Here is a 144,179-nt window from a genome sequence, read left to right as displayed (position 1 = left end):
AAAAAAAAAAATTTCCTCTGTACTATTCAGCTGCTAATAAGTACTGGAAGGATTAAGATTTTTTAATAGAAGTAATTTACAAATTTGCTTTACTTTCTGGCACCAGTTGATTTAAAAAAAATAAAGTTTTCCACCGGAGTACCCCTTTAACCCCTTAAGGACTGAGCCCATTTTGGCCTTAAGGACTCAGACAATTTAATTTTTATGTTTTCATTTTTTCCCCCTCGCCTTCTAAAAATCATAACTCTTTTATATTTTCATCCACAGACTAGTATGAGGGCTTGTTTTTTGCGCGACCAGTTGTCCTTTGTAATGACATCATTCATTATATCATAAAATGTATGGCGCAACCAAAAAACACTATTTTTGTGGGGAAATTAAAACGAAAAACGCAATTTTGCTAATTTTGGAAGGTTTCGTTTTCACGCCGTACAATTTATGGTAAAAATGACGTGTGTTCTTTATTATGAGGGTCAATACGATTAAAATGATACCCATTTTTACATACTTTTCTATTATTGTTGTGCTTAAAAAAATCACAAACTTTTTAACCAAATTAGTACGTTTATAATCCCTTTATTTTGATGACCTCTAACTTTTTTATTTTTCCGTATAAGCGGCGGTATGGGAGCTCATTTTTTGCGCCATGATCTGTACTTTTTTTTGATACCACATTTGCATATAAAAAACTTTTAATACATTTTTTAGAATTTTTTTTTAATAAAATGTATTAAAAAAAGTAGCAATTTTGGACTTTTTTTTTTTTTCGTTCACGCCGTTCACCGTACGGGATCATTAACATTTTATTTTAATAGTTCGGACACTTACGCACGCGGCTATACCAAATATGTCTATAAAATTGATTTTTTACGCTTTTTGTGGGTAAAATAGGAAAAAACGGACGTTTTACTTTTTATTGGGGGAGGGGATTTTTCCCTTTTTTTAACTTTTACTTTTACATTTTTTTACTTTTTTTTTTTTACACTTGAATAGTCCCCATAGGGGACTATTCATAGCAATACCATGATTGCTAATACTGATCTGTTCTATGTATAGGACATAGAACAGATCAGTGTTTTCGGTGATCTTCTGCTCTGGTCTGCTCGATCTCAGACCAGAGCAGAAGACGCCGGGAGCCGGAAGGAGGAAGGTGAGGGGACCTCCGTGCGGCGTTCTGAATGATCGGATCCCCGCAGCAGCGCTGCGGGCGATCCGATCATTCATTCAAATCGCGCATTGCAGCAGATGCTGGGATCTGTATTGATCCCAGCACCTGAGGGGTTAATGGTGGACGCCCGCGAGATCGCGGGCGTCGGCCATTGCTGGCGGGTCACTGGCTGCGATCAGCAGCCGGGATCAGCCGCGCATGACACGGGCATCGCTCCGATGCTCGCGGTTATGCACAGGACGTAAATGTACGTCCTGGTGCGTTAAGTACCACCGCACCAGGACGTACATTTACGTCCTGCGTCCTTAAGGGGTTAAATGAGTACTCTGCCGGAAAACATCTTATGCCCTATTAAAAGGATACGGGATACGATATCCAATCGTGGGGGTCCCGCCACTGGGGACTCCCGCGATCTCCGCAACGGCAACCCAGACATCCGATGCATGGAGTGAACTCCGCTCCATGCCGAATGACTGATGACTACAGCCGCCACACCCCCTCTATTCAAGTCTATGGGAGGTGGCGTGACAGTTACATACTAGCTGTCAAACACAGAAGCTCCAAGCTTTCTTTTTCCGGAGGCCACCGCTGCCGGCATCTTATCCCCTATCCTTTGGACATTTTTGGGATCAGTGGAAGGGGAATTTATTTTAATTTTTTTTGCTCAGTGGAAGTTTTTCAAACTTGCAGCATGCTCTGGCTATGTTCTTTTTCCAAGAAATTTCCTTTTATAGACCTCTATAGTTGGCCAAAAGAATAAAATAAAAAAACACCAGGAAAAACACAATGTAAGCATGCATGTTTCTGTTTTTCTTTTGGCAAATACCCATAATTCTTCAATAGAAATCCTTGAGTCACATGATGAAAGAATCATATGACTTGAGAAGTCATGATAAAAAAAAATAAAAAAAACGCAGGGGATAAATGGTAACTATAAAAAATACTATATACACTAGAAAATGCCACAAAACTGCATAATGGTGAAAAATTTAAAAGCAGTAGGGCAGCATTTTGTGCCATTTTTACAGGACAAAATCAAGCTAAATAAAAGTTGTTCTGGCTCGTAGCTTTAAGCCACAATTGTTCTTCTTATTTTCTTTGTTAAACTCCAGCACGGATCCTAAATTCCACCATGTACAGCAGCAGACATAAGAGGAGCCTCCGTGTATACAAGTGCTGCAGGGTAAGGTGGGAGAGCAATGAGCTGACAGCATCCCCCCCCCCCCCATCTGATAGCTGCGAGATGAAATTATACTTCACTAATCAGGTTACTAATGGACGGCTCGTTATAGGAATTGTGGGCAAAAAAAACTTCCGTAATTCAGATAGCGCAGATGTAATCAAGAGAAAACTGGGTTTTGGCTTTATGCGAAGGTTTATTAGCTAATGCAGCTTTTATCTGATTTTAGGAATCAGCTCAGGTGTAATTAGATATATTAACTGTGTTCTGAGCGCGCACGACTAAAAGGGGAACACCGCCTCCACAACCGGTTTATTTTCATCCTCCAAACTAAAAACATAATGGGGGGAATTAATCAAGTGGTGTCGAGTTTATTTTAGCCTCAATCTGGGGCTGATTTTTTTTTTCATGTGCGCCGCTGAGCCTCTACGCTAGTCAGCCACATTCCATCACACTACTTTAGGGTACGTACCCACATACAAAATCCCATTTATTGATGTATTCCCTGAGTTATGGCCATGTATATTACAGTAGCTATTGAGCAGCAATGGAGGCGGGGAGCCGGCTCGCCCAGCTTTCCTGCCTCATCAATATTCCCAGTCCGCCACCTTCCTAAATATGCAAAACATCTTCACTCTCACGTATGTGACGTGAGAGCCTGCAGGGAGGGGTGGGGGTGGGGAATAACTATTGGAAACTTATGTCATGCAGTTACTATTGAGATACAACCTGATCATGTGTTTTTAGCCTTAGATGAAAAAAAAGTAACTTGAAGACAATCGTTTAGAAGAAATCAGACATTGCTACCAGGTGACATGGCTGGATATTTTTTTTTCTTTTGAGCATTGCATAGTCTATAGAGTTTAGAGTTTAGATGTCTTTTGGTGCTCTTCCCAAGGAGATATGTTACAAAGGTGGAGCTGCCCTATGTATTAGTGTTAATAAGGCTAGGAAGTTAAGTGGATTTGAGTTAGAATTTGCTTTTTTTCACAAACTTTCCCATAATCCCCCTTGCTTACATATGCAGTAGAGACTAATGAGAAAAATGCAGCTGAACCTGAGCATGCTCGACCGTCTCAGCGGATGTTTTTAGATGGTCGTAACCAAGGAAAAAGAAAAAGTACATGGTACATATGTGAACAAATTTAATCTCAAACAGTACATTTTCAGAAATGCTTGTACATGGGAAATATGTTTAATTTCGCATAAGAACAGATCTATATATCTTCATGGTAAAACCCCTTTTAGTGTTTTTTTTAACCCCTTAACCACTTAGGGACCCAGGGCGTACAGGTACGCCCTGACGCCCTGGTACTTAAGGACCCAGGGCGTACCTGTACACCCTTGGGAATTTAGGTTCCCTCCGCGTGCTAGGTGGGGACCGGATTGGGGGGACTGCTGATATCTATCAGCAGGCACCCCGTACAGACCCCTGGGTGGGTCCTGAGACGATTCTGGGTCAATCAAGTCTCTGGTGACCCGGTGACCTGGAAAAAAGGGGTGAATGGGGTTGTCCGAGACAGCTCCATTCACCCTTATCCAGCAGCAGTGAGGTGGCACGGGTTCCACCTCACGATCACGTGATTGATCGGTCGGAACGACCGACCAATCACTGTCCTGCTGGGCGGTGATTGGGCGGTGATCGGGGCAGAGATCAGGGCCGGCGGGGGTCTCTTACCTCTCCCTGGTTTGGCGGGGGTACCCTCAGGAGCGGCGGCAGTGGTCTCGGTGGCAGGAGTGGTGGCAGCAGCGACAGCAGTCCCGGTGGCAGGATACAGCAGGAGGTGATGCAACAGCTGGAGTCCCAACTACAACTCCCAGCATGCCCTTTGCTAGTCTGTGCATGCTGGGGGTTGTAGTTATGCAACAATGGAGGCCCATTTTTTCTATGAAAAAGTGTGCATCCAGCTGTTGCATAACTACAACTCCCAGCATGCACAGACTACCAAAGGGCATGCTGGGAGTTGTAGCAGTGTGCCTCCAGCTGTTGCAAAACTACAACTCTCAGCATGCCCTTTGACTGTCAATGCATGCTGAGTGTTGCAGTTTTGCAACAGCTGGAGACACATTGTTTGTGAAACAGTGTTCTAACTTAGTGTTTCGCAACCAGTGTGTCTCCAGCTGTGTCAAAAATACAGCTCCCAGCATGCACTTAGAGACTGCACATGCTGGGAGTTCTAATTGTGCAACAGATGGAGGCACACTGGTTACAAAGCACTGAGCAAAGTAACAAACTCTCAGTGTTGCGCAATCAATGTGCCTCCAGCTGTTGCATAACTACAACTCCCAGTATGTATGGTCTGTCATTGCATGCTGGGAGTTGTAGTTTTGCAACAGCTGGAGGTTTGCCCCCCCCCCCCCCCCATGTGAATGTACAGAGTACATTCACACGGCCGGGTTAACAGCGAGTTTTCTGCTGCATGTTTGAGATGTGGCAAATTTTCCGCCACAGCTCAAACTCCCAGCGAGAAACTAACTGTAAACCCATGCCTGTGTGAATGTACCCTAAAAACACTACACTACGCTACACAAAATAAAAATTAAAACACTACACATACACATACCCCTTAGGCAGTTCCCCCCCCCCCAATGAAAAAACTAAACAAAAAATGTCTTGTAACTGTTTCCAAAACGGAGCCTCCAACTGTTGAAAAACAACAACTCCCAGTATTGCCGGACAGCCACTGACTATCAAGGCATGCTAGGAGTTTTGCAACTGCTGGAGACACCCTGTTTGCGAAACACTGCCGTAGGGTATTTTGGTGGTGGATGCAAATCCCCAATTTAGGCCTCAAATGCGCATGGCGCTCTCTCGCTTTGGAGCCCTGTCGTATTTCAAGGAAATAGTTTAGGGCCACATATGGGGTATTTCCGTACTCGGGAGAAATTGCGTTACAAATTTTGGCGGGCTTTTTCTCCATTTACCTCTTATGAAAAGGTAAAATTGGGGTCCACACCAGCATGTTAGTGTAAACATTTTTTTTTTTTTACACAAATATGCTGGTGTTGCCCCATACTTTTAATTTTCACAAGCGGTAAAAGGAAAAAAGACCCCCAAAATTTGTAATGCAATATCTGAGTACGGAAATACCTCATATGTGGGCGTAAAATGTTCTGCGGGCACACAACAAGGCTCAGGAGTGAGAGCGCACTATGTACATTTGAGGCCTAAAGTGGTGATTTGCACAGGGGTGGCTGATTTTACAGTGGTTCTGACATAAACGCAAAAAAATAAATACCCAGAATGTAACAAGGGGTATAGTGAGCCTTAACACCCCACAAGTGTTTGACAAATTTTCATTAAATTTGGATGTGAAAATGAGCAAAAACATTTTTTTTTACTAAAATGCTGGTGCTACCCTATATTTTTCATTTTCACAAGGGGAAATAGTAAAAAAAAGCCCTACAAAATTTATAACCCCATTTCTTCTGAGTAAGAACATACCTCATATTTGGATGTAAAGTGCTCTGCGGGCTCACTACAATGCTCAGAAGAGAAGGAGCGCCAATGGCATTTTGGAGAGAGAATGTGTCTGAAATTGAAGGCCATATGTGTTTACAAAGCCCCCATAGTGCCAGAACAGTGGACCCCACCCCAACATGTGACACGATTTTGGAAACTACACCCCTCACAGAATTTAATAAGGGGTACAGTGAGCATTTACGCCTCACAGGTGTCTGACAAATTTTTGGAACAGTGGTCCGTGAAAATGAAAAATTAAATTTTTCATTTGCACAGCCCACTGTTCCAAAGATCTGTTAAATGGCAGTGGGGTGTAAATGCTCACTGCACCCCCTTATTAAATTCTGTGGGGGGATATAGTTTCCAAAATGTGGTCACATGTGGGGGGGCTTTGTAAACGCACATGGCCCCCGACTTCTATTCCAATCAAATTTTCTCTCCAAAAGCTCAATGGCGCTCCTTCTCTTCTGCGCATTGTAGTTCGCCCGCAGAGCACTTTACATTCACATATGGGGTATTTCCAAACTCAGAAGAAATCGGGTTACAAATTTTGGGAGTCTTTTTCTCCTATTACCCCTTGTGAAAATGAAAATTTTGGGGTAACACCAGCATTTTTGTGAAAAAAATCAAATTTTTCATTTTCACGTCCAACTTTAGCGGAAATTTGTCAAACACCTATGGGGTGTTAAGGTTCACTGTACCCCTTGTTACGTTCCTTGAGGGGTGTAGTTTCCAAAATAGTATGCCATGTGTTTTTTTTTGTTTTTTTTTTTGCTGTTCTGGCTCCATAGGGGCCAGAACAGCAAAATGCGTTGTAGTGCGCCCACAGTGCACATGACGTCCACACATGGGGTATTTCCATACTCAGAAGAGATGGGGTTACAAATTTTCAGGGGCATTTTCTCTTATTACCCTTTATAAAAAATAAAAATTATAGCATTTTAGTGGAAAAAAAACAACAACATTTACACATCCAACTTTAACAAAAGGTTGTCAAACACCTGTGGGGTGTTAAGGCTCACTGTACCCCTTGTTATGTTCCTTGAGGGGTGTAGTTTTAAATATAGTATGCAGTGTTTTTTTTTTTTTTGCTGTTCTGGCACCATAGGGGCTTCTTAAATGTGACATGCCCCCCAAAAACCATTTCAGAAAAACTCACCCTCCCACTGTTGCTCTTTCCCTTCTGAGCCCTCTATGCACCCACAGAGCAGGTGAAAATGTGCTGAGTCCTTAAGGGGTTAAGGACCAAGCCCATTTTGGCTTTAAGGACATGGCCAATTTTATTTTTGCATTCTTGTTTTTAAAACCTTCGAAAAATCATAACTCTTTTATATTTTCATCCACAGACGAGTATCAGGGCTTGTTTTTTGCGCAACCAGTTGTTCTTTGTATTGACATCACTCATTTTACCCTAAAATGTATGGCACAACCAAAGAAATACTATTTGTGTAGCGAATTTGAAAAGAAAACCGGAAATTTGCAAATTTTGAAAGGTATTGTTTTCACGCTGTACAATAAACATAAACATGACATGTTTTCTTTATTCTGTGGGTCAATACAAATAAAATGATACCAATGATCACATACTTTTCTATTAATGTACCGCTTAAAAAAAATCTCAAAAGTTTTTTTCCAAATTAGTACGTTTAAAATCCCTCTATTTTGAAGACCTGGAACTTTTTCCTTTTTTGGATAAGCGGCGGTATGAGGGATCTTTTTTTGTGCCGTGATCTGTACTTTTTATTGATACCTCATTTGCATACATAAAACTTTTAATACATTTTTTATAACGTTATTTTTTTAATATGATGTGACAAAAAATGTTGGACTTTTTTTTTCTTTTATGCCATTGACCAAATGGGATAATTAACATTATATTTTGATACGGCAATACAAAAAATATGTTTGTAAAAAATGTTTTACGCTTTGTGGGTGTAAAATAGGAAAAACTGACCTTTTTATTGGGGGAGGGAGTTTTTCACATTTTTGTACTTAACTTTTTTTTTTATGTCCCCATTTATTGCAATCATCTGATTGCTAATACTGTTCAGTGCAAAGCATAGGGCAAAGCACTGATCAGTGCTATTGGTGATCTTCTGCTCTGGTCTGCTCAATCTCAGACCAGAGCAGGAGACTCCGGGAGATGGACGGAGGCAGGTGAGAGGACCTCTGTCTGCCATTATGGATGATCAGAACCCATCTTTATTGATCATGGCATCTGAGGGTTTAATGGCGGACATCGGGGCGATCGCTTAGGTCCGCCATTACCGGTCGGGTCCCTGGCTGCAGATAGCAGTTGGGACTTGCCGCGCCGGATCGATCCATGACGTAAATGTACGTGATGGTGCGTTAAGTACCACCGCACCATGATGTACATTTATGTCCAATGTCATTAAGGGGTTTAAGAAAAATAATTTTTATAGAATAATTTTGAAAACTTTTACACAATATTAACAGAGTGACAGAGGCTTAATTCACTATAACATGCTTGTTACAAGGATGAATAAGCCAATAGAAAAGACTAGAGGCATCTTACTCTAGTTAAGTGTCCAAAGTTATCTTCACTCAGAGTGAAGTACAATGCACTCAGTGTAACAGGCGTCACCCAATCACACGATGGTAATTAACACAAATGGTCTTGTGGCACAAGAAGACAGTGAATCATTAGAGTCCTCTAAGGTTTCTGCCATGTGAGATCCCTTCCAGGTTACACTTGTCTTTATTTATTTTCGCTGTCTTAATAAATTAGAGGTAACAGCCAGAACACGACTCCTAGGCTATAGTCACGTTGGACAGGTTGGCTGTCTGGTATGCTGGGAGTTGTAATTTTGCAACATGTGGAGGGCCACAGTTTGGAAACCACTGTATTAGATGGCAGAGTTTTATTTACCTCAGTTGTCAAAAAGTTGCAGCAGAACCTTGCTGAGAGTTTACATGAATCGCGATGCTGACTGCTGAGAGAATTTATTCTCCTCTTCGTAGTTTGTTTTATCTAGTTTGCCATTTTTATATGGCACATGCATAAAATATGTATCACAGGCCACCTACGCAAAATCCTCATGTCACTGCTTCAACGCTAACTGTGTAAATGTATTGTTGTCTTTGGAAAGGAATGATATTGTCAGCAGTGCTGTAGTAAAGAATGGCAGGCTATTATTACAATTTCTTCCCTTACTATTTTGTTGTTTTATTGTCGAATTGTCATGTTTTTATTTGATAAAGTATGTCAGATTTCATTCAGCAATTTTTGGGGTTTTAGTTGTCCATGTTTGATAACAGTTTTTTCACCCCTTGATCTAAACTGTACATAAGGTGTCCCACTGTTCTTATACTCATTAGCAGTGATCTTCAGCAGCACCACCACAGGCAAAATAGAGTATTACATGTGCTGGGTCCTCCTGTGACAGAAATTATTTTTTTTGTGTCTCTCTGCTGCTGTTATGAGTAGTTTTATCTCTTTGGTGCCCTGAAATGGGTACTCCCGTGGAAAACGTTTTTTTTTTTCTTTTTAAATCAACTGGTGCCAGAAAGATTTGTAAATTACTTCTATGAAAAAAATCTTAATCCTTCCAGTACATATTAGCTGCTAATTACTACAGAGGAAATTATTTTCTTTTTAGAACATTGTCACGATTCGGCTGGCTGGAGGTGGATCCTCTGTGCCAGAGAGGGATTGGCGTGGACCGTGTTGGTGGACCGGTTCTAAGTTGCTACTGGTATTCACCAGAGCCCGCCGCAAAGCGGGATGGTCTTGCAGCGGCGGTAGCAACCAGGTCGTATCCACCAGCAACGGCTCAACCTCTCTGACTGCTGAAGATAAGTGCGGTACAAGGGAGTAGACAAGAGCAAGGTCGGACGTAGCAGAAGGTCAGGGCAAGCAGCAAGGATCGTAGTCAGGGGCAACGGCAGGAGGTCTGGAACACAGGCTAGGAACACACAAGGGAACGCTTTCACTGGCACAATGGCAACAAGATCCGGCGAGGGAGTGCACGGGAAGTGAGGTATAAGTAGGGAGTGCACAGGTGATAACACTGATTAGGCCTGCTGCGCCAATCAGTGGCGCAGTGGCCCTTAAAATTGCAGAGACCCGGCGCGCGCGCGCCCTAAGGAGCGGGGCCGCGCGCGCTGGGACAAGACAGACGGGGAACGGGTCAGGTACGGGAGCCGGGATGCGCATCGCGAGCGGGCGCCTCCTGCGTCGCGAATCGCATCCCAGCTGGGAGTGATATTGCAGCGCACCCAGTCAGCAGGTCTGACCGGGGCGCTGCGAATGAGAGGATGCTGCGAGCGCTCCGGGGAGGAGCGGAGACCCGGAGCGCTCGGCGTAACAGTACCCCCCCCCTTGGGTCTCCCCCTCTTCTTGGAGCCTGAGAACCTGAGGATAAGACTTTTGTCTAGGATGTTGTCCTCAGGTTCCCAAGATCTCTCCTCTGGGCCACAGTTCTCCCAATCCACCAAAAAAAATCTTTTACCTCTGACAATCTTGGAGGCCAGAATCTCCTTCACAGAGAAGACGTCAGACGAACCGGAAACAGGAGTGGGAGAAACAACTTTGGGAGAGAAGCGGTTAGGGATGAGTGGTTTAAGGAGAGAGACATGGAAGGCATTGGGAATACGAAGAGAAGGAGGAAGAAGGAGTTTGTAAGAGACAGGGTTAATCTGGCACAAGATTTTGAAAGGACCAAGATAGCGTGGTCCCAGTTTGTAACTGGGGACACGAAAGCGGACATACTTAGCGGAGAGCCATACCTTGTCTCCGGGAGCAAAAATGGGGGGAGTTCTTCTTTTTTTATCAGCAAATTTTTTCATCCGGGATGAAGCCTGTAAATGAGAATTTTGGGTTTCTTTCCATATGGTGGAAAGATCACGAGTCACTTCATCCACAGCAGGCAAACCAGAGGGCAAGGGAATAGGGAGGGGAGGAAGAGGGTGACGGCCGTACACCACGAAAAATGGGAATTTAGCAGAAGATTCGGAGACTCTGAAGTTGTATGAGAATTCGGCCCATGGTAGAAGATCTGCCCAGTCATCCTGGCGGGCGGAAACAAAATGCCGTAAATAGTCACCCAGGACCTGATTAATTCTTTCTACTTGCCCATTGGATTGGGGATGATAAGAAGAAGAGAAGTTTAATTTGATCTTGAGCTGTTTACAGAGGGCCCTCCAGAATTTAGACACGAATTGGACGCCTCTATCCGAGACGATATGCGTGGGCAAACCGTGAAGGCGAAAAATGTGTATAAAAAATTGCTTTGCCAACTAAGGCGCTGAAGGAAGACCAGGAAGAGGAATAAAATGTGCCATCTTGGAAAACCGATCAACGACCACCCAAACAACTGTGTTGCCACGGGATGAGGGCAAGTCCGTAATAAAGTCCATACCAATCTGTGACCAAGGCTGTTCAGGAACAGGCAGAGGATGAAGGAGACCAGCAGGCTTCTGGCAAGGAGTCTTATCCCGGACAGTACACGCCCGCACGAAATCAACAACATCAGTCTCCAGAGTCGGCCACCAATAAAATCGAGAGATGAGTTGAAAGGATTTTTTGATGCCCGCATGGCCTGCGAGGTGGGAGGAGTGTCCCCATTTGAGAATCCCGAGACGCTGGCGCGGAGAAACGAAGGTCTTCCCTGGAGGAGTTTGCCTGATGGAAGCTGGAGAAGTGGAGATCAGACAGTCCGGAGGAATGATGTGTTGCGGAGAGGCCTCTACTTCAGAGGCATCAGAAGAACGAGAGAGGGCATCGGCCCTAATGTTCTTGTCAGCAGGGCGAAAATGGATTTCAAAGTTAAAACGGGCAAAGAACAACGACCACCTAGCCTGGCGAGGGTTCAGTCGTTGGGCAGACTGGAGATAGGAGAGATTCTTGTGATCAGTGTATATAATAACTGGATATTTTGATCCCTCCAGCAGGTGCCTCCATTCCTCAAGCGCCAATTTAATGGCCAGTAGTTCTCGATAACCAATGGAGTAGTTTTTCTCCGCCGGAGAGAAGGTCCTAGAAAAAAACCCACAAGTAACAGCATGCCCGGAAGAATTTTTTGTAGAAGAACTGCTCCAGCTCCCACTGAGGAGGCATCTACCTCCAATAGAAAGGGTTTAGATGGGTCAGGTCTGGAGAGCACGGGAGCAGAAGAAAAGGCAGACTTGAGATGTTTAAATGCGTCTTCCGCTTGGGGAGACCAGGATTTAGGATTGGCATTTTTCTTGGTTAAAGCCATGATAGGGGCCACAATAGTGGAGAAGTGTGGAATGAATTGTCTGTAATAATTGGCGAACCCCAAAAAACGTTGGATAGCACGGAGTCCGGAGGGGCGTGGCCAATCTAACACGGCAGAAAGTTTATCTGGGTCCATTTGTAGTCCCTGGCCAGAGACCAAGTATTCTAGGAAAGGAAGAGATTGACATTCAAAGAGACATTTTTCCATTTTGGCATAAAGTTGATTGTCCCGAAGTCTCTGAAGAACCATGTGGACATGCTGGTGGTGTTCTTCTAAGTTGGCAGAAAAAATCAGAATATCTTCCAGGTAAACCACAACACAGGTATGTAGGAGATCACGAAAAATTTCATTAACAAAGTCTTGGAAGACGGCAGGGGCGTTGCACAGGCCAAAGGGCATGACCAGATACTCAAAGTGTCCATCTCTGGTGTTAAATGCAGTCTTCCATTCGTCCCCCTCCCTGATGCGGATGAGATTATAAGCACCTCTTAAGTCCAGTTTGGTAAAGATGTGGGCGCCTTGTAGGCGATCAAAGAGTTCCGAGATAAGAGGTAAGGGGTAGCGTTTTTTTACCGTGATTTTATTAAGTCCGCGGTAATCAATGCAAGGGCGTAGGGAGCCATCTTTTTTGGACACAAAAAAAAATCCAGCTCCGGCAGGAGAGGAGGACTTGCGGATAAAACCCTTTTTTAAATTCTCCTGGATGTACTCCGACATGGCTTGGGTTTCTGGAGCAGACAGAGGATAGATTCTGCCCCAGGGTGGAGTAGTACCCGGGAGGAGGTCAATAGGACAGTCATAAGGCCTGTGAGGAGGCAAAGTCTCTGCTTGCTTTTTGCAAAAAACATCAGCATAGTCCAGATAGGCCTTAGGAAGACCAGATACCGGGGGAACCACAGGGTCACGACTGTGAGTACTGGGAACTGGTTTAAGACAGTCCTTGTGACAAGAAGTACCCCAGTTCTTGCTTTCTCCTGTGGACCAATCAAGGGTTGGGGAACGGCGTTGAAGCCACGGTAATCCAAGAAGAATTTCTGAAGTGCAGTTAGAGAGGACCAAAAATTCAATTTTTTCGTGATGGGGTCCGATGCACATTAGGAGAGGTTCCGTGCGGTAACGCACGGTACAGTCCAATCTTTCATTGTTAACAGAATTGATGTAGAGGGGTCTGGCGAGACTGGTCACCGGGATGTTGAACCTGTTGATGAGAGAGGCCAAAATAAAATTTCCTGCAGATCCGGAATCCAAGAAGGCCATAGCAGAGAAGGAGAAGGTAGAAGAAGATATCCGCACAGGCACAGTAAGGCGTGGAGAAGCAGAGTTCACATCAAGAGCTGTCTCACCTTTGTGCGGAGTCAGCATACGTCTTTCCAGGCGGGGAGGACGGGTAGGACAATCCTTCAAGAAATGTTCAGGCAAAGATTCTCCATGCGGCGTCTTGTCCTCTCTTGAGGTGTCAAGCGAGACGGGTCAACTTGCATAGCCTCCACGGCGGGAGGCACAGGAACGGATTGCAGAGGACCAGAGGAGAGAGGAGCCGGGGAGAGAAACCGCCTCGTGCGAACAAAGTCCATGTCCTGGCGGAGCTCCTGACGCCTTTCGGAAAAACGCATGTCAATGCGGGTGGCAAGATGAATAAGTTCATGCAGGTTAGCAGAAATTTCTCGTGCGGCAAGCACATCTTTAATGTTACTGGATAGGCCTTTTTTAAAGGTCCCGCAGAGGGCCTCGTTATTCCAGGATAATTCGGAGGCAAGAGTACGGAATTGGATGGCGTACTCGCCAACAGAAGAATTACCCTGGACCAGGTTCAGCAGGGAAGTCTCAGCAGAAGAGGCTCGGGCAGGTTCCTCAAAGACACTTTGAATCTCCGTGAAGAAGGAGTGTACAGAGGCAGTGACAGAATCATTGTGGTCACAGAGCGGTGTGGCCCATGACAAAGCTTTCCCAGACAGAAGGCTGACTACGAACGCCACCTTAGACCTTTCAGTAGGAAACTGGTCCGACATCATCTCCAAGTGCAGGGAACATTGCGAAAGAAAGCCACGGCAAAACTTGAGTCCCCATCAAATTTATCTGGCAAGGATAATCGAAGGCTGGAAGCGTCCACTCGCTGCGGAGGAGGTGCAGGAGCTGGCGGAGGAGAAGATTGCTGGAGCTGTGGTTATAGCTGCTGTAGCATCACGGTCAGTTGAGACAGCTGGTGGCCTTGTTGCGCTATCTGTTGCGACTGCTGGGCGACCACCGTGGTGAGGTCGGCGACAACTGGCAGCGGGACTTCAGCGGGATCCATGGCCGGATCTACTGTCACGATTCGGCTGGCTGGAGGTGGATCCTCTGTGCCAGAGAGGGATTGGTGTGGACCGTGTTGGTGGACCGGTTCTAAGTTGCTACTGGTATTCACCAGAGGCCGCCGCAAAGCGGGATGGTCTTGCAGCACCGGTAGAAACCAGGTCGTATCCACCAGCAACGGCTCAACCTCTCTGACTGCTGAAGATAAGCGCGGTACAAGGGAGTAGACAAGAGCAAGATCGGACGTAGCAGAAGGTCAGGGCAGGCAGCAAGGATCGTAGTCAGGGGCAACGGCAGGAGGTCTGGAACACAGGTTAGGAACACACAAGGGAACGCTTTCACTGGCACAATGGCAACAAGATCCGGCGAGGGAGTGCAGGGGAAGTGAGGTATAAGTAGGGAGTGCACAGGTGATAACACTGATTAGGCCTGCTGCGCCAATCAGTGGCGCAGTGGCCCTTTAAATTGCAGAGACCCGGCGCACGCGCGCCCTAAGGAGCGGGGCCGCGCGCGTTGGGACAAGACAGACGGGGAACGGGTCAGGTACGGGAGCCGGGATGCGCATCGCGAGCGGGCGCCTCCTGCGTCGCGAATCGCATCCCGGCTGGGAGTGATATTGCAGCGCACCCGGTCAGCAGGTCTGACCGGGGCGCTGCGAATGAGAGGATGCTGCGAGCGCTCCGGGGAGGAGCGGGGACCCGGAGCGCTCGGCGTAACAAACATAGAGCTCTCTGCTGACATCATGACCACAGTGCTCTCTGCTGACATCTCTGTCCATTTTAAGAACAGTCCAGAGTAGGAGAAAATCCCCATAGCAAACATATGCTGCTCTGGACAGTTCCTAAAATGGACAGAGATGTCAGTAGAGAACACTGTGCTCATGATGTCAGCAGAGAACACTGTGTTCCAAAAAGAAAACCATTTCCTCTGTAGTATACAGACCCTAAAAAGTACTGGAAAGTTTAATATTTTTTAATAGACGTAATTTACAAATCTGTTTAACTTTTCTGGCACCAGTTGATTTAAAAAAAAAAAAAAAAAGTTTTCCACGAGAGTACCCCTTTAACCCCTTAAGGATGCAGGACGTAAATGTACGTCCTGGTGAGGTGGTACTTAACGCACCAGGACGTACATTTACATCCTGTGCATAACCGCGGGCATCGGAGTGATGCCCGTGTCATGCGCGGCTGATCCCGGCTGCTGATCGCAGCCAGGGACCCGCCGGCAATGGCCGACGCCCGCGATCTCGCGGGCGTCCGCCATTAACCCCTCAGGTGCCAGGATCAATACAGATCCCGGCATCTGCGGCAGTGCGCGATTTAAATGAACGATCGGATCGCCCGCAGCGCTGCTGCGGGGATCCGATCATTCATAACGCCGCACGGAGGTCCCCTCACCTCCCTCCGTCCGGCTCCCGGCGTCTACTGCTCTGGTCTGTGATCGAGCAGACCAGAGCAGAAGATGACCGATAATACTGATCTGTTCTATGTCCTATACATAGAACAGATCAGTATTAGCAATCATGGTATTGCTATGAATAGTCCCCTATGGGGACTATTCAAGTGTAAAAAAAAATGTTAAAAAATGTAAAAGTTAAAGTTAAAAAAAAGTGAAAAATCCCCTCCCCCAATAAAAAAGTAAAACGTCAGTTTTTTCCTATTTTACCCCCAAAAAGCGTAAAAAACATTTTTTATAGACATATTTGGTATCGCCGCGTGCGTAAATGTCCGAACTATTAAAATAAAATGTTAATGATCCTGTACGGTGAACGGCGTGAACGAAAAAAAGAAAAAAAAAGTCCAAAATTCCTACTTTTTTAATACATTTTATAAAAAAAAAAAATTATAAAAAATTAATTAAAAGTTTTGTATATGCAAATGTGGTATCAAAAAAAAGTACAGATCATGGCACAAAAAATGAGCCCCCATACCGCCGCTTATACGGAAGAATAAAAAAGTTAGAGGTCATCAAAATAAAGGGATTATAAACGTACTAATTTGGTTTAAAAGTTTGTGATTTTTTTTAAGCGCAACAATAATATAAAAGTATATAATAATGGGTATCATTTTAATCGTATTGACCCTCAGAATAAAGAACACATGTCATTTTTACCATAAATTGTACGGCGTGAAAACGAAACCTTCCAAAATTAGCAAAATTGCGTTTTTCATTTTAATTTCCCCACAAAAGTAGTGTTTTTTTTTTTGGTTGCACCATACATTTTATGATATAATGAGTGATGTCATTACAAAGGACAACTGGTCGCGCAAAAAACAAGCCCTCATACTAGTCTGTGGATGAAAATATAAAAGAGTTATGATTTTTAGAAGGCGAGGAGGAAAAAATGAAAACGTAAAAATTAAATTGTCTGAGTCCTTAAGGCCAAAATTATCCTTAAGGGGTTAAAGGGGTACTCTATAAAAATATATCCCTTATGAGAAGGATAGGAGAAAGTGACTGATCTCTGCCGTTAACCTTTTCATGCAGGTTCAGTAATTTCTTCCAGTACTCTCCGGCCTCCATCCTCAGAGACAGACTTGCCCTAAACAGAAGTGGCGGCCCAGTAGCGGGCCATCACTTTTCATCAGGAAGAGCGCAGCTACGCATGGGGGGGCTGGAGTCCCCTGGCGAGAAGCAATTGACTATGCATGAAGAGGTTATAACCATGGCCTCGTACAGTAGATTATGTGGGGTCCTAGCGGTTGTACTCCCTGCAATATCTTATGGATAGGGGATACATTTTTATAAAACTTTAACCTGTTCTCAACTCAAGTATACAAGGACTGTTTCGTTTATGTTCCCTAGCACTCCACCTCTGCCCTTCTCATGTCTTAAAATTATACCTTGCTAGATGAGAGGGGGCAGATACCAAGTGGCGATCATCACATTGGAAGCATTGTATGGTATGCGAAAGGTATACTTCCAAGATGAGCAAAGGGCCGAAGGAGGTTGCTGGGGAGAAGAAACGGTATTATCTTTTCTACTTCCTAGACAACCCCTCTAACCTCTACCTATGTTGACACCGCCCTAGACCCCCAGAGATGGTGTCATAAATCAGTTTGCTGTGGACCATTAAGGCTGCTCATAATAACTTCCTTCTCTGCCTTACAAAAGGAAGTTGGGACAAATTGGGCCGGCACCACTTTTTTCAAGGGCCCCATAGCAGCTGCATTGTTTGCTTCCATGATATATATGCTCTTATGTAGAAATGATCTTTGCAAACACATTTGTTTTCCCCAAGCTTTTCCAGAAAAAGATATAGCTAGTAAATGATTGAGTACAATTTTTAGTATCCTGACAGAAGGGGACAGCTCTGTGATTTATATTTAACAGTGAATGTTCCATTTTAGATGTCACAACTATTTTCAACTGAATATCTTTTTTTGTAAATAGTATTTATAGCTCAAGCTTTTACGATCCACCATCCCCCCACCTCTTTTAAATTATTATTTTTCATTTACTTATTACAAATGTATATGTGGCTCTCTACCATGTGTCAGTATTTAATTTGAGGAGGTGTGCAAGAGGAGCTGAGCTATATTGGTGTAACCGGCCACAAGTAATGGAGGGTACCTCTGAGTTTCAAATTATTTTAAAGGAATTTTTTTTCACCAATTTGTTTTTAGTTTTAGCTAACTTTTTTTTAAATATGGCCCCCGCTACTGTGCACTCCCTTGTCTCTATCATACCAAAAGGAAGTGCTTGCTCAGCCAATCACTGGCTGAGCAGGCATCTCTTTATGTTGAGACAAAGGGCAAAATGTCTTGAGCAGTGAGATCCACGTGCTTACAAATGGCAGGGCTGTGGCCATGCTCAGGCTCACCACTTCTATGTGGCCAACCCCAAAAGTTTAGATTTGACTGTCCTTTTTACAATTTCTTTATACACTCTCTCATTCCTGAGATATGTGGATTTAAATATTCAAGGAATCAGTCAGATGGATGTGAACTTAATATTAATAATGGGAGTGATTATCAGGTGATGGGCGGGATTATACACTCAGGAGTGTGAATGTTGTACATTGAGAGGCATGTATTCCTAATGCAACCCCCTGACTATATAATCCCACCCATCATCTGATATTCACTCCCATTAATAAAATTACGTTAATGCCAATCTGATTCCTTAATTGTCAGACAAACTATAAACCTTTATATCTCAGGAACTGAGGGCATATTGAGAAACTGTAATAAAGGTGTTTGATCAGGGCACCCTAAGATAGTTATTAATAATAATAATAATAATGTAATATAATTTTTAGGAGGTTGGTCACAGGTCATCTTTAAAAGTAAAAAGAAATCACAGGGCCACCCTTTTAAATCTCAAAATTGTGTAACTTTAATGTGTGGCTGAAAGCAATTTCTGTGCATTTAATTGACTGCAAGGGATTCCCAGGAGCTAGAACCGTCAATATATGAACTATTAAGATAGTTGTTATAGGTTGTGTTTGAGCCCCAGTCTCTAGTAGACCAGTACTTACCATTGGCTCATTCGCATCCATGCCTAGTGTGTTGGCACTTAGGAACATATCTGTAATGGTCTCTCAAGGAACATATTAACTTATTGGCCAAGATGTATCAATCTGTCTGAAACCAAAACTGTTTTGTTTTACCAAAGGCAACCAATCACAGTTCAGCTTAATACCTGAAGTATGGTTCAGGTGGCTGTAGTTTTGGAAGGTTTGTTGGACAGTAAAATATGTGTCTAGGGAACTACAACCTATATAACTGTGTTTCTTACAATTCATCTATATTAGTCTGCAGAGGCTGTAAAGTTAGTATAATTCATAATATAGTGTTTGTACCTGTGTTTGATGGCTGGTCTCAAAATTCTCATGTGATCTTTTCCCCAGATGTTTATTTTTAGCAGCATACAAAATGAGTGTTGTTTTGGGCCCTTACCTAGTTGCAGTGCAACAATGCATCACTAGTTTTGATGTGTTTGTTTTAAGGGAGAGTATCAGTGCTTTAATGGGTGGAGTAACCGCTGGGTGGGAGATCATTCTCCACAGGGCTGCAGGGAATTGTTGTAAGCACAGCACCCATGGAAGGAAGGCTAGCTGTGCTGCAAAGGGTAGGGTGGTTGATTTGTGGGAGGAAGATAAGTTGCCTCTCACTTAGAAACAAAGGATCCTGAGGATTGTAGTTGGAGGGAGGGCACAGAAACAGGAAATAGCCAGTTCACACAACAAGCCAGCAGTGTGATGGGTGACAAAGGACACGGCCATTTACCACCAACACAAGCACGGATCTTTGGTAAGCATTGGTAATTAGAAAAGTCTCCTTATGTTGAATAACCCCTTTAAGGAGCATTTTCAGGGGGAGCCACTGCCCTCCTTGCAACTCCCCCCTGCATCTGCTGTCAGGTATTTTCATAGACAAATGACATGGCTTACGGTTTGGATTACTTGAACTATTAAAAATATAGGGTCACAAGCTTGGAGTTCAAAAGAAGCCAAATAATGGTCTCTAGCAAGATTGGAAACCAGTTTGATATAAGAGATTGTTTTAATCTCTCTTTAGGGACACTTACAGCTCCCAGAGCAGCCTAGAAGCATGGAAGATTAACCGATTATCTGGAACAATAACTGGAATGCTTGCAGCAATCTTTATTATTGCTTTTTAAAGTACTACACATAATACCAGAAACCCTCATATATATATATATATATATATATATATATATATTTTTTTTTTTTTTTTTTTTTTATAGAAATTGTTTCACTAATTTGTCCAATAGCTAAAGCAAGATGAGCACAGGGGGAAGAGATGACAGATCGGATATGGATAAACAAGTTATTTTTTGTGCATGCGGCAAGATATATCCATTTAAAGGGTTTATGGGTTGTTTGATTGTGGAACACTTTTTAAAAGTTTCCTCCTGAGCTTATTGATAAGGGGAGCCATAAACTTTCAATCAGTATAAGGCTAGGGTTACACAATAGGTTTGACCATGACACAAGTTGCAACGCCAAATATTGTGCTGCTCTCCCTGAATCGTGTTGCATTCCTGCTAATTTCAAGAAGCATTCCGGGATTTTTATTTATTTACTTTTGCTTATAAAGTGCAGCATAGACTGTTATTAGAGAATAGTGTAGAGGTTCTTGTGTTTTTCTTGTGCTTACCTCTTTTTGCTGATGTGGCAGGCATGGAATAGGCTCCATTTTGGTTTTCATATCCACAATAACATGGTTCTGTAATGCAGCCTACATTTCCCATTAATCCTCTGGCTGAGGGTCAGGTGTTTGATTAATGCAGCTGGACATCTCATCAGGCAGCTAGTGCTGGAGGTTACCCAAGTGTTTTGGTTCCAATTCATATTACATGAGTTTTTCTATTCAAAGTGTGTTTTTTATAGATAAATTTTGCCATGACGTGAAAGTCAGAAGAGAACATCCGCAGAAGGTGAGTGTGGCTGATAGGCCTGGTCCCCCACATGGGCTGGTGGGGGGAAGGGACTAGTACCATCTTCCTAATATGGGAGACTGTTAGCGGCAAGGAGGTAATTGATCCGTTGAGCCTGTGGGAATGATGGCTTGGGCCGTGCCAGGGAGTGCAGTCTAATGGTTTTCACCAGAGCCCGCCGCAAAGCGGGATGGACTTGCTGCGGCAGGTGGCACCCAGATCGCTACCCCTGACATGACTCGTCCACACAGGCTGCTGAGGATAAAACGTGGTACAGGAGGAATATGGCAACTCGTAGTCAGGACAGCAGAACTTCAAGGCTGGCAGCACGGTAGCGAGAACAGGGACTTAGCAAGAGGTCAGTAGGCAGGTGGCACAGGAGCAAGGTCAGGTCACAGAGCAGGTAGGTCAGGAACACTGTAAGACAAGACACAATAAACGCTTTCACTAAGGCACTGGGCACACAAAGATCCGGCAAGAGGTAGAGGGAGGTGCACATACTTATAGAGAAGGGACAGGTGCAAACACTAATCAAGGGCGCACTGGCCCTTTAACTCCTTGGGGACAGAGCCCATTATAAGCCTAGGGACAGGAGCATTTTTTGCAATTCTGACCACTGTCACTTTAAGCATTAATAACTCTGGGATGCTTTTGCTTTTCATTCTGATTCCGAGATTTTTTTTTTCGTGACATATTCTACTTCATGTTAGTGGTAAATGTTTGTCGATACTTGCATCATTTCTTGGTGAAAAATTCAAAAATTTCATGAAAAAATTGAAAATTTTGTATTTTTCTAACTTTGAAGCTCTCTGCTTGTAAGGAAAACAGACATTCCAAATAAATGATATATTGCTTCTCATATACAATATGCCTACTTTATGTTTGCATCATAAAATTGACATGTTTTAACTTTTGGAAGACATCAGAGGGCTTCAAAGTTCAGCAGCAATTTTCCAATTTTTTACCAAATTTTCAAAATCTGAATTTTTAAGGGACCAGTTCAGTTTTGAAGTGGATTTGAAGGGCCTTCATATTAAAAATACCCCATAAATGACCCCATGTTAAAAACTGCACCCCTCAAAGTATTCAAAATGACCTTAAGATAGTTTGTTAACCCTTTAGGTGTTTCACAGGAATAGCAGCAAAGTAAAGGAGAAAATTCAAAATCTTCATTTTTTACACTCGCATGTTCTTGTAGACCGTGATTTTTGAATTTTTACAAGGGGTAATAGGAGAAAAAGCCCACCAAAATTTGTAACCCAATTTCTCTCGAGTAAGGAAATACCTCATATATGTATGTAAAGTGTTCGGTGGGCGCAGTAGAGGGCACAGAAGTGAAGGAGCGACAGTCGGACTTTAGAGAGTGAATTTTTCTGAAATGGTTTTTGTGGGCATTTCACATTTAGGTAGCCCCTATGGTGCCAGAACAGACAAAAAAAGAACAACACATTGCATACTATGGCATACATGGGAGAAAATGACCCCCAAAATTTGTAGTGCACTTTCTCCCGAGTACGGAAATACCCCATATGTGGCCCTAAACTGTTGCCTTGAAATACGACATGGCTCTGAAATGAGAGAGCGCCATGCGCATTAGAGGCCTGAATAAGGAATTTGCAATAGGGGCGGACCCGGTTACCTACAGTAAAACCCTACAGCAGTGATTCCCAAACAGGGTGCCTCCAGCTGTTGCAAGACTCCCAGCCTGCCAGGACAGTCTATGGCTGTCCGGCAATACTGGGAGTTGTGGTTTTGCAACAGCTGGAGGCTCTGTTTAGGAAACACTTTTATTGGGGGGGGGGGGGGGTGCATGCTGAAACTTGTAGTTTTGCAACATCTGAAGGACCACAGTTTTCTCCAATTTTTGACCCTCCAGATGTTGCAAGACTACAACTTCCAGCATGCCCAGGCAGCCTTTGGCTGTGTGGGCATGCTGGGAGTTGTAGTTTTGCAGCTTTTAGAAGGCCACAGAGAAGATCACTTGCCGTGATCTTCACTGCAGCCTTCTGCACGCCGCACTTTCGGGCCGCTCAAACTGCCGTCGATGCCGTCGCCGCCACCGCCGCTGCTGCTGGTCCAGGATGCCTCCACCGGTCTGGGTAAGCCGGACCATGCTCCCCCCTCGGGGGGCTCTGCACCGACTTCCGATCGGTGGGCAGAGCGGGGGAAATGAACAGTAACCCCCCCCCCCCCGCCCCCCTCCTGCCATTGGTGGTCAGCCTGACCGACCAAGGGCAGGGGATAGGTGGAGGTGGTAACACTGCCACCTCGCTCCTATCCTCGCTCCTATCTGACAGCTCCGATCATGCTTATTTTCCGGGAGATCGGGTCACCAGTGACCCGATTAGCCCGGATCGCGGGCAAATCGCTGGTCTGAATTGACCAACGATTTGCCGCGATCGCTGACATGGAGGGTCTCAGGACCCCCCTAGGCATTGCCACGGGATGCCTGCTGATAGATATCGGCAGTCATCACGGTCGGATCACCGCCCGGCGAGCGGCGGTGATCGGAAATGCGTAGGGGGTATGGATACGCCCTCCGTCCTTAAGTGACGGGACGCGAAGGCGTATGCATATGCCCTCCGTCCCCAAGGAGTTAAATCTCAGAGCTCCAGTGTGAATGGACGGAGCCCTCGCCGTAACAGAAACTGCTACCACATACCTAATATGGGGGATTAATACCACCTACCTAATACGGGGGACTTTTACAACCTACCTAATATGGGTGACTACTACACCTACCTAAAATGGGTGACTACTACCACCTACAGTATGTAATATGGGTGACTACTACCACCTAAGTAATATTGGGAACTACCTAATATGGGGAACTATCTATTTTCCTACCATACATTGGGGACTACTTACACCTACCTAATACGGAACATATGTACTACCTACCTAATATGGGGAGTATCTATTACCTTCCTAATATAGGGGATTATCTACTACCTACTTAATATGGGGGACTACTACCACCTACATGGGGAACTATGGGGAACTATTATACTACCTACCTAGGGGACTTTTTACTACTTTCCTGCCTAGCAAATATGGGAGAGGTATCTACTACCTGTCTAGCTATTAGGGGCTGCCTACTACCCACATAGTGGTAATGGCGGGGTGTGTGGTGCAGGGCAGATGTTGTTGCCCTAGGGGCAGATGGTATTATCACATTGTGTTCGTGATGCCAGGGCATGGTTTAGCCTTAACCACCCAAAGGTATGCCAATGGATCCTGGGCTAGGCACGGGGGCAATGAAGATAACAACGCCAAGTTACGGACAACGGTAGCATTACTGAGGGTAGACAGTTGTTTCAGTCTATGTAGTACAGCTAGGGCCCAAGGAGGTGATCAGTGACACAGAGACCTCGCAGGTTTGTTGTGACTTGTAGTAGACAGGAGAATTTAGTGCAGGCCATGCTGGATAGACAGAAGCCTTGACTTGACTGACAAGACTGTGACTTTAGCTTACTTTGCACTTGATTTGTGGCTGCAGGACTTGACTTGAGGCTGCAGGACTTGACTTGTAGCTGCAGGGTGTTACACTCTGCGCTCTGGCCGCTCTGGCCCTGTGTCCCCGTCTCCCGGCGGGGCTGGGATTTGCATTGCTGGACACGTCTGAATTCGAATCCGAGCCCGTATCTCACCACTCTCCGGTGCCCCTAGCCTGAGATTAAGCATTCCATATTGCCTGTTTGCCTTACCCGTGTATCCGGAGCTTCCCGCTACGTTATTTCTCTTCGCACCTTTGCCTCCTGCCTTGACCTTCTGCTACGTTTGACTACACAACTACACTACTGCCTTATACTTCAGTATCTCGCCTTGCCCAGCTACCTCGCCTTGCCCAGCGGCACCTTAGACTCCTCTCCCCGATACAGTCCGAGTCATCAGCCACACAGGTTAGAGAATCCACATCCAGCTTCATAACAGCAAGAGCCGGGGTTCCTCCACCAGATAATCCAGATCTGGTTTCCATCGTGGTGCTCCAGTAACAGCAGTTGGACCAGCAGGCACAGCAGTTGAGCCAGTTATCTGCCATGATGCAGCAGTTGCTAACTGCTCAGCAGCAACCGCCACAACCACAGCCTACTCCTACTCTAGTGTTGCCTCCCGCTGCTGCAGTCTCCTCCAGAACGAAACTCCGCTTGTCTCTTCCTGAGAAATATGAGGGGGATCCCAAATCCTGTCGTGGTTTCGTGACGCAGTGATCCTTGCACAATGAACTCATGGTGGAACAGTTCCCTACGGAATGAGCAAAGGTGGCCTCCGTCATCAGTCTCTTAACTGGAAGGGCTTTGGCCTGGGCAACTCCGTTTTGGGATCGCAGTGATGCTCTCACTACTAATCTCCAGGCTTTCCTGACGGAATTTTGGGGTGTCTTTGAGGAACCAGCCCGAGCATCCTCCACTGAGACACCATTGCTGAGTCTTTCGCAGGGCAACTCCGGGTTCAGTTTCATATTCTGGCATCGGCGCCACCTTCAAGAGAGTACTATCTAGTCATATCAAGGAGGCCCTTGTTGCCCGGGAATTGCCATCTAACTTGAATGAACTTATGCACTTGGCATCCCGGATTGATATTCATTTCTCTGAGCGATGTGAGGAACTTCACCAAGGAAGGGAATCTGCATGACCTTGGCGCTTTCCTCGTCTGGCACCTGTTTTTCAGCAACCACCGCAATCTTCTACGTTGCCTCCCGCAGTAGAGGCTATGCAGGTGGATCAGTCTCGCCTTACCCTCCAGGAAAGAACTTTACTGCGCCAGTGCAGATCATTTCCTAATAGATTGTCCTCTACGTCCACAGCCACAGGGAAACGCTCGCACATAGGGTTTGTGGGAGAGGCCTCCCTAGGTGTGAATACCACCTCTCCATGCTTAAATTTGACAGTCCAGCTTTTTCTACTCTCCAAAGAGACTGTCTCTGTTCTTGCCTTCTTGGACTCTGGTTCCGCAGGAAATTTTATTGATGCCTCCCTAGTACATAGGTATCATCTTCCTGTATCTCGCCTGTTAATGCCCTTGTACATCTCTACAGTCAATGGAGAAAGACTGTACTGTACTGTGCTATACCGCACTGAACTGTTGTCTATGCAGGTCAGAGCCTTGCATAAGGAGAACTTGACTTTTTATGTACTTTCTCATTGTACTTCTCCTCTCCTGCTTGGCCTACTGTGGTTGGATTAGAAAACTGGAGAAGTTCTTAGTTGGGTACCACATTGCATCAACCACTGTATTCAAATACGTTTGGCTAAGTTGGAATCATCTTCTTGTCCTCTGCCCGGTTTGCCTTCGTTCCTTTAGGACTTTGCTGATGTCTTCAGTGAAAAACAAGCTGAAGTCCTACCACCACATCGTCCCTATGACTGTCCTATATATTTACTGCCTGGCTTCACACCTCCCCGGGGCAGAATCTACCCTTTGTTGGTCCCTGAAACTCAGGCTATGTCTAATTACATCCAGGAGAATCTTCAGAAGGGATTTATCTGGAAGTCTGAATAAAATTACAATAAAGAACCGCTACCCACTTCCTTTAATCTCTGAATTATTTGTTCATTTAAACTAGACCTTTGTGGGGCCATAATTTGATTCGTATACGAGAAGGGGACGAGTGGAAGACTGCGTTTAATACTCTTGTCAGACATTTTGAGTATCTGGTGATGCCATTTGGACTCTGCAATGCTCCAGCAGTCTTCCAGGAGTTTGTCAATGACATTTTTCGTGACCTCCTATATACCTGTGTTATTGTCTATTTGGATGACATTCTCATCTACTCGCTCAATCTCCACACTCATCGTTCTCATCTTTGCCAAGTTTTACAGCGCCTCTGGGACAATCATCTCTTTGCAAAACTTGAAAAGTGTACTTTTGAAAAGATTAGCCTTCCATTTCTTGGGTATGTGGGTATATTGTTACCAGCCAAGGTTTACAAATGGATCCTAACAAGTTGTCCGCTGTACTGGATTGGCCTCGACCTTCTGGCTTGAAAGCGATTCAGCACTTCATCGGCTTTGCCAATTATTATTGGCAATTTATTCCACACTACTCTACCTTGGTTGTCCCCATTGTCTCTCTTACCAAGAAAACTGATCTAATCCAAAGGTCTGGACTCCTGAGACCAAAGAAGTGTTCAGTTAAAATCTGCCTTTGCTTCTGCTCCTGTGTTGTCAAGACCAGAAACTGTTTGCCTTACCCGTGTATCCAGACCTTCCTGCTATGTTATATGACTTCGCACCTTTGCCACCTGCCTTGACCTTCTGCTACATTTGACTATGCTACTGCCTTGTCCTTCGTTACCTCGCCTTGCCCAGCTACCTGTGTGGTCGAGCCGTGTCGGGGGTAGCAACCTGGGTGTCGCCTGCTGCAGCAAGCCCATCCTGCCTTGCGGCAGGCTCTGGTGAAGACCAGCGGCACCTTAGACTCCGCTCCCCGATACGGTTCGAGTCATCAGCCACACAGGTAAGAAGATTCACATCCAGCTTTGTAACACAGGGCTTGACTTGTAGCTGTAGGACTTGACTTGTAGCTGTGGGACTTGACTTGTAGCTGTGGGACTTGACTTAAGGCCTCCAATGTTCTGGACACACACTCTAAGATGACTTGACTGCACTGGACCTCAGGAACAAGAGGGAGAAGCTAGCTTCACCCAGGGTTTATATGGGGGAGACTAGCAGGGAGCCCATAGGTCACCTTTGGGGTCAGCTGGTCACTAGTACCTCCTGGGTAACAATCACATAGTTCATTTATTAAAGATACAACACACAATATAATACACAACATATTTACATGGGGGAAACAACTGTAGGGTCCCTGGGGACACCGAGGGACACTGCTTGACAGGGCGGGAAAGGTACGTGGAAACACCATCCCGTACTGGGCCACCACACTTATATGAGGGTTTACGTACATGGGGCAACTATCTGGAGGTTTACATACAGGGGACAACTTTCTCTGGAGGAAAGTCGTACCTACTCAAGGCACCTATTCAATTGGGGATACTACCTGAAGGGACCTATCTACCTACTAGAGATACATAATTTTCTAATGGGGGGACCAATTGATTCTTCCCCAACCCGCTTATCTACCCACATTATTACTCTTTGGGGCACTATAGGTCTTGGAAAGGTGTGGAACCTTAAATGTTTTTTTCCAACAGGTTCTGTAGTAGATGAGTCAAAGGTGGAAGAAGTAGTCATGACGGTCTGCACGATGAGCATGGATGGAGAAGAAAAAGCTAACTATATTTGCGTGTGCAAAGTAGGGTTAAGTCTGCATCAGCCATGTGCGCTACCACGAAAATACAACATAAAACACAGTCTTACAAGACAGGGCTGCAGCTCCCATAAGGCCGGAGAGGCAAGGCAAGGGGTGTGTGATATCCCAGTACAGGACATGGTCCTGCACTACACTTAGGCCCTGTCAGATTGAGTCCCTCAGTGACCTGGGGCTCTCCTCCACTGTCTCCCCTGCTGTTACTGTACTGTCATTTATTGTCATAGAATTGCAGTCAGTGTATTAATGTAAAGTTAGTCTAAAGGACCTGTGAAAGATCACCTAAAGGACCTGTGAGATGTCACATGTTATGTTTATGTTATCACATGTTACCCAGAGGGCACCAGCTTAACACATGACCCGCAGCTTGACCAATGGGCTTTGGCTCAGCCCTCTGATATGGATTTTATCAGTTACCTAGTAACTATCTTACTCCCGACCAAATCATCAGAACGTATATACCAAAGTACCGTATTTATCGGGGTATACCACGCACCGGCCTATAACATGCACCCTCATTTTACCAAGGATATTTGGGTAAAAAAAGTTTTTTACCCAAATATCCATGAAAAAATGAGGGTGCGTGTGTGCGCGTGTATACCCCGATATACCCCCAGGAAAGTCAGGGGGAGAGAGGCCGTCGCTGCCTGCTTCTCTCCCCCTGCCTTTCCTGGGGTCTAGAGCGCTGCTGTTGGCCCTTTTCACCCCCTGGTTATCGGCGCCGCTGCCCGTTCTGTCCCCCTGACTATCGGTGCCGGCGCCGATAGCCAGGGAGAGAGAAGCGGCGCCGACAGCCAGGGGGAGAGAAGGGGCAGCGGCACCCATTGCCGGCGCCACTGCCCCGTTGCCTCCCCCCATCCCCGGTGGCAAAATTACCTGAGTCCGGTCCGCGCTGCTCCAGGCCTCCGTCGTTCGTCCCCAGCGTCGTTGCTATGCACGGCGCGGCGCTCTGACGTCATGTGCCGCGCCGTTCAGCGCATAGCAATGACGCCGGGGACGCACGACGGAGGCCTGGAGCAGCGCGGACCGGACTCAGGTAATTATGCCACCGGGGATGGGGGGAGGCAACGGGGCAGCGGCGCCGGCAATGGGTGCCGCTGCCCCTTCTCTCCCCCTGGCTGTCGGCGCCGCTTCTCTCCCCCTGGCTATCGGCGCCGGCACCGATAGTCAGGGGGACAGAACGGGCAGCGGCGCCGATAGCCAGGGGGTGAGAAGGGCCGACAGCAGCGCTCTAGACCCCAGGAAAGGCAGGGGGAGAGAAGCGGGCGGCGACGGCCTCTCTCCCCCTGCCTTTCCTGGGGGTGTATCAGCGTATAACACGCACACAGACTTTAGGCTAAAAATTTTAGCCTAAAAAGTGCGTGTTATACGCCGATAAATACGGTAAATCAAATGGAGCCATGTCAGTTTCAAGTACTTCAAAATTCAGCTTCTGAGCTTCGTTGTCAAACGTTGTCAAACTTATATCACCATTGCAATTAACATAAGTTAACACCCTCACTAGGGAGGTGTTCTTAGCCCTAGCATACCATATGCATAACATATAAGGTATGGTCCTCTTTTAGATTTCGACAGGCTCCAAGGCTTCTTCAGTGTTGTCAGGAAATTCCTCTTACACAATGGGGGGTGGGGGGGGGGAGCAGAGAGCAGCATGGGGAATGGGGCTTTGTTAAATGGCCATTTTATGCTGCACATGTATATATATATATAAATATATATATATATATATATATATATATATATATATATATATTGTGATAAAGTGTATGGAAAAGTGCTGAATGGTGTCTATTTTTCCCCTGGTTTTCTCAATCAGGCACGATCCATGCCGGGTTAAGTCCAGTCCACATTCCCTGGTCCGTTACGAGTTTTTCCCTCCTCCCTGATCTGGTCCAGCTGAAGTTACCTGGACTAATGGAAAGCCATATATAAAGACTTGCTGGGACTTTTAGTAAGGGAAAGGAGAGACTGGGAGATGCTCCTGACTGGAGCTGCTGCATGAGCAGACTTTGGCGCAACAGCAGAAGTTTCATACCGAAACTCTTCAAGCCCAGCAACAAGCTCTTCAAGCTCAGCAGCAAGTACAGCAGCAGACCATCGCACAACAACAGGACACTAACCGCGTGTTGATGGAATAGACTGCTGAACTCAGAGAGACTGTTATGGCTAAAATCTCACAACTGGAGAGAAGCCCGACTGAGACTGTTAATGTAAGGAGGGTCGTTCAGCGGGCCCTACAAAATATGACACCTAACGATGATGTCGAGGCCTACCTCACCGTATTTGAAAGAGTAGCGGAGAGAGAGAAGCTGCCGAAGAACCGCAAAAAGCCTACTTTGATCTTAGAGAGCAAGATGTTTGGGACTATGCCAAATTAAAGATGGAGGTCCTTGCCCGCCTGGGTGTTACGCCAGCTGTTCGTGCCAGGAGAGTACACAGTTGGAGCTTCACTATGGACAAACCTGCTCGGTCACAGATGTACGACCTCATACATCTTGTACGGAAGAGGCTGGAACCAGAGGGCGACAGTCCCTCTTTGCAGAACCTGCTTGTGCAGCCATACCACGGTCGGGGTCTGAGCCAGATATTTGTGACATAAAAGTTAATGACTGCTCTGTGAAGGCCCTTTTGGATTCGGGTAGTCTGGTGACTTTGGTTTGGGCCAGTCTTGTGAATAGGAACTTTGTGCCGAACAAACAAGTCAGGGTGCTTTGTATTCACGGGGATATTGTAGCTTACCCTGTGGCCCCGGTAAAATTTGTATCTCCAATTGGAACTGTGACCTACGAAGCCGGGGTGGTAAAACGCCTTATGTATGACGTAATACTAGGCCGTGATTTCCCGTTGTTTTGGGATTTGTGGAAAAGGGGTAATACTTCTGCCGCCAGTAAAGAAACTCCGGCAGAACCGGTTCCTCACCCTGTTACTAATGAGTTATGTGAGACGGCCGTTGAAAATCGTAATACCAATGAGGTGCAAAATGAAAATGTGAGTACATCTGAAATGTGCAGTGATGACCTTTTTCCATTTCAGGTGTTAGCAGGGGAAGAAGAAGAAACTTTCCTGCCTGGTCAACAGGTCTTAGATCTAGAGGTGTCTCTGGGAAATTTTGGGACCGAGCAGTTAAGAGACCCCACTCTAGCGACTGCACGGACAAATGTCACAGTAATAAATGGTGTACCACAGGGACCAGAAGCTGAACAGAAATGTCCACATTTTGCCATGAATGGGGATCTTGTGTATCGTATCACCAAAGTTAATAATGAAATAGTGGAACAGCTTCTGGTGCCTAAAGCATACCGTCGTATGGTGCTAGACATAACACATAACCATGTGTTCGGGGGGCATTTGGGGACTAATAAAACACAAGAGAGAGTCCTCCAAAGGTTCTATTGGCCTTGGTTGTATGAAGAAGTTAAAAGGTACTGTGAGTCATGCCCTACATGTCAATTAAGTGCCCCAACACCACATATCCGTAGCCCCTTAGTGCCACTGCCCATCATTGAAGTACCCTTTGAGAGAGTTGCCATGGATCTGGTTTGGCCCATTGTAAAATCTGCTAGGGGACACCAATACATATTAGTGGTGTTAGATTATGCTACCCTGTACCCGGAGGCGGTGCCCTTAAGAAATATGGCCTCAAAGAGTATTGCTAGGGAATTATTTCTTATGTTCTCTCGCACAGGGATCCCTAAGGAAATCCTAACTGACCAGGGTACGCCCTTTATGTCAAAAGTCATGAAAGAACTGTGCAAGTTGTTTAAAATCTCTCACCTCCGAACCTCAGTGTACCACCCACAGACAGACGGGTTAGTAGAAAGATTTAACAAAACCCTTAAACACATGTTGAAAAAGGTAGTGGAAAGGGATGGCCTGGATCGGGACTGTCTGTTACCCTACCTCATGTTTTCTATTAGGGAGGGGCCCCAGGCGTCTACGGGGTTCTCACCCTTTGAGTTAGTCTATGGCCGGCATCCCAGGGGTTTGTTAGATGTAGCCAAAGAAACCTGGGAGACTGAGGCCACCCCATATAAAAGTGTTATTGAACATCTGCTGGGGTGAGGGCCTTTAAACCTGGGGACAGGGTCCTGGTTTTAGTGCCCACTGTTGAAAGTAAATTTCTTGCAAAATGGCAGGGACCCTATGAGGTTGTAGAAAAGGTGAGTGAGGTGAACTACAAGGTTCATCAACCCAATAAGAGAAAACCCTTCCAGGTTTATCACATAAACCTGATCAAGCCATGGAAAGAACGAGAGGCTTTGAAAGCCATATATAAAGACTTGCTGGGACTTTTAGTAAGGGAGAGGAGAGACTGGGAGATGCAGCCTGACTGGAGCTGCTCCCAAAACCCACAGGTGTGAACTGTGTTATGCTTTGGACTTGCTTTACTTTATGTGTTAGCTTAGTGAGGTATCCTGTGTGTTAGTCAGAGCCGTGCAGGCTTAGGTGTATATTATTTTGTATTTCACTATGTTATGTGCCAAAGTCCTGTGAATAAACAGCCTTTTGAATTTTATGAAACCTGATGCCTGTGTGAACACTGTCATTGCCATCCCATCGTGTGAGCTGATCCCTACAATATATATATATATATATATATATATATATATATATATATATATATATATATATATTCATTACAATCCCCCCTTAAAATGATCATTTTAACTTTCCCTAATTTCCATCATCCTAACTCATCTGCCCCAATGTGTTTTGCCAATGTGTACTTTAGACGACCCATGGCTTGTCCATGAACTCCCTTAGCCTCAGACTTTACACATACGGAGTCAGATGCTGTCCCTATGGTTCACTGGTGTTATAGATGGCATTGAAGCACTGTAATGGGGTATAGGCCTCATCTGTAATCTCGAAGTCCACACTCGTCATCACTGGCGTAGTATTCTCGATGGTCGTCTTGTAATAGATGTTTCTATGATTTCCTTCCATGTAAAAAAATGATTCATTTAGGAGGCCCCTTCCCCATCTGCCCCTCCCCTCTCTGCTCACAACATCTGGCCCTCACCATCATCATCTGAAAAGCTTGAACAAAGAAAGCCCGCAAAAAGTCTCAGGAGTGGCATGCCTTACCTCCTAGCAGGGGGTGGGAACTTATGCTAATGAAAGAGGTTATATGAATCAGGGATCTGCTTAATAAACATCAGAAGTATTTTACCACTGACCGTGTGTGTCGGTGTTATTTACTCCGGTGCTAGCACAGAGAATCAAAGGCCTTATTTTTGTATTTGGAAGGGAACAGGATACTTACCAGGCTATCTGATTAAATCTATATCAGTCTCACACATCTTCGTTAGGCGAGGCAAAACACACAACAAAAGCAAGGATTATCAGGAGTATAAGTATGGTTATTCCTATTTGGGCCAAAGTGTCCCGCCATCACCATGGGTCAAAAGGTGCAGTGGCCACTGCCCCTGTCTTGTACAGGTCCAGAGAATCTGACATGTAGGGGGGGATAGCTAATTGGGGGAGAATTACTTACATACCTCCATACATACGAGGGGGCTTTTAGCTGATAGAGGGGATTCCCTACCTTCCTACTAGGGGGAAATTACCTGCCTATCTGCTGGGCCTTCTAACTTATAGGGGAGATTTCACACCTACCCACATGCTGAGGGCTTCTACCTAATAGGGGCGAAATCCCCTACCTACTGGGGGCTTCTACCTATTGGAGGAACTACCTACCCAGCACGTGGGGGCCGTGGATGGAGGAGCAATATTCTGTTCTTACCTTGGGAACAAAATATGCTAGCTACAGCTTTGTACAAGACAATGCTGAATAAATAAACACAATGGGGGGGGGATTTATCAAGCTTTGCTTATGTACACGACTTACATACACTGTTTTCCATGGTGTAAATGTGACACATATATCATACTATCACAGTGGGGGTTGATACACTTGGCATACATAAGCAAAAACACTTTTTTTTAGCATACATAAGCAAAAACCAAGAAATGACTTCAGAACACCACTTTGTAACACCACCTCTTCTCCTCTGTGACTTTTCTCCACTAAACCTGCATTTGTGACAAAAATGTGCGATATATATGTATTTATTTCATTTTTTTCCCTAAATGTACTAACCCATTTTTTGTATGTTTTTTTTTTTTCTCATTTCAGTTCCGTGTATGCAAAGGACTACTTCAGACTACAATGACCACACACATTTTTTGCATAAATAACAAAAAAATGAAAATAAAAAGCATAGGGTTCCCCGTATTTAAATTCTCAGCACAATACTAACCAAGCAGCAAAGCCTGACGTTACCAGGGTGGGTTAGGACCATTGTTACTGGCCTTCCCCAGCCTAAATAACGCCAGCCTGTTATCGCCTAGGCCCAGGAGCGCCATTTTTTATGCTCTGAGCCTGTTGGCGGCTCTTCCCTGTGGCGGTGGTTACCAGGGGGTTGGGGGTTAATTGGGGGTTAGCACTAGCTGTTTTTGTGGCTAACGCTAAGCCCGGCTTAGTAATTGATTCTGTCTATTAGACAGCTTCGACTACTAAGCCTGAGAAGCTAAGAATTAAGAAAACTAAAAAAAAAACACACATTTTAAAAAAAAATGATTACAAAAAACACTCCCACGCAAGCCCTCAATAACCATTTTATTAATATTAAAGGGACCGGCAGAAGCAGGTGGTAGTCACTTGTCGTTCCGTTTCACTTCCACCCCCTCCCGACATGTGAAGGCACCTCTTGTGTAATTAAAGAAAGAAGCATGACCATCGAGTGCCGTGAGTTATTTTTCTTCTTCTACTATTAAGTTTTTGCAGTACTTGTCTCTGCTCACTGAGCACCGGTAACGGTCAAGCTCAGAGTGTGTTGTTACCATTGCATCGAGGGTCGTCTCCAGCAAGGTGTGTGTGATTGTGATAGGTGCAGTAGTGCCGACTGCGCTTTCTCCTGACTCATTATTTATATTAAACAAAATAAAAAACACTGGTCATCAACGTAATCCACTGAATCTGAAGAAGTTGTCTGCATACATGGTTCTGAAATGAGAAGAAAAAGACAAAGAATATATGTTATCACATTTATGGTGCCTCCAGCAGTTGCTAAACTACAACCCCCATCCCATGACGGGAGTTGTAATTTAGCAACAGCGAGCCTCCAGTTTAGCAACAGCTGGAGGCACCCTGTTCCTAAACTACAACTCCCATCATGGGAGATGTAGTTTAGCAACAGCCAGGGAAGCCCTCATCTTCCACCCCTGCACCACATGACTACAGTTCCCAGCATGTCCTCACTGTAAAGGCATGCTGGGAGTTGTAGTTGTGAGGGCTGGTAAGAAATGTGCGAGAGGTTGACAGGGAAGCTTGTCCCCTACTCGAACATCTCCCACCCGCCTGCGCCACATGACTACAGCTCCCAGCATGCCCTTACAGCAAGGACATGCTGGGAGTTGTAGTTGTGTGGTGTACGGGCGGCAGGAGATAGATGCGGGTGGGCGGGCGGTGGTGAGCGGTGCCGTCCGGGAACCATGAATATAATACTACGATATTGTCATTTCATATTTTCCACTTGGAGCTGTGATTAGCTGAGGGGTGTCGGCCAATCACAGCTTCAGGAGGGAAATATGAAACTACAGTACCGTAGTATTATATTCATGGTAGATGGCCGCGGAGCGCTTGTCACCTGCCCGCACCTCACAACTACAACTCCCAGCATGTCCTTACTGTAAGGACATACTGGGAGTTGTAGTCATGCGGCGCAGGTGACAAGCGCTCCGCTCCTTGGCTGGCTCACAGGAATATGAAACTACGGCACTGTAGTTTCATTTTTCCCTCCTGAAGCTGTGATTGGTTGAGACCCCTCGGCCAATCACAGCTCCAGGCGGGGAATATGAAAATGGCAATACCATAGTATTATATCCAAGGTTCCCAGCAGGCTCCGCTCCGCACTGCCAGCCCGCATCTATCACCCGCTTCCCGCTCACATCTATCACCTGCTGCCCGCTCACATCTATTACCCGCTGTACCCCCGCATACACCTACCTCCCGCAGTATGCCACCATGTCGGCCCCCCCCCATATACCACCCGCCGCCCGCATATACCACCCTCTGCCCTGCCGCATTTTCCCCCTGCCAGCTAGCTACTGCAAGACTACAACTCCCAGCATGTCCTCACTGTAAGGGCATGCTGGAAGTTGTAGTCTTACAACAGCGTGTGGTATATGCGGGCAACCAGTGATAGATGCGGGCGGTGGGTGTTAGATGCTTTTTCTGAGCCAACTTTTTTCAGGTGTAGATTTGTGATTTGTAGATTTTAGGTTGCTTGCCACTTTTTGTGCAACTGTTTAACAAAAGTCGCAGTTAGTAAATTTCTTTTTTGCGTCAAATATACACCAAAAGTCCTGTGTAAATCCCTTGAAACAGCCTTCATAAATCTGGCCCCAAGTGTGCTGGGCCACTGCAAACCTAATAGTAGCCACATCCAGCTGATGGCACTAGAGAGCAAGCTTTCCTCCTTTTAGTAGAAATCCCATTTACATACATTGAATCCCTGTGACCTTGGATACCATATCTTACAATGGGCATACCAACTGGCATGGAACAAAAAAACATAGCATTTGATCCCACAGCGCACAAAGATATGACTTTCAGGAAAGAAATGTGAAAAATTGGGTTGGTATTTAGGAGTTAATGTGACCATTTTGCAAGGAAGCTGTATTGTCGGCGTTCACGCTCGGTGCTTATTATAATCTACTTTACTTTCATTACATTTTCGATGCTGAATGATGGAAATAGGGAATCCCATATAGAGGTAATTGATGTATATGGAGGGAGGCCAGTGCACTGAACACTGCCAGCTTTCCAAAGCCGCTGCCAGAGGAAACGAACAGGCGGCATCATCTCTTATCACTGGTCTCACATCTGCTTCACGATGAAGGATGCGCACGTCACCCAGAATGTATGTGTGATCATAAATAAGGGAAATCATCCATGCTTGTGTAAATAAATGGAGCTCTGAAGGCTATTCGCTTTACTAAAGGAAAACAGCGGAAATGCTATGAAATAACAAAATATCCATAAATCACTCACAGGTCTGGCACCATTGCTCTGCTGTCCCCATCTTGGCTATGTTTTCCTGTCTTTTTTTGTCTGATAAATGTCCTATATGGGCAATATTTTACAACCAGGGTGCATCCAGCTGTTGTGAAACTACACCTCCCAGCATGCCTGGACAGCCAAAGGCAGTCCAGACATGCTGGGAGTTGTAGTTTTGCAACAGCTGGAGGCACCCTGTGGTGTCCCAACACCAAAGTTTGTCCTGTTGGCTGCGGAACTCATCGGGCATGCCTGCTACCCCTGGGCCCACAATTCTATTGTTTACTGTGTTTATGCACTCTGCTGTCTTTACTGTATTATTTTATTATATATGTACTGTACCCTTAAGAAGGAGATGCAGAGTAACCAGGTAACCCTGTCCACCCAATGGGAACCCCCACGTTGCCCTGTATATAGTGTGGGTGGGGAGGAGTTGCCCCAGAGAAGAGCTAGCTAAGCTCTTGTTCAGAGTTCAGTTGCTGCTGTGTGCAGAGCTCCATGTGAGCTGCAGTGTGGAAAGGAGTTGGAAGAAGTGTTAGAAGATTCCAAGGGAAGCCTAAAAGAAAAGTGCTCAATCATATCAACTCCGCTATTCTGCAAGGGTTCCCCGTTCAGGAGTTGGTGAGTCATACCCTGGCAGTGTCAGTGAAATTGGACCTTAGCAGAACCCTAGTCAGCGTGGGACATCTCTGAATCTCCAAGTCTCAAGTCTATCTAATTCAAGTGGGTGACATAAGTCCCAACAAGGCAACAGGGCTCCCAAGGGTTAAACTGCATCCCTTCTACTCTGCTCCGTACTGTCAGTATTGTACCATCTGCTCCTGCCTCTGTAAAAGACAGTTATCCGTAACCCGGCATCGGCGTATTTATTGCCCCATGTCTGGGCCAGGAGGGACTCTTCCTTTTATTAGCCAAAGTGCTTCATGGAGACACTTCTGCCCTGGCCGACTTGGCACCACTATATGCTTAATAGTCATTTATTAATTTATCAGAATAAGAAACCTATACAACTACATACTGACCACACACAATTTGTTGATCACCACGATGCGGTTATTGCAGAATTGTCTCTAGTTTGTTCTGGTCATGGTTGATTCAAAGATCCAGATTTAGCATAGGTATGAGATGTTGTGTAATAAAATAATGGCCTCCTGAAACTACTTGATGCCATTTTTGCTGAATAGGTTTATCCCATTATGAAGACAGCATTGCCAATGCAAGATTGAAGAAAAGGCCTGGCATGCAAATGTTCACGATTTTTTCCTCATTTGCCATTTTTGGTTACAACTTCCATGGAGTACATTATGTTGCAATATCCATTCCATTGTCATTTGCAGATGCAAGCAGATCATGATCATTCTGTGCAGGTCATGTTTGCAGAGTTGTTGTTGGGCACACTGGTGTGTGTGGTGTGGGGTATTGCTACAGGAGCTGCCGTCTAGCGGAAAATACAGCCTGTTACAGTTGCTGGTTTGCAGAGATGAAGACAGCCTGCTACAAGAGCTGTGATTCAGAGGAATATACAGCCTGTTTCAAGTGCTGCTTTGCAGAGATGAAGACAGCCTGCTACAGGAGCTGTGGTCCAGAGGAAGATACAGCCTGTTACAAGTGCTGCTTTGCAGAGATGAAGACAGCCTGCTACAGGAGCTGCAGTTCAGAGGAAGACACAGCCTGTTTTAAGTGCTGCTTTGTAGAGATGAAGATAGCCTGCTACAGGAGCTGTGGTCCAGAGGAAGAGAAAGCCGGTTACAGGTGCTGCTTTGTAGAGAGAGACAGGTGGCTAGAAGTGCTTTTATGAAGAAGGGTTGACAACCTTTGCAATGTCCTGATACTGGAGGCTCCAAAGGAGAAAGCAGTGAGCATATGTACCAAGGGAAAACACAGAAAGAACCCTCAGCTAGTCTGCAGTAACTAGGCCAAAGAGAAAGGTATAGAGGGAAATACAGTGATCCCTCAACTTACAATGGTCTCATCATGCAATAGTTTCAACATACAATGATCTTTTCTGGACCATTGTAACTTGAAACCAGACTCAACATACAATGCTACAGACAGTCCAGATATGCGAAATGTGTCAATGGCTGGAGGAACTGACCAATCAGAATGGGCATTCACCAGTATTACTGAAGTGTATGCACTGAATTCCTCTCTGGATACCCCCCTCTACAGTACAGGGGAATAATACAAGTTCTGTACTACCCTGCCAGGGTTACCTGTTCCTTTGGACACCAGGTGAGGCGGATCCTTTTTACTTTTTTTAAGGACATTGTGTGTACTTTACAGGACCATGAAGAAGCTCCTGTCCTCTACATAGACAGCGATTTACAGCTCCCAGCAGATCTTTCTTACTTTTCTATGTAAGGATTTCCTTTATCTGTATTAGTTATCTACTTATTTTTGTTTAATCCTCACTTTTTCCTATTTTTGGATGACATTTTGGTGGCTTCAGAACCAATTACCAGGTTTCCATAGAGTTCTGGTCTCAACATACAATGGTTTCAACATACAATGGTCGTCCCGGAACCGATTAATATTGTAACTTGAGGAACACTGTACAGAAATTCATTATTACAGGATTTGTTAAAAACACTTTTTATATACTGTTTCATTAAGCTGGGCTACAACATGATGCTGTTATTTTTGCAAGTAACTTAAATAAGCACTGTTAGATTAAAAAATGTTTAATATATGTTATACATCTTGGTAAAACATTAACCTTTCTAATATACTTCTACTTCTATTATACTTCTTTCTAATAAATACCTTTTTTTTTTTTATTCAAAACTTTTATTGAGCTTGCAAGTAAACCAGGGAAGGGTATAGAAAAAAGGTGGGGGTGGGGCTGGGGGTTTGGGTGGGGTAAACAGGAGAATGAAGGGGGGGGATAAACTTAGATTAACTAATTCCCAAGAGAACATGTGAAAATGTAGAGGCTTCATAAAAAAAAAGAAAGGAAAGCTGCCTATGCAAATATACAGGACTCCACTACGCATGTGCCACTTCCCGTGTACACCCGGAAGCAGCCTCAGCGCAGTGTAGTCCTGTACAGAGCGGGGAAGAGAGGGAGAGGCGGAGGGAGGGCATGAATATTCATAAGCCGGGCAGTGCTGTGGACGAGCGGCGCTGAAGTCACATTGCCAGATGGAGCCTTGTAACCCCGATAGCAAAAATGTAAAAACGCCACCAACAACTTTGTTTTATAAATTGCTTTCAGTGAAATTTTTTTTTTTTTTTTTTTAAAGATTCACATTATATTAGGCAAAGTCTTTGCAACAGGTAGATATTACAAAATTCCAATTCACCCAAAGTGCACCTTCTTCGGACGTGCTCGACACTCTCCAAGCAGTAGGAAATCTTCACCCCATAGTCGGGCTTCCTTCAGTACATGGACCTTCCTCTCACGAAGGGGAACAGATTGGAGCTTGCGTCGACACCTTACGACGTTTTGGAGACCACGCCTCCTTTCTCAAGTATCCCTAACGTCCTTACTTGAGAAAGGAGGCGTGGTCTCCGAAATGTCGTAAGGTGTCGACGCAAGCTCCAATCTGTTCCCCTTCATGGGAGGAAGGTCCATGTACTGAAGGAAGCCCGACTATGGGGTGAAGATTTCCTACTGCTTGGAGAGTGTCGAGCACGTCCGAAGAAGGTGCACTTTGGGTGAATTGAAATTTTGTAATATCTACCTGTTGCAAAGACTTTGCCTAATATAATGTGAATCTTTAAAAAAAACATTTCACTAAAAGCAATTTATAAAGCAAAGTTGTTGGTGGCGTTTTTACATTTTTGCTATTTGGATTTCCAGTGAGTTGGGAGCCCTCACTTTTAAAACGCAAGACATCCGCCCAAGTGTGAACAGGTGACATATACGTATATATTTGTTTGCCTTGTAACCCGCCCTTGCCAGTTAGAAGATCATTTGCATATTAAGAATAATGAAGATAAAGGGCGAACGGCTGGACGGATCCGGGCATTTTAGGCAGCATATTGATCAGCGTCCCCCGCACTACCCGCCAGTACCTCTGGTTAGTGTGGGGTGAGTTTAGTGACAGTTTCCTTTAATAAGGTCCCATACCATCCTTTAACCCCTTAAGGACTCAGCCCATTTTGGCCTTAAGGACTCAGACAATTTAATTTTTACGTTTTAATTTTTTCCTCCTCGCCTTCTAAAAATCATAACTCTTTTATATTTTCATCCACAGACTAGTATGAGGGCTTGTTTTTTGAGTGACCAGTTGTCCTTTGTAATGACATCACTCATTATATCATAAAATGTATGGCGCAACCAAAAAACACTATTTTTGTGGGGAAATTAAAACAAAAAACGCAATTTTGCTAATTTTGGAAGGTTTTGTTTTCACGCCGTACAATTTATGGTAAAAATGACATGTGTTCTTTATTCTGAGGGTCAATACGATTAAAATGATACCCATTATTGTTGCGCTTAAAAAAAATCACAAACTTTTTAACCAAATTAGTACGTTTATAATCCCTTTATTTTGATGACCTCTAACTTTTTTATTTTTCTGTATAAGTGGCGGTATGGGGGCTCATTTTTTGCGCCATGATCTGTACTTTTTTTTGATACCACATTTGCATATAAAAAACTTTTAATACATTTTTTATAATTTTTTTTTTTTATAAAATGTATTAAAAAAGTAGGAATTTTGGACTTTTTAAATTTTTTTTCGTTCACGCCGTTCACCGTACGGGATCATTAATATTTTATTTTAATAGTTCGGACATTTACGCACGCGGCGATACCAAATATGTCTATAAAAAATGTTTTTTACGCTTTTTGGGGGTAAAATAGGAAAAAACGGACGTTTTACTTTTTTATTGGGGGAGGGGATTTTTCACTTTTTTTTTACTTTTACTTTTACATTTTTTTACTTTTTTTTTTTTACACTTGAATAGTCCCCATAGGGGACTATTCATAGCAATACCATGATTGCTAATACTGATCTGTTCTATGTATAGGACATAGAACAGATCAGTATTATCGGTCATCTCCTGCTCTGGTCTGCTCGATCACAGACCAGAGCAGGAGACGCCGGGAGCCGCACGGAGGAAGGAGAGGGGACCTCCGTGCGGCGCTGCGGGCGATCCGATCGTTCATTTAAATGGCGAACTGCCGCAGATGCCGGGATCTGTATTGATCTCGGCACCTGAGGGGTTAATGGCGGACGCCCGCGAGATCGCGGGCGTCGGCCATTGCCGGCGGGTCCCTGGCTGCAATCAGCAGCCGGGATCAGCCGCGCATGACACGGGCATCGCTCCGATGCCCGCGGTTATGCTTAGGACGTAAATGTACGTCCTGGTGCGTTAAGTACCACCTCACCAGGACGTACATTTCCGTCCTGCGTCCTTAAGGGGTTAATAAGGTCCCATACCATCTAGAACATAATCCTGTCTGGCTGCAGCATCACCTTTGTCCCAACTGAAGCACAAGCTGGGACAAAGTCCAGTAAGTGAGGGCGGGACTAACAATCAACTGAGCTCACTATTGTCCTATCACACTACAGTATGAAAACAAAGAGGAGGGGATACAAAGCAGCCTGCAGTGACTGAATAAAGAGATATAGCACAGCAGACTTCCTGAGCAGTGGATGTCAGAATAAGTGAGCAGCAGAACAGAGGGATTTGTGAGCCAAATACAGAAGCCAGACACATTAAAAAGACATGTAAAGCATCTGCATGACCTAATGAGGAACATATAGAAGCATTATGTTTTTTCTGTGATATGACAGTGTGGTGACTGGAATGTTGCAGTATGTAGCAGGGTCTGGTGGTATTAACCCTGGTGTTGTCAACCCCTTAATGTTCGTGACACCAGGATGTGGTTATTTCGGTATGGTAACCACCGTCAACCAACCCAAAAACGGTTTGTAATAAAGGCATGTCCACAGCAAGGGTTCTGAATAAACTGGAACTTTTACTTGAACTGCTTAGGGAACAGTCTTTACAATTATGCAGTTCCTTCAGAGGCAACCGGGACACAGGATACCTTGAAGGCTTGCTTGGACTTGTAGTTATTGAGATATTTAGGCAGGCCACTGTGCTACTAATATATTCCTTAGCTGAGTAGTAGTTACTGGATTTGTAGAGAGAATTGTATCTCACATTTTAGAAGTGGCTGCTGGACTTTAGGCTTTGGCCTAGATGAGATGAATTTGCAGTATACAGGACTTTGTGCTTCCCTTTAGGTCCAGGTCTCAAGAGAGTGAGATAAAGACTACAGCCCCTTATATACTAGGGGGCTGGACTAAAGCCTATTGGTTGCTAATGCCTGGGGTTCCTGTGCCCATGGAACTCTGGGTATATCACATGACCAGGGAAGGTCTGATATATTTTATACAAACTGTATAACTTTATACATATGAACAATAGTTACACATAATGAATATACACTGCATTTATATGAGACAACAAGGGGGGAGCCCTGCTGGAGAGCCCAATGGACCTAAGGGACTCTTCCTGAGGGGAAATAAGGATGGTACAGGACAGGTCCTGTACCGGGACACCACAACAGGTACGCTTTAAAGACTATCTAACTACCCACTTTAAAGTTAATCACATGGATGCCATTGCTGTTACACAGATTCAATAGCTTGCCATATTCTTCCAAATAGAAAGTTAATTGCAACTGCTGCCTAAGCAAATTTGTCACCCACCTCCTCACACCTAGTAAGCAGGAATATAAATATACCTTCTGAAGAGTGCGTGTTCCAGTCCTGATCCTTGTGTGGAGAAGAAACTCCACCTGCAGGCAATGCCCAATAGCTGCACAGCATGATCATGACTGACATTTAGCCCCTTTTGTCTTCAAATGTATGCTTCCTAGACATGCAGGGGACAGAAGGAAGCATCAGGGATCAACCCGGACAACCTATTTAATGACCGATGTAAATTGCAGAAAAAAAAGTTGTTTCTGTTCAGAAACGTGTGTAAAGTAGTTGCTGGGCACTCTGGTGTGTGTGGTATGTGGTGCAGCAGTAAAGCATCATTTAGGGAGACAGCCTGCTACAAGAGCTGCTTTACAGAGAGGAAGACAACCCACTACAGGAGCTGTTCTGCATGAAAACAACTGGCTTGCCACAAAAGCTGCATTACAGAGAGAGACATGGCCTGGTAGAGGAGACGCCAGCAGAGATCATATTTCTGTGAAGATAGTCTGCAGCAACCAGACCAAAGAGAAAGAGTGCTTAGTATATAAAGCCAATAATACGAGAGGAAATCAGCTATTACAGGATTTATCCAAAAAAGCTTTACCATACAGTTGGACTGTTCATGTAAACCGGGCTATAACCTGGTATTGATACCTGGACCTTACACTAAGATGTAAAGTGACATCTAAAATGGACTGTTTGAGTAATATATTTGCAGGCCGGGTCTTCCAAAGCAGGAAACATTTTTTGTGGCCAATAACAGGGAAATCTTTAACGTTGGACTTTACTAACAGTAATAAATTATAATAGTCTGTGATGGACGTTCACATTTCCTCCATATATGAAAGGCTTAGAACATATATGTTGTTTGTCCCAGTATATGAGGTAGGCCTCTTCTGGTGCGCTATATTTACAGATGTTCACCAATGAGCTTCTGCTGACTGCCTAGAGACACAATCGTAAACCCATCAGGAAAATGAGGAGAATAAATGGTTGCTGCGTGTGACTGTGCTCGTAGGCACTCAACATGTTGTTGTTGTCTCGGCAGAAGAAATACTGTACTCAGCTTAAAGTCCAAGTCACGTTCAGTTCAAGCCCAGATGGGATTTCTTGTGCTATGTAAATGAGCGTGTTTCGGCAACACGATATTGTTCCTACTATTTCAGCATCTTCTGCTTTAATTACAAATGAGTCTGATACTTGATATTTTCTGCTCTTGAATCACTGAGGGACCTGTCAGATTGTGTGTAACACATATAACATATCTAACACCATCACACATTTCAATTTTCTATATAGTATGAATATATATATATATATATATATATATATATATATATATATATATATTGTAAGCCATAACTTAATCAGGAAAATTGGACAGGGCCTATGGAACCCTCCTGTCTAGAGGTATAACCTAAAGCTCCTAGGCCCAGATGCATATCTATGATACGACCCATCAAGCTGTCATTAATACTACTGGTGTCTTCATTGCAGCAGAGGGACAACTGGGCCCCCTCAGGCACCAGGACCCCTATAGAAATACCCTGTAGTAACATTACTGCTCACGTGTGTCTGTTAGCAGTTGCTAATTTCTTTCCTTACAATGTGTTAATTTTGAGTATAAAAATATAGGTAAAGGATATATATATGTGAAGGCTAAATATTTAGCCTGTATTTGTTGGAGAGACAGTCCTGTACCTTTAACCCCTTAAGGACTGAGCCCTTTTTCACCTTTAGGACTCAGCCCCTTTTTTGCAATTCTGACCCTTATCACTTTATGCATTAATAACTCTGAGATGCTTTTACCGATTATTCTGATTCCGAGATTGTTTTTTCGTGACATATTCTACTTTAACACAGTGGTAAATTTTTGTCGTTACTTGCATCCTTTCTTGGTGAAAAATCCCAAAATTTCATGAAAATTTAGAAAATTTTGCATTTTTCTAACTTTGAAACTCTCTGCTTGTAAGGAAAATGGATATTCCAAATAAATTATATATTGATTCACATATACAAAATGTCTACTTTATATTTGCATTATAAAGTTGACATGTTTTTACTTTTGGAAGACATCAGATGGCTTCAAAGTTCAGCAGAAATTTTCCAATTTTAAAAAAAAAATTCAAAATCAGAATTTTTCAGGGACCAGTCATGTTCTTGTAGACCCAGTTTTTGAAATTTTACAAGGGATAAAAGGAGAAAAAGACCCCCAAAATTTGTAACCCAATTTCTCTCAAGTAAGGAAATACCACATAGGTGGATGTCAAGTGCTCTTGCACTACAAGGCTCAGAAGGGAAGGAGCGACAACGGGATTTTGGAGAGTAAGTTTTTCTGAAATGGTTTTTGGGGGGCATGTCACATTTAGGAAGCCCCTATGGTGGCAGAAAAGCAAAAAAAAAAAAAAACATGGCATACTATTTTGGAAACTACACCCTTCAAGGAACGTAACAAGGGGTCCAGTGAGCCTTAATACCCCACAGGTGTTTGACGACTTTTCGTTAAATTCTGATGTGTAAATGAAATTTATTTTTTCACTAAAATGCTTCTAAGTATGGAAATACCCCATGTGTGGATGTCAAGTGCTCTGCTGGCGCACTACACTGCTCAGAAGAGAAGGAGTCACATTTGGCTTTTGGAAAGCAAATTTTGCTGAAATGGTTTTTGGGGGGGCATGTCACATTTAGGAAGCCCCTATGGTGCCAGAACAGCAAAGAAAAACACATGGCATACTATTTTGGAAACTACACCCCTCAAGGAACGTAACAAGGGGTACAATGAGCCTTAACACCCCACAGGTGTTTGACAAATTTCCGGAAATTGGACAGGAAAATGAAGAATTAGATTTTTTTCATTAAAATGCTGATGTTACCCCAAATTTTTCATTCTCACAAGGGGTAATTGGAGGAAAAGCCTCCCAAAACGTCTAACCCCATTTCTTCTGAGTATGGAAATACCCCATATGTGGATGTAAAGTGCTCTGCGGGTGAACTACAATGCTCAGAAGAGAAGGAGCGCCATTGAGCGTTTGGTGAGAGAAATTGGTTGGAATAGAAGTCGGGGGCAATGTGGGTTTACAAAGCCCCCCATGGGGCAAGAACAGTGGACCCCCCGCCCACATGTGACCCCATTTTGGAAAATACACCCCTCACAGAATTTAATAACGGGTGCAGTGAACATTTACACCCCACTGGCATTTGACAGATCTTTGGAACAGTGGGCTGTGCAAATGAAAAATTTTATTTTTCATTTTCACGGACCATTGTTCCAAAAATCTGTCAGACACCTGTGGGGTATAAATGCTCACTGTACCCCTTATTACATTACGTGAGGGGTGTAGTTTCCAAAATGGAGTCACATGTTGGGGGGGGGTCCTCCACTGTTCTGGCACTACGCAGCCTTTGTAAACACACGTGGCCTTCAATTTCGGACACATTCTCTCTCCAAAATCCCAATGGCGCTCTTTCTCTTCTGAGCATTGTAGTGCACCCGCAGAGCACTTTACATCCACATATGGGGTATGTTATTACTCAGAAGAAATGGGGCTACAAATTCTCCCTTGTGAAAATGAAAAATCTAGAGTAACACCAGCATTTTAGTGAAATTTTTTTTTGCCATTTTCACATCCAACTTTAATGAAAGTTTGTCAAACACCTGTGGGGTGTTAAGGCTCACTATACCTCTTGTTACAGTCCATGAGGGGTGTAGTTTCCAAAATGTGGTCACATTTGGGTATTTCTTTTTTTGCGTTTATGGCAGAACCACTGTAAAATCAGCCACCCCTGTGCAAATCACCAATTTAGACCTCAAATGTACATAGTGCGCTCTCACTCTTGAGCCTTGTTGTGCATCCGCAGAGCATTTTCCGCCCACATATGGGGTATTTCTGTACTCAGGAGAAATTGCGTTACAAATTTTGGGGGTCTTTTTTTTTCTTTTTACCGCTTGTGATAATTAAAAGTATGGGACAACACCAGCATGTTAGTGTAAAAATGTTTTTTTTTTTTTACACTAACATGCTGGTGTAGACCCCAACTTTACCTTTTCATAAGGGGTTAAAGGAGAAAAAGACCCCCAAAATTTGTAGTGCAATTTCTCCCGAGTACGGAGATACCCCATATGTGGCCCTAAACTGTTTCCTTGAAATAAGACAGGGCTCCAAAGCGAGAGAGCGCCTTGCGCATTTGAGGCCTAAATTGGGGATTTGAATCCGCGACAAAAATACCCTATGGCAGTGTTTCCCAATCAGGGTGTCTCCAGCTGCTGCAAAACTCCCAGTATGCCTGGACAGTCAGTGGCTGGGAGTTGTTGTTTTTCAACAGCTGGAGACTCTGTTTTGGAAACAGTGCCGTACATGACATTTTTTTTTTTTATTGGGGGGGGGGGGGGGACTGTGTAGGGGTATGTGTATATGTAGTGTTTTACTTTTTAATTTGTGTAGGTGTAGTGTAGTGTAGTGTTTTTAGAATACATTCACATGGTTGGGTGTACAGTGAGTTTGAGCTGCTGCGGAAAATTTGCCGCATCTCAAACTTGCAGCAGAAAACTTGCTGTAAACCTGCCCATGTGAATGTACGCTGTACTTCCAGCTGTTGCAAAACTACAACTCCCAAGATGCACTGACAGACCATACATGCTGGGAGTTGTAGTTATGCAACAGCTGGAGGCACATTGGTTGCGAAACACTGAGCAATTGTTACTTAACTGTTTCACAACCAGTGTGCCTCCAGCTGTTGCAAAACTACAACTCCCAGCATGTACAGTCTCTCAATGCATACTGTGAGTTGTATTTTTGCAACAGCTGGAGGAACACTGGTTGCGAAACACTGAGTTAGGTAACAAACTCTGTTTCACAACCAATGTTTCTCCAGCTGTTGCAAAACTGCAACAATCGGCATGCATTGCCAGTCGAAGGGCATGGTGAGAGTTGTAGTTTTGCAACAGCTGGAGGCACACTGCTACAACTCCCAGCATGCCCTTTGGTAGCCTGTGCATGCTGGGAGTTGTGGTTATGCAACAGCTGAATGCACACTTTTTCATAGAAAAAATGTGCCTCCAGCTGTTGCATAACTACAACCCGCAGCATGCACAGACTACCAAAGGGCATGCTGGGAGTTGTAGTTGGAACTCCAGCTGTTGCAAAACTACAACTCCCAGCATGCCATTTGGCTTTGCATGCTGCGAGTTGTTGCTAAGCAACAGCAGGAGGTGAACAGACCTCACCTCCTGTTGTATCCTGCTGCCGGGATCGCCGCCGCTGCCACCGGTCCTGCTGCTCCTGTCGCCGCCACCGCACATGAGGGGACCCCCTGTCGGTCCAGGGAAAGGTAGGAGACCCCCGCCGTCCCGAACGCCATCCCGATCACCACCCAGCAGGGTTGCGATTGGTCGTTCGTTCCGACCGATCAACCACGTGATCGTGAGGCGGCACCCGTGCCCCCTCACTTCTGCTGGGTAAGGGTGAATGGGGCTGTCTCGGGATGAGTTTTCCTAGTCATGGTAGTAATTTCCTGGTTTGTGTTGCAGTTCTGGATATCGGGAACATTTGGTTTCAGGTACTAGTAGTCGGTTATGTGTTATCCATCACGTATTTGGGTGCTACTATTGTTATTTAGTTACCATTGATCCATCACGTCTTTGGGTCCTTTGTGTGGTAGCTTGTGTTGCATGGTCGACTCTTCCTTTATTCAAAACAGTACAGTGATTTATTTACAGCTAAGTTATATCGCTTGTTAGTTTCTGATCAGGCAGGTCCCATTGAGCAGGCTGACTCAAGTGGTGGAGAGGTGTTCATGCAGACTCTTCATACGTTTATTACGCAACTCCACTCTCTTGTCAACTCATTGTCTACCAGATTGGCAGCGTTAGAAAACAAGAGCGTTGAGGCACCTCCAGCAGACCCTACTCCAGCTCCTGTGTCAACCCCAACACCGACTCCACCTCAGGTTTCAGCTGCACCAATCGGCCTCAATGTTCTCGTACCTAACATCGCGCCGGCACACTTTATCCCGGCAAACTTAAAAAAAGACATCCTAGACAGTAAGGGCATCCATTTAGCTCCCTTACTTATTGCATCTCACGATTCTACCGAGAATAAAACAATTGCATGAAGGGAGGTATCTGTGATGCTAAAATCTAAAGATGTGAGGTTAAACCACAAACTGTCACTAGCCGAGTTTAGTATGGCCTTTGCCATTTATCAAGGTGTCATCTGTTCCGTGAAACCAGAGAGACGGGAGGAGCTTGACATGTATAAATACAAAGTTACATAAATATGGGGGACATGTGTTTTACGATTATCACAAGTCTTTTTTGGCTAAGGCAGCTTCTGCACTATCTCAGTTCAATTACACCATCAATTTGGCAGTTATTGATACCGAGATTTTTTGTAATCATTTTGGTGGCCTTAAAGCGCTGGTTTGTGCTCGTTGCCAGTCAATTGCTCATACCACTGAATGGTGCAGTACTGTAAATAATGTATCAGATTATGTGAGTCCAGGAATGTCCTCATCTACCATGCAGTCTAGGAACCAGAAGACCTCTGGTTTAGTTGACAAATTAGCCAGACCCATTAAATATCTTGGGAAGTGGCAAATCTGTAACAATTACAATTACGCCATATGTAACTACAACCAATGCAGGTTGTTGCACGTGTGTGCAGTTTGCTTTAGGACCCAGATCTGCTTGTCCTCAGAAAGCAAGCAACGCATGACTAGTAGTGGTAGCTCTGACGTACCTGGAAATTTTCCTGCAAGATCACCCAGATCGTCAGTTTGTAAATTTTCTGGTGAATGGGTTTTTGTCTGGTTTTCATACTGGATTTGTTACGTTACCATGTCCCATTTATGAATGTGAAAAATTGAGGTCAGGCTTGAGAAATCCAGAAGCTGTTATCATGCTGATTCAGACGGAGATTGATAAAGTGTTCATTATTGGTTCTTTTGATGTGCCACCTTTTGACGTATGGAGAGTTAGCTCTGTAGGCTTAGTTACTGGGAAATTCAGTAATAAACTGAGATGAATCTACAATTTTTCCGCACCTTATTCCTCGTTTACACCTAGCATGAATTCCCTCATTCCTGCAGAGGAATTTGCATTAAAATACGCTTCCATAGTTGAGGCTATAGTGGTCATTCTGAGTATGGGGGGTGGGGATTGGTAGGCTGAAATTTCGGATGCCTTCAAGCTCCTTCCCATTATGCCGGAATTGTGGAAGTGGCATGGGATTAGGTGGCATGGCAAATATTTTTTTGCAGTAAATTAACTTTTGGATCTCAAAGTAGCCCATGGTTATTCAACAAGTTTGCGCAAGCGCTACATTGGTTGCTAGAAGACAGGTTTGATTGTTCCCATGTCATTCACTACTTAGACAAATTTTTATTGATAGAGCCCAGTAGCAAGCCACCCAGAGACCTTAGTGTGTTGTTAGCTGTATTTCAGCAGTTAGCCGTTCTAGTGTCTGACATCACGTAACGCCCCCTCCCATAAGCTTGCATTGAGGGGGTGGGGCATGGCACCACAAGGGGCGGAGTCATGATGTCAAGATACTCTGGCCCAGTGGTAGTGAGTCTTCAGACACGGAGCGATCATGGCTCCGTGCAGCTGAGAAAGGTGGATGCTGCATGAGGGATTGCGGGGGTCCCCAGCTGCGGGACCCCAGAGATCAGACATCTTATCCCCTATCATTTCCAGCCACAAGAGTAAATTATTGGACTGGGAGCCAGCGGCTCTCTGTTCTGCCATAGTTTTCAATTGGATCCACATCCTGTGGGCGTGAATCCAACTAAAAGTGACATTTGCCCGCAATCTGGGGCACCAAGCCAAAAACACTGAGGGAAAGGGCACCAAATGCTAAGTGCTAGTAATGCCACTGAATTACATCTGGTACCACTAATCTCCAAATTAAGAAAGGATTAAAATCCAATATGATGAACCAGTTTTTCCTACCGACAGATTGTAAGGATAATGCAAGGAGGTAATATAATATCCCCCCCCCCATCATCTATTGCAGAACCTAAAGATACCCCTTAGGTGTGCTTAATCAGATGAATGTTGTTGGTTTACATAATGCACAGTAGGATGGTGCATGCCATATACACATATATTACCCATACTTATATGACTTTCACATGTACCATACAACACAACTATTAGGATCTATGAAGTGCCGCATTTCCATTGCTCAGGAGGGAATAGGCAGCACTTACATAAGAATCACTCAGAAATGTAGATAATTGGGATGCGTCAAACGAGAGCTCATTGCACAGACTCTTGCGCCATCTGCTGGTATTTTGCTGAAACAAGCAGCCAGCTGTATTTAAAGGGAAAGGTATTTTTTCCATTCCATGCAATATTTATATTTAATGGCTACGTCCTTCAACGTATTTAAAATAAAACTATTAAAAAAATTAAGTAATTGAACTTTTAATTGAGAGATGTTGTGTAAGTCGTTATATGTGCTTTATTTTCTTTCTATTTTAAATGAATACACAGAATAAATATGGTTACAAGAGTAACAGGACTGTATATTACAATCCAGGAACAGGTCTAATGGAACACATTTGTGTAATAAAACTATGATGATATTAGGGATGTCCTGATACCACTTTTTTTTAAAGACTGAGTATGAGTACTGATACTTTTTTCAAGTACTCACTAATACCAATTACTAATACTTTTTTGTATGTCATGTGACAACAGAAGTGGCTCTAGACTTTGTGAAGCTTCTGAGCTGAATCTGGTGGAAAAATTCTGCTCAGAAATTCAGTTGCAGTAAAATCCCATTGTTTTCAACCGGATTCTGCTGCACCGCGCCCACGGCAGAATTTCTGCACCAGAAATTTTAATTCTGGCCTCCACAGAGAGAATTTACATGTCAATTCTTTTAGCGGATTATGCTTGGAAGTACAGTGCTGTCTATGAAGACGGTGCATTTCCAGGCGGTCCTAGCTTCCCTCTGTCGTCTAAGATAAAAGCTGAGCCCTACCCTAAGATAAAAGCTGAACATGAAGCTCTCACAGACACTTATATTTAAGAACCCCCCCCCCCCAATTAGGTAAAAAAAAAAACAGTTGGAAGGTAGGTAAGGAATCCTAAATATTAAGTAGAAACTGACAATAAGTAAGTAATTTCTAGGTAGAAACCCCATAAAGATAGGTAAGTAGAGAATTCCCCTATTGGGTTGAAGCCTCCAGCAGTTAGAAAGTCAGGTAAAAAACCTGCTATAAGTTGGATACCCCCAAGTGGTTTCCACCAATAAGTCCCCTTTAATTAATTAATAAAAATGTCACCACTCTCGTGCTGAGGCCTCTGCATCCTCTGTTCTGTTAGTAGTGCAGGACCTTCTCCTTTAACCTTTGACATTATAATTTTCATGTGTGAGGGCCTCCTACTTTACACCTAGCAGTAAGGAATCAGGCCCAGGGGCACCATTCTCAGAAACCGACCCCTCCCAGAGGTCCATGCTCGTAAAGAATTTACCACTAAGCTGGGTATTATCCTTAGCCCACCTTCAAAACCATCTTCCAAACAAAATGATTAAATCCCTCTCCTGCTACTGCTGTTGTGACTGGAAATAGAACCTATACAATAGGTGGGAAGCTTCTCCTTGGCTTCCTTATGTTAACTGGCCCATTTTCTTTGGCCCTGCTGTTATAGCCCCCTCTATCCCCACCTGACTCCTAAGTTACTTGCCAATGACTTAACCCCTTAAATGGGCACTGTCATTAATTTTTTTTTTTGGTACTGCATTCCTTATGGTAAAGAAAAAAAAATCTTCCTAATGTACTTTGTTTTCTATGTTTTATTTGTGTTTGAAAAAAAAAAGCTGCCTCTAGGTGTCTCCCTACTTGTTCAGAGCACATATTCCCTCCCATCTCTTGCACAGACTTTGGACTCCTGCTGGCCTGGTGGAAGTCAAAAAATCTGAAATAAAGTAAATAAAAATAAAGGGAGGGGGTGGTTTATCAAATGGGAACTGCAGATGTGCATACCCCACAGAAGCAATATACTCATCTGCAAGGGGGTATGAGATAGGAGAGTGCGTCCCCTGCCTGCCTGATATAGCAACTACTTGCTAGAGACAGTGGCCTGCTTTTGCTCGTTGCCAAAAAACGTATTCTCTTGAAAATCCATATAAATTTTCCTTGTTGGAATAGAAGGGAAGGATGTAGTGATGTAACAGATATCATGTATGTATTCTTATATATGACAGAGCACAGTGTTGACATTCTCAATATGGCTACTTTACTGCATACAAGTTTGATGTAACCATTCTTTGTCCGCAAATTTGGAACCTCTCTGTAAGACATGAGGGAGAAGAGAGAGTCCAACATCCCACTATCCTGTACTTGCGGGGGTTCAGTATCACTGTTACCACACAGGTTGCACTACTTCATACAGGTAGTCATCAGGATAAGGACTGTATTTTGTATTAATGATCATTCTAGCTGTCAGGCTATTACCATTACACGCTCCAATACCATGCTTAATATTTCCCCTGCTCTATCGGAAGTGGCCCAGTGCTGCCCTGGGGAAGTCATGTGGGGTACAAAGTTGCCAGTCACAGCACCATGTAGCAGAAGTAGGATAGTCACAAGGCAGGGATTTGGGGCCAATCTGGTCTGGTGCAGGTGTCCCATGCTTCCCTTACTAGTGTAACCAGGTGTCTTCTGGTTACACATGCCAATGACTGGTGTTTATACCCCTCACTAGCATTTCTCCTGTTATACTACCATGATTGAACCTGACCATTAAAGGGGTACTCCGGTGAAAACCTTTTTTCTTTTAAATCAACTGGTGCCAGAAAGTTAAACAGATTTGTAAATTACTTCTATTAAAAAATCTTAATTCTTCCTGTACTTATTAGCTGCTGAATACTACAGAGGAAATTATTTTCTTTTTGGAATTCTCTCTGATGACATCACGAGCACAGTGCTCTTTTGCTGACATCATAATAATAATAATAACTCTTTATTTATTGTTGTCCTTAGTGGGATTTGAACCCAAGTCCCCAGCACTGCAAGGTAGGAGTGCTAACCACTGAGCCACCATGCTGCCCTTAGCATACATCTGCTATGCACGGTTGCTAAAATGGACAGAGATGTCAGCAGAGAGCACTGTGGTCGTGATGTCATCAGTGTTCCAAAAAGAAAGGAATTTCCTCTGTAGCATTCAGCAGCTAATAAGTACTGGAAAGATTAAGATTTTTTAATAGAAGTAATTTACAAATATGTTTAACTTTCGGGCACCAGTTGATTTAAAAGAAAAAAGGTTTTCACCGGAGTACCCCTTTAACCTGTTTCCTGACTCTCCTATCTGATCTGCCTGTTGTTTCTGAACCTGACCCTGGCTCTCCTGATTTGACCTCTGCTTTTATTATTTAGGGGGGTATTTATCAAAGGATTTATGTGTTTTTTTTTCACGTAACTTTGGCGCAATACTTTGGCGCAGTGTCTTTTTGCGCCAAAGTTTGGCGCATCTTCTCTACTGTCATTTTTACGACTTTCTCAAAATCACATGGTCCTGTGTGTGATTTCAGCTTTAGTCAGTAATTCATCATTTATGACAATCGATCTTTGGCGCAATTTTGGCGCAAATCCTGTTTTTTTGGCGCAAATCCCCGCCAACAAATTTTGTACATGGAAAACACATTTACCAATATCAGAAAATGTAAAGGCGTCAAAATACATTAAAAACATTTTTTTGTGAAAGCAGCGACGCCTCCAGGGCTGCTCAATACTATCCTGCAACATAGTTGTCTCTGAGAAACCTTCACCCTCCGTTGAGCCAGTATTGGACATGGCCACACAGGTTCAGGAAAGGTAAGCACTAAAGCAGTGGTCTCCAACCTGTGGACCACCAGATGTTGCAAAACTACAACTCCCAGCATGCCCGGACAGCCAACGGCTGTCCGGACATGCTGGGAATTGTAGTTTTGCAACATCTGGAGGTCCGCAGGTTGAAGACCACTGCACTTAAGTAACAAAAAAAAAAAAAGAACTACTCAAGTTGAACATAAAATCCATTTCACCTGGTGGCTATAAACCCCACAAAAGAAAATAACTCATGTCGCTTGCTGATATACTGCAGGAGGGACTCCGAAATGGCTGCTCTACAGGGTAAAATACGCGTCCTCTGTGGTGGTAAGTTCTGTGTAAAAGGCGCTGTGAACGGCTGATTTCAACATTTGAGCCAAAATTACTAACAACGTGCACCAACTGATAAATTTGGTGCATGTCCACGAAAACCAAAGTGAAAAAAAATAGGGTAAAAAGAAACTGTCAACAGGCAAAATTGATAAATACCCCCCTTAGTCTTTTGTTCTGAGTTGCTACTGCTTTGACCTTCTGGTTCTGACCCTCTGGATTGTTTCTGGTAAACCCTGTTTGCTGATTCTGTTCTTGTTGTGCCTGTCTGGAATTGATCTGGTTTGTCTGATCTTCACCTTTTCCCCGTACTACTTAGGGTGGATCATCCAGGTAGGTAGGGACACTGGGTTGAGTGGGTAAGTTGAGAGCTGCATTGTGCCCTACCTACTATGATAATAGCTTTTCTTTTCTAATGTACAGCTGCGGGCCTAAACAAGCAAAATAATCCCTGATTTTTTTTTTTTTTTTTTTTTTTACGAAGAGACAAGGCGGATATAAAGAGCTTAAGATAAAAGCATAACAAAAAATACAAAATACACATGAAAACATATTACAGGAACACTAATCTAAAAAGAATAGAAAAAAGTAAACAGGAGATAATCATGCTCACACTTTTTGTCTAGAAATAAATCATCCTTGTAGAAATCCAGAGAATACTGTTCTTGCTGATTTCTTCCATTTGTGGCATAGTGGAATTTAGGTAAAGGAAAACTGTAGTGGCATACAACTTATCCAAAGGATAGGGGATAAGTTATAGATTGCAGGGGGTCCAACCACTGGGACCTCCCGCAATCTCCTGCGTGGGGCCCTGGCAGTCCGCATGAAGGGAGTGTTTCGTCCCTGCATGACGCAGTGGCTGACACGTCCCCTCCATGTATTTTTATGGCATATTTGGGGGGGGGGGGGGGGAATTGTGTCGGCCTCTGCGTCATCCTGGGGACGGCCATGCCCCGTTCCTGCGCACTGCCAGGGAGATAACCAGTAGTGGATAAGTTATAGATTGCGGCGGGTCCGACCGCTGCTGCCCCCCCCCCATCTATATTTTATCCACTGCTGGTTATATACCACTACAGTATTCCTTTAAAGAGTACCTGTGAGATCACCCAAAAAAAAAAAATTGTTGCTCAGTATCTCATCCTGATCATGTACATGTCATTTTTATGTGTCTATGACCTATATTTCTCTCAGAATTAGCTTTATTTCAGAATTACCTTAATGTTGTTGACCAGAAGCAGGGGGCGGGTCCCTTTCTTCTCCTCAGGTGATAACCACTCCCCCTCCATCACTCTCCTCAGTCACTGGTCCTTTCTGGTGTTATGCTATACACAGATACTGTGTGCTTACATCTTTTGAAAAACTACAGCTCCCAGCATGCCCACACATCCTTTGAGTTGTAGTTTTAGCAACAGCTGGAGGCATATAATTGGCAAAACTCAGATTTACAGCAGTGTTGCTGCAGGCTGTGTTCCTCCTACTGTTGCAAAACTACAACTCCCAACATGCCCACACATCATTTGGCTGTGCAGGCATGCTGGGAGTAGTAGCTTTGCAACAGCTGGAGGCATATGATTGTAGTCCTCCTGTATTAAATACACACACACACACACACACATTTACTTCATTTATTCATACACTTGTGTACTCCCGCCCCTTCTCCTCACACGAGGAGACAGTGAAGTAAACACAGACAGTGAGTGAGCCGATCACAGTAGCTTTAGCTCTGCAGACCTGTCAATCATGAAGTGGGTCCATGACATAGGTGATGATGAGTGGACACACCAGGCTGGTATGTATCCCAGGAGGCAGGGTGGCAGTTTTTTGACTGGCTTTTTCAGTATGAAATACTGAAAAATTTTGATGAAAGCAATTGTAAAACCTATTGGTTTTGCGTGCTTTAAAACATATCAAACGTTTTTATATCTGACAGTGCACATTTAAGGGAGAGGTCTTAATATTTTGCCTTACTGCAGGTTGGGCAGAGGGGGAGGCTCCTTCTGCAGCTGGTTGTCTAACAACCAGTTTCAGAGGGCTGAGCTCCTGTGGCACAAAGACTTACTATTCTAATATGAGCTAAACAGGATTAACCCCTTAAGGATTCCGTTTTTGCACTTTCGTTTTTTACTCCTTACCTTTTAAAAATCATAACCCTTTCAATTTTCCACCTAAAAATCCATATTATGGCTTATTTTTTGCGTCGCCAATTCTACTTTGCAGTGACATTAGTCATTTTACCCAAAAATGCACGGCGAAACGTAAAAAAAAAATCATTGTGCGACAAAATCGAAGAAAAAAATGCCATTTTGTAACTTTTGGGGGCTTCCGTTTCTACGCAGTGCATATTTTGGTAAAAATGACACGTTATTATTCTGTAGGTCCATACAGTTAAAATGATACCCTACTTATATAGGTTTGATTTTGTCGCACTTCTGGAAAAAATCATTACATGCAGGAAAATTTATACGTTTAAAAATGTCATCTTCTGACCCCTATAACTTTTTTATTTTTCCACATACAGGGTGGTGTGAGGACTCATTTTTTGCACCGTGATCTGAAGTTTTTATCGGTATGATTTTTGTTTTGATCGGACTTTTTGATCACTTTTTATTCATTTTTTAATGGTATAAAAAATGACCAAAATACGCTTTTTTGGACTTTGGAATTTTTTTGCGCGTACGCCATTGACCGTGTGGTTTAATTAGTGATATATTTTTATAGTACGGACATTTACGCACGCGGCGATACTACATATGTTTATTTTTATTTATTTTTTACACTGTTTTATTTTTTTTATGGGAAAAGGGGGGTGATTCAAACTTTTAAATTTTTTTTGCAGTGTTATAGGTCCCATAGGGACCTATAACACTGCACACACTGATCTTCTACACAGATCACAGGCGTGTATTAACACGCCTGTGATCAGTGTTATCGGCGCTTGACTGCTCTTGCCTGGATCTCAGGCACGGAGCAGTCATTCGCCGATCGGACACCGAGGAGGCAGGTAAGGGCCCTCCCGGTGTCCTGTCAGCTGTTCGGGACGCCGCGATTTCATTGCGGCGGTCCCGAACAGCCCGACTGAGCAGCCGGGTCACTTTCACTTTCGCTTTAGAAGCGGCGGTCAGCTTTGACCACAGCTTCTAAAGGGTTAATACCGCACATCGCCGCGATCGGCGATGTGTGGTATTAGCCGCGGGTCCCGGCCGTTGATGAGCGCCAGGACCGATGTGATATGATGCGGGATCGCGGCGCGATCCTGCTTCATATCGCGGGAGCCGGCGCAGGATGTAAATATACATCCTGCGTCGTTAAGGGGTTAAAGAAAATAATAAACTTATGGGAGGAAGTGCTGTGCAGGGAGAAGGGAGCCCTAAAGCTGTCCCTATAATCCTCTATCCCTGCCTACTTGCCCATCCACCCTAAATGACAGATCGACAACTTGGAGCTGGTCCCTTCCTTGTGCTAAAGTGCATTGACGTTGAAGTCAACAAAACAAACAGAACTGTACAAAGTCGTGAAACAAGTCAGGAACATAACGGAACCTACCAACAGATATATAAATACAAACAAGTCAGGAATCAAGATTAAAGGCAGATATAATAATATGAACAAGACTAGATAGAGGGATAAGTTAACAGCAGACAAAACCAGGAGATGCAGGGGATGAACAGGTTGACTGAAGGTTAGAACACTAAATGGGTCAGGAAATCAAGAGCACTGTTCACACTGGACTCAGAACAAGGAACACACTAGACAGCCCACTCCAAGCATGGAGGGACATCGATACCAAAGCCAAATAGGCTCCTAGCTAGCGGGCACTCACCAACGAGTTATAAGGATACTGGCCTAGGAGGAAACAAAAAACCTAAATACAAGCAAACACAGGTACAGACACAAGACTCACTCACTCCTAGATAGACAGAATAGCACAAGGCTCAGAACAAGATTCTATCCTCGGAGTTGCAGGTTCAAACAAGCTCAAAAGAGGACTGACAAAACGCACAGTGTGAATACAGACTAAGGCAACACAATGCAAATGCAAAACAAAGATAAACAAATACTAAAACCCGACAAATGTACTAGAAGAAAGCAGGCATCTATATATCAAACAGGACAAATGACCATGGTTAAAACTCAGGATATGTGCACAGACAGATAAAGTGAACATCAAGCCAACATGGCCAGAATAGAGGTCTAATCACCAGCACAACAGCACCTAAAAGGCCTTATATATCCTCCCAGTGCTGAAGTCAAGAAGCTTAAAGGGGTACTCCGCCCCTAGATATCTTATCCCCTATACAAAGGATAGGGGATAAGATGTCAGATCGCCGCGGTCCCGCTGCTGGGGAGCCCAGGAATCCCCGCTGCGGCACCGCACTCTCATTACAGCACAGAGCGAGTTCGCTCTGTGCGTAATGACGGGCGATATGGGGGACGGAGCAGCGTGATGTCATGGCCCGCCCCTCGTGACATCACGGCCCGTCCCCTTAATGCAAGTCTATGGGAGGGGGCGTGATGACCGCCACGCCCCCTCCCATAGACTTGTATTAAAAAGGCGGGCTGTGACATCACGAGGGACGGAGCTGTGACGTAACGATGCTCGGCCCCTGTACTGCCCGTCATTACGTGCATAGCGAACTCGCTCTGTGCTGTAATGAGAGCACGGTGCCGCAGCGGGACCCCAGCGATCTGACATCTTATCCCCTATCCTTTGGATAGGGGATAAGATGTCTAGGGGTGGAGTACCCCTTTAATGCTTCCCATCCCAGGGAGGATTAACACAGAAACTGTTCAGTCACAAACTTAATGTCTGAACAGGACCCAAAGCAGAAAACACAAAATACAGATAAATGGACATTACAAGGAATTATAGATAAAAAATTAAAACAAATTTTGGAGGTTTAATATCCACCACACAATTATTTTATGTATTACCAAAGATACAAAAGTCCCTCTCCCACTCACCAGAAAAAGTTATTGTCTCCCATCAGAATTCCTTTCTGTGTAATGCATCTATTTTTCGGGACAGACCGCTTAACTTTTCTAATAAAACATTGATTATTTGTTGAAGATCTGTGAGGTTGACATTCAGAGGGACACATTTTTTGTTTCTTTTGACATTACGAGTCTCTATATCTTTTTTGAACATACCCAAGGTATAGAAGCAATATGTAAGACAATGCTGAAATTCCAACATTCTGCCCCTGCTCAGGATTTTATTTTTGTTTCTTTTTAAAATTGGTTGGGACCGCTATGGGCACCCTCTTGGCCCCAATGTATGCTAACCATTATGTATTGCGCCACTTCAGACATTTTCTGAGGTGGTGGCAGTATGAAATAGCACTGACGAGGAACTCCTTAAGTTCCACCTTTTTCTCAACTATATGGAAGATACAGCTTATACAAAATGACTTATAACAGGGAGAGTTTTAAATTCTTGGACAAACTTACTCCCTATGCTTTATACCAAACCCACTGATAAAAATACCTTCCAAACTTACTCCCTAGGCTTTATACCAAACCCACTGATAAAAAATACCTTCTTGCAGTAGAACAGTAGCCACCCTACTCTTTATTCAGATTCTTTGGGTTGAAAGAATAGTAGATAGTAACACAGTAATGGAAGAATCACTGGACAACATGAATTTCTTGGAAAGAGGTTATCCAGCCCGCATAATCACCACACAAAGAACAGAACACAGGAACACATGATAGAAAAAAACATTACATACTAGAGATAAACAGCCAGGAGAATTACATTAATTTCTGCTTACCATGGACACAGATTTTATTTTCTGGGATAAGTTGAACAAATCCAGTCTTTGCTTCACTGAACTTTTGACTGATGTGCCATTGTTTATCTATATATGATCGACTGTGATCAGGTGTGAGACGCTAGCACCTCACCTCTAGCCAGCTAAATAGTCCTGTATTCCTCTGCTGTAGATTTCACTGTTGTGTTATTTTCCAAATGTCATCCCTCCAATTTAGTGCTGCCTCTTCTTGTAATTCTCTCTTTTCCAGTGGCCTCTCTGCCAGTGATGTTTTATGCCAGTGTTTCCCAAACAGGGAGTCTCCAGCTGTTGTAAAACTACAACTCTCAGCATGCCAGGACAGCCTTAGACTGTCTGTGCATGCTGGGAGTTGTAGTTTTGCAACAGCTGGAGACTCCCTCTTTGGAAAACACTTCTCTATGCTGTACTTCCTGCCCTCCTTTCCCATGCTGCCTATGACAATAGCCTATGCAGGAGTATATGTGTTCTACAGGCTTTTTACTTACTATAATTGGCTCTGAGAATCTGGATAGAATGTAGTTTGTCATCTGGACCATTTTTAAGCATGATGATTCAGAAGACAAATTGCATGCTATCCAGGGCATGAAGAACCCTGTATAACTCATCCAATGACAAATAGCAGCACTGTCATGAGATTAGATAAATGTAACTAAGCATCCAGGAAGTTATGTGGCCACAATAAAGAAGTATCTGGGGCACCAATTGTATGATCAAAGGGGAATATCCTGAGCTAAACATTGCCCCATTCCCACTCCTGTGTTCTGTCTTAGTGTTTCTGTTACTAGAGAGGGACTGAACCTAACAACAGGTAGTGAAAAGCAAATTAAAATGTACCAGTCAGATCCCACAAAAAAAAAAAAAAAAAGTAACTTAATCCAGACTATCTACATCTGGTGGTGGTCGGATGTGATTGGTGTGTCTACTCGTGCAGCCTGCAGCCTTATCCATGAGTCATCTCTTGTCCATGACTAATGGATAAGCCTCATGCTGCTACAGGACTGGTTAGTGTCCCAGTACGTATGGGGACCCCTAGTGGTGGGATTTGCAGGAGCTGTTTTCTTTATTAAATATAGAAAAAAAAATTAAACAACCATATTACAAAATGTCTTTAAAAGGCAAACTTTTTTTTCTACTACTATCAACTGGTGCTAGAAAGTTAAACAGATTTGTTAATTACTTCTATTAAAAAAATCTTAATACTTCCAGTACTAATTAGCTGCTGAATACTACAGAGGAAATGGTTTTATTTTTGGAACACAGAGCTCTCTGCTGAGATCACAAGCACAGAGCTCTCTGCTGACATCTCTGTCCATTTTAGGAACTGTCCAGAGCTGAAGAAAATTCTCATAGCAAACATATGCTGCTCTGGACAGTACCTAAAATTGGCAGAGATGTCAGCAAAGAGCACTGTGGTCATGATGTCAGCAGAGAGCTCTGTTTTCCAAAAAGAAAACAATTTACTCTATACAGACCCTAAAAAGTACTGGAAAGATTAAGATTTTTTAATATAAGTAATTTACAAATCTGTTTAACTTTAAGGCACCAATTAATAAAAAATAAAAAAAAGTTTTCCACAGGAGTACCCCTTTAATTTTTATCAGTAACAACATATAAAACATTTTCCCATCGGACATTGGGAACTCCACTGGACAACATTTTTTTTTTAAATCAACTGATGCCAAAAATTTTAACAGATTTGTAAATTACTTCTATTTAAAAATCTTAATCCTTCCAGTACTTATCAGCTGCTGTATCCTCCAGAGGGAGTTTCCTTTCTGTCTTACCACAGCGCTCTCTGCTGATACCTCTGTCCATGTCAGGAACTGTCCAGAGCAGAATAGGTTTGCTATGGGGATTAGCTTCTACTCTGAACAGTTCCTAAAATGGACAGATGTGTCAGCAGAGAGCACTGTGGTCAGAGAGAAAGGGAAAAAAAAAGAACTTCTTGTAGAGCATACAGCAGCTGATAAGTACTGGAAGGATTAATATTTTAAATAGAAGTAATATACAAATCTGTTTAACTTTCTGGCACCAGTTGATTTAAAAAAAAGAATAAAAAGAAAAAGGGTTTCCAGCAGAGTACCCTTTTGAGTGGAAGTGAGACCCCTAGTGGCTGAAACTTTACAAACATTTTAGGCAGTACGAAGGCAACATTTTTAAAGAGAATAAATTAGAGATCTGCTTATGAGCACTCCTAATGATCACACATTGTGTAAAAAGTTATTGTTCAAAAACAAATTAAGTAAATAAAGAAATTAAGAAAATAATTAATTAAAAAATTATAATGATTTAATTGAGCTAAATAGGAGTTTGAAGGAATTGGAAAAAGACAAAGACTTTGTGTCAATCATTTAATTTACAGTGAATATGAGGTCACCTTAATTTGTGTTACCAACTAATAGTGATCGTATACTGCAAAGGGTTCCGGAGAGTACTGGAATAAAATACATTACCTTATAGGACAATATTGAGCATTATAATATAAAGTACCGTTTATGTTATTAAAGATTGATGCATGTTGATGGGGTCCAAGGGTCTGCTGTAATGGACTTTGCATGTAATTAAGCCAATGTGACTAGGTATATAGCAGTGTTTCCCAACCAGTGTGCCTCCAGGTGTTGCAAAACTACAACTCCCAGCTTGCCCGAACAGCCAAAGGCTGTCCGGGCATGCTGGGAGTTGTAGTTTTACAACAGCTGGGGGCATGCTAATCTGGAAACACTGGTATATAGTGAAAAGCCCACTGTACACACTAAGCACCACAACCCATATGTCCAGCTGATCTGTTGGGGTCCAAGAGGACTAGAACCTCAATATATATTCCTAAAAATTCCCCTTTAAAAGGGGAACTCCAGTGGAAACAAGTAGAAAGCAAATGTTTTCAAATCAACTGGTGCCAGAAAGTTAAACAGATTTGTAAATTACTTTTATTAAAAAATGTTAACTCTTCCAGTACTTATCAGCAACTGTATACTACAGAGAAAATTGTGCAGTTCTTTCCAGTCTGACAACAGTACTCTCTGCTGACACCTCTGTCCGTGTCAGGAACTATCCAGATTAGAAGAAAATCCACCATAGCAAACCTCTCCTGCTCTGGACAGTTCCTAAAATGGACAGAGGGGTCAGCAGAGAGCACTGTGGTCAGACAGAAAGGAAGTTCAAAAAGAAAAGAACTTCCTCTGTAGTATACAGCAGCTGATAAGTACTGGAAGGGTTAAGATTTTTAAATAGAAGTAATTAAAAAATCTGTTTAACTTTCTGGAGCCAGTTGACTTGACAGTACTTGTCCCCCCCCCCCCCCATTTATTATGTAGCACTCCTATAAACCCCTATACAAAATATAATGTAACAGTCATATAATTACCCTATTGCTGTGGATATCTACTGATCACTGAGTTAGCTGCTAACTGCAATGCATTTGGTCCTACGTTATATAAAGCTGCTATATATATATATATATATATATATATATATATATATATATATTTGTTTTTATTGCTTATATTTTCTGAACACAGAGGTAACATTACATTGAACAGGCCTTTATGCGCCAATGAGAATTACAGTACATAGTCACAATGACTCTTTGCTCTACATGAAACATTGAACCTTATGTATAACCTACAAGATTTATAATAAAATATAATATAATGATGTGCTATTCCAGCTTCCTGGAATGGTTGGTGCACTCTGGTTGTGTTAGGCTGGGTTCACACTGTGTTTTTGGATAAAAACGTATAAATTAATAGATACTAAAAAAATATAGATACTAAAAAAAAATTGACTTGCATTATAAATGCATTGCAATTTTTCCTTTTATTTTGCTGTATACAATAGCATAGTCAATTACGCTTTTGTATACAGCCAAATTAAACATAAAGCGAAAAAATTGAAACACAAACACAAAATGCAGTGTAAATCCAGTCTTATGGATATGGTATAGAGTTTTGTTCCATGTAATAGGTATATTTAATACACAGCAGAATGCAGCTCAAGCTAAGCAAACCATGATCCTGCATATGAGACTAACAAAGCATGGAGGATATCTGCCTGTATTGCCATAGGCTGTCTATGTCTACTACAGAGTATTGTAAGACTTCTTTCTACCTTGCAGAGGTACCTTCTTTCTACCCTGCGGTCGACCTTAATCAGACCCAGAGTGAACACGCTCCGGGGACTGTTTACTAACGGGGTGCCGCGTGCAAGATCGCGGGCGTCCCCAGCTGCGGGACTCACGCGATCAGGCATCTTATCCCCTATCCTTTGGATAGGGGATAAGATGTGTAAGCACCGGAGTACCCCTTTAAAAACAGTGAGACTCAGAATGCCACAGAATTTCTTAGAAATTCTGTTGTGTGAACAATGGCCCCGATTTACTATTGTAAACCCGACATGTCTTGTCGGGCTGTGCGCCAGATTCTGGAGTATTGCGCCAGAAATTCTGTCTACGTCAGGATTTGTGCCAGAATTGAAAAAAAAAAAAAAAAACCACCAACTCTCCATTTTACTTAGAAAACCCGAAAAAGGGGCGTGTCCAACTTTTTCACAAAATGTTTTCCCACAATGTCACAAAACCAAACATATTTACTAAGCTTTCCAGAGAAAATGTGGTGGATTTGAGCTAAGGAAAACCCAACAGATCAGAGCATGTGTAAAAAAAAAAAAAAAGCTAAATGTTGGGAAAAAAATTGTAGGGAATTAAAACCCACAAAGAAAGCTACACTCTACTCTTAGTAAATCAGGGCCATAGTCTTTCACAAATGTCAAAACACAAACCATCTCTGGTCCATGCTGCCATGTATAACTGCCCGTAGATTCAAAAGAACCAGTTTGTCTGTGACAGTCAAAACAGGTAGTTTAAGTGTTACTGTGATTTGTAAAACAAAACGGTCATCCAGACATCATAAGTTTAAAATGCACTGGATCTCACTCCCAAGAGCCCTTGCGATCATGACTTGTAACCCTCTCCAGCTGCCTAATCCAACTCCTTCACTACATTAGTCTATGGTGAAAGGATCAGGTTTGAGCGACAGCCGGGGAGTGAGATGCGCACTACAGAGCACTTCAGCCGGCTTATAACTCACGACTGGTAGCAGGTCTCAGGACTGAGATCTACACTTCAACCACGTCATAAGTTTTTTCGAATGACAATGACAGTCAGCAAATATTGCTTGAGGAGGGGAATGGTAACACCCACTTGTCAATGTGTTGATACATTTCCAGGAGGATCAACAAATAATATCTTCAAATTTTAGGGTGGGGCCATATATTTACTTAAACAGACTTGTCAGGGACAGTGACAGGTCTTCTTCAAGGAGTAGTGCAGTAAAAAATATCCAAATGGTAGGGGATAAGTTAAGGATTGTGGGGGGTCTGACAGCTGGGACCCTCTGCGATCTCCTGAATGGGGCCCCAGCAGTCTGCCGGAAGCGACCTTTCTGACCCCCGCAGGAAGCCGCAGCCGACACCCCCCTCCATGTTTCTCTATGGGATACATGGAGGGGGCGTGTCATCTGCCACTCCATGCAGGGGTCGGCACACCCCCTTTCAGCAGACTGCTGGGACCCCATTCAGGAAATTGCGGAGGGTCCTAGCAGTCGGACCCTCCACAATCTGCTATCCTTTGGATAGGGGATAAGTTATCTTTCACTACACTACTCCTTTAAAATATATTTTTTTAAGTTTCAAGGTGATAATTAAAGTCCCCACAAAAAGATTGTAGCCCATCGTCCTGGGAAAAAAGGCTGCCCTTTACTGTTCCAAACAACAAAGCAAATTTGCCTTTTAGGATTTTATATATTTTGTATCACAACCTTTGTAGGGGACATAAGGGTTTACCAGGAACTAAGTAGATTAGAAATGTCTAAATAGTGGAGCTGATATTTGCATGGAAGGTGAAATTTCAAGCCAAATAAGGAAAATAAGGAATCCCCATTGATTTCCAGGCCACTCTGGAAATACTGTTATAACATATAAGTCAAAAGACAGGAGCATGACATTAGGAGATGCGGAGGTAGCAATTACACCTGGACCCAGGTGTATGGGGGTGGCGCTCCATGTATGTAGACATCAGTATTATATACTGCACATGGTCAGTAGGGGACATGTAAAGACTAAACATTAAGAAGATACATTAATGAGAACAATAAATATACAGTAGGTTGCATTAAGACTCCATAGCTCAGCAGTTCCGAAGAAAGGCCACTGAAATCTAAAGATGGGATATAATGTTCAAATCTGAAGATCACCCTGGATGGAACACATTGATCAAATCTGAAGACCAGGCTGGATGGAACATAGTGTTCAAATCAGAAAATCACCCTGGATGGGACATAGTGTTCAAATCAGAAAATCACCCTGGATGGGACGCAGTGATCAAATCTGAAGACCAGGCTGGATGGGACATAGTGTTCAAATCAGAAAATCACCCTGGATGGGACATAGTGTTCAAATCAGAAAATCACCCTGGATGGGACATAGTGTTCAAATCAGAAAATCACCCTGGATGGGACATAGTGTTCAAATCAGAAAATCACCCTGGATGGGACATAGTGTTCAAATCAGAAAATCACCCTGGATGGGACATAGTGTTCAAATCAGAAAATCACCCTGGATGGGACGCAGTGATCAAATCTGAAGATCAGGCTGGATGGGACACAGTGATCAAATCTGAAGACCAGGCTGGATGGGACATAGTGTTCAAATCAGAAAATCACCCTGGATGGGACATAGTGTTCAAATCAGAAAATCACCCTGGATGGGACACGGTGATCAAATCTGAAGACCAGGTTGGATGGGATACGGTGATCAAATCTGAAGACCAGGCTGGATGGGACACAGTGATCAAATCTGAAGACCAGGCTGGATGGGACATGGTGATCAAATCTGAAGACCAGGCTGGATGGGACACGGTGATCAAATCTGAAGACCAGGCTGGATGGGACACAGTGATCAAATCTGAAGACCAGGCTGGATGGGACACGGTGATCAAATCTGAAGACCAGGCTGGATGGAGAATGGCTGACCCGCTAAGCTCATGAGAATTCACTTTACTGAATGAGGAAGACAAGAAAGAATAGGGTTAAGATGGAGAGTGAAATGAAATATGCATGCACATCTGTGTCCGATCATTGATAAAACTATTTCAAATATAAAATATATCTAAAAAGATTTTTAGAAGGGGTAAAAGTATTCAATAATTCAGGCATAGGTGAGGATGGTGCAGCAAAACAAGGGTTACTGACAAATTTCTTCTTACCTTATCTGCTGTCAGCTGACTGTATTAGTCAAGTCTGACTGGTTATAATGAATACTCGTGCTGCCTGACAAATGGGGTTGTCAAGCAGAATGTCCCTAGTAACTATTTAAAATATTACACGGTGCTGTGAGGTAAAAAGCTGACTTTAATGGCCTAAATTATGTATAAAAGTCACCTTTATACTCACAATATTATCAGTCAGTATATGCATAATAGAAAGAAATATATATATATATATATCCATGGACGTAGATTTTTCAAAACTTTCTAAAAAAAAAAAAAAACAGTTGAACTGTTGCCCATGGCAACCAATCAGATTGAAAAACGACAGCTGGAATCAAATTGGTTGCTATGGGCAACTGCTTTACTGTTTATCTTGTTTGATAAATTCCCAGCATACACATTGTTTAAATTACTGCCATTGTGTTTTATTTTTTATTTCCTATACATCTTTATTTACAAAGACATAAAAACATTTGTGATTCCCGTCCACCATCCTCTATTTGTTCACAGGATAGCTGGTTAAAGGGGTACTCCGGTGGAAAACTTTTTTTTTTTAAATCAACTGGTGCCAGAAAGTTAAACAGATTTGTAAACCACTTCTATTAAGACATCTTAATCATTCCAGTACTTATTAGCTGCTGAATACCACAGAGGAAAATATTTTCTTTTTGGAAAACAGTGCTCTCTGCTGACATCATGACCACAGTGCTCTCTGCTGACATCATGACCACAGTGCTCTCTGCTGACCAGAGCAGCATATGTTTTCTATGGGGATTTTCTCCTACTCTGGACAGTTCTTAACAAATGGACAGAGGTGTCAGCAGAGAGCACTGTGGTCATGATGTCAGCAGAGAGCTCTGTGTTCCAAAAAGAAAACCATTTCCTGGAAGTACTGGAAGGATTAAGATTTTTTTTATAGAAGTAATTTACAAATCTGTTTAACTTTTTGGCACCAGTTGATTTAAAAAAAAAAAAAAAAAACTACTTTCCCTAATATGTAAATTATAACATTGGCTTCATGTTGACATTAAATGTTTCTGATGTCTTTAATAGAGAAGAGAAATATTGATTAAAGGGATGAATGAAATCTTCTACTAATCAGATGGAAATATGAAAGTGCAGATGAAGAAAGAGGAGGTCCATCCATTATTAATGCCTCTTCTAATAATAACTCCTCTGCTCCCGATCCAGCCTCGGGTTCTCTTTATCGCTCATCCTCATGTGTCACGTCATTGCTGCTGTGATTCTTGGCAGGGGTGGCCCTTAGCAGCAAAGGGCCCCTTGCTTGAGGCCAAGCAGACTTGAGAAAACACACGTCAGACACACGCATGACATAGATCTGATGCTGCTGACGCCTGTATGAACTGTGCACATTGGGGGACATTTATCTATGTTGATGTAAGGTAGTAGAGATTTTACCCATGTTTGCTTGTGTATTTTGCACAACTGCTAAAAATTTACCAAAATGGCGCACAGGAATTTAGATACCAATGTGCTGCAGAGCTAGGTTTAACCCCTTAAGAACTCAGCCCATTTTGGCCTTAAGGACTCAGACAATTTAATTTTTACATTTTAATGCAATTTTGCTCATTTTGGAAGGTTTCGTTTTCACGCCGTACAATTTATGGTAAAAATGACGAGTGTTCTTTATTCTGAGGGTCAATACGATTAAAATGATACCCATTATTACTTACTTTTCTATTATTGTTGTGCTTAAAAAAAATCACAAACTTTTTAACCAAATTAGTACGTTTATAATCCCTTTATTTTGATGACCTCTAACTTTTTTATTTTTCCGTATAAGCGGCGGTATGGGGGCTCATTTTTTACGCCATGATCTGTACTTTTTTTTGATACCACATTTGCATATAAAAAACTTTTAATACATTTTTTATAATTTTTTTAAATAAAATGTATTAAAAAAGTAGCACGCCGTTCACCGTACGGGATCATTAACATTTTATTTTAATAGTTCGGACATTTACACACGCAGCGATACCAAATATGTCTATAAAAAAAAAAATTCCGCTTTTTGGGGGTAAAATAGGAAAAAACTGACGTTTTACTTTTTTATTGGGGGAGGGGATTTTTCACTTTTTTTTTACTTTTACATTTTTTTTTTACACTTGAATAGTCCCCATAGGGGACTATTCATAGCAATACCATGATTGCTAATACTGATCTGTTCTATGTATAGGACCTAGAACAGATCAGTGTTATCAGCGATCTTCTGCTCTGGTCTGCTCGTTCTCAGACCAGAGCAGGAGACGCCGGGAGCCAGAAGGTGAGGGGACCTCCGTGCGGCGTTTTGAATGATCGGATCCCCACAGCAGCGCTGCGGGCGATCCGATCATTCATTCAAATTGCGCACTGCCGCAGATGCCGGGATCTGTATTGATCCCGGCACCTGAAGGGTTAATGGCGGACGCCCGCGAGATCCGATGCCCGTGGTTATGCACAGGACGTAAATGTACGTCCTGGTGCGTTAAGTACCACCGCACCAGGACGTACATTTACGTCCTGCGTCCTTAAAGGGTTAAAGGGGTATTCCAGGAAAAAACTTTTTTTTTATATATCAACTGGCTTCAGAAAGTTAAATAGATTTTTTAATTACTTCTATTAAAAAATGTTAATCCTTCCAATAATTATCAGCTGCTGATGTTGAGTTGCTATTTTCTGTCTGGCAACAGTGCTCTCTGCTGACATCTCTGCTTGTCTCTGGAACTACACAGAGCAGAAGAGGTTTGTTATGGGGATTTGCTTCTAAACTGGGCGGTTCCCGAGACATGTGTCATCAGAGAGCACTTAGACAGAAAAGAACAACTCAACTTCAGCAGCTCATAAGTACTGAAAGGATTAATAGAAGCAATTTACAAATCTGTTTAACTTTCTGGAGCCAGTTAATATATATATATAAAAAAGGTTTTCCCTGGATAACCCCTTTAAGCATTGTGCTCTGGCATCTGACACATTTGTACCTGTCCTATTAGGTTTGCCCTAAAAATAGTAGGCTTTGCGTAAGATTTGTGCGCAAAAATAAATAAAAAATTGCCGCACATGATAACTTCGGGCTCACTGCATAAAGTGCTCCTTGGTGCTCCAATCGATACACTGGTTAGCAAAATTCTTGATTAAATAGAATGCACTAAAAAGCAGCAACAACAGCAGCTGCACAAAATCTGGCGCCTAATAAACACCAGAATGATGGTGTACTTTCATTGATAAATGTCCCCCATTGGGTGTGTCACACACCTACTGGTGATGTACTGAAAATACACAAGAACCACATGTAGATTTCGACTTGTTTATAAAAATGCTGGGAAAAAAAAAAACGCCAAGGCAAAACCCACATTGCATTTTTAAAGGAGTAGTTCAGTGGTGATTCAGTGGTGAGCAACTTATCCCCTATCCTAAGGATAGGGGATAAGTTGCAGATCGCGGGGGGTCCGACCCCTGGGGCCCCCCGCGATCTCCTGTACGGAGCCCCGACATCCCGCTGGAAGGGGGCGTGTCGACCTCCGCACGAGGCGGCGGCCGACACGCCCCCTCAATACAACTCTATGGCAGAGCCGAAGCGCTGCCTTCGGCAATCTCCGGCTCTGCCATAGAGATGTATTGAGGGGGCGTGTCGGCCGCCGCCTCGTGCGGGGGTCGACACCCGCTATCTCGGCGGAGAGCCGGGGCCCCGTACAGAGAGATCGCAGGGGGCCCCAGCGGTCGGACCCCCCGCGATCTCAAACTTATCCCCTATCCTTAGGATAGGGGATACGTTTTTCACCACTGGACTACCCCTTTAAAGGGTACCTCTCATCAAAAAAAACTTTTGATATATTATAGATTAATGTATGCAGAATAACTTTACAATTGCATGTTATTAAAAAATATGCTTCTTTCTATTTAATTTTCCACTTTGAAGAAATGACCACTAGGGGTCTCCCTACCAGTCCTGGCAGCAAGCATTTCAGACTCATGCTGGAGTCCTAAACACTACGAGCTGCCAGTCTGCTTTGTTCACAAAGGAGAACACTCAGAGCTGCCAGCCTGCTTTGTTCACAGCCTGTTTGGCTGTGAACAAAGCAGGCTGGCAGCTCTGAGTGTTTAGGACTCCTGCATGAGTCAGAAATGCTTGCTGACAGGACTGATGGGGAAAAATACAATAGAAAGAAACATATTTTTCATTAACATGCTATTGGAAAGTTATTCAACATTTATTAATCTAAAATATAGCAAAAGTTTATTTGATGAGAGGTACCCTTTAATTGTGTTTTTTTCTCTCTTATACACTTCTATGGGAGAAAAACACCCAAATGGTACACTAATCACAAAAACAATTTAAAAAAAGACAAAAAAAAAAAAACAAGTTGGTATGACGATTCATAAATCCCTCCTGACTTGCAGCTAACATCTGGCAGCAGCGTTTTAATAGGCGTTTCTGACAAAAAGAACACAGCTTCACACCCATTAGATACACACACACACACTTCATATATCACACACTGTACTACATTACAGTACACCAATGTTTCCCAACCAGGGTGCCTCCAGCTGTTGCAAAACCACAACTCCCAGCATGCTGGGAGTTGTAGTTTTGCAACAGCTGGAGGCACCCTGGTTGGGAAACACTGCACTACACTGTTCATACTACACTAATATCACCAACACCTGGTGAGGTGGGCAATACATATGTCATATTCCCTGGGTAATGCTCATAATGGATACACCAAATGTGTCCATGTGCACCTATGGGCCTAAGGCAGAGGCGGCTCTCTAATTAGGCAATATAGGCGGCCGCCTGAGGCCTCGCGCTAAAGGGGGCCTCGCGGCCGCCTAAATCGTGTAGTTAGAGCAGTGATTATGGCGACATTTTTTTTTTTTTTTTTTCAAGTGTCCCGCCCCGGCCTGCGCAGAGGGGGGAAGGGAAGCCTGCGTGCGCACTGCGCACACAGCGTCCTCCTTCGTCCCCTGCGTGACCCTCCCGGCGCAGTGAGCCGAAAATGGTGCCCGACGGCGGAGCGAGCTGCATTTGCGCCGGACAGGCACGCTGGGAGTTGTAGTTTTGCAACAGCTGGAGGCACCCTGGTTGGGAAACACCGATCCAGTCCATACTCATCCCACACCATGGCCAGTTAGGATGTCAGGTGTGTACACTGTCCATAATAAAGTTATAATAACATGTTCACCCTCCTGTCACCCCTGTTCACCCTCCTGTCACCCCTGTTCACCCTCCTGTCATCCATGTCCACCCCCTCCCCTGTCACCCATGTCCACCCCCCTCCCCCTGTCACCCATGTCCACCCCCCCCTGTCACCCATGTCCTACCCCCCCTCCTGCTGTCACCCATGTTCACCCCCCTGTCACCCATGTCCACCCCCCCCTGTCACCCATGTCCACCCCCCCCTGTCACCCATGTCCACCCCCCCCTGTCACCCATGTCCACCCCCCCCCTGTCACCCATGTCCACCCCCCCTGTCACCCATGTCCACCCCCCCTGTCACCCCTGTCCACCCCCTGTCACTCCTGTTCACCCTCCTGTCACTCCTGTTCACCCTCCTGTCACCCCTGTTCACCCCCCTGTCACCCATGTCCACCCCCTGTCCCCCATGTCCACCTCCTGTCACTCATGTCCACCCTCCTGTCATCCATGTCTGCCTTGTCCACTCCCCTGTCACCCATGTTTTACCCCCGTCTACCCCCGTAGTCTACCCTGTCACCCATGTCCACCCTCCTGTTCACCCATCTGTCCCTTTGTTACCCCAGTCCACCCTTCTGTCACTCTTGTCCCTCTTTTACCCCCTTGTCACCCTTGTCCACCCCTCTGACCCCCTGTCTCCCATGTCCACCCTCCTGTCATCCATGTCCACCCCTCCATCCAACCCTCTGTCACCCATGTTCACCCTCCACTGTCCACCACCCTGACCACATCCTTGTTACCCATGTCCACCCCCTATTCACCCATCTGTCACCCCTGTCCACCCCTCTGTTACCACCTTGTCACACCTCCCTACACCCCTCTGTACACTCCTCTACACCCCTCTGTCACCCATGTACACTCCTCTACACCCCTCTGTCACCCATGTACACTCCTCTACACCCCTCTGTCACCCATGTACACTCCTCTACACCCCTCTGTCACACATGTACACTCCTCTACACCCCTCTGTCACCCATGTACACTCCTCTACACCCCTCTGTCACCCATGTACACTCCTCTACACCCCACTGTCACCCATGTACACTCCTCTACACCCCTCTGTCACCCACGTACACTCCTCTACACCCCTCTGTCACCCACGTACACTCCTCTACACCTCTCTGTACACTCCTCTACACCCCTCTCTACACCCCTCTGTCACCTATGTATACTCCTCTACACCCCTCTGTCACCCATGTACACTCCTCTACACCCCTCTGTCACCCATGTACACTCCTCTACACCCCTCTGTCACCCACGTACACTCCTCTACACCCCTCTGTCACCCACGTACACTCCTCTACACCTCTCTGTACACTCCTCTACACCCCTCTCTACACCCCTCTGTCACCTATGTATACTCCTCTACACCCCTCTGTCACCCATGTGCACTCCTCTACACCCCTCTGTCACCCATGTACACTCCTCTACACCCCTCTGTCACCCATGTACACCCCTCTACACCCCTCTGTCACCCATGTACACTCCTCTACACCCCTCTGTCACCCATTGTACACTCCTCTACACCCCTCTGTCACCCATGTACACTCCTCTACACCCCTCTGTCACCCATGTACACTCCTCTACACCCCTCTGTCACCCATGTACACTCCTCTACACCCCTCTGTCACCCATGTACACTCCTCTACACCCCTCTGTCACCCATGTACACTCCTCTACACCCCTCTGTCACCCATGTACACTCCTCTACACCCCTCTGTCACCCATGTACACTTCTCTACACCCCTCTGTCACCCATGTACACTCCTCTACACCCCTCTGTCACCCATGTACACTCCTCTACACCCCTCTGTCACCCATGTACACTCTTCTACACCCCTCTGTCACCCATGTACACTCCTCTACACCCCTCTGTCACCCATGTACACTCCTCTACACCCCTCTGTCACCCATGTACACTTTTCTACACCTATTTCTCACCTATGTATACTCCTCTACACCCCTCTGTCATCCATGTACACTCCTCTATACTCCTCTGTCACCCATGTACACTCCTCTACACCCCTCTGTACACCCCTCTACACCCCTCTGTCACCCATGTACACCCCTCTGTACACCCCTCTGTCACCCATGTACACTCCTCTACACCCCTCTGTCACCCATGTACACTCCTCTACACCTCTCTGTACACTCCTCTACACCCCTCTGTCACCCACATACACTCCTCTACACCTCTCTGTACACTCCTCTACACCCCTCTCTACACCCCTCTGTCACCTATGTATACTCCTCTACACCCCTCTGTCATCCATGTGCACTCCTCTATACTCCTCTGTCACCCATGTACACTCCACTAAACCCCTCTTTCATCCATGTACACTCCTCTACACCCCTCTGTACACCCCTCTGTCACCCATGTACACTCCTCTACACCCCTTTGTCACCCCTGTACACCCCTCTGTCACCCATGAACACTTCTCTATACCCCTCTGTCACCCATGTACACTCCTCTACACCCATCTTTCATCCATGTACACTCCTCTACACCCCTCTGTACACCCCTATGTCACCCATGTACACTCCTCTACACCCCTCTGTCACCCATGTACACTCCTCTACACCCCTCTGTCACCCATGTACACTCCTCTACACCCCTCTGTACACTCCTCTACACCCCTCTGTCACCCATGTACACTCCTCTACACCTCTCTGTACACTCCTCTACACCCCTCTGTCACCTATGTATACTCCTCTACACCCCTCTCTCACCCATGTACACTCCACTAAACCCCTCTTTCATCCATGTACACTCCTCTACACCCCTCTCTACACCCCTCTGTCACCCATGTACACTCCTCTACACCCCTCTGTCACCCATGTACACTCCTCTACACCCCTGTCACCCATGTACACTCCTCTACACCCCTCTGTCACCCACGTACACTCCTCTACACCTCTCTGTACACTCCTCTACACCCCTCTCTACACCCCTCTGTCACCTATGTATACTCCTCTGCACCCCTCTGTCATCCATGTGCACTCCTCTATACTCCTATTTCACCCATGTACACTCCACTAAACCCCTATTTCATCCATGTACACTCCTCTACACCCCTCTGTACACCCCTCTGTCACCCATGTACACTCCTCTACACCCCTCTGTCACCCCTGTACACTCCTCTACACCCCTCTGTCACCCATGTACACTTCTCTATACCCCTCTGTCACCCATGTACACTCCTCTACACCCCTGTCACCCATGTACACTCCTCTACACCCCTCTGTCACCCATGTACACTCCTCTACACCCCTCTGTCATCCATGTACGCTCCTCTACACCCCTCTGTCACCCATGTACACTCCTCTATACCCCTCTGTACACCCCTCTGTCACCCATGAACACTCCTCTACACCCCTCTGTCACCCATGTACACTCCTCTACACCCCTCTGTCACCCATGGAAAAAAAAAGTTTGGCGCCTAATAGGTTTGTTTTGCAGGTTTAACGGTGAAGAATTGTGTGTGGAAGAAATCGTGATGATGGCCCGGACCAAATGGAGAAGAGAAGGCAACGAAGCAAATTAGAGAAGACGTCATTGGTGAGTTGCTGTATAAAGCAGCACTTTAAACTACATACCCACTGATAAATAGATATAGTGCATTGCATTTTTTTTTTTTTTTATCGCACTTGGGGGCTTCAGATATATTTTTGCCTAAGGCCTCAAAAAGTCTAGAGCCGCCTCTGGCCTAAGGCAGGGTTCACAGTTGTATTGGAGGCTCCTCTAGGTGCCTCCCTCTCAGGTTCTTGACAAAGAAGCACAGTGTCAGACACCATGCAGGGAGTCACGGGGGTCCAACCGCTGGGACCCCCTGTGATCTCCGAAACGGGATCCCGGCTCTCTCTGTGAGGAGCGCGTGTTGTCTACCGATAGACAGCACACACTCCATTAATTTCTATGGGAGCGCCAATGATGCTCGGGAGCTGTACTCCGGTCTTCTCATAGAAATAAACGGAGCGCGTGCCGTCTGCAGCACGAGCTCCTCACTGAGAGCGGGTCACATTTCGGAGATCGCAGGAGGTCTCAGCGGTTGGACTCCTCAAACCCCCCCCCACGATCAGCTACCTATGCCCTATTCTGTGGATAGGGAATAAGTTCATTTTAGAAGGGGTCCTCTTTTAAAAATTCACTTTGCAAAAAACCATTCTTTTAATATCCATCAGCCTTTGGCTGTCCGGTCATGCTGGGAGTTTGTAGTTTTGCAACACACTGGTTGAGAAACACTGGTATAGTGGGATACATTACAGCCTTATAGAACAACAATTGTGCCCAAAAGGCATATTTCCCTCCACCATAAAACTTAACCTTTATTATAATCTATTAAATACCAGAGATTAAAATGACATCTACTATCCACTATGTATTATATTATATCCACTATCCAGCCCCTGTATGTCAAGATACAAGTACCAGAATTGATGTCCTTTCAATTGAAAGATCTAGTACTATTGTATTCTTAACAATATTCAGGTTATTAGAAGGGGGGGGGGGGGGGATGATATTCAATGATGTATTACTCAGCACTGACTAATGGTGATTAATCTCCCAGGGGGCAGATGCACCTCCACTCTATATGTAATTTATTGGTGGACAGTAGTGCTGATTAAAATCTGTATTTCTGCTACATCCTACATGTTTCGCAACTAGATGTGGTGAAACATGTAGGATGACTAGTACATGTAGGATGACTGGTACTTGTATCTTGACATACAGGGGCTGGATAGTATATTTCATACATAGTGGATAGTAAATGTGATTTTATTCTCTCACTTCTTGTAATTCGTATTTAATAGGTTAAAATAAAGGTTAAGTTTTATGGTGGAGGGAATTATGAGGGTGTGAGTGCCTTTTGGGCACAATTGTTGTTCTATATCCCCCCCATCTGTGGCAAATTGTTGTTATTACATTACAGTTATCTGACAGATGGATGTATAATGTCAGTGTGATGGTCCTGTACTATCCTTAGGCCCTGTCAGGTTGAGACCCCCTGTTTCCAGAATGTTGTGTATACTGCTTAATGTATAGACAGGATCCTAGGTATGGAGACATTCAAATATGCCATCTGCAACTGCCATCTTAAGTGCTTCTTAAGTGTGACATCAAGAATTATACCAGAATTCAACCAGAAGGGAACAAAAGGGAACTAACTCAACATTATAACTACAAAAGTCAGTCACTTTTTTTCAGAAAAAAACAAAAAACAAACATGCACTCACTTATTACTTACATCATTGCGATACATTTTCTCTTATATCCCCCACCGATTTCTCCGGTGGACTCTATATACATCTGTTCATGTCTCCTTCCCTCACCTATGTATTGCTCGAATGCACTGCTCACCATCATAAACCACCCAAAGTCACCTCATTCCATGGTACAGCACAGAAGTCGCTCCATCACTTCCCCCAGCCATCTGCTCTCCCTCTTCTTTCTTCTGCTTTTAGCTGCTGGGGACATCGCTCCTAACCCTGGCCCACCTTTCCCTAATATTTGCTCTACACTACCTGCCTCTTGTGGAACCACTACAAACTTTAACTGCGCTCTTCTAAACTCTCGATCTGTGTGCAATAAGCTCACCCAGATTCATGACTTATTTCTCACTAATTCTCTTAATCTGCTGGCTCTCACAGAAACATGGATACAGCATTCTGACACTGCTTCTCTCGCTGCTTTATCTTATGGTGACCTTCACTTTTCCCATACCCCTAGATCTGACACCAGGCATGGTGGAGGAGTTGGGGTGCTTCTAGCCCCAAATGCACTTTTCAAGTCATCCCCCCATTACCCTCACTCACATTTCCCTCTTTTGAGGTCCACACCGTCAGGCTCTTCCGCCCATTGTCTCTCAGAGTGACGGTCATCTATCGTCCTCCTGGTTCTCCCCAAATGTTCCTGGATCATTTTGCCACCTGGCTCCCTCACTTTCTTTCCTCAGAAACACCTACACTCATCATGGGTGATTTTAATATCCCCATTGACACCCCAATCTCCTCTTCTGCCTCTCGGCTTCTCTCTCTAATCTCCTCCTTTGCCCTTTCACAGCTTACTGACTCTCCCACACACAAGGATGGGAATACACTGGACTTGATCTTCTCTAGACTTTGCTCTGTCTCTAAATTCACTAATTCTCCTTTTGTGCTCTCTGACCACAACCTTCTCTCTTTCTCTATCAGTAACTCCTATCCTCTTCCAGACACTCCAACCTTGTACACTTACAGAAACCTGCGTGCCATAAACACCAGTCAATTTATAGACATTCTACAATCTTCACTATCACCAATCTCTTCTCTCTCTCCTTCTCTAATCTAGCAGCCAAACATTACCATGACACCCTAAAGTCTACCCTGGATCAAATGGCACCCTCTAAAACACGAACCTCCCGACACAGACGGCAGCAACCCTGGCACACGCTAACAACCCGCTTTCTCAGGCGATGCTCTAGGTGTGCTGAACGTCTGTGGAGGAAAACTAAGACTTCTTCAGACTATCTGCACTATAAATTCATGCTTAAATCCTATTACTCCACTCTTCACCTCGCCAAACAAATATATTTTACCTCCCTCATCTCCTCTCTGTCTAACAACCCAAAACGCCTTTTTGACACGTTCAACTCTCTCCTTCGGCCTAAAGTACAGACCCCAATCACTGATCTCTGTGCTGAAGACCTGGACAAATACTTCAAAACTAAAATAGATGACATTCGTGATGAAATCCTCTCCCAGTCCCCTAAAAGTTCTGATCCAATCCCCAGCCACGTCTCCTCTTAATCATTCTCAGTTTTTGAGCCTGTAACGGAGGATGAGGTTTCCAGGCTCCTCTCCTCCACCCGCCCCACTACCTGCTCTAGTGACCCCATGCCTTCACACCTCATCCAGTCTCTCTCTCCTGCTATCAGCTGTCACCTAACTAAAATCTTTAACCTCTCCCTCTGTTCTGGGGTCTTTCCCTCCTCCTTCAAACACTCTATCATAACCCCACTATTGAAAAAAAAACTATCTCTGGACCCGTCCTGTGCAGCCAACTATCGACCCGTCTCAAATCTCCCCTTTATCTCCAAACTCCTGGAACGCTTGGTCTACCCCCGCCTTATCCGCTATCTCTCCGAGAACTCTCTCCTTGACCCCTTACAGTCTGGTTTCCGCTCCCTTCACTCCACAGAAACGGCCCTAACCAAAGTCACTAACGATCTTCTGATGGCCAAATCAAATGGTAATTTCTCTTTACTGATTCTCTTGGACCTGTCTGCGGCTTTTGACACTGTGGATCACCAACTCCTCCTCAGTAGTCTCCGCTCCATCGGTCTCAAGGACTCTGCTCTCACCTGGTTTTCCTCCTATCTCTCTGGCCGCTCCTTTAGCGTCTCGTTTTCAGGCTCTACTTCTTCTCCTCTTCCCCTTGCTGTCGGGGTTCCCCAGGGATCGGTCCTGGGTCCTCTACTCTTTTCACTCTACACATCCCCCATTGGAAAAACAATCAGTAGATTTGGTTTCCAGTACCACCTCTATGCTGATGACACCCAACTCTATACCTCTTCCTCCAGCATCACCCCTGCACTCCTACAGAATATCAGTGACTGTCTCAGACATCATGTCCTCTTTATATCTGAAACTAAATCTTTCTAAAACAGAACTTCTTGTCTTTTCTCCATCAACTGATACTGTACCTAACCCTGACATTTCCATCTCGGTATGTGGTACTACCATAACTCCCAGGCAGCAGGCTCGCTGTCTTGGAGTTATACTTGACTCTGATCTGTCTTTCACTCCCCATATTCAGTCTCTTTCACGTTTTTGTCACCTGCATCTCAAAAAGATTTCAAGAATCCACCCGTTTCTCACTACTGAAACTGCTAAAACTCTCATTATTGCTTTGATTCACTCCCGCCTCGACTACTGTAACTCTTTACTAATAGGCCTTCCTTTCTCCAAACTCTCTCCTCTCCAGTCCATCCTTAATTCTGCAGCCAGACTCATTTTCCTCTCCAGCCACTACACCGACGCCTCCTCCCTGTGCCAGTTATTACACTGGTTACCAATTCAGTCCAGAATACAGTACAAAATCCTCAGTCTCACACACAAAGCTCTCCACAACGCTGCACCTCCCTACATCTCCTCTCTCATCTCTGTCTACCATCCTACACGTTCTCTCCGTCCTGCTAATGCTCTCACACTAACATCTTCTATAATCCGAACTTCTCACTCCCGACTCCAAGACTTCACTCGTGCTGCCCCGGTTCTCTGAAATGCTATCCCTCAATCCCTCAGACTCAACAACAACATCCATAATTTCAAACGTGGCCTAAAAACACATCTCTTCAGTCTTCAGACAGGCCTATAACATTCTTTAATTGGCCTCAACATATCCTCAACATATCCCCACACCTCTTGTTTGAATAGTTATTGTGTAATTTAATGTCTGATACTTGTCTTTGTGTGTACCCCATAATTGAAAGCGCTGCAAAATATGTAGTCGCTATATAAATAAATAAATAAATAATGTATAGATAGAGCAGAGGACCTGTGGGAGGTTGTCTAAAGGACCTGTAAGTCTGTCACATGTTATGTTATGCAGTCACATGATTTGTTGTCACATGTTCTCCCAGAGAGCTCCAGCTTAACCTATGACATGCAGCTTGACCAATGGGCCTTAGTCCAGCCCCCCAGTATATAAAGGGGTGGCCATTACAATTCTCTCTCTTATGATCTTTGCTGAGGAACAGTTAACACCAGAGATCTCAGTGCAAGTGACAAGCTACCTGGAAGGCCACAAAGCTACAGTCATTCCAGTAAGTCAAAAGTCTATGTCTGCTGTCACTACATGTAGTCAAGTCCGGCATATAGTCATAGTCTATTACAAGTCTAATTGGTCCCAGCAAGCTGTGAGGTTCTTTTGGGTTCCTGGCCACCTCTCTGGGAATCTGGCCTATCTGTGAAGATAATACCATCTGTCTTAAACTCAGTAAAGCCTCCATTAAACCATAACTTGTTGTGGACTCTTTCCTTAACTAGCCATTGGAATACCGGAGATACCGTTCGTGTGGTTCCGGTACCAAAAAGCACTCTGGCGTCACGAACACTAGGGGTTAATAACATCTTGCCCCATGGGTGAATACCATCAGGCCCCACCATCTACACCACTACACCCATGGTCTTGCCATACACCGGTGGTCCACCACATCAGGAGCCCTCCCGATACATACATCTGATGGAAGACTAAAGTGCAATGTGAACCCAGCCTTATGGATATGTATTCCAGCAAATTGATCTGATGAAACCACTACAATTCGCAGATGTAGAAATGCTTGCCTGCACTGCTCATTAATCATCTCCCCTGTACATGATATCACCTTTAGCATTACACCTTCCTTTGCCTTGTAGTGCTGGCTTCGGCAATACTGCTGTCCTCCGATTTCCTAAAGCAGAAAGCAGAGTGAAAAAAATGCAAACCATATAAGAAGAGGCATGAGGTTAGGAAAATACTGAAAATGTATGAAATACATTCTTACATTTGCGACATTGGTTCATAGTCTTGTTTAACATCTGTAGAAGATAGATAAGAAAAATCAGCGAATATCAATATTTATGTGAAATAAAATGATAAATGCATGATTGTGTACATAGTGAACGGCCTGAGAATCGTATCATATAATGCTAATATAGTGAACTTCATGTTAGTTTATAATGCTTAACTGTTTGAAAAATACAGTATATTATCCTTAAAGGGGTACTCCTTTGCAGAGCATCTTATCCCTATCCACAGGATATGGGACAAGTGTATGATCACGGGGGGTCTGACCACTGGGACCCCCTGCAATCTCCTGCACGGCACCCCAGCTCTCTCCGTGTATGGATAACTGTAGACCAATGCACGGTAAGGGTACGTTCCCACACGGCGTATTTGCTGCGTATTTGCTGCTGCGTATTTTATTTTCCCTGTTGAAGTCAATGGGTAGGAAAATACGCAGCACCAAATACGCAGCAAATACGCAGCAAAATACGCCGTGTGGGAACGTACCCTAAAGGACACAAAGCTGTAAACGATACATCCCCTCCAGCTACAAGGAGGGACGTGTTGGTCACCGCTTCATGGTCCGTGCATAGAGTGGAGATCCCGCCGTGCACGGAGAGAGACAGTGCCCCAGGCAGGAGATCGCGGGTGGGTGGGTGTTTTAGCATTCGGATCTCCCAGCGATCAGACACTTATCCCTTTAAATTCTAACACCAAGTCAGTTTTCTGTCCAGTTTCTTAACTCCTTAAGGACAAAGTGCCTAAATGTACACCCTTGTCCTGCTCTGCTAAGGAGCTGATCGCCATTCATACTTGGTGGGTCCTGGTTCAGCAGTCAGGACCCAAAGCAAATGCTGGCCATCATGGATTGGGACGATATCCGGCAATAACTCTTTAGATCACATGACAATGATAGAAACAGCGATCGGCACTACCAACCACGGCTCACAGCCTTGCATGTATCACAGGCTAGGGAAAACGAGAGGGAGATCCCGGGCTTGCGGTGCACCGTTCCTAGACTAATAGGTGCTAACACCCCTAGTGAAAGACTTCACAGATAAGCATACAGTCCAGCATGAAGATACAAACAGGGGTGCACTCACGAGGTCCACTCACGGTTTCGCTGCCAGGAAATCTTTATTCGGGTGCGGGTTAAAAGTTACAGCTGGACGCCAAGTCCCTGTAGCTTGGGTAAGCCACTTTCACACCAACACAGAGGGCGCTTCTTCAGACCACCAGAAGCGACCAAGAAGCGCCCTCTGTGTTGGCGTGAAAGCAGCTTGCCCGAGCTACGGGGACTTGGCGTCCAGCTGTAACTTTTAACACGCACCCAAATAAAGATTTCCTGGCACTGAAACTGTGAGTGGACCTTGTGAGTGCTCCCCTGTTTGTATCTTCATGCTGGACTCTTTAGATCACGCATACAAAGTTATTAGCAGCATCTAAAACTGGAAAACGTGGCTGGCTACCTAACGGAGCTGATCAAGACCACCGTGACAAAACTGGGGTCCCGACTTGCTGTGAAGACAGGTGTTACGCCTAGCGCTCCGGGTCCCCGCTCCTCCCCGGAGCGCTCACGGCGTTTCTCTCCCTGCAGCGCCCCGGTCAGTCCCGCTGACCGGGAGCGCTGCACTGACATGGCCGTCGGGGATGCGATTCGCACAGCGGGACGCGCCCGCTCGCGAGTCGCATCCCAGGTCACTTACCCGTCCCGGTCCCCTGCTGTCATGTGCTGGCACGCGCGGCTCCGCTCTCTAGGGCGCGCGCGCGCCAGCTCTCTGAGACTTAAAGGGCCAGTGCACCAATGATTGGTGCCTGGCCCAATTAGCTTAATTGGCTTCCACCTGCTCCCTGGCTATATCTGATCACCTCCCCTGCACTCCCTTGCCGGATCTTGTTGCCTTGTGCTAGTGAAAGCGTTTAGTGTTGTCCAAAGCCTGTGTTACCTGAACTTCTGCTATCCATCTTGACTACGAACCTTGCCGCCTGCCCCGACCTTCTGCTACGTCTGACCTTGCCTCTGCCTAGTCCTTCTGTCCCACGCCTTCTCAGCAGTCAGCGAGGTTGAGCCGTTGCTAGTGGATACGACCTGGTTGCTACTGCCGCAGCAAGACCATCCCGCTTTGCGGCGGGCTCTGGTGAACACCAGTAGCCTTTTAGAACCGGTCCACCAGCACGGTCCACGCCAATCCCTCGCTGACACAGAGGATCCACTACCTGTGAGCCGAATCGTGACAACAGGCAGAGGTTTCTTATCTATGTCTGTTCCGTTCGATTGGCGCTTCTTTTGCCTAAGCAGTCTGCGCTAATGAAGTGATGATTACAATGATCAAAGCATTAATCAGTGTCTGCAATTGAAAGATTGATGTAATATAAACAATAGTGAAAATAAAATGATAAATATAAAAAAGCCCCCGCCCTAATAAAATTAAATCACTCCCTTTTTCCCATTTTTCAAATAAAATAATACACATGTGTGGTTCAAACTACTAAAATATAATGTTAATGAAACCATGCGGTCAATGTCGTCAACGTAAAAAAATACCAAATTCCGGAATTGATGATTTTTGGTCACTTCATATACCAGGAAAAAAAAAATATAAAAAATGATCAAAAGGTCCCATAAAAACAAAAATGGTAAATATAAATACTACAAATCACAGTGCAAAAAAATACAGTCATATATACAGAAAAAAAAGTTATAGGGGTCAGAAGAGGACAATTTTAAACATACTTATTTTTGTACAAAAAGTTAATATTTTTAAAAAGTTGTAAAAGAAATGACTAAAATAGGGTATAATTTTAATCATATAGACATACAGAATAAAGATAATGGCCCTCATTTACTATTGCAAATCAAACCTGTTTTGTTGGACTGTGCGGCAAAATATGGCGCAAGGCACCAGAGTGTGGCACATTGCGGCACAAATTGTGCCTGCGCCAGAATTGGTGCAAAAAATTATAAAAATCCAACATACTCTCCATTTTACTCATAAAACCTAAAAAGGTTGGGAAAAGGGGGTGTGGTGGCCAAAAAGGGGGCGTGCCCCTGACATTTTCAAAAAATTTCAACATATTTACTAAAGTTTCCACAGAAAATTTTTCGAATTTTGCAGCACAAATAATATATATATTTTTTAGTTTCACCATAGATTTTATGGTAAAATGAGTGATGTCATAATAAAGTATAATTGGTGGAACAAAAAACAAGCCCTCATAGGGGTCTGTAGGTGAAAAATGTAAAGCATTATGGCTATTAGAAGGTGGGGAGGGAAATATAAAAGTGCGAAAATGCAGTCGGAATTTTACTTTGCTTGCATTTTGTTGAGGATATTTTGATACAAAATCAATGCATACTTGTACTATCCAGTAAAAAAACGAACACATTAAACATTTACTTTTTTTTTTAAATAAACATGGCAGTCAAAAGGCAATTGTGGGCAGAAAGATGGCATCCATCTTAGGCATCTTATTTTTTCCCATGAGAACCGATGTCATCATGCAACATTTACCTCGGTATATGTCAAGCCAAAATAAAAGTTATGATAAAAAAATATCTATGTTAGTTTCAGGCCTTGTTTTTAAGCTTATTCAAAATATTTAAGCGTTATTTTTGGGCACATGTGTTCCTACCTTCTTGACCCTGTTTCCTCTTGCTTATGAATTCATAGACCCCTATTATAATTACTAAGATTGCAACTTCAGCAGCTATGGCCAGGAAGATCCTCAGAGGAACCATGTAACTGATAACTTTTATCTCAACTTGGCCTTTGCTTTCTCCAATCTCTCCAAAATCGGCCTTACAGGCGTAGCCACCACTGTCACTTTCAGTCAGATCTGAAATGCGCAACTTTGTTTCATTGAGTTTAGTGCTAAGTTCACTGTATCTTTTGGTATCCATTGTAAAATTTACTGGCACCTACAAAAGAAGAAATACAGTAGGTCATGAGGAACAGGGAAAAAGTCACACATGAAAAGCCTTTGTAACCCATTTAATGAGGACATCATTACTCAACGTAATGCTGGCCCAACAGAGTATAACAGGATCCTCTAGTGAGCTTCGGCCATGACATAATCATAGATCTTAAAGAGTACTTTTCATCAAACTATTTTTTGATATGTTATAGCTGATTGTATATAGAACAACTTTCTAATATGATTTTATGTTAAAAAATGCTTCCTTTTAGGTGTATTTTCATTTTGAAAATGTGACCACTAGGGGTCTCCCTAGGAGTCCCTGGCCGCAAGCTTTTACATAGATTTCGTACTCCCCCTGGCCTGGCAGTGAGTCCGAAATCGCAGAGCGCTGGCTGAGCACGTGACGAGCTCAGTGCAGCTCCCCGCCTGTCAATCAGACAGACTGGAGCGCTGTGCTCACTTGCATGACAAGCGGGGCTCTGCGCACTGAGGACAAGCGGGGCTCTGCGCACTGAGGACAAGCGGGGCTCTGCGCACTGAGGACAAGCGGGGCTCTGCGCACTGAGGACAAGCGGGGCTCTGCGCACTGAGGACAAGCGGGGCTCTGCGCACTGAGGACAAGCGGGGCTCTGCGCACTGAGGACAAGCGGGGCTCTGCGCACTGAGGACAAGCGGGGCTCTGCGCACTGAGGACAAGCGGGGCTCTGCGCACTGAGGACAAGCGGGGCTCTGCGCACTGAGGACAAGCGGGGCTCTGCGCACTGAGGACAAGCGGGGCTCTGCGCACTGAGGACAAGCGGGGCTCTGCGCACTGAGGACAAGCGGGGCTCTGCGCACTGAGGACAAGCGGGGCTCTGCGCACTGAGGACAAGCGGGGCTCTGCGCACTGAGGACAAGCGGGGCTCTGCGCACTGAGGACAAGCGGGGCTCTGCGCACTGAGGACAAGCAGGGCTCTGCGCACTGAGGACAAGCGGGGCTCTGCGCACTGAGGACAAGCGGGGCTCTGCAAAGCGGGCTCACTCGCACTCCCCTACTGCTCCCAGGCTTCAGTGACAAAGCGCCTGCTGTGGCACACCCACATCCCCCTGCCGGCAGCTCACAGTATGTGAGCAAGAAGAGAGGTAAGATACAGAGCTTTTTAAAGCTCTTAAAAATGTTCTAAGGGAAGGGGGGAGTTAGTAGTAGTTAGGGAACATAGCTTGAGTTAGTTTACAAATGTTCATTTAGTGACAGGTACTCTTTAAATGATAGGAGATAAGATGTCTGATTGCGGAGGTCCTGCCACTGGGGACCCCCGCAATCTCAGCTGCGGCACCCCAGACATCCGTTGCACTGAGCGACTGGAGGTGCAGGGCGGAGGCTCGTGACCTCACAGTCACGCCCGCTTGTGATGTCACATCCACGCCCCTTCGATGTACGTCTATAGGAGGGGACGTGACGGCCGTTTCGCCCCCTCCCATAGATGTGCACTGATGGGGCGTGGTCGTGACATCACAAGTGGGGCGTGGCCATGATGTCACGAGCCTTCAGCTCTGCACCTGATGCTCTAAACGAACACTGGGTGCAGCAGGGAGATCTCAGGGGTCCCCAGCGGCAGGACCCCTGCGATCAGACATCTTATCCCCTATCCTTTGGATAGGGGATAATATGTCTAGGGGCGGAGTGCCCCTTTAACTTTCCGACAATATTATATGGAGGTGACTTTGAAGACTTGAAGACAATTACTTATCACTTGGGTCTGTTTCTTACAAGATGATTCACTAATAAACTATTTGATCTTGGTAATATCCTATAATCCGTCCTTTGTGTGTCCTGATGACACAATTAAAAGTAAAAATGTGCACATGTTCTGTATCCATAGAGGGTGGGCCAAAGCAATCTTTCATTTGATGGACCCAAAAATATAATACAGATGACTCAAAGCTGACTTTTATTAAGCTGGGATACTACAGCCCATGTGGCTTCTATTTGGCCTCTGGAATAAGAGTGCTTAGTTTTGGTCACATAGAGTATTCTTCACCCTGAAGAAACTGTACTGGAGTATTTTGTGTTGAAATAAAACAATGATCATAGGGCAGAAAAAAAATTACCACAGGCTCCTCTGTTTTGGGGAAAAAAAAATTGCTTCCCAATAGGGACCCAGTGTGATCTTAGCTATGCAGTGTTATCTCTTCTGTGAAAGCCATTGGGAGCTGGAGCTACAAAGCATTCATTGAAGTAAACAAGCAATAAAAACCTTTCATGGCCAAACAAGGTTCTCAAAATAAGGTCTTAAAAGGGGTACTCCACTGCCCCAGCATTCGGAACATTTTGTTCGGAACAATGTGCGCAGGAATGTTAGCATAGCGTGTGGTATGATGTACAGTGTAGAGACACCTGTGCTGTTTGTTGTACTGTCATGTATATAACGTGTGGTGGAATGTTAGTGAAGCATGTAGTATGATGTATAGCGTAGAGACACCTGGGCTGTATGTTGTACTTTCATGTATATAACATCTGCAGGAATGTAGTTTAGCATGTGGTATGATATATAGAGTAGGGACACCTATGCTGTATGTTGCACTATCATGCATATAATGTCTGCAGGAATGTTAGCATAGCATGTGGTATGATGTATAGTGTAGGGACACCTGTGCTGTATGTTGTACTGTCCTGTACATAACGTCTGCAGGAATGTCAGTGTAGCGTTTGGTAGGATGTATAGTGTAGGGACCCCTGTGCTGTATGTTGTACTACTGCGCAATGTACAGTAATTGTATTAATTTATTGTGTGAGGCTTCCTAGCCTGCACTGCGTCACAGTACATCATGTATATACTTATGCTGATTGATTGCTAACAAAGTTATTTATCAATCAAAAAGAAAAGTAATTTAGAACTGCACAACCAGGAAAAATACAACAACAAAAATGCAATGGACGATAACTTACCAGCTCATCCTCAGTCACTTTGAACCATAACCATTTTACTGGTTTGTATTCTGAGGTATCGCACTTAAGAACTAGAAAATCTCCATTGTAGCTAACTACAGCCTTGCTCCCACTATGAACCGGAGGCACTAGAAAAAGAAATACAAAAAAATACTGAAATGATACAACAAAATAATGTTATCCTCATAAAGTTCTAGATATTAGTCAACTATGAATGAACTGGAATTACCCTGTGGATTTAAAGGGCTACTCCGGTGCTAAGACATCTTATCCCCTATCCTTTGGTCCTTGATCGCGGGGGGTCCCACCGCTAGGGACCCCCATGATCTTTCATGCAGCACCCCGTTACCATAAGCCCCAGAGCATGTTCGCTTCGGGTCTGATGACTGCCGGTCACGGGGCCGGGGCCTTGCATTGAGGGGGTGGAGCGTGACTTCACACGGGGGAGGAGCCGTGATGTCACAATACTCCGGCCCCGTGATCGGCAGTCATCAGATCCAGGGCGAACATGCTCCAGGGGCTGATGGTAACGGGGTGCTGCGTGAAAGATCACGGGGGTCCCCATTCGCGGGACCCCCACGATCAGGCATCTTATCCCCTATCTTTTGGATAGGGGATAAGATGTCTTAATGCCAGAGTACCCTTTTAATGTGGATGGTGAAAGATGCAATTACAGCAAATTACAGCAGTTTTTCCCATTCAGGGTGCCTGCAGCTGTTGCAAACTTGCAAACTGCAACTTCCAAAGGCTGTCCGGGCATGCTTAGAGTTGTAGTTTTGCAACAGTTGGAGGCACTCTGGTTGGGAAACACTGAGTCAGAGGGATTATAATATGCCTAATCAGATACTTCATTCCACACACTTCAGATAGCTGTCGGCTTTAGGGCACATTTTCACCCTGCACAAAATCGTTTGCGCAGCAGGAAATTCTCCGATGATCATATACATAGGTGTGGTAACCACGGGGTGTTAGGAATTACCTCATCACTTCATGAAGCCAAGGCACCGTTATCCTATACCCGGTCCGAGGTTGGAGACAGCTTCTCCTGGGCCAGACACAACCACATCAGGTTATGGATAACTGTCTTTACTGAGCAGGGTGCAGACACAGTGGTAGACACAGACAGTCTGGTGCTGGGTGAGAGGATGCAGCATAACCCCTTGGGAGCCCTGTTGCCTTGCTAGGACTTGTGGTGCTTTCACCAAATGAACTGATACTGACTTGTAAGACGGGTAGATTAATCATGGTAGGTAGGGTTCTGTCAAGGTCTTGTAGCCTTCTCCGCCAAGGCATGAACTTCCACTGTGCGGGTGATTCTTGCAGAATGACTGGATTGAATACGTTTGATCTGGGCCTTCCCTTGAGGCTTCCGCACACAGCACACCTTAACCACACTGTCGCTCAGCTTACACTGGGGCAACTCCTCCCCCACTACATTATATGGAGAAGAATTTAGGGGTTCCCATTGGCAGGCAGGGTCACATGGGGTTTACACAGCTCCTCTCTTAAGGGTACAGTAACACATTTAACATAAATCTGAACAATAATAAGATAATTATGAAAAAAATATACAAATTTCTAAATAAAATGCACACATAATTAATACCTCATTCAGTCTCTGAGTGGGCCCAACACTTGTGCTGCAAGGCTGCCCAAAGCAGTCCGAAGCCACAGGACAGCCATTGGTGTTGGGAAACCACACAGCTAGCCGGCGGTAGCCTAGTGTGTTTAGTGATGCTTGGAGGTGAAGCCAAGCATCAGAGTCACGCTGGCGCACGGCTCTGCATCCAATCTTCACTGAAAACACAGGGCTAGCCTTGTGTATATGATCATCAGATAATATGCAGCAATTTCCTGCTGGGCAGACGATTTTGCACAGCGTGAAATACATTGTTAGGCTAGGTTCACACTACGGAATCTCTGGGCAGAATTTCTGCTGGAGATTTAGTCAGCAGCACCAGGACCGCATAGACGGCAATGCATTTCTGGGTGGATCTTTTGGGAGATCTGCTCAGAATACATTGACATCTATGGAGACGACAATGTAGTCCGCGTGGTCCTAGTGCCGCCGGCTTGATCTCTGGAATAATCTGCCCAGAAATCCTCTAGTGTGAACCCAGCCTTAGCGGTAGGTGGGAACTAGAGATGAGTAAATTTTAGAAAAATTCAATTTGGCCGATTCACTGAATTTTCCAAAAATAATCAATATGAATAAATTCTCAGCAAATTTTTATTAGTAATTTATTTTAATAATGGTTTTAATAAAGTGTGTGTGTGTTTCGCTTTTTTCTCAACTTTTGATTTTTTTTTAGGTAGTACTACTACTCCCAGCATGGAACAGACTGTTTCATGATGGGAGTAGTAGTACCTATGCTAGATTGCCCGAGTGTCACTCCTGACACCCCCTGCGATCATCCTGTATAATGTATAGATGCGGGTGGCTTTCTTGCATCTAGATGATTACCATAACACTGTGGCTAGCTGTTTGTGAACTGGTATTTCCTGTTTGACTTTTCTTTTTTTGACTACAAATTCCACAATTCCATCTTCCTCCCTCCCACACATCAGCCACCCCACCCAGGGAAACATAAATGAGCTGCATCCATTCAAATAAGTTTTCAATCAGGGTGCCTACAGCTGTTACAGATTGACCTTTCTCCCACCAAGCGATCTCTCCACCCATTGAAGCAGGCAGGCTCCCTGTCATCATCACAGAAGAATTGTGAGAAAATCTTCACACAGGTACAGACACTATATTATGAACTACACTAACTTCAGCCCCTGTAGCATAGTCATAACAAAAATTCCTGGAATACCCCTTTAATGTGAATGATCAACACAAAGAGAGAAACATAGCTGCCTATCCACCATTTGTATTTTGATCTACTTGCTTCTCAGCATAATTAAAAAAACTAACAGGTTGTTAGTATACATTTTGATTAAAAAGTACAAGTCCACTCGCCACGCCAAGGCCACCTAGTCAGAGTGGGTCCCTAACGTAACACTGGCATAGCGTCGGGTGGCGACCACCACCTCCAAGACACCATGCCCACAGGGGGAAAGACCCAGTGGCAAGGCCGTCCCACTGCTGCCCGACCAAGCCCCTGGCTTTGGGCCGCACCACCCCACAGACAAAGCATCACGGAAACAATGGCCACCACAGGGAACCATACCAGTGGGAACACCCACGAAGTGCTCCCTGCCAGAGGGCTGGGAGAATGTTAGGCGGAAACCCTTATGCAGTCTCCTGCTAATTAAAAATGCCTGAGCCAATGGGTGGAGTGGAGTGCTGGCCATGGAAGAGGGGAGGGACTACAAATGTACAACACAAACAGAGAAACATACTTGCTTCTCAGCATAATATATTCTTTCATGGCCAGCACTCCACTCCATCCATTCGGCCCAGGCATTTTTAATCAGCAGGAGACTGCATAAGGGTTTCCTCCTAACATTCTCCCAGCCCTCTGGTAAGTGTTCACATTGGTGTGGTTCTCTGTGGCGGCCATTGTTTCTGTGATGCGGCCCAGAGCCAGGGGCTTGGTCAGGCAGCAGTGGGGCTGCCTGACAACTGGGTCGTTCCCCTGTGGGCATGGTGTCTCGAAGACAGTGGTGACCGCCAGTGTTAGGTTAGGGACCCATTCTGACTAGGTGGCCTTGACGTGGCGAGTGGGCTTGTAATTTTTAATCAAAATGTATACTAACAACCTGTTAGTATTTTTAATTATGCTGGGAAGCAAGTAGATCAAAATACGAATGGTGGATGTGCGGCTATGTTTCCTTGTGTTGTATATTAACATAAATGATGGTTGTGGATGTGGGTAAATAAGTTTAACTTGGATATTAATAAATTATGGTAGCTAAAAATGTATGAGCGTTCTGTTTATATGGGTAAATTGAGTGGATATATATATTGTGGTGGCTGAATGTGTGCATGTTCTATAATAAGGGGTAAATGGTTAGTGTATGAAAGGAACGTGTATCTAAAGGGTTAATGGTTAATGTATAAAAATAGTAGGTAAGCAAATGTCCAAGGTACAATAGTGATTTATTAGTTATTACACAAAATAATAGCAGGGGGGATGCAGGATCTTTGCAATCCCCTCCGCTTACGGTATGAATGAATGCTTTACATATAAAATAATTTACATATAAAAGGTGGTGCAATAAACAATGCAATGTATTAAAATGAAGTCCTGTCACTGAGTATCTGTCGGCGCAGCATTCCACGGCTGGTTAGCTGATGTCTGCTGCGTGCTGGAAAGCACTGCAGTCCCGCACAATTCAGCCCACTAGAGAGCACTAAAGCGGAGATGTAATAGTAAATCGACATGCAGAAGCAAGTGGATGGCAGGTTAGTATTACATACAAAACCTTGCTTCTGCATGTCGAGTTACCAGTTACTAACACTATTACAACTCTGCTTTAGTGCCCTCTAGTGGGCTGAATTGTGCGGGACTGCAGCACTTGCGAGCGCGCAGCAGACATCAGCTAACCAGCCATGGAAAGCTGTGCCAACTGATACTAAGTGACAGAACTTCATTTTAATACATTGCATTGTTTATTGCACCACCTTTAGTAGAGTAGAGTACCTCCACCCTTATACTTTTTCTAGGGATCAATTTATGTGGGCAGGCTGGGCAATAAAAATTTTGCCGACAATAATAAAAATGTAGTGTGTGTTTTTTTTACAATTTTAGGTAGTACTACTACTACTTCCACCATGGAACACACTGTTACATGATGGGAGTAGTAGTACCACTTGTACTAATTGACAGATCGCCCGTGTCACTTCTGACACACATTGCGATCCTCCTGTATAAAGTATAGATGCGGCCGAACACTATGGTCCCCTGCACTGCCGTATAAACACCTATTCATATTTCCTGCAGAGAGCTGTGATTGGCCAGATAGTTCCAGCCACTCACAGCTTTCTGCAGGAAATATGAATAGGTATATACGGCATATACTCATACTATAGTGGGACCAGATAAGAGCGGCCAGCTGCTCACATCTATACATTATACAGGACAATTACAGCGGTTGTCAGAAGTGAAACTCGCTGTGATCTGTCTATTAATGCCAGTACTACACCACCCAGCATGGAGCAGAGTGTGCTCCATGTTGGGAGCAGTAGTACCTGCAGTTGAGGACAGATCAAAGCAAGTGTCACTCTTGACACCCGCTGCGATCATCCTATCTATTGCAGAGATGCAAGCGCAGGAGAAAGCCCCTTGAATCTATATATTACACAGGACGACCGCAAGGCGTCGCTAAGGAAGAAATTTGTTATTTAGAATCGAGTTTAAAGTTCAGATTCGGTCTGAATCAAATCTTTCATGAAATTCGGAATGAATTTGACTTCGTCAGATTCGATTTGCTCATCTCTAGTGGGAACGTACCCTAACACTTGCTCAGCACCTGCGAACTAGATGACGCATGTGTTCTGAACAGTAGTGTTGCTCGCGAATATTCGCAATTCGAATATTATTCGCGAATATCGCATATTCGCGAATTCGCGAATTTCGCGAATATAGCGCTATATATTCGTAATTACGAATATTCGTTTTTTTTGTTTTTTTTCTTCACAGTACACATCACAGTGATCACCCCTCTCTGCTTCCAGGTTGTGTGGTGTAAAGAAGGCTGTAATACTACTGTGTGAGACTGGCGTGCGAAAAATCGCATATGCGAAAATTAGCATATGTTAATTTTCGCATATGCGAATTTTCACATATGTTAATTTTCGTATACGCGAATTTTTGCATACACGAAAATAAAACGAGAATATAACGAATATGCGAATATTCGCGAATATTTGACGAATATTCGTCCATATATTCGCGAATATTCGCGAATTCGAATATGGCCTATGCCGCTCAACACTACTGAACAGGAAAAGGGAAGTACCCTGCCAGACACCTTTGGCGGCAGCTTATCTCCCCCAAGGACAAACGTTTGGGCACGTGGAAATCCATCTGTCCAATCCCTCTTTCCCCCAAATACCTACATTCGTGGGAGGGTGGGGACATCTTTGGCTGGCCCTGTTGAAATCATGTTTTGCCTACAAAAATGTGTATTGCCCAGTCTATAACTAGGGTTATACATGGACTTCCATTGCTGAGGCCAACAAGCTTGATACAATAACATTGCTTTGTGGCACTTCAGGTTTGCGGGACTATAGAGGATTTTGCAGGACCCGCTGTAAGTTCTGTGACCACCTACTCCTCCCCATGACAACCTTATTACTGCCCGCAAGTTTTTTTTTTATTGGGACCAGCGGGATCCCAATCTCGATGCAGGACTCTAGTGTGTAACCCCATTAGGAGCAAATTTTACAGCAGACTTTGTGGGGGTACTGTAAATGTAGTCCAATGTAGAAAACTCCACAATGTGCCAATGTAGCAGCCACCAAACACATCAAGTGCACTGCTTACAGTATATTCACCAAGCTGGGTGTGAGAGGATGGCCTGTTAAAGGGGTACTCCGGTGGAAATTATTATTATTATTATTATTTTTTGCAATCAACTGGTGCCAGAAATTTAAACAGATTTATAAATTACTTCTATTAAAAAATCTTAATACTTCCAGTACGTATTAACTGCTGAATACTACAGAGGAAATTCTTTTCTTTTTGGAACACAGAGCTTTCTGCTGACATCATGACCACAGTGCTCTTTGCTAACATCTCTGTCCATAGCAGCATATGTTTGCTATGGGGATTTTCTCCTACTCAGATGTCAGCAGAGAGCACTGTGCTCGTGATTCAGCAGAGAGCTCTGTGTTCCAAAAAGAAAAGAATTTCCTCTGTGGTATTTAGCAGCTAATAAGTACTGGAAGGATTAAGATTGTTCAATAGAAGTAATTTACAAATCTGTTTAACTTTCTGGCACCAGTTGATAAAAAAAAAAAAAGTACCCCTTAATATAGTAAGTGATGATGCACACAGAACAGTATGCATTGCTGCTCACATACACATGTCTGGATAGCTATCGTCCAGCACCAGGAGCAGTGTTTCCCAACCAGGTGCCTCTAGCTGTTGCAAAACTACAACTCCCAGCATGCCCGGACAGCCTTCGGCTGTTTTGCAACAGCTGGCGGCACCCTGGTTGGGAAACACTGACCAGGAGGTTCTTCATTATTGAGGGTGCTACATCTGTATTGTATATCATTATAAACTGCTTAAAAGATTATTAGGGAGAGATGTATCAAAACGTGTCCAGAGGAAAAGTTGCAGAGTTGCCCATAGCAACCAATCATATCACTTCTTTCATTTTTTAGAGTCCTTTTCAAAAATGAAAGCAGCAATCTGATTGGTTGCTATGGGCAACTCTGCAACTTTTCATCTGGACAGGTTTTGATAAATCTCCCCCTATAATCTGAATAGATAAAACATTTTTTGAGACCACCTCTGATATCTCATTGTATAATCATAAGAACAAATTTGAAAAACACATCGGGGGAGATTTATCAAAACCTGTCCAGAGGAAAAGTTGCTTAGTTGCCCATAGCAACCAATTAGATGGCTCCTTTCATTTTGCAGAGGTCTTGTTAAAAAATGAAAGATGTGAGCTGATTGGTTGCTATGGACAACTGGGCAACTTTTCCTCTGGCTCTCCCATTTTGTCCATACAAGCCACTTATATGTAATATCTAATTTGACTTCATTGGATTTGACAGGTTTGGCCTAAAATCTCTTCATATAGTTTTGTCACATGTGAACACGGTCTATCGCTACTTTTATATTATACCTTCTTAGGTAATAAATCTGCTACAAAATTTCTACAAGAAACTTCCCTTACATAACTGCAGTGTCCAGAATGGAGTAAAATTATTGTTACCTATTACACTAAATGTTCCATATACTTCTGTGCCAGAACTGAAAACACAGGCGTAGTCCCCGGTCTTGTTCACGTCTGTTACTACAAATCTGTGGAGAGAAAGGAAAAGGTTTACAATGTTAAATAACAGAAAACAGGGGCATAGCTAGAGGGGTGGTAGAGGAGAATGGGGGGCCAAAAAGCCACCATAGGCATGTAGATAAGGATAGGCATGGGTGTAAGAACTATGGCGGATGCATCTCCAACCCCCCCCCCCACACACACACCAGGAAATCATGTGGTTGGGGAGACCGATAATGAAGGAATCCCTCCTATTGTGTCTATAGTCTCAACTTAAAAAATTGGACTTTAAGCGGTGGATGCACAGAGCCGGATTATTATTGTCGTATGATAGTCAAACAATTGAGCGAGGACTGGCCACTTATTTATATGCCAAGAACGCTGCAAGAAGTGGGGGGCCCAGGTCATATCAGCGCAGGCCTGCATGTAGTCTGCGGGTGGGGGAGGGCATGGTGTGGTGTGTCATGTGGGTGGTGACTGGTGAGTGACATCTCACATCATCAGTGCACACTCACCTGCTGAGAGTGGGCCCTGGGGTGGCACGCATGCTCCCCCTTCTCCTATGTACCTCCGGTCCCCCCTGAGATTCTGTCCCTCGAAGATTTTGAGGATAGCAAATGGAATCTTTTTTTCCTTGGGTGTCGAAACATCTAGCTATCTTTTGGTACATTTACTTCCCCATGCTTATAAAATGCTAACACATTTTTCAGCTGTGGCAGAAAACAATAGTCCTCAAAGGACACACTAACACAGTGCTAACAACTGGACCAACCTGCTGCCTCTAAGGGCCCTTATTACACAGGGCAATTATTGGCTTGATAGGCTGATACCGCCCAATTGGGCCAGTGATAGGCTCAGTAAGTGAGCACTGATGGACACGATCGTCACTCATTTAAATAGAGCATTGGGCCATCTATTACAGAGCTCAGGGTGCACATTATGAATGATTCCCTACAGGATCCACTCCCTTTACCCATGATCAAAAGTGATATACACATATAATATACCTACTCATACGCGGTATTCCATTGTTTATCTGTATTATTGTATGTGTACAGGTTACTGCTGATTTGATCCTTTCCATGTCTCCATGAAACACTAATCTGTAAATCCATTGAGTCGACAACTAGAGTACACTCAAGCTTCAGACTGAGAACATTATCGATAAATATATCCTTCTTTATATCTTTTGTGGAAAAACCTTTAACAAAAGAAAATACAATATATCAGGGAAAAATGTTAATGAAAAGCAGAAGGAGTCAAGAGTGTCTGATACATGTGGTCAGTCCAAAAAAATTGAAATTTGTTACACCTTGGAGGCCATGGGTGCCAATTCCAATGCTGTTTTGACTTCTAGCTACTTTGCCCATTCCCAAGATATAGGGGTTTTACTATCTGTACTTTTCAATAAATAATCATATGGCCATCATATTTTCAAACATATTTTCACTTCAAAATAGGGTTAAAATTATATTATTAGCGGGTGAGTAGGAGCTTTATGATCATGATTCACACACCCTAATCCCACCCCCTAAACCTAGCATTTATACCCCATTTTATAATAATGAATTAGTTCAAAGAGTTATAGCTTCTATATTTGTGCACTATTCCAATACTATAAAAGTTATTATATTTTGCTGAAGGTGGTAAAATAAAAAACAAGGGATACTTACCTTCCTCCATCCCCTGCAAGTCCTGTACCAGAGACTTTTGGACCCCTGCTGCTCATCTGCTCTGAGAAGAGATGTCTCAGCAAGACCTGTTCACTCAGGTCCTGCTGGCTGCAAACAGTAACTGGGTAGGTGGGCAGGTCCTGCTAGAGATGAGCAGCAGAGGTCTGGAAGTCTCCCATACAGGAGCTGCAGGGAATCGGGGAAGGTAAGTATAACTTCTGTTTTCATTTTATACCAACTCCAGCAAATTATAAAAAATATTATTATCCTGAAATACCCCTTTAATGTTGTGAAAATCAGCTAATTTCGGCAACACCATCTGATCAACATGCCTGGTCCTTTTTGTATTAAAGGAGATCAGACTATACCAGCGAAGAAAGTGTATGGTCAGCTTTGGAAACACAAAACTGAACCATTATTATCCCAATAAATATTATATGGCTGTTTCTTAGCTATTTGGTGTTGCCACTTATCGAGTATGTCATGGGTAGGGTGAGGGGAATCTGGCGCGGGCCCGCGCGTCGGGTCCTCGTCATAATTGGTAGATCCTCGCTTTATATAAGCAGCTAACATCTGCCGGTAATGATCAATAGCGATTACAGCATTTAAATATTAAATGCTGGTAATCTTTTTGGTTTTCTCTTAGCTGGTACAAACACGCCCCCTCGATTAATCTCTATGGGAGAGGCGGAGACAAAGGAACGGAATGGATTGAAGCTGACTTGCTGGATACAAAACATCGCAGAGCAAGGGGACCCCACATGGGAGATCTCACCCCCCCCCCCCCCCCGACCGCTAGGATCCCCCACAATCAGACATTTATCCCCTATCTGCCTAGCACTGGCTTCTTCTTTAAGATGGAGCTGAGCTGCAATACCTGATACCTTCCATTGACTTATAGTCCATATCCATAGATCAAGTATACAGTTTCTTATAGAATAAATGGTGCATCGGTTGTATACAACCAGGAACAAAATGCTATGTAAAATGAAATGACCGAGTGCTTCTGTATATAAAGGTAGCGTGCACCATCTATGAGTCAGCAGAACTTCAATAAACACTTTGACGGATCAATATTTTGCTCCTTCATATACTGAAGGTCAGTATTCTCTAAAGCGTGGACCTCCAGCTGTTCCAAAACTTCAACTCCAAGCATGTCTGGACATGTTGGGAGTTGAAATTTTGCAACAGCTAGAGGTCCTCAGTTTGGAGGTCACTGATATAGAAGAATGACCTGGGCTTTTGTCTGTAGCTATAAGGCCTTACCTGATATCAGCAGGCTGTGGTTTGCTACGGTATAATTGTATAAGCTGCCGTCACTAGATACCGCAGCCTCCGGTGGCATTTCTGGACCTGGGAGAAAAGACATAGAGCATTAAATTGGCCCAAATCCACTTTTGTGTTTGTCTAACGGCATTGGCCCTCATTTACTAAGAAAATCGGGTTGTAAGTCTATGTTGTTTTCTTACCCGACTGCTTTTCCCCCCTGGTATTTATTATTATGTCGCATCTTGTTTGTCGCTCGTGGGTTTTTTAGGTTTTGGTTTCCAACTCCTCTGAGCTGTCGGGAAAAAATCCACAACAATTCAACAAATTCGGGTTGGAAACCTTAATAAATACGTGGGAAAGCTCAGAAATGTCGGGTTACGCCCCTTTTTCGGGTTTGGGAGAATCCACATCGGGTCCGTCGGGAAAAAATGTCGCATAGTGTCGCAGACTGGCGCACGATGTCTGCGACATGGCGCAGACAAAGATGCGCCCAAAAAACCCGACAAAAGAGGTCGGGTTTAGAATAGTAAATGAGGGCCATTGTGTTTACAGAAGGGACGAGCGAAGTTACAGTGATTCGATTCGTCACAAACTTCTCGGCTCGGCAGTTGCTAACTTTTGCCTGCATAAATTAGTTTAGCATTCAGGTGCTCCGGAAGGCTGGAAAAACGTGGATACAGTCCTAAGAGAGAGTCTCTCCTATGACTGTATCCACCTTTTCCAGCCCACCGGAGCACCAGAAAGCTGAACTAATTTATGCAGGCTAAAGTCAGCAACTGCCGAGCCGAGAAGTTTGTGACAAATCAAATTACTGGAACTTCGCTCATCTCTAGTTCACAGCTTGATCTCCAGCCCCCACCGACGAGTCAATATTGTGTCTAATAGTCTGATTAATGTGCACCGTCTTCCATGAGCCATTAAGGTTTACATATTTATTTATTTATTTTTTATCAACTGGTGCCAGAAAGTTAAATAGATTTGTAAATTACTTCTAGTTAAAAATCTTAACCCTTCCAGTACTTATCAGCTGCTGTATCCTACAGAGGAAGTTCTTTTATTTTTTTAACTTCCTTTCTGTCTGACCACAAGTGCTCTCTGCTGACACCTCTGTCCATGTCAGTGTGGTGTCCCGGTACTGCACTTGGTCCCGTACCTTAGTCGTGGGTCCCCATAGTCAGAGTTCCTCCGTGCTGATAGGGCTCTCTTGGTGGGTTAACCCCTAGTCGCCTCCTAATGTCATTAAAACTATCTATTTAATATATTTTATTATAGTGTAATTAATGTACACGACCTTAGGTCATGTGATATTTAGCAATTCTGTTATGCAAAGGTTAAGGACCTTTGGGTCATGTGATAGGTCATGTGATGTACCTTAATGCTTTGTACTAGGACTGAAAGGTTTGGAGAACCAATAAGCTTTGATCCTGCCCCTTCAGTATATAAGGGCGCTGCATCCAATAATTGCTCTCTTTTTGCTCCTGCTCTCTTTCCCTTGGGATCTCCAAGTAAGCAGATCTGTTATCGCAGTGACAAGACAATCTAGGCCTGAAGCCTACCACTTCAGCACCTTGTTAAACCGTGAGTTAATCGAACTCCATACTACCAAATCCTACGTGACTACTGAACATAAACATACCCCTAAATTTAGTGGAACAGCATACAAAAGGAATCAAAGCTTATTTCCTACAAAGACTCAAAGAACCTGTGAGGAGCCTAAATTCCGGTCCTCTTGTAAAGACTGTTGTTAATTGCATCCTGCAGAAAATCTGCAGTAAAGTTGTTTCAAGTTGATTACAATTCCGGCTGTGGACAATCCTTTATTCCTCCCTATCGCTCTTGGGACGCGTGGCGGTAGGACATACATATAGCTTGAGGAAGCCCCCACCCTGGTGTCACGACAATCAAGAGTTAATCCTATACCCAGCAACACTCCATTGCTACACCCCTGTTCATTGCTTCCTTTCCCCAGACACCACATCAGGAACTGTCCAGAGCAGGACAGATTGCTATGGGGATTTACTCCTACTCTGGAAAGTTCCTAAAACTGACAGCGGTGTCAGCAGAGAGCACTTGAGGTCAGACAGAAAGGAAGTTCCAAAAGAAAAGAACTTCCTTTGTAGTATACAGCAGCTGATAAGTACTGGAAGGATTAAGATTTTTAAATGGAAGTAATCTACAAATCTGTTTAACTTTGTGGCACCATTTGATTAAAAAATAAATAAATATATGTTTTCCAGTGGAGTACCCCTTAAACCCTCTGTCTTCCAAGTGTTTGGGATACAACAGCATTGCGGGCCGCAGGTGCTGCAGTGTGATCACTGTGGTCTATAAATAAGGAACCTTGAGTTCTTCACAGCTCCAGGGATTCACCTTTCTATGCATAAAGTGGAGCAGTTATATTTATAATCCTATTTCTGTAGCCTGTATGGAATGCATACTACAATCTTTCATTCCTAAAAATGTAAAAGAAACATAACTAAATAATGAATGGAAACTCATTGGACCTCATTTACTAAGACTTTTCCGAGTAAATTTTGTAGGGTTTTTTGTGTCGCATGTGCCGTGCGTTTTTTCTACCAAAAAAAAAAACAAACAAAAAAAACCCCTAATAACTCGTCACTTTACTCAGAAAACCCTAGGGGGCGTATCCATCAGGGAAAAGGGGCGTGGCTCCAAAAGTCTCAGAGCATGTGTAAAAAAGCAAAACGTAGGGAAAAATCGCCAAAGATACAATAGTAAATACCTGTCGGAAACAAAGGACATAGCTTTAAAACCCCTAGGGGGTAGGTGGGCCCACCAAATGCTTGCCCAGGGTCCAATCAGAATTAAAGATGGCCCTGATACATTCCATCAGAAATAGTAATAGTATGCTGCTGGACGTTACTGGTTCTAAGTTCTAAACTGTACGGTATCTCTATGTAGATCTTGCCACAGCCTCATTAACCTGCTACAGGAGAATCTGACTGTCGAATTGTCAGGACAAATGACATGTTATGTAATGGTAATTGTGTATGAAGCCTATGTTTTTAAAGTACTTTTTTCTATATTTTCTACCTTTAAAGTCAACACTCCTTGCTTTGCTAAAAGATTATAGTTCTGCCTCACAATCCCGAAGCCGCAATCATTTCAGGCAGTTATAAAGTATGGTTTGCTTCCTTGACCAGCTGGGGTGACCTTCTGTTCCAGCAGCTGGTACAATCTGTTATTGTAACTTTATGTAGCAACATCAAAGAACAAAATCATAACAAGATCATTTTCCTTTACATTCTCTGGCATGATGACTTATTTTTCCTTTAATAAATTGATGCAAAACACATGAAAAAATATTTGATATATTGATTTATATGGTGCAAATATATACTGGAGAGCTGTACAGAGATTATCCCTCATATAGTAACCCCCCCATCCCCAGGAACAACTTCACTTGTCGGGCAGTGACAGGACATGGCCAATTCCGAATGGCCTCTACTAGGTTTACCTGGGGTTTGACAACTCCATGCCCAGTGACATACCCCAGGTATTTGGTCTCTTCTAACCCAATTGAAATTTTTTGGGGGTTAGCAGTTAAGCCAGCTTTCCTAAGGGAGTCTACAACGGCCTGCACATTTGGTAGGTGACTTTCCTAGTCTGTACTGTGAATGATGATATTGTCTAGATAGGCTGAAGCATACTGACGATGTGGCCGGAGCACAATGTCCATTAGCCTTTGGAACGTGGCGGGAGCACCATGTAGACCAAAGGGTATATATTGAAACAAGCCTTCAGGTGTGACAAATGCAGTTTTCTCTTTGGCAGCCTCCATCAAGGGTACCTGCCAGTACCCTTTTGTGAGGTCCAAAACAGAAAAGTACCGGGCCTGTCCCAGCTTCTCAATAAGCTCATCAACTCGGGGCATGGGATATGCATCGAACTTGGAAACCTCATACAGTTTCCGGAAATCATTACAGAACCGTAACGTACCGTCTGGTTTGGGTATTAAGACTATTGGACTAGCCCACTCACTTTTCGATGACATCTAACTTTAAAATTTGTTGTACTTCTTCCGAAATGGCTTGTCGCCATGACTCAGGTACCCGGTACGGTTTCAACTGTATTTTTACCTGGGGTTCAGTGACAATGTCATGGTGGATGACAGAAGTACGTCCAGGAAGGTCTGAGAACACTTCTCAGTCTGGCCTCCTGAGTCTGTGCAGAAGAAAGGCTGTCAGCAATCCATGGCAACTTCTTCCCTTGCACTACACTGAGGGACGGGGAACTCCACGCCTAACAAACCTGGCCGGGGACTGTCATCCACACTAGTTTCCCTATCTCTCCAGGGTTTCAACAAGTTTACATGGTACACTTGCTCTGGGTTCCTTCGCCTGGGCTACACCACCCTGTACATTACCCACCCTACTTTTACGATCACTTCGTAGAGATCTTGCCACCTAGCCAAAAATTTACTGTCAACCGTTGGTACCAGAACCAGAACCCGATCTCCCGGGTTAAAATTCCGGATCTGAGCCTGGCGCTCATAGACTCTGCTTTGGGCTCGCTGAGCTGTCTCCATATGTTCCCTAACCAAGGGCAACACTGTTTCCATCCGTTCCTGCAACTGAGTGACATACTCTACTACACTTTTGTGCTGCGTGGGCTGTTGTTCCCACACCTCTTTGGCTATGTCTAACAGACCACGTGGATGTCTGCCGTACAGCAGTTCAAAGGGCAAGAACCCAGTAGAGTCCTGGGGCACTTTTTTCACTGCGAACATAAGATAGGGCAGCAAATGATCCCAATTCTTCCCATCTCTAGCCACCACCCACTTTAACATATGTTTAATGTTTGGTTAAACCTTTCTACCAGGCTGTCCGTCTGCGCGTGTACACAGAGGTCCGTAGCTTTTTTACCGGCAGTAACTTACTGAGCTCTTTCATTACTTTTGACATAAACGGGGTGCCTGGTCAGTCAACACCTCTTTGGGTAAGCCCACTCGGGAAAACATCTCTATTAACTCCTTAACTTTGAGCTTGGCCGAGGTATGTCGCAGAGGTAGCACCTCGGGATACCGAGTCGCATAGACCGGGACTACCAGGATGAGTTGGTGCCCCTAGTGGACTTCGGCAATGGGCCAACCAGATCCATAGCGATCTGTTCAAACGGGACCTCGATAATCGGGAGGGGGACCAGGGGACTACGATAATGTGGCTGGGGGCTAGTTATTTGACAGGTTGGACAAGATTCACAATACCACCGGACCTCTTTATACACACTGGGTCAGTAAAAATGCTGCAAAATTCGGTCCTGCGTCTTCTGCTGGCACAGGTGCCCCACCAGAACATGTTGATGGGCTAACTCTAACACCAATCTCCAATATGCTTTAGGCACCACCAACTGCTTAACATTCTCACCCCGCACCTGATTTACCCGATACAGCATCCCCTGGTGGACCACAAAGCGGGGGTACACAGTCTCAGCCCCAGGATGCTGTGGTTCATTTTCCACAACTCACACATTTTCCCAGACCCGAGATAATGTCGTCTTGGTGCTGTGCTGTACCGAAATTTTCTCTGGAGACGTTGAAGTCTGCCAACTCGAGACCTGATGGCAGTTCCTCCAGATCTCCCACCATTACACGCAGTGGAGACAATTCTGTCTCTTCCACTTTAGGAGTGGTCACCCCAACCATGGTTGCTTCTGACTCAGGATCCCAGTGTTCTGGTATCACCCCTGAGTAGGGCCAGTCTATTGGGGATGCCCCTGCCTCGCAGGTCTTGGGAACTCTTATCTGGAACCACAAAGACACAAATCCTGGAAAGTCCCTCCCAATAATCATTTTGTGGGGATGCTTTGCAGCCACGGCCATCTCATGAGTCCATTGGCCGTTTGGGGTTGACACAGTCACCAGGGCAGTGGGGTAGTCTTTTAAGTCCCCGTGGATACACAATACCCCCCGCCTGTCGTCCCGTGTAGTCCATGCGCAGCACCAGATTGGAACACACCAGGGTCCCCATACTCCCCGAGTCCAACAATGCCTCCACGACATGCCCTCCCAGCTCCACCTAGTGGAGGTGACCTGAGTCTCCTGCCCTGGGGATACCTGCGGCACACAATCTCTGGGCATACAAGGACGGGCGGAGAGCATAGTTTGTGTCCATGGGCTCACCCCGCTGGGGACAGTTGGCCCTAACATGTCTCAGCTGCTGACACCCTTAACACAGCGATGGGGCGGGGCCCTTGGGAACCACCTCCCGGGGACTTTTATGGATTTCTAGACACCTGGGCAAGGGTGGGGACCTCCTAGATTTAACTGCCCCCTCCCGCAGCTTGATGGTCGCCTCGTAACTCACCACAAGGTCTACCAAATCCAATGCGGTGCTTGGGGATGCCTGGCCAATCCATCTCTGGAGGGTGTAAGGCAGAGTCCTCCAGAACATATTGGCCAGGAGTCGGTCCAGTATGGCAGTGGGACTCAGGACCTCCGGCTGCAGCCGCTGGAACAGGTCATAATATTGCAACCCGGACCCACACATTTACCACAGTCTTGCCAATATCTCACCCTTGACAGTGTCATAATTAGCTATTTGGTCATCAGGTAAGTCAAAATATTCCTGCTGGGACCCCGATGTCAGGAACGGGGCAATGACTTCAGCCCATTGGTCTCGGGGTAACCTCTACCTCATGGACACCTTCTCGATGATCGCCAGGTAGGTCTTGACGTCATCTGAGGGTGCCATCTTGGGGATGGCGGTCCCCAAGATGACAACCTCAGATGACGTCAAGACCTGCCTGGCCTTCCGGGCATCCGGGTTAATCCGGGTTGTCGTTGCAGCTTGTAGCGCCATTGTGTGCTATAACAGCAGCTGGTTGGTCTCGTGCTGGAGCTTGTTGGTCTCTCGCTGTTGCTTGGTGGACTCCAGCTGTTGCAAGTTGGCCTCCATGAGTGCTTTTATAGCCGCCTCCATTTTGGCAACTCTGCAGACTCTGGATCAGTGCAGACACTGGATAAACACATCCGCCAGACTGACAGTCACTTGTCGGCAGGTTCGTTGCCCCTAACAACAACTCCAGCGGCTCTTGGCAACAGCATACTGCAATTCAACAGCTGTCCTCACTGCATTGCCCGCATCCTCACCCAAATGTGATAAATCGCTCTTGCAGGTAGGTGCTGTTGCAGTATAGAGGCAAGTGCTTTTCAAACCAAAGTTCAGTGTTTTATTCACACTAAGCACACGACAAACAGTCTTTAAACGCAGAACAAAAGGAAAATGTAACAAAATCCACCTGTATTTGTTCACACCTGAGTTCCTGCCATGCGGCATCAAGCAAGACTTTTCCAGGCCTCCAGCTAGGCTGTTCAGCAGCTTCCACTCTTGGAGCAATCACAGGGAAGAACTCCACACACAGCTTTCTCTGGCACTGTGAGCTGCAACTAGCAAATCCCCCTCAGCTGGTGAGGCAGCCTAGCTTTAAGGCCAACAAAAGCCAGCCTGGATTGTGGGGAATGATCCCCACCTTACACTTGATCATTCCCAGTAAGAGTCGTCCCGGATTGGCCTTCCAGCCATACTACGGCCACAGTGTCAGTCTGCATCGCAGCACAAATACTGAATAATACCGGCTCTTACTTCACCAAAACCAGGAGCCTTGGTGACACATATCACCCATCAACCACAATGCCTTTCACCTTCTCACAATAGATGGATAGATATCTTAGAATTTACTTGGGCAGGTTATGTCATGTGAACTTACCCCAAATTTCTCAAAGAGGTGTACATTCTTCATAAAAAACTAAATAGTGTAAGTGTAAGCAAATTTCAAAATGAAGTCCGGGCTGGTGTGAGAGTGTGTGGTACGCAAAGATTTTGCTAATTTTTTTTAAAAAGTCACAGTTCATAAATCATAGACAATGAAAAAGCTAACGATGCAACACTACATTCAAGGTGTTTTCTTCAAAGAGTCTAAGTCGCTAAATTTTTGTGCAAATTACCCATTACACAAAAATTTGGGGTAAAAATAGGGTAAAATCAAAGATTCTCCCTTGGCAGGGCTGGTTTTGGGGGGGGGGGGGGAGGGATTGCCCAGGGCCCCATGTCCAAAAGGGCCCCCTGAACTCTAGAGGAACTTTACTGCATTTTGCCACGATATGCACAAAATCGCGGTAAAATCGTGGCAGAAATGTCACGATTTTATGCAAATTGCAGACTACAGTAATGTGAGAGTGGCCCTGTGGGAGCCCGAGCTTCAGAGGGCCCACAGACCAGAATAGACAATTTACCATACAGTGTACAAAGAGGTGGAGGAGGTAATAGGGAGCAGTATATATGTGATAGGGGGTCATAGGGAGCAGTATATATGTGATAGAAGGTCATAGGGAGCAGTATATATGTGATAAGAGGTCATAGGGTGCAGTATATATGTGATAGAAGGTCATACAGAGCAGTATATGTGATAAGAGGTCATAGGGAGCAGTATATGTGTGTTAGGGGGTCATAGGGAGCAGTATATGCGTGATAGAAGCTCATAGGGAGCCGTATATACGTGATAAGAGGTCATAGGGAGCAGTATATATGTGATAGGGGGTCATAGGGAGCAGTATATATGTGATAGGAGGTCATAGAGAGCAGTATATATGTGATAGGAGGTCATAGGGAGCAGTATATATATGATAGGGGGTCATAGGGAGCAGTGTATATGTGATAGGGGTCATAGAGAGCAGTATATATGTGATAGGAGGTCATAGGGAGCAGTATATATGTGATAGGAGGTCATAAGGAGCAGTATATATGTGATAGGAGGTCATAAGGAGCAGTATATATGTGATAGGGGGCCATAGGGAGCAGTATATATGTGATAGGGGTCATAGGGAGCAGTATATATGTGATAGGAGGTCATAGGGAGCAGTATATATGTGATAGGAGGTCATAGGGAGCAGTATATATGTGATAGGAGGTCATAGGGAGCAGTATATATGTGATAGGGGTCATAGGGAGCAGTATATATGTGATAGGAGGTCATAGGGAGCAGTATATATGTGATAGGAGGTCATGGGAGCAGTATATATGTGATAGGAGGTCATAAGGAGCAGTATATATGTGATAGGGGGCCATAGGGAGCAGTATATCTGTGATAGGGGGTCATAGGGAGCAGTATATATGTGATAGGAGGTCATAGGGAGCAGTATATATGTGATAGGGGGCCATAGGGAGCAGTATATCTGTGATAGGGGGTCATAGGGAGCAGTATATATGTGATAGGGGTCATAGGGAGCAGTATATATGTTATAGGAGATCATAGGGAGCAGTATATATGTGATAAGAGGTCATAGGGAGCAGTATATGTGTGATAGGGGGTCATAGGGAGCAGTATATGCGTGATAGAAGGTCATAGGGAGCAGTATATATGTGATAGGAGGTCATAGGGAGCAGTATAGATGTGATAGGGGGCCATAGGGAGCAGTATATCTGTGATAGGGGTCATAGGGAGCAGTATATATGTTATAGGAGATCATAGGGAGCAGTATATATGTGATGAGAGGTCATAGGGAGCAGTATATATGTAATAGAAGGTCATAAGGAGCAGTATATATGTGATAGGGGGCCATAGGGAGCAGTATATCTGTGATAGGAGGTCATAGGGAGCAGTATATATGTTATAGGAGATCATAGGGAGCAGTATATACGTGATAAGAGGTCATAGAGAGCAGTATATATGTGATAGGGGGTCATAGGGAGCAGTATATATGTGATAGGGGGTCATAGGGAGCAGTATATATGTGATAAGAAGTCATAGGGAGCAGTATATACGTGATAAGAGGTCATAGAGAGCAGTATATATGTGATAGGGGGTCATAGGGAGCAGTATATATGTGATAGGGGGTCATAGGGAGCAGTATATATGTGATAAGAAGTCATAGGGAGCAGTATATATGTGATAGGGGGTCATAGGGAGCAGTATATATGTGATAGGGGGTCATAGGGAGCAGTATATATGTGATAGGGGGTCATAGGGAGCAGAATATATGTGATAGGGGGTCATAGGGAGCAGTATATATGTGATAGGAGTTCATAGGGAGCAGTATATATGTGATAGAAGGTCATAGGGAGCAGTATATATGTGATAAAAGGTCATAGGGAACAGTATATATGTGATAGAAGGTCATAGAGAGCAGTATATATGTGATAGGAGATCATAGGGAGCAGTTTATACGTGATAAGAGGTCATAGGGAGCAGTATATATGTGATAGGAGGTCATAGAGAGCAGTATATATGTGATACCGTGTCATAGGGAGCAGTATATATGTGATAAAAGGTCATAGGGAGCAGTATATATGTGGTAGAAGGTCATAGGGAGCAGTATATATGTGATAGGAGATCATAAGGAGCAGTTTATAGGTGATAAGAGGTCATAGGGAGCAGTATATCTGTGATAGGGGGTCATAGGGAGCAGTATATATGTGATAGGGGTCATAGGGAGCAGTATATATGTTATAGGAGATCATAGGGAGCAGTATATATGTGATAAGAGGTCATAGGGAGCAGTATATGTGTGATAGGGGGTCATAGGGAGCAGTATATGCGTGATAGAAGGTCATAGGGAGCAGTATATATGTGATAGGAGGTCATAGGGAGCAGTATAGATGTGATAGGGGGCCATAGGGAGCAGTATATCTGTGATAGGGGTCATAGGGAGCAGTATATATGTGATAGGGGGTCATAGGGAGCAGTATATATGTGATAGGGGGCCATACAGAGCAGTATATGTGAGATATGGGGTCATACAGAACAGTATATATGCGATAGGGGGACATACAGAACAGTATATATGTGATAGGGGGTCATAGGGAGCAGTATATATGCAAAATACCCTGTCATACAGAGCAGTATATGTGAGATAGGGGGACATACAGAACATTATTTATGTGATAGGGGGTCATACATAACAGTATATGTGAGATAGGGGACATAGGGAGCAGTATATATGTGAGATAGGGGTCATACAGAGCAGTATATGTGAGATAGGGGGACATATAGAACAGTATATATGTGATAGGGGGTCATACATAACAGTATATGTGAGATAGGGGACATACGGAGCAGTATATATGTGAGATAGGGGTCATACAGAGCAGTATATGTGAGATAGGGGGACATACAGAACAGTATATATGTGATAGGGGGTCATACAGAACAGTATAAGTGAGATAGGGGACATACAGAACAGTATATATGTGATAGGGGGTCATACAGAGCCGTATATGTGAGATAGGGGTCATACAGAGCAGTATATGTGAGATAGGGGTCATACCAGGGGCGGACATATTGCCTGTGCAGCCGGTTCAGCTGCACAGGGGCCCAGCGTGGGAGGGGGCCCGCCCTCACACGCTGGGCCGGTCCTACCATCGGACCCAGTGCACAGGGCCGCCATCAGGGGGTAAACCCATACACTTGTATGGGGCCCGGAGCTTCAGAGAGGCCCGGACGTCCCTGTACTTTTTTTTTCCGGCTAGTCAGTGAGTGACTGCGACTGTCACTCACTGACTCCTGGCTGGGTACCCGTCAGAACTATGACCGGGCCTCATAGTCTGGGGGGCCCGCAGGACTATGAGGCCCGCACTTTCTAGGGCGCGGGCCCCTTAAGAAGTACGGCAGGGCCGGACAGGCCAGGGGCTGATGGGAGTCGACGTGCCCCGCGCAGGCACGCACGTCTACTCCAGTCACCTGACCTGTCCCGGCGCGATCTCCAGTCCAGCAGCCTCCTGACGGATCCTCCCCGTGCAGTGACACTCTGACAGGAGCAGCAGCTGCACCGAACCCCGGCAGGGTAAGTGAACGGGGTGTGTGTGTGTGTGTGTGTGTGTGGGGGGGGGGGGTTGGATGGGGGCTATGTTGTTTGCAGACTACAATGGTGACGAGAGGTGCAGGGGAACTGGTGCTTGGGGTGTTATAGGGGTGATGAGAGGGGGGGGGGGTTATGGGGGTAATGAGAGGTGCAGGGGGTGTTATGGGGGGATGAGAGGTGCAGGGGGGGTGTTATGGGGGGATGAAAGGTGCATGGGGAGGTTATGGGGGTGATGAGAGGTGCAGGGGGTTATGGGGGTAATGAGAGGTGCAGGGGGGTGTTATGGGGGTAATGAGAGGTGCAGGGGGGTGTTATGGGGGGGATGAGAGGTGCAGGGGGTGTTATGGGGGGATGAAAGGTGCATGGGGAGGTTATGGGGGTGATGAGAGGTGCAGGGGGGTTATGGGGGTGATGAGAGATGCAGGAGGGGGTTATGGGGCTGATGAGAGATGCAGGGGGTGTTATGGGAGTGATGAGAGATGCAGGGGGTGTTATGGGGGTGATGAGAGGGGGGGTGTTATGGGGTGATGAGAGGTGCAGGGGGGGTTATGGGGGTGATAAGAGGTGCAGGAGGGTGTTATGGGGGTGAAGAGAGGTGCAGGGGGGTGTTATGGGGGTGGTGAGAGATGCAGGGGGCATTATAATAGTGATGAGGAGAGGTGCGGGGGTTATAGTAGTGATGAGGAGAGGTGCGGGGGTTATAGTAGTGATGAGGAGAGGTGCGGGGGTTATAGTAGTGATGAGGAGAGGTGTGTGGGGGGGTTATAGTAGTGATGAGGAGAGGTATGTGGGGGGGTTATAGTAGTGATGAGGAGAGGTGCGGGGGGGGGGTTATAGTAGTGATGAGGAGAGGTGCGGGGGGGGGGGTTATAGTAGTGATGAGGAGAGGTGCGGGGGGGTTATAGTAGTGATGAGGAGAGGTGCGGGGGGGTTATAGTAGTGATGAGGAGAGGTGCAGGGGTTATAGTAGTGATGAGGAGAGGTGCAGGGGTTATAGTAGTGATGAGGAGAGGTGCAGGGGTTATAGTAGTGATGAGGAGAGGTGCGGGAGGGTTATAGTAGTGATGAGGAGAGGTGCAGGGGTTATAGTAGTGATGAGGAGAGGTGCGGGTGGGTTATAGTAGTGATGAGGAGAGGTGCGGGGGGTTATAGTAGTGATGAGGAGAGGTGTGGGGAGTTATAGTAGTGATGAGGAGAGGTGCGGGGGGTTATAGTAGTGATGAGGAGAGGTGCAGGGGTTATAGTAGTGATGAGGAGAGGTGCGGGGGGGTTATAGTAGTGATGAGGAGAGGTGTGGGGGGTTATAGTAGTGATGAGGAGAGGTGCGGGGGTTTATAGTAGTGATGAGGAGAGGTGCAGGGGGGGTTATAGCAGTGATGAGGAGAGGTGCAGGGGTTATAGTAGTGATGAGGAGAGGTGTGGGGGGGTTAGAGTAGTGATGAGGAGAGGTGTGGGGGGGTTATAGTAGTGATGAGGAGAGGTGCGGGGGTGGTTATAGTAGTGTTGAGGAGAGGTTTGGCAGGGGTTATGGGGGTGATGAGGAATGATGAGGACACAGAGGATAAGAGGTATTATATTTAGTGGGTATAGTGTGTGGCAGGATTATATTTAGTGGGTACAGTGTATAGCAGTATGATATTCAGGTTACAGTGTATAGCATTATTATATTCAGGGTACGGTGTGTGGCAGGATTATATTTAGTGGGCACAGTGTGTAGCAGTATTATATTCAGGGTACAGTGTATAGTATTATTATGTTCAGTGTACAGTGTATAGCAGTATTATATTCAGGGTACAGTGTGTGGCAGTATTATATTTAGTGGGTACAATGTGTGGCAGTATTATATTCGGAGTACAGTGTGTGGCAGTATTATATTCAGGTTACAGTGTGTAGCAGGATTATATTTAGTGGATACAGTGTATAGCAGTATTATATTTAGTGGGTACAGTGTACAGCAGTATTGTATTCAGGTTACAGTGTCTGGCAATATTATATTTAGGGTACAGTGTGGGGCAGTATTTTATTTAGGGTATAGTGTGTGACAGTATTTTATTTAGGGTACTGTGTGGGACAGTATTATATTTAGTGGGTACAGTGAATAGCAGTATTATATTTAGTGGGTACAGTGTATGGCAGTATGCTATTCATGGTACAGTGTGTGGCAGTATTATATTCAGGGTACAGTGTGTGGCAGGATTATATTCAGGGTACAGTGTGTGGCAGTATTATATTTAGTGGGTACAGTGTATAGCAGTATTATATTCAGGGTACAGTGTGGGGCAGTATTTTATTTAGGTTACACTTTCTGGCATGGTTATAATGATTACTGTCTTCATGCAGAGGATGAGGATCTGCTGACAGTGAGGAGCCAATGATGTCTGCATGTCAGACTCTGCAGAGAAGATGGAGCTGGGGGAAGACCTGGTCTCTGGACGAGATGAAGAAGAAAAGAAGACGTCACTCAGGTCACTGACATCATTGTGTGTTCTTATGACTGTCCCATCAGAGCTGTAGTCACTTGTAAGTTCTGCAGTGATGATGGGTAAAACTGTGTCCAATCTGTGTCTCTTCAGCTGTTACAAAACTACAACTCCCATTGCCTGATGCTCTCCAGACATGATGGGAGTTTTAGCTTTCCAACAGCTGGAGAACCACTTCAACCGAGGTGATCGGTGGGGGTCTCAGGCCTTGAGTTGTGTAAGGGGCCCCGAAATTTCTGATGGCAGCCCTGCCAGTGCACATATGACAGGGAAACCAGTCTTGCCCAGTCACTAAACTGCTACTTACATCTGCCCATGGGGACTTCCTGGCTGAGGTGCGTGCAGTGAGTGACGTCATCGCAAGCACCTGGACGCTGACGTCCAGCGCAGAGCGTGCGATGATGTCACTTATAGCGCGCACCTCTGCCAGGAAGTCCCGATGGGCAAATGTAAGTAGTGCAGGCCAGGTAAGAGTGTGTGGGTGAGTGAGAGTGTGTGTGTGTTTGTTTGTTGGGGTTAAGCTACGCTACCTTATGTGGGGAATCTATGCTACCTAATGTGGGGAATATATGCTATGCTACCTAATGTGGGGAATCTATGCTACCTAATGTGGGGAATATATGCTATGCTACCTAATGTGGGGAATCTATGCTACCTAATGTGGGGAATATATGCTATGCTACCTAATGTGGGGAATCTTTGCTACACTACCTAATGTGGGGAATATGTGCTACGCTACCTAATGTAGGGAATCTATGCTACGCTACCTAATGTGGGGAATATATGCTGTGCTACCTAATGTGGGGAATATATGCTACGCTACCTAATGTGGGGAAATTATGCTACGTTACCTAATGTGGGGAAACTATGCAATGCTACCCAATGTGGGGAATATATGCTACATAATGTGGGGGAACTGCTGCCTATCTAATGCAGATTAATGTGAGTTGCAGTGCAATTTTATGGCATATTACTTTTTTTTTTTTTTGGGGGGGGGGGGGGGGGCCCAGGCACATTCTTTGCACAGGGGCCCTCTGTTGTCTGTGTCCGCCCCTGGGTCATACAGAACAGTATATGTGAGATAGGGGACATACGGAGCAGTATATATGTGATAGGGGGTCATACGGAGCAGTATATGTGAGATAGGGGACATACAGAACAGTATATGTGAGATAGGGGTCATACAGAGCAGTATATGTGAGATAGGGGTCATACAGAACAGTATATGTGAGATATGGGGTCATACAGAGCAGTATATGTGAAATACGGGGTCATACAGAACAGTATATGTGAGATAGGGGACATACGGAGCAGTATATGTGAGATAGGGGGACATACAGAGCAGTATATGTGATATAGGGGTCATACAGAAAAGTATATATGAGAGAGGGCCGTGTGGAGCAATGTGTGGAGGGGGGAGGGTCTTTTGGTCCAGTCTGGGGTCTGTACACCAAAGGTCATCACCAATACACAGAATATCTGATCGGTGAGACCTGACCCCTGGGACCACCACTGATCATGAGAAGGGAGGTTCCTTGACCCCCAAATGAAAGGATTAGCAGCACATGATCACCTGCAGCTCAATGTGTTCTCTATGGGACTTATAAACATTGTTGATTGCTGCACTCACATGTATGGAGACCCCATAGAGAATGAATGGAGTGACATGGGATCATGTGCTGTTGCTCTAATCACCCAGGGGTTCCAGTGGTCGGATCCTACCGGTTAGATTTTAACACTGTTCCCTAGGTATGCTGTAAACATGGTAATGGGGCAGCAGCAAGCACTGCATTAGCTAAGCAGGATGGCAGTGTAAAGGATGGGGGTTGTGTTACTATAGAGTTTTGGGTAGACTGCAGAAGGGGCCTCAGATGGTATAGTCTTCAGTCATCAGGAGACATCATCATATTTGCCTGGGCTGGATGGAAAAGAGAACATTTACAATCAGAGAAGACGCCTCCTGTGGTCACTGGATTTAATAGTCCTGTATGCAGTGACTGCTTCTGATCAAGTGAGAGCTGCTCTAACATGGCCACAATACAGACGTGTTTTAGGGTCTGATTTATTTTAATGGTTAAAGTGCAACTGTCGCATAAAAATAAATCAATAACCATCAGCACAGCCTACGAGCTGATCACTGGTATACTGCAGCCTACGAGCTGATCACTTGTATACTGTGGCCTATGAGCTGATCACTGGTATACTGCAGCCTACGAGCTGATCACTGGTATACTGTGGCCTACGAGTTGATCACTGGTATACTGCGGCCTACGAGCTGATCACTGGTATACTGTGGCCTACTAACTGATCACTTGTATACTGTGGCCTACGAGCTGATCACTGGTATACTGCAGCCTACGAGCTGATCACTGGTATACTGTGGCTTATGAGCTGATCACTGGTATACTGCGGCCTACGAGTTGATCACTGGTATACTGCGGCCTACGAGCTGATCACTGGTATACTGTGGCCTACGAGCTGATCACTGATATACTGCGGCCTACGAGCTGATCACTGGTATACTGCGGCCTACGAGTTGATCACTGGTATACTGCGGCCTACGAGCTGATCACTGGTATACTGCGGCCTACTAACTGATCACTTGTATACTGTGGCCTACGAGCTGATCACTGGTATACTGCAGCCTACGAGCTGATCACTGGTATACTGTGGCCTATGAGCTGATCACTGGTATGCTGCAGCCTACGAGCTGATCACTGGTATACTGTGGCCTATGAGCTGATCACTGGTATACTGCGGCCTACGAGTTGATCACTGGTATACTGCAGCCTACGAGCTGATCACTGGTATACTGCAGCCTACGAGCTGATCACTGGTATACTGCGGCCTACTAACTGATCACTGGTATAGTGCGGCCTACGAGTTGATCACTGGTATACTGCAGCCTACAAGCTTATCACCGGTGTACTGCAGCCTACGAGTTGATCACTGGTATACTGCATCCTACGAGCTGATCACTGGTATACTGCAGCCTACGAACTGATCACTGGTATACTGCAGCCTACGAGCTGATCACTGGTATACTGTGGCCTACGAGCTGATCACTGGTATACTGCAGCCTAAGAGCTGATCACTGGTATACTGCGGCCTAAGAGCTGATCACTGGTATACTGCGGCCTAAGAGCTGATCACTGGTATACTGCGGCCTACGAGCTGATCAATGGTATACTGCGGCCTATGAGCTGATTAATGGTATACTGCAGCCTATGAGCTGATCACTGGTATAATGCAGCCTACGAGCTGATCACTAGTATACTGCAGCCTATGAGCTGATCACTGGTATACTGCAGCCTATGAGTTGATCAGTGGTATACTGCAGCCTACGAGTGGATCACTGGTATACTGCAGCCTACGAGCTGATCACTGGTATACTGCAGCCTATGAGCTGATCACTGGTATACTGCAGCCTATGAGCTGATCACTGGTATACTGCAGCCTATGAGTTGATCAGTGGTATACTGCAGCCTACGAGCTGATCACTGGTATACTGCGGCCTACGAGCGGATCAATGAAATACTGCAGCCATCTCTCTGTTATGTCACTTTGTGTCTTCTATGCTGTAAAAATTATTTTTACCCACAGTTGCCAAAAGTCAGAGAGGAGTGGCCAGGGATCTACAATGCCGCGGGGCTGCCAAGCCTCTCTTCTCTGGCGTCAAAGCACTGCCCCAGTCTGACTGGCACGCAGCTCTGTTTCTTTCTCAGTCAGTGAGCGCTGGCGGGGGCGTTGCTGTGATGTCGGAAAAGACAAGGAGTGCTCAAACAAATGTATGGCTGCAGTATACCAGTGATTGGCTTGTGCTGTGCTGATGGGTTACTGACCTATTTTTATGTGACAGTTGTGCTTTTAACAAAAAGTATTCACTATGGGGGGGATTTATGAAAGCCTATGTAGAGGATGCTACTCTCATTTTTAAAAAGGCCTCTGATCAGTTGCTATGGGCAACTTCACCACTGATCCTCTGCACAGGTTTTCATAAATCTCCCCCTATATAGCTTAGATTTGGACCCGATAATTTATTTGTGTTATGACCTTTAGCTGAGATGCAGCACAATTCATCATGATGATCTTTGGTCATGTTACGCATGGGCCCCATTTTTATTTTTGTCCAGGGCCACACACAGTCTAAAACCATCCCTGTCCCTTGGTCTCCTACCTTTTTCCATGACTATTGTGTAATGTGGTGAAATGTGTAATCCTACTATTTTAAGGTATGAAGACTGTTCACAATTCTGTTTATCTGTTCTGTTATAGAAGTAGGAAAACAAAAATGATGATGTGCTACAGACACTGATAGCCCCCAAAGGGCTTAATTGACTTTTAATGGGGTTCCTTGGGTACCACCATATTGTCATTCAGTTTAACAGAAATAATAGCCCTGCATGCTTTGCTAGTCTTCCCATTAAAAAGGACCTGTGGACTCTTTTTAAATATAATGGCATCTATAGACAGGCAAGGGGGGGCTGATCAAATACCTGTTAATAGTATGGTGATCGGCCCCCTCATTCAAGAAATATAGGGCTCGTGTGCTATACTAAAATGGTTGGGTGAGGGGGGTTCATACTTAACTGTTAGGGAATATATTCAGCTCTGGCCAGTGCATATGAAATCCTGTTCATTGAGCGCTGGCTGGAGCTGAATACACCCCCACCCGGAGCAGTTAGATCATCAGAACGGCTAATGAGCCCGATATCTTTGGAATTTAGGAATGGGTATGTGATCAGCCCCACCTCCCCCCTCCCCTCGCCTGTGTCTATAGAAGCCACTTTGTCATTTTTTTACAAAGAGACCACAAGACCACAGGTCCTGTATCCTAGACTATGAATGGATGTGAACAGAGCCTATCTACCTGAACTTCAGAATTCCTTTTTTTTTTTTTTTTTTTTTGTGGAATTCTTCTTTATAATACATTTTTTGCCATGGTTTCTGGGATTGCTATTTTTCCACCAATCCGTCAATTTCAGTTTTTTTTCCAAATTGTGTTTTCTTTTGTTTCACAAACCGTCATTTTTTTTCACCCTATTTTTGGCATCCTTTCAGGCTGTGAGAAGTTAAAAATGTTTCCAATGTGCCAAAGTTTGCAGACATGTGGAACCCCATTCCTGTATACATTGGAAAAGTGAATTAAAATTCACTGTGAAAATAGGGAAATAAAGGGGACTCAGTACATAAGGCATAAGATTAAACATGCTGGAAAAACTCCATGCCTATGTGATGGCCCAGTACGGGATGGTGTGTCCCCGTACTCTTCTCCTGCCCTGTCAGGCAGAGTCCCTTTATGTCCTCAGGGCCCCCTGCAGTGTTACCCCCATTGTAAATATGTTATTCCTTATAAAGTGTATTGTACTTTAATAGTTTGTACCATGTGATTAAAGTTATACCATGTGATTGTTACCCAGCAGGCACTAGTGACCAGGTGACCCCCCAAGTGACCTATGGGCTCCTTGCACAGCCCCCCTTTAAAACCATGGGAAGGGCTGCAATCCCTCTCTTCCAGCATTCTTGCTCCTGCTGAGGTCCAGTGCAGTCGTCTCAGTGTGTGTGTCCAGAGCATTGGAGGCCTCAAGCCTTAAGTCTGCAGCCACAAGTCAGCTCAAGTAAGCTAAAGTCATCATCTTGTCAGTCATCAGTAAAGTCAATTGTCTAGTCACCGTGGCCTGCACTAAAGTGTTTTTACCTACTGCATGTCCCAGCAAGCCTGCGAGGTCCCCCTGTGTCACTGGTCACCTCCTTGTGAATCTGGCTGAACTGTATAGACTTTACCAACTGTCGACCCTTCAGAAAAGCTACCGTTGTCTGTAACCTGGCATCGGTGTCTTCATTGTTATGTGCATAGCCCAGGACCAGCGGTATTACCTTCGGGTGGTTAAGGCTAAACCACGCCCAGGAGTAATGACAAGAAAGGGTTAATAACATCTACCCTGCATTGCACCCCGCTTACACCACACCTACAGCAGTGCTTCAGCTGTCCAGGCATGCTGGGAGTTGTAGATTGGCCACAGCTTGAGGCACCCTGGTTGGGAAACACTGGTCAACAGTGAAGTATGGTGGTGGCTTAGTGATGTTCTGACACTAAAAACCTGCAAGTGTGTATGGAGGGCAACAGAGATTTAATCAAGTATCAGGAAATATTAGGAGAAAATATAATGTCTTCTGTAAGGAATCTGAAGCTTGGGATCACTGGACTTTCCAACAAGACGATGAGGGAAATTTATCAAGGGATTTACACAGGATTTTTGGTGTATATTTGTCGCAAAAAAGTCGCACATGCAACTTTTGTGCAACTTTTAGTGGTACGCCGGGCTGCACGATTTCTCACAATCCAGCTGTTTTACACGAGATCTATTTTTTACTTAGCTGTAGGCAGGGATTTATTAACTGCGACTTTTGTTAAAAAGTCACACAAAGAGTCGCAAGCGGCCTAAAAAGTCGCAAATCTACACCAAAAAAATTTGGCTTAGAAAAAGTCCCATAAAATCCTGCCCGCATCTAACACCCGCTGCCCGCCCGCATCCAACACCCGCTGCCTGCCCGCATCTATCACTGGCTGCCCGCATATACCACCCGCAAACCGCTGTTGTAAGACTACAACTCCCATCATGCCCTTACAGCGTGGACATGCTGGGAGTTGTAGTCTTGCAGTAGCTAGCTGGCGGGTGTTAAAGGGGTTCTCCGATGCTTACACATCTTATCCCCTATCCAAAGAATAGGGGATAAGATGCCTGATCGCGGGAGTCTCGCAGCTGGGGACGCCCGTGATCATGCACGCGGCACCCCGTTTATAATCAGTCCCCGGAGCGTGTTCGCTCCAGGTCTGATTACGGGCGACTACAGGGCCGGCGGCGTGTGACGTCACGCCTCCGCCACCGTGTGACGTCACGCTCCGCCCCTCAATGCAAGCCTACGGGAGGGGGCGTGATTGCAAGCCTACGATCAGGCATCTTATCCCCTATCCTTTGGATAGGGGATAAGATGTGTAAGCACCAGGGGCAGGGGGTGGTATATGCGGGTGGCGGGTGGTATATAGGGGGCGCGTAGTGATGGCATACTGCGGGCGGTGGGTGTATGCAGGGGGCAGTGGGTAAGATGCGGACGGTGGGGAGCAGAGCTGGCTGGCCGGGAACCATGAACATAATACTACGGCACAGCCTTTTCATATTCCCCACCCGGAGCTGTGGTTGGATGAGGGTCTCGGCCAATCACAGCTTCAGGAGGGAAATATGAGACTACACTGTCGTAGTTATCATATTCATGGTAGCCAGCCGGGGAGTGGAGTGCTTGTCACCTATGCCTCATGACTAAAAATCTCATCATGGCCCAACAGTAAGGACATGCTGGGAATTGTAGTTGTGTGGTGCGTGCAGGTGACAAGCACTCCGCTCCCCGGCCAGCTCACAGGAATATAACACTACAGCATTGTAATTTCATGTTACCTGCCCAGAGCTGTGACTTGCTCAGGGGTCCAAAAACAGCTAGCCCCAAAGTCATATGCTGACTTTAACCCTACAAAAGGAGGTTTTAGCAAACAAACCCATAAATATTAGTTAACTGGAGGCTATTGGCCATGAGGAATTGGGTACGATTCTTCAGGAACGCTGCCATAAGCTGGTGTTTGGTTATGTATCTAGAGTCCTCAGGAACACAGGTCAAATGGGGCTCTAAAAAGTACTAAAAATGCTTGTCATGAAAGTGGTTTAATCATTTTGGGATTTTGTGTTAAATCAAGAGAAACCACTTATATTAGTTGTATTTGCTTTTTTCTTGTTTGATTGTTATTTGAAAACAGCTGAAAGTTTTTACATTTTGTAAATAAACAATTTGGGAACCATTACGTGCTCTATGGTGGTTTGAAGCTTTGCCTGGTTGTGATTTCCCCATGCCAGCTCAGGTAGTGGGATGAGACATCACACCGTCTGCACTGCCATGCATTAACCCCTTAAGGACCGATGGTTTTTCCGTTTTTGCATTTTAGTTTTTTCTTCCTTGCCTTTAAAAAATCATAACTCTTTTATTGCACCAAAAAATCCATATAATGGCTTTTTTTTTGCGCCACCAATTCTACTTTGTAATGACGTCAGTCATTTTGCCCAAAAATCTACGGCGAAACGGGAAAAAAATCATTGTGAGACAAAATTGGAAAAAAACCCGCTGTTTTGTAACTTTTGGGGGCTTCTGTTTCTACAGAGTAAATTTTTCGGTAAAAATGACACCTTATCTTTATTCTGTAGGTCCATACGATTAAAATGATACCCTACTTATATAGGTTTGATTTTGTCATACTTCTGGAAAAAATCATAACTTCATGCAGGAAAATTAATATGTTTAAAATTGTCATCTTCTGACCCCTATAACTTTTGTATTTTTGCGCGTATGGGGCGGTATGAGGGCTCATTTTTTGCACCGTGATCTGAAGTTTTTAGCAGTATCATTTTTGCATTGATAGGACTTTATTCATTTTTTCATGATATAAAAAGTGACCAAAAAGGCACTATTTTGGACTTTGGAAGTTTTTTTACGTGTACGCCATTGACCATGCGCTTTAATTAACAATATATTTTTATAATTCGGACATTTCCGCACGTGGCGATACCACATATGTTTATTTTTATTTTTATTTACACTGGGGTTTTTTTTATGGGAAAAGGGGGGTGATTCAAACTTTTAATAGGGAAGGGGTTAAATGATCTTCACTTTTTTTTTTCACTTTTTTTTTTTTGCAGTGTTAGGCTAGGATTCCATTTTTTTTTTTTCTGGCAGTTTTTGGAGTACTGCCACTGAGGTTTTTGAGCCAAAGCCAGAAGTGTATTCAAAAGGAATAGGACATATAGAGGAAGGACTTAGACTTCTCCTCCCTTACGGATCCACTTCTGACTTTGGCTCAAAAACTGCAGTGGCAGTACTCCAAAAACTGCCAGAAAAAAAAAAAAAAACAAGTGGAAACTTAGCCTTATTGCTCCCATAGGGACCTATAACACTGCACACACTCATCTATTACATTGATCACTGGTTTCTCATAGGAAACCAGTGATCGATGATTCTGCCGCTTGACTGCTCATGCCTGGATCTCAGGCACTGAGCAGTCATTTGGCGATCGGACAGCGAGGAGACCGGTAGGGGCCCTCCCGCTGTCCTGTAAGCTGTTCGGGATGCCGCGATTTCGCCATCGCTATCCCGAACAGCCCACTGAGCTAACCGGCATACTTTCACTTTCACTTTAGAAGTGGTGTTCAACTTTGAACGCCGCGTCTAAAGGGTTAATAGTGCGCGACACCGCGATCAATTAGCCACGGGTCCCGGCCGTTGTTAGAGGCCGGGCCCGACCGGCTATGACGCGGGGCCACGCCATGGCCCCGCTTTATAGATCGGGAGCGGACACATGACGTTCCAGTACGTCATGTGTCCTTAAAGGGGTACTCCGCCCCTGACATCTTATCCCCTATCCAAAGGATAGGGGATAAGATGTTAGATCGCCGCGATCCCGCTGCTGGGGACCCCGGGGATCGCCGCTGCGGCACCCCGCCATCATTACTGCGCAGAGTGAGTTCGCTCTGTGCGTAATGACTGGCGATACAGGGGCCGGAGCAGCGTGACGTCATGGCTCCGCCCCTCATGACATCACGGCCCGTCCCCTTAATGCAAGTCTATGGCAGGGGGTGTGACGACTGCCACGCCCCCTCCCATAGACTTGTATTGACGGGGGCGGGCCGTGACGTCACGAGGGGCGGAGCCGTGGCGTAACGATGCTCCGGCCCCTGTTTTGCCCGTCATTACGTGCAGAGCGATCTCGCTCTGCGAAGTAATGATAGCGGGGTGCTGCAGCAGCGGGACCCCGGTGATCTGACATCTTATCCCCTATCCTTTGGATGGGGATAAGATGTCTAGGGGCGGAGTACGCCTTTGAGGGGTTAAAGGGGTACTCCGCTGCTCAGCGTTTGGAACAAACTATTCCAGGAGACATCATAGTCCGACCCCCTCATGATGTAACACCCCAACCCCTCGATGTAAGTCTATTGGAGGGGGTGTGACAGCCGCCACACCCCCTCCCATAGACTTGCATTGAGGGGGCGGGGTGTGACATCACGAGGGGCGGGGTTATGACATCAGAAGCTCCCGGCGCTGGCTCCACAATCAGAATAGTTTGTTCCAAATGCTGAGCAGCGGAGTACCCCTTTAATAAGGTACAAATGGGGCCCCAGTATAGGAGACAGGAAAGGTAAGTTTTTTTCTTACCTCAGGTTGGTGCAAAGGGGGTTCTATTAGTGGAAGTAACTACTATGTGGGGACACTATAAGGAAGGTAACTACTGTGAGAAAGCACACTACTGGGAGCCAACTACTTTGTGGGTATACTTTTAACCCCTTAAGGACGCAGGGTTTTTCAGTTTTTGCACTTTCGTTTTTCCCTCCTTACCTTTTTAAAATCATAACCCTTTCAATTTTCCACCTGAAAATCCATATTATGGCTTATTTTTTGCGTCACCAATTCTACTTTGCAGTGACATTAGTCATTTTACCCAAAAATGCACGGCGAAACGGAAAAAAAAATTATTGTGTGACAAAATCGAAGAAAAAACACCATTTTGTAAATTTTGGGGGCTTCCTTTTCTACGCAGTGCATTTTTCGGTAAAAATGACACCTTATCATTATTCTGTAGGTCCATACGGTTAAAATGATACCCTACTTATATCGGTTTGATTTTGTATTGCTTCTGGAAAAAAATCATAACTACATGCAGGAAAATTTATACGTTTAAAAATGTCATCTTCTGACCCCTATAACTTTTTTTATTTTTCCACGTACAGGGCGCTATGAGGACTCATTTTTTGCGCCGTGAAGCGCCGTGTTTTGCGATCTAAAGTTTTTATCGGTACCATTTTTGTTTTGATTGGACTTTTTGATCACTTTTTATTCATTTTTTAATGGTATAAAAAGTGACAAAATACGCTTCTTTGGACTTTGGAATTTTTTTGCGCGTACGCCATTGACCGTGCGGTTTAATTAACAATATTTTTGTATAGTTCGGACATTTACACACGCGGCGATACCACATATGTTTATTTTTATTTACACAGTTTTATTTTTTTTATGGGAAAAGGGGGGTGATTCAAACTTTTATTAGAGAAGGGGTTAAATGACCTTTATTAACACTTTTTTTGAAACTTTTTTTTGCAGTGTTATAGGTCCCATAGGGACCTATAACACTGCACACACTGATCTCTTAGGCTGGGTCCACACTACGTTTTGTCCCATACGGGAGCGCATACGGCAGGAGGGAGCTAAAACCTCGCGCTCCCGTATGGGACCGTATGCGCTCCCGTATGCCATTCACTTCAATGAGCCGACCGGAGTGAAACGTTCGGTCCGGTCGGCTCATTTTTGCGCCGTATGCGCTTTTACAACCGGACCTAAAACCGTGGTTGACCTCGGTTTTAGGTCCGGTTGTAAAAGCGCATACGGCGCAAAAATGAGCCGACCGGACCGAACGTTTCACTCCGGTCGGCTCATTGAAGTGAATGGCATACGGGAGCGCATACGGTCCCATACGGGAGCGCGAGGTTTTAGCTCCCTCCTGCCGTATGCGCTCCCGTATGGGACAAAACGTAGTGTGGACCCAGCCTTACACAGATCACAGGCGTGTATTAACACGCCTGTGATCAGTGTTATCGACGCTTGACTGCTCCTGCCTGGATCTCAGGCACGGAGCAGTCATTCGTCGATCGGATACCGAGGAGGCAGGTAAGGGCCCTCCCGGTGTCCTGTAAGCTGTTCGGGATGCTGCGATTTCACAGCGGTGGTCCCGAACAGCCCGACTGAGCAGCCGGGTTACTTTCACTTTCACTTCAGCTTTGATCCCCGCGTCTGAAGGGTTAATACAGGACATCACCGCGATCAGTGATGTCCTGTATTAGCCGCGGGTCTCAGCCGTTGATAGCCGCCGGGACAGACCTGACATGACGCGGGGACACCGCGTGACCCCGCGGCATATGGCGGGAGCTGGCGGAGGACGTAAATATACGTCCTTCGTCGTTAAGGGGACTTGGTAACTACTGTATGGGAGAGCTAACTACTGTGTGCCAGTAACTTTTTTGCGAGGATTATACAAAAGAAAAAACGGGTAAATCCTTTCATAAATGTCCCCCTATATAGATGTGATGTTAGCCTGTGTATAGTGGTTTATATTTAGTCATGGGCTGGTGGTCATGGTGTGGCTGTATTATTAGTCCCTTTTTGTAGTGGAAGTATTAGTAATGTTGGCTTTTGTATACTGGGTTTTATTCACTTAGAGGGACATTTATCAATGTTTGCTTATGTATTCCTTTTTTTAGTACTTTTTTTTTGCTTATGTGTGACTTATTTATCAACTGGTTTCCGCCTGTTGATAATTTTCTTTCACGTAAGCAATTTTTCCTTTTTTACTTTGGTAGTAGCTTTTTCTGCACCATGTTTGAGCTGGAGTAAATTTAGTCAATTTTTAACCTTGTTTTTACCTTTTTTTTTTTTTTGCACAGTTGCGACTGTCGCAGTTAATAAATACCAGACTACCCGTAGTCCATTTTAAAATTATTACTACGTAGTTAAGTTTTGGAAAACTTGCTTTTCTCGCTTTCCAGTCAAAATGTCGCACAAAAAATTGCGTAGTCGCAGGTGCAACATTTTTGCGACATTTTTAGTAAAAAAAATTAACTAAATCGCTTGATAAATGTCTGTCTAAGAGTACGTTGATTATATTTAGTGGTGTGGTGTGCCATTATTTGGCCTTTATAGGCTAAGTTTCCAATTTTTTTTTTTGCACAAATGCAAAGAAAAACGCCAAATCTGCCCCATGGCGTTTTTTGGTGAAAAAACGTTGCGGAGAGATGATAGCTGCAAGTCAATAGGAAAACGCAAAATGCCTTTTCCACTTTGCGTTTTTCAGTTTGGTGTTTTTTTTTTTTTATCCTTTTGGCTTTTTTAAGCTCCTTTGCAGTTTTTCAAAATTGCAGCATGTTGAGACTATGGCGTTTTTTTTTCACAGAAATCATGGCCTTTTTCTCCCATTGAAGTCTACGGGATTAAAAAACGCCAAGAAAAACGCCATTTGGGTTTTAACGTTGGCGTTTTTTGCAGGTGTTTTTTATTCTTTTTTGGACTTTAGCGATCCAAAAAAGGGATGGAGATACATTTTTTAATAAAAAAAAAAATACAGTCGAGATGGAAAAAAGTGGATTTAATGAAATTTATATTCTTTACAACTAAATTTTTAGTGATTTTTAAACTGGGACCAATTTATGTGGGCGGGCAGGGACCTAAATATGTAACTGGCAATATTAAAAATGTAGAAAGGGGCTGTAAATTGTTAAAAAATATATTTTTTATAATAAATGTTGTGAATGTAATGTATTTTAATTATGTGTTTAATAAACTGTGTGTGTTTTTTACTTTTTTTTACTTAATTTTTTTTGGTAGTACCACTCCTTCAGCATGGAACATACTGTTCCATGCCAGGAGTAGTGGTTCCTGTACTAATAGACAGATCTCCCCGGGTGTCACTTCTGACAGCCGTTGCGATCCTGCCGCTTCTCCGCTCCCCTGCACTGTACTCTGTGATGTGAAGTTATCTTGGCCGGATGAATTTCTATTCACATCACTGGCCGGCCCGGAGTACAGAGCAGAGATGTGAGCGCTGTAGAGAGCCGCTCTGCATCTCTGCAATATAAAGGACGATAGCATCAGGTGTCAGGAGTGACACCCAGGACGATCTGTCTATTAGTACCAGTACTACTACTCCCATCATGGAACTGTATGTTCCATGCTGGGAGTAGTAGTACTACCTAAAAAAAATTAAAAAAGAAAGAAAGAAAAAAAGGTTAAAAAAAAGTTTAAAAAAACACACACACAATTTATTAAACACATGATTAAAATACATTACCAATAAACATTTTCACAAAATTAATTATAAAAAATGTATTATTTTTACAAATAAATGGCCCATTTATACATATTTAATATTGCTGGCTAAATTTTTTAGGTCCCTGCCCGCCCACATAAATTGGTCCCGGTTTGAAAATGATTAAAAATTTTGTTCTAAAACAAATACATTTTGTTAAATATTTTTTTTTTCCATCCCTACTGCATCCTTTTTTTTTCTGGCGTTTTCTCTGGTATTTTTGTGGGCCAGGAAAAAAAAAAAAAACAAGTGGAAACTTAGCCATATAGTAATGACCTTGTTGTACTGGGATTTATTCAGGACATAGTATGATGGCAATATGTATAGTGATAACATTTGCTCTCTGATGCTATTTTCATAGGTCTCCATGCTAATATTGTAGGTTGCCATGGAAAGTATGTGAAGGAGCAAGGACTCCTCTCAAAGACAGGTGTCCTTGCCCCTTCCAAAGTGCACTATGTGGAAAACAATTATGACAGATTTAGAGCGCCAATGATAAAAATGGCACCTGGCACATCTGTAACTGTATGATATTATTTAGAGGTATACAGACCACTTTGCTGGTGCTCTCTTAGCAATTTTTTTGCACACAAACCTGCTGTGATAGTGACTGGGCCTGGTGTAGAAGGACAAAAGTCTGACCTCTACCTTCCCCCAACACACAGAGCTGATCAATTGTTATTTACCTTTATCTGTCTCTATATTCTCAAGTGTTATATGAACAAAGCCACAACGTGGACATAAGATATGACCAAATATTTATAAAAACTAACACTCCAATGCAGAAACTACAACCAAGGAGTAGAATAATTATATTAGCTATATGCCAAATAGATAGATGGATAGATGGATAGATAGATATGAGAGAGAAAGAGATATGACATAGATAGATAGATATGAGCAGGGCCAGATTAAGGCTGCCTGGAAGACGGAGCAGTTCATTATGATGGGGAAACCCCCCCCGGAGCAGTTCATTATGATGGGGAAACCCCCCAGGAGCAGTTCATTATGATGGGGAAAGGGGAAACCCCCCCCCCCCCCACACACACACACACATTAGGTGTGCAGTATAAGTCCCTGCACATTAGGGGTGCAGTATAAGTCCCTGCACATTAGGGGTGCAGTACACTTCCCCCACATTAGTGGTGCAGTAGAGTTTCCCCACATTAGGGGTGCAATACACTTCCCCCACATTGATGTCCCTGCGTGTGTTACCTCCCGGGCCGCAGAGAGGTAACAGCGACATCCTTGTGTCCTGAAAAGATTTTTTGGGACACAGGGATGTCCCGAATGTGACAGGGGCCCCCTGTGGGCACGGGGCCCGCTGCAGGCGCCAATGATGATCTGGCCCTGGATATGCGATAAATAGATATTAGATAGATAGATATGAGAGATAGATAGATATGATATAGATAGATATCAGATACACACCAAAAACAGAAATGCTGCAGCACTCCAAAAATACGGTGAAAAAGAATTTATTGACCTGACATCAGAAGCGACGTTTCAGCTGCCCGATTGCAGCCTTTCTCAAGCTAGATATCTGATAGATAGATAGATAGATAAGCAAAGGATAAGTTGGCCAGCACTATTGATTCCAAACTATTATATGGACCTGGCTTACAGGTGCAGGCTGCTGGGCTAAATATACAGCAACAGGAGAATACAGCAGCACACTGCTAGCACAAATATATAGATAAAACATGAGTATATAGATAGAACATGAGTATATAGATAAAACATGAAAAGCTATACAGCTATGGTGCAACAAATGGAAATATAAAATTATGAAGTTATGAAATAGTGAGGTACTTAGCTTGCAATTTGGCAGCCAGATTGTAAGCTAAGTACCTCACTATTTCATAACTTCATAATTTTATATTTTCATTTGTTGCACCATAGCTGTATAGCTTTTCATGTTCTATCTATATACTCATGTTCTATCTATATACTCATGTTCTATCTATATACTCATGTTTTATCTATATACTCATGTTCTATCTATATACTCATGTTCTATCTATATACTCATGTTTTATCTATATACTCATGTTCTATCTATATACTCATGTTTTATCTATATTTTTGTGCTAGCAGTGTGTTGCTGTATTCTCCTGTTGCTATAGATAGATAGATATGAGAGAGAAATAGATAGATAGACATGGGCACCCAGTATAACCCAGCATGAGCACCCAGCATTAGATACATGGGTACACAGAGGAAACAGTGTATCAGGTGTAGTATCTCAGCATCCTATGGCGCACACACCAGTCACTGACCTCCTGCACGTCAAGGACGCGGTGCCCAGGGCTGTATACTAGAGGGGGCTGTATACAGGAGGACGGGGAGCTGTATACAGGAGGACGGGGAGCTGTATACTAGAGGGGGCTGTATACAGGAGGACGAGGAGCTGTATACTAGAGGACGGGGAGCTGTATACTAGAGGACGGGGAGCTGTATACTAGAGGGGGCTGTATACAGGAGGACGGGGAGCTGTATACTAGAGACGGGAGCTGTATACTAGAGGGGGCTGTATACAGGAGGATGGGGAGCTGTATACTAGAGGACTAGGAGCTGTATACTAGAGGACGGGAGCTGTATACTAGAGGGGCGGTATATAGGCGGGCGCGGGCCGGTATACTGGAGGACACTTACCCGCCGTGTTGGAGGTGATGCCCGGGGAAGCCACAGACAGGATCCCGCAGTAGAGGGGCACAAGCAGGGGGCGCAGGGCGGAGAGCCGCATGTCGGGTGATCCGGGTGTAGTGAGGCAGCAGAGCTGTGTGTGCACTGAGCCCTCTTCCTCTGTTCTGTAGAGTTACGTCACCTCAGCAGTGTGTGGTAATGTCTAATGTGATGAATCACGTACAGGAACCTTCCCCAATGTCACCGCATCACTCAGCTCTGCTACACTGCTCTATGGCTGACCGGGGTCGGATCTCAAGCAGCTTTTATGTTAACGTCTAAATGATTAATGTCTCTTATTTGTTCTAAATAGAATTCTATGTATCAGTGTTTGCTACAGCTAGATGATGCCTTTTATTACAGCTCACATATGGACGGACACCCAGCTTTCCCAGACCCCTATTAGGCACCTTGTGTACTAGGCAGAATAGCTATTCAGAACTTTAGAAAAGTTTATCGACAGTATCTGTTTTGCATATCCCAAATTGACATTAACCCAGCTTTCTAAGACCCCTGAAGTTATGCAGTTGGGGATTCATTCATCATGTGACTCAAGAATTTTTACTGAAGATTTTTATTTTTTAATTGGAACGTGTGAACCCAAATAACGTTTTTCTTTGCATTTTTTTCCCTAAACAAGGCCATAGACTAGTCTCAGCATGCTGCGATTTAAATGCCATTGTCTCAGCATGCTGCGATTTAAGCGCCATAGTCTCAGCATGCTGCGATTTAAACGCCATAGTCTCAGCATGCTGCGATTTAAACGCCATAGTCTCAGCATGCTGCGATTTAAACGCCATAGTCTCAGCATGCTGCGATTTTTTAAAAGGCCCGACCCAAAAAACACCAAAGAAGTGTGAAAAAATGAGAGGTAAAGTTAACAATGCCAAGTGTTTTTGGTGCTTCATAATTCCCTATTAACTTTTGGCTAATATAGTGTTTTTTGCTAAAAAAAAAAATGCCATGTTGGGATTTGGACCTTTTTTGGGGCATTTTTACCTAAAGAGGAAAGCCAGCCTAAAGCATAGATATTTTTTTTGACCTTTCTTTGAAGGAAATATAACTAAAGCAATGTGCCCTTTATGCTTCCCCCTCACAGTCATAATATACATCCCCAACAAGTCTAAAAAGGTTGCCAACGTGCACATCAGCGTACTCCTAATGGACCCATTGATGGCCCATATATATATATATATATATATATATATATATATATATATATATCTCACAGAAAAGAAAACGTCCGGCACTCGAGAAGATGCAGGTAAAACTTGTCAATGGCTTTATTCACACGCTTAGGCAGGACACAATCTGACGCGTTTCGCACCCTCAGGTGCTTAGTCGTAGACTAAGCACCTGAGGGTGCGAAACGCGTCAGATTGTGTCCTGCCTAAGCGTGTGAATAAAGCCATTGACAAGTTTTACCTGCATCTTCTCGAGTGCCGGACGTTTTCTTTTCTGTGAGAGTTCTACTAAGCCGGGAGCGGTACCGGTGTCCGCAGCACGAGATAGTGCAGCAAACGCGAGAGTGGTGAGCAGCCTGACCCTATCTGCATATATATATATATATATATATGTTCAAAAAAGAACCCAATGTAGTGACCAGCTGACTGATTAAACTCCATAGATCCATCAACAACCTTTTTTTGCAACAAATCCGCAGCTCCTCAGGACCAAAACCAAAATCGGCTATCTGCAAATGTTTTTTGGTGCAAAAATGTTGTTACAAATTTTGGTGCATAGAAAATCTTAGGGGGAGATTTATCTAAACCTGTGCAGAGGAAAAGTGGTGCAGTTGCCCATAGTAACCAATCAGATCACTTCTTTCATACTTAACACCTTGCTGCAAATGGACGTATATAAGCGTCCATCTTTCCCGTGGCTTAACGCAAGTGGACATATATATATATATATATATATATATATATATATATATGTCCATTCCCGATCACGGTGCCGTGAACGTGCGGGCGGTGATCGTCGGCTGGGGCTGGCGATCGCATATCACTGGGCACCCGCCACAGCTATCAGGAGCGGAGCTCCCATTCTGACAGTTAACCCCTTCAGTGCTGTGGTCAATGTGACCGCAGCACTGATCGCCGGTGACAGAGGGAGGGAGCTCCCCCTGTTCAACAACGGCGGCGCTGCGACACGGTCGTGGGTCGCCGTTGGTTACTATGGCAGCAGGAGGTCAGCTAATGACCTCCTGTCTGCCTGCTACGGAAGCCTGTGAGATCCAGCCACATGCTGGATCACACAGACTCTTCTGTGTGCAGGTGATCAGGTCATACTGTGCTGCAGTACAAATGTATTGCAGCATAGTATAACCTGTGAAAAGTTAAAAAAATTAAAAGTTTTTCAATAAAAGTATGAAGTAAAAAAAAAAAATGTGCCCCTTTCCCAATAAATGCCCTATAGTATCATAAAAAAAAAAAAAATCATATACATATGAGGTATGGCCATATTCGTAATGACATGTAATATAAAGCTATACTGTAAATTATCCCACACGGTGAACACCGTAAAAAAATAAAATAAAAAATAAGAACAAAATTTGCCAATTTTAATACGAATGGAATAAAAAAGATAAAAGGGTACTGTCTATCTCAAAAATTCTACCAATAAAAAGTACAACTTGTCCCGCAAAAAATAAGCCCTCACTCAATGGCGTCAGATGAAAAAATTAAAAAGTTAAGGCTGCCGGAACATAATAACACAAAAAAAGGGGGAAAAAGAATTAAGCTCAGGAAAAGGATAATGAAAAGACTGAAATTTTCCAGTTTTTCACAATATTTGTGAGTTTTTAACAAAAAATGCTTCATGTGTCAACAAAAATGCACCACTTATGTGCAATATGTCACAAAAAAACAATCTCAGAATCGCTCCGCTCAGAAAAAACATTCTAAAGTTATTAACATTTAAAGAGACACACACAAACAAAAAAAGAGCCTGGTCATTAAGGTAAAAAAATGGGTCTGTCCTGTGAAAAATGACATCATTGGGGGAGATTTATCAAAACCTGTCCAGAGGAAAAGTTGCTGAGTTGCCCATAGCAACCAATCAGATCGCTTCTTTCACTTTTGAAAAGGACTCTGAAAAATGAAAGAAGCGATCTGATTGGTTGCTATAGGCAACTCAGCAACTTTTCCTCTGGACAGGTTTTGATAAATCTCCCCCCAATGTGTTTAACCCCTTAAGGACCAAGGGCGTACAGGTACGCCCTTGGTCCTGCTCTCCTGATATAACGCGGGGTTACACAGTAACCCCGCGTCATATCACGGCGGGCCCGGCGTCATAGTGAAGCCGGGACCCGCCTCTAATAGCGCGCAGCACTGATCGCGGCGCCGCACGCTATTAACCCTTTAGCCGCACGCTCAGAGCTGAGCCGCGCGGATAAAAGCGAAACCGAAAGTGGCCGGCTAGCTCAGTCGGGCTGTTCGGGATAGCCGCGGCTAATCGCGGCATCCTGAACAGCTGACAGGACAGCGGGAGGGCCCCTTCCTGCCTCCTCGCTGTCCGATCGCCGAATGACTGCTCAGTGCCTGAGATCCAGGCATGAGCAGTCATGCGGCAGAATCGTCGATCACTGGTTTCTTATGAGAAACCAGTGATCAACATAGAAGATCAGTGTGTGCAGCGTTATAGGTCCCTATGGGACCTATAACACTGCAAAAAAAAGTGAATAAAGATCATTTAACTCCTCCCCTATTAAAAGTTTGAATCACCCCCCTTTTCCAATAAAAAAAAAAAAAAAAAAAAACAGTGTAAATAAAAATAAACATATATGATATCACCGCGTGCGGAAATGTCCGAATTATAAAAATATATCATTAATTAAACCGCTCGGTCAATGGCGCGCGCAAAAAAATTCCAAAGTCCAAAATAGTGCATTTTTGGTCACTTTTTATATCATTTAAAAATGAATAAAAAGCGATCAATAAGTCCTATCAATGCAAAAATGGTACCGTTAAAAATTTCAGATCACGGCGCAAAAAATGAGCCCTCATACCGCCCCATACACGGAAAAATAAAAAAGGTATAGGGGTCAGAAGATGACAATTTTAAACGTATTAATTTTCCTGCATGAAGTTATGATTTTTTCCAGAAGTCCGACAAAATCAAACCTATATAAGTAGGGTATCATTTTAATCGTATGGACCTACAGAATAAAGATAAGGTGTCATTTTTACCGAAAAATGTACTACGTAGAAACGGAAGCCCCCAAAAGTTACAAAACAGCGTTCTTTTTTCAATTTTGTCGCACAATGATTTTTTTTTCTGTTTCACCGTAAATTTTTGGGCAAAATGACTGACGTCATTACAAAGTAGAATTGGTGTCGCAAAAAATAAGCCATCATATGGATTTTTAGGTGCAAAATTGAAAGAGTTATGATTTTTTAAAGGCAAGGAGCAAAAAACGAAAATGCAAAAACGGAAAAAACCCCGGTCCTTAAGGGGTTAAACAAATCGCAGTTGCGTATCTGCGCTTCCACTTTTCCACTGCAAAATCTGCAACCCTGTGACTATTTTTGTGGAGTTCAGTAATAGTAATAGATCCGTACTAAACCCATAACAATTTTACAATGTAAAAATTGATTTACTGTACATTTGAAGGTGAATTTCCATGTACATTAGATTTCTTCTCATATCATCCATGATGCTCATACTTTAAACGCTGCAGATTTCCCTTGCAGGAATTATGTGCAGAAAATCTGTAGCCTTTCTCCTATATGTGGTGTACCCTTAAAGGGGTACTCTGGCGCTAAGACATCTTATCCCCTATCCAAAGAATAGGGGATAAGATGCCTGATCGCGGGGGGCCCATCACTGGGGACCCCCGTGATCTTGCACACAGCACCCCGTTGGAATCAGTCCCCGGAGCACGCTCCGGGGACTGATTCCAACTGGGTGCTGCGTGCAAGATCACGGGGGTCCCCAGAAGCGGGGCCCCCGTGAACCTGGATTCTTATCCCCTATCCTTTGGATAGGGGATAAGATGTCTTAGTGCCGGAGTAGAGATGAGCGAACTTACAGTAAATTCGATTCGTCACAAACTTCTCGGCTCGGCAGTTGATGACATTTCCTGGGTTAATTAGTTCAGCCTTCAGGTGCTCCGGTGGGCTGGAAAAGGTGGATACAGTCCTAGGAAAGAGTCTCCTAGGACTGTATCCACCTTTTCCAGCCCACCGGAGCACCGGAAAGCTGAACTAATTTATGCAGGAAAAGTCATCAACTGCCGAGCCGAGAAGTTCGTGACGAATCGAATTTACTGTAAGTTCGCTCATCTCTATGCCGGAGTACCCCTTTAAACTCTAGAGGGATTCATTTTGGTGACAAGGCAGACATGTTATATCAAGGATTGGCAATATAAAAAATTATAAATAAATATAATAATAATAACGATAGTGATAATGATATAGGAGAGAGATCCTCTTTGGAGCAGTGTTATTCCATAAAAATAAAAGATAAATAAAATGGCGTAACACTATGATGTGCGGTAACATCTGGGACACTGCCTATCCTGGGAAGGAAGGGGCCACACAGGTTAGCGCTGTGCCCAGTCAGTGCCCAGTATTGTAGCGCTGTGCCCAGTCACAGTATTTCCCAGCACCAAAGCACCCTGGGTCTCATTCTGAGAATAGGTGGGGGTCCTACACTCAGTTAGAAAGTAACGGTATACACTTACAATATTTTACCGCTTTCTATGGTACAATGCCAGTTTTAATTCTAGAAATAAGAGAGGGGAAATGAGTCTGTGTTCAGAAGTCTATTAATTTATAATGCCAGTGCTGAATAATTGAATCATCATTGAATATTTATGGCTCTTACTACCATTCAAACACTAGGAAAGTCACTAGTCACAGTCAGTAAATTTACTGATAGAAAAATACGGCTCCTAGAGAAGCTGCAATAATCCACATTCCACACCATGAATTGTAGTTTTACATGCAACAGCTGGAGGCACACTGTTTGGAAAACACTGATCTGGGGAGTTGGATGACAATGGGCAGTTCTTTCTGGGCACCCTCCTGACACAATACCAGGGTGCCAATCAGCTGTTCTGGTAGCAAGGAGTCATCTGAACATCTATTATAGCCTGTGAAGAAACGGAAAAAAAAAAATCCTCACATAATTGGGCAATTTCATTATTCTTTTCAATTTTTTTTATATTTCAACAATAAATTATACATTAAAATAAATATTACAAACTTAAAATGTACATTATAAAGCACAACGTTTCCTTTAAGAATAAGCCCTCACATGGCTCTTTACAGGTACAGATAAAACATTACAGAGTGAAGAGGAAAAGACACAAGTAAAAAAAAAATAAAATAAAAAAAAAAAAAAAAATATATATATATATATATATATATATACACAAGTAAAAAAATAAAATAATATATATATATATATATATATATATATATATATATATATATATATATATATAATATCACTGATCGGTTTGCCCGTTATTTTAGTTTGGAGGAACCTTTTAAAATTGCTTTTATTGTTAAAATTATATATATATATATATATATATATATATATATATATATATATATATATATATATATATATATATATACTGGTCCCTCAAGTTACAATATTAATCGGTTCCAGGGCAAGCATTGTATGTTGAAACCATCGTATGTTGAGACCATAACTCTATGGAAGCCTGGTAATTGGTTCTGAAGCCTCCAAAATGTCATCCAAAAATAGGAAAAAGTGAGGATTAAAGATAAATAAGTAGATAACTAATATAGATAAAGAAAATCCTTACATATAAAAGCAATAAGGATCTGCTGGGAGCTGTAAATCACTCTCTATTTCAGTGTTTCGCAACCAGGGTGCCTCCAGCTGTTGCAAAACTACAACTCCCAGCATGCCCGGACAGCCAAAGGCTGTCCGGGCATGCTGGGAGTTGTAGTTTTGCAACAGCTGGAGGCAACCTCTTTGGGAGACACTGGTCTATGTAGAGGACAGAAGCTTCTTCAGGGTCCTGTACAGAACACACAGTGTCCTAAAAAAAAGGAAAATGGAGCCGCCCTCACCTGATGCCCAAAGGAGAAGCTAACCCTGGCACAGGTAAAGAGTACAGAACATGTAATACCTCCCTGTACTGTAGGGGGCGCTACCAGACACCAGTCAGTGCATGCAGTTCAGTAATACAGGGTTTCTGATTGGTCGGTTCTTCCAGCCATTGACATGTTTCGCAGATTCCATAGCATTGTATGTTGAGTCTGGTTTCAAGTTACAATGGTCCAGAAAAAACCATTCATTGTATGTTGAAACTATTGTATGTTGAGGCGATTGTAAGTTGAGGGATCACTGTGTGTATATATATATATAGATAGATAGATAGATAGATATAATATATATAGATAGATAGATAGATAGATAGATAGATAGATAGATATATGATATTTGCTGTAATGGGAATTAAAGCAATCAGATCTTGACCATTCAAAATGAGACCCCTTCACCCATTATCTAATATTTATTAAATAATTTCCAACCAATTCTACTTTTCCTGTACAGGTACAAATGTATATTAATGTATATTAGCATAAATAATGCCAAAAGGACATTGGGGAATATTTATCAAAACCTGTGTAAAGGAAGAGTGGTGCAGTTGCCTATAGCAACCAATCAGATTGCTTCTTTTATTTTTTAAAAGGCCTCTGGGAAATGAAAGAAGAAATCTGATTGGTTGCTATAGGTAACTGGTCAACTTTTGCTCTGCACAGGTTTTGCTATATCTCCCCTATTCTTCTGCCATGGTAAATGGGGCCTTATAGATGTTTGACGTGTGGTGGCGGGGTGTGTGGTGCAGGGCAGATGTTACTACCCTAGGGGCAGATGGCATTAACCCCTTGTATTCGTGACGCCAGGGGGTGGTTTAGCCTGTAACCACCCGAAGGTATACCACTGGGTCCTGGGCTAGGCCCGGGGGCAATAAAGACTCCGACGGACAACAGTAGCTTTACTGAGGGTAGACAGTTTGTAAAGTCTGTACAGTTCAGCCAGTGCCCAAGGGGGTGACCAGTGACGCAGAGACCTTAAGCGCTTGCTGGGACTTGTAGTAGGACTGGCTAATTAAATGCAGACCACGCTGAATTGACAGATGACAGGGACTGACTTGACTTGACACATAAAGCTTTGAATTTAGCTTACTTGACTTGATGGTGGCTGCAGGACTGGACTTTGAGGTCTTTAACACTCTGGACACACACACTAGGTATGACTGCACTGAACCTCAGCTTAGCAGAAGAGTAGCAAATCATGTTAAAATCATGGACTGACGCGTTTCGGCTGTGTAGCCTTTCTCAAGGTCATCTCAAGACAAATATATTATGCCGAATAAATACACAAATGCATACAAAGCTCTTCCCTGTTGTGCACATCACTTCCTGTGTCATTTCTGAATTTAAGCTCCATATTCACACTTACTTGATTGTGTGCATGCGGTTAATGGGAAGAAAAAACATTCTGAATTTAAGCTCCATATTCACACAAAAAATGCATGCGCACAATCACGTAAGTGTGAATATGGAGCTTAAAGGAGATCTGTAGTGCTCTGAACTTTATCCCCTATCCTTCGGATTGGGGCTAAGTTTTAGATCGTGGGGGGTCCGAGCGCTGGGCCCCCCGCGATCTCCTGTATGGGGCCGCAGCAATGTACAGGAAAGGGGGCGTTCCGTCCCCACATGCCGCGGCAGCCGGCACGCCCCTCCATGAATCCCATAGAGATACATGGAGGGGTGTGCCAGCTGCCGCGTCATGCGGGGATGGAATGCCCCCTTTCCTGTACATTGCCGCGGCCCCGTACAGTAGATCGCGGGGGCCCCAGCACTCGGATCCCCAGCGATCTAAAACTTATCCTCTATCCTTCGGATAGGGGATCAAGTTCAGAGCACTAAAGATCTCCTTTAAATTCAGGAATGACACAGAAAGTGATGTGCACAACAGAAAGGAGCTTTGTATGCATTTGTGTAATTATTGGCATAATATATTTGTCTTGAGGAGACATTGAGAAAGGCTACACAGCCGAAACGTGTCAGTCCATGTTTTTAACATGATTTGCTACCCTGATGTTTTTTAAGAAGATAAAATAAAAGCTTGTGTTTTCTATCTTCTGATGTGTCTGGAAGTGCTGAGGGATCTTCACTCCAAGTGAGTTACTCCTTTCTGCTCCTCTTAGGCTAGGTTCAGACTACGGAATCTCCGGGCAGAAAATTTCGGCCCGGAGATTCTGAGTTCCGCCTGCGCCGACTGAATAAGTCGGCGCTAGGACCGCATGGACACTGCAGTCTCCCATAGACTGCAATGTGTTCCGCGAGGAATTCCGCCTGAAGAAAGAGCACCGCCTTTCTTCAGGCGGAAATTTCTAAGCGGATTTACTAAGCGGATTTTCCGCTTCACAAATTCCGAAGTGTGAATTTGTGAACGGAAAACCATTCACTACACTAGACATTTTAGCAAGCAAAATTTCTGATGGAAATTTTACGACTGAATTTCTGTCGGAAATTCCGTTGTCTGAACCTAGCCTTACTGACTTCTGGCAAACTGAGAGGTTCCGGCGGTGCTGCTCCTTTTATGCAGGGCTTCGGGAAAATGACTTCAGGACGGAAGTGCCTCAGTGGTGCAGAGCTGACTTCCGCTCCCCGGGAACAAAGGGCGGCTCTTCACAGTTCCACTTCGGCATCGATACAACAACATGGTTTCCACGCCCGGGGGCGGGACGCTGACCAGCGCAGGACATTTTCACGCACTTCTCCGGCACATCTTTAACCCTTGCAGGTACAGGCAATACTTGGCAACGTAACAGAGTTTCTGATCTGATCTTGCACATGGTTTTCACGACTTCCATACTGTTCCAAATAGCAGGCAACAAATTTTTCTTCACCTCCCTCTCTATTTCACAAGCCTCTCGGGTAAAACACATTTCATAGACAAAGTACGGTACACTTTTTGACGCAGACTTAAATCGCATCGGCATGCAGTTTTTGAAGACAATATTGGACAAAGTTCAGACTAGGGGGGAGGACTTGTGGCATAAGGCGCACACCCGTATCCTGTTTGTGACGCCAAAAGTTGTGGTGGCGAGGTGTGTGGTGTAGGGCAGATGTTGTTACCCCAGGGGCAAATGGCATTAACAAGTACAAGTAACTCACTTGATTTGTGATGCCAGGGCGTGGTTTAGCCTAAAACCACCCGAAGGTATACCGCTGGATCCTGGGCTAGGCCCGGGGGCAATAAAGACTCCGACGCCAAGTTACGTTACGGACAACGGTAGCTTTACTGAGGGTAGACAGTAAAGACTATACAGTTCATACCAGTGACACAGAGACCTTATGGGCTTGCTGGCACTTGTAGTAGGACTGGACAATTGAATGCGGACCACGCTGACTTGACAGATGACAGGGACCGACTTGACTGACTTGACTTGACTTGACTCATAAAGCTGTGACTTTAGCTTACTTGACTTGATGGTGGCTGCAGGACTGGACTTTGATGTCTCCAACACTCTGGACACACACACTAGGCGACTGCACTGGACCTCAGCAGAAGATCAGAGCTCAAAGAGAGAAGCTCCACCCAGGGCTTATATGGGGGAGACTAGCAAGGAGCCCATAGGTCACTCTTGGGATCAACTGCTCACTGGCACCTCTTGGGTAAAAATGACATGACATATCACATGGTATAGCTCTTAAAGCAACATTACATTTTATAACACTTTACATGGTAAAATATGGCCTTGGGGACACTGAAGAAGGCTGCCTGACAGGACAGCAGGAGCACGGGGTAACACCTCCCATACTGGGCCACCACAGACGTATCAAATGGATACATGTAATGTGAACAGAGCCTAGTGATGTGACAAACTCTCTCATATCATAGCACGACACTGGGGACTGTGTACATGGTTCAAGGAAATTGCAATGAAACATTTCTTAATAAAGGATATTGCAAAAGGGATTTCCTGGAAAAACACTTATTATTGTAAATATCCACAAAACCTATTGGAATAGATATTTAAATTTTTATTACTATTATGATTTATGTATACTACTTCCCCTACTCTAAATATGAAATACACATTATGGAAAAAAAACATGACCTGCTGCACATATTCTGCATCAAAAAGCCCCAATGTGAATAGGCTCAAGTGGATGGGGCTAATCTAGAGCCAAAACTGTGGCTAAATCAGCAGCAAACAAGCTCCAAATCTGAGGCAGAAATCACGAGGAAAATGATGATGTTCTGCAGCATCTGAGGCATATAATGTGATATGCAGCATCTGAGATGTTTATTATGAAGGTGTGTGTTATGATGTTCTGCAGCAGCTGAGATGTGTGTTATGATGTGCTGCAGCAGCTGAGGTGCGTAATATGATATTCTGCAGCAGTTGAAGTGTGTTTTATGTTTTTCTGCAGCAGATGAAGTGTGTATTATGATGTCCTGCAGCAGATGAAGTGTGTATTATGATGTCCTGCAGCAGATGAGGTGTGTATTATGATGTTCTGCAACATTTGAGGCATGTATAATATTTTTCTGCAACAACTGAGGTGTTATGATGTTCTGCAGCAGCTAAAGGGTGTATTATAATGTTTGTTTGTAGCTGAGGCATATATGCTAATGTTCTGCAGCTACTGAGGTGTGTATTATGATGTCCTTCAACAACTCAGTTGCATATTATAATGTTCTGCAGCAGCTGAGGTGTGTTTCATAATGTTCTTCAACAACTGAGGTGTTATGATGTTCTGCAGCAGCTTAAAGGGTACTCTGCCTCTAGACATCTTATCCCCTATCTTAAGGACCACGGCCGCTCCTCCTTAGGATAGGGGGGTAAGATGTCTAGGGGCGGAGTACCCCTTTAAGTGTGTACTGTGTTGTTCTGAATCATCT

The 144,179-nt window shown here is 44.4% G+C and overlaps 1 protein-coding gene across 3 annotated transcripts; it reads right to left on the bottom strand.

Annotated features, from left to right (window-relative positions):
• Positions 1-34,750: 34,750 nt before the first annotated feature.
• EMB (embigin) lies at positions 34,751-132,472 on the bottom strand. 3 transcript variants are annotated; one of them, XM_056542006.1, is made up of 9 exons: positions 132,237-132,472; positions 101,333-101,419; positions 99,405-99,594; positions 98,334-98,422; positions 90,495-90,622; positions 87,281-87,566; positions 83,646-83,679; positions 83,487-83,552; positions 34,751-35,010 (listed from the first exon to the last, which is right to left on the bottom strand). In XM_056542006.1, the coding sequence occupies exons 1-8, from the start codon at positions 132,325-132,327 to the stop codon at positions 83,495-83,497; spliced, it is 963 nt and encodes a 320-aa protein (XP_056397981.1). In that variant the 5' UTR covers positions 132,328-132,472; the 3' UTR covers positions 34,751-35,010; positions 83,487-83,494. The 3 variants fall into 3 exon arrangements, with proteins under 3 accessions (XP_056397981.1, XP_056397976.1, XP_056397968.1); XM_056542001.1 differs by lacking the exon at positions 34,751-35,010 and adding an exon at positions 65,145-68,721 and having other exon boundaries at positions 83,446-83,552; XM_056541993.1 differs by lacking the exon at positions 34,751-35,010 and adding an exon at positions 65,145-68,721 and having other exon boundaries at positions 132,237-132,470.
• Between the last annotated feature and the right edge of the window lie 11,707 nt (positions 132,473-144,179).

Source organism: Hyla sarda, chromosome 1, assembly GCF_029499605.1.
Source record: "Hyla sarda isolate aHylSar1 chromosome 1, aHylSar1.hap1, whole genome shotgun sequence".
Taxonomy (NCBI): Eukaryota; Metazoa; Chordata; class Amphibia; order Anura; family Hylidae; genus Hyla; species Hyla sarda.
This window is presented reverse-complemented; position numbering and strand designations above follow the sequence as displayed.

Coding starts and splice junctions, on each gene's coding strand:
- EMB (XM_056542006.1), bottom strand. CDS start 132,327: ATGCGGCTCTCCGCCCTGCGCCCCCTGCTTGTGCCCCTCTACTGCGGG. Junction 90,623..98,333: donor TGGAACATTTAGTGTAATAG/GTAACAATAATT, acceptor TTCTTTTTCTAG/TGCCTCCGGTTCATAGTGGG. Junction 87,567..90,494: donor AAGTGACTGAGGATGAGCTG/GTAAGTTATCGT, acceptor CTTCTTTTGTAG/GTGCCAGTAAATTTTACAAT.